Source organism: Pinus tabuliformis, chromosome 6 (genome assembly GCF_031772625.1).
Source record: "Pinus tabuliformis cultivar Carrire ecotype Pingquan chromosome 6, CPIR1, whole genome shotgun sequence".
Classification (NCBI taxonomy): Eukaryota; Viridiplantae; Streptophyta; class Pinopsida; order Pinales; family Pinaceae; genus Pinus; species Pinus tabuliformis.
Window position 1 is genome coordinate 1,277,498,259 of NC_142292.1, and position 144,179 is coordinate 1,277,642,437.

The 144,179-nt window shown below is 35.5% G+C and overlaps 2 protein-coding genes across 2 annotated transcripts; both read right to left on the bottom strand.

The window, feature by feature from the left end:
• Window positions 1-30,595: 30,595 nt before the first annotated feature.
• On the bottom strand, window positions 30,596-89,296 carry LOC149263313 (uncharacterized). Its single transcript, XM_089426105.1, has 6 exons — window positions 88,991-89,296; window positions 86,396-86,479; window positions 86,185-86,251; window positions 60,585-60,815; window positions 35,086-35,982; window positions 30,596-33,176 (listed from the first exon to the last, which is right to left on the bottom strand). Exons 3-6 carry the CDS (start codon window positions 86,218-86,220, stop codon window positions 30,843-30,845), a joined length of 3,498 nt encoding a protein of 1,165 aa, XP_089282231.1. The 5' UTR covers window positions 86,221-86,251; window positions 86,396-86,479; window positions 88,991-89,296; the 3' UTR covers window positions 30,596-30,842.
• Window positions 89,297-95,614: 6,318 nt separating this feature from the next.
• Window positions 95,615-101,365, bottom strand: LOC149263314 (uncharacterized). The gene is made up of 2 exons (XM_089387472.1): window positions 99,983-101,365; window positions 95,615-99,847 (listed from the first exon to the last, which is right to left on the bottom strand). The coding sequence occupies exons 1-2, from the start codon at window positions 101,363-101,365 to the stop codon at window positions 95,615-95,617; spliced, it is 5,616 nt and encodes a 1,871-aa protein (XP_089243598.1).
• Between the last annotated feature and the right edge of the window lie 42,814 nt (window positions 101,366-144,179).

The window sequence follows — 144,179 nt, forward strand, 5'->3', positions numbered from 1 at the left end:
CTAGGAACCTGATATTTGTAATAAAGATGAGTGATGTAGGTATAAATGTTGTGTTTTAAAGGGAACTGTAGGATAGTTTGAGGAGAAATGGTAATGTTGAGGGGAATTTGAACCAAAACTTTGTAGAAGCTACTGGGAAGCATGTCACCAATGGGTGTAGTAGTTCTACTATTCATGAGGGTGGAGACGAAGAAGATAGAATTCCCTATATCCATAGGGGCTTCACTAGGGGAGCAATACCATATCACATGCATTCATATTGGGGAATATATATTGAGAAAAAATGACATAATATATTGAGCATATAATAGGGGGTAAAGGGATTTATTATGTTGTGTATAGAAAATGGAGCTCAAATTTAATGAAAAAATATAAAGGGGTATAAAAAATGTTAACGAAAAAATGGATACCTGCAATATCTAGTGAAACTAGGGGTTTTTTCAAATTGGGAAGGTGTATTGGGTTTGTATTGGTAGAGGGTTAAATAAAGTGATTTTTAGAGGTATTTTCCAATATGTAGTTAAAGTAATGGTATTGTTTGGTATGCCATGAATGCACATCTTATGTCAAAGGTTCATTGAGTGAAGCCTGTTCCTATATCTAGACAAAAAATGATGATGTGGGATCGAAGACTAGGGAATATGAGATAAAATGGTCTTTTATCGTTACAGGGTAAAGGTATGGTTGAAGTTATTTATAATTACATTATATATCTTGATTTATGTGAACATTGCATATATGTTAAACAAAAACATGTAAGATTCTCATTAAGTGCTACAAGAGAAAAGGGAATTCTAAAGTGTGTACATAGTGAAGTGTTTGGACTTTTGCCCATTCCATCATTAGGTAAAATCTATGCACTATGTTTCTTTCATTGATTATTTCTCAATGAACACATGGATGATGTATTTAGTACATTTAAAGAGTTCAAATATCTTATGGAGAATTAAATAGAGAAAAAAAATTAAGGTGTGAAGGATACACAATGGTAGAGAGTTCTATAGAAATGAATTTTAGGAATTCTATAATTGTAGTATAGAAAGGTAGAAGGTTTCTCCATACACATCTCAATAAAATGGGATTTTAGAAAGGCTAAACAAGACCCTAGTGAAAAAATCAAGGAGCATGTTGAGTGATGTCAATTTAGAATAATAATTATGGGCAGAGACAATGGAGACTAAATGTTACCTATTAAATCAATCACCATCATAATAATTTGTTGACAAGCCTCTGCACGAGGCATGGATAGGTAAGAAACCCTCTTAAACATCTTAAAGTTTTTGGTCGTGATGCTTATGTACATGTTTTAAAAGAAAATAGGAGCAAGATGGACAATAAAGTTTAAGAGTGTATGTTTATTGGTTATAAAGATGGTCTAAAAGGTTATAAGATTTAGAACCCATAAACTAAGAAGGTCATTTAAAGTTTAGATATTATCTTTAGGGAGGTCAAAGATGTTTCCAAAGAAGAATTCATGCAAATGGAAAAAGAGCTAGTGATAATGGTGTTCAAGTTACCAAATGAAGAATCTAACATAGTAGACTCAATGTGATTAAGAATAAGAATACCTTCATATTCCAATATTGAGGAGATATCTTCAAGAAAGAGAGAAACCATAAAGGTATATTCCACCTAATTTTTGTTCTCTTTTTTATTTGTTTATTAATGATGATGATCCCATTATTGTTAGAGAGGCAGTGGGCTCAAAGAATGGTAAACTCTAGAAGAAGGCCATGGTTGAAGGAAAGGTAGCATTGGATAATAATGAGGCTTGGGACCTGGTTGAATTATCATGTGGGAGATTTTTTGTTGGTAGAAAATGGGTGTTTAAGAAGAAGGTGAATGCAAAAGGTTGATTGGAGATGTATAAAGCTCAGTTAGTAGCAAATGGCTATTCCTAGATAGAGGGAATTAACTTTGGTGAAATTTTTTCTCTTGTTCCAAAGTTAAATTCTATTAAATTCCTTTTATATGTCATTGCTTCTTTTGATCTTGAAGTAGAACAAATGGATGTAGAAAAAACATTCCTACATGGGGATCTGAAAAAAGAAACTACATGAAATAGCCAAAAGGTTTCACAATGAAAGGAAATAAAGATTTTGTTTTTCAACTGAAAAAGTTTGTGTATGGGTTAAAAGAAATCTCCAAGAATGTGGCATCAAAAGGTTTATACTTATATATTGGAACTTTGTTTAACAAGTAGAAAAATTGATTATTATTTGTATTTCAATTTACTTGGAAAACATTTTATTTGTGTGATCTTGTCTCTGGATGATAAGTTGTTGATTGGAAACAAGAAGGAAATCATCAAGGATGTGAAAAATCAGTTTTCCTCTAATACTGACATGAAAGAACTTGGTGTTGCAAATTTTATTTTGGGTTTGGAAATTAAAAGAGATTAGGAAAACAAGAAACTCTATTTGAATTATAGGAAATATGTTGAGACAATATTGCGAAGATTCAATATGTAGGAATGTAAACGAGTCAAGGTCCCTATTCTTGTAGGTGTAAAATTATCTACAAATAATGTCTTAGGACACAGGAAAAGGAAGAGAACATGTCCCATGTTCCCTATGACAGCGTTGTTAGCAGTTTGATGTATGCAATGGTCTATAGTAGGTGGGACATTGCACATGCAATGGGAGTTTTGAGTAGGCATATGTCAAAACCAAGTAAGGAGAATTGAATAATTTCCAAAAAGGTTTTCAAGTATTGACATGGCACTATAGATTATCAATTTTTTATGAAGGAAGACATAGAAAAAACAAAGTATTGTACACACATGGCTTTGTTAATGTAGAATGAGTTGGAGATCTAGATTGCAGAATATCTACAAGTGGTTATGTGTTTAACCTATTTGGAGTAATTAGTTGGATGAGAAAGGGACATTTTATGATGGAACCATTAATTGCAAAAGCTAAATACATCGCAAATATTCATTCAAGAAACAGAGTTGTATGGCTATAAATATTGTGTTTAGGTATTGAGTTTGTATAGCAAGTTGTAAGATTAGATTGTGACAATTAGAGTGCATATTTCTTGCAAAGAACCTAGCTTTTCATCCTAAGACAAAGCATCTTGATGTTCAATAGCACTTTGTAGGAGACATGGTCTAAGACAAGAAGGTGTTGTTGGTGAAGTTTAGCACTTTGAATAATGTTACATAATCATTAACAAAGTCTATAAACACTAATAAGTTTCCCCGGTGTATAGAAACAATTGCTACCTTAGCTTGTTGATCATGTAAACATATGACCCCTTGTATGCAAAGAAAACAAGCAGGAGAATGATGGGTATGTGTTATATTCTTTGCATAATTAACCTCATGGAAAATTGATATGCACCAAACATAGCAAGGGGGTTGTGGTCCCCTTTGCCTTTATTGAATCCGTTTTTAGTATTTTTTGACATACAATTTCTGCTTTTGGAAATTTTTGGCACATGGTTTTTTAGCCCATGGTTTTTCCACATGGAAAAATAATAGTTTTCTCCACAATTCCTAGAAATTTTTTACATAGCTTTTGCATCTCGCACTTTTTTGGTGCATGGTTTTTTAACCCATGGTATTCTAATTTTGGTTAAGGAATCAAGGTTGTAATATAATTTAGCTCAATTGATTAGGGGTTTTGGATGTTGCAAGATCCAATATATTGTATTGGAAATGATGAATCTGATTGATTATAAAAAATTTAGGTTTGCATCTAAACATTTTGTGGTTTTCCCAGATTAGGGTTTAGAAGGTAAATCTTGAAGCATTATGTGTGATTTCCATGGTTTATCTTTTATTTATAAAGAACCCATGTATGCATTACTTATTGTAAATATTTCAACTTACAAGGAGGGGAACCTAAGGAAGAAAATATATAGCTAGTAACCCCTTCACAAAGGATATAATAAACAATACGAATGCTTTGAGGAAGCGGGTTCAAAAGAGGACAAGGTATATGAGTAGGTTTTCGAAAACAAAATTTAGATCATGAGGTAAGGGAGGAGAGCGTTAAATTGGAAGAGGGAGAAAACCATGAAGAGAATATTCTCCTTTCCTATCACAACAATCCATAATATTATGGATATTGTGTTTATGGTACTTAATTTAACCACTTGCATGGTAACTAAAATGTGGTGAACTGAGAGAGGAGAGGCTTAAGAAGGTCATGAATCTTGCCAACATTGATCAAGACTAAGAGACATAAAGGGAATGTCATAAGTATATCTAAAGGGGAGATTATTAAAGGTGTCAATGAAGTTTCATTAAGGCAAGAGAGAATGAACATGGAGCTTGACAAAATAAGACTCTCCTTCATGGTAGAAGAGTATCTCTCCAATGAAGGTGCAGTAGATGCCCATCATGGAATCAAACCAAAGCCAACCAAGAAGAATGTTATATTTAAGGTCAAAATTTAGAAACATGAAGAGAGAGGATTCTTAGGTTCAAGAGTGGCTTGAGAGTTAAGGGGCTACATATTTCATCTTCTAAATAGTTAGAAAACAACAAATCATGTGTAGGAGAGAAACTAGTGAAGTTGATTTTATCACTACTTTGAAGGCGGTAGCATTAAAAGAAGATACATAAAAAAATTGGAATCTTAATCCTAGCATTATCACATTCATCTTGGGTATAGAAAGGAGAATAAAGACTAGCCTACCACTCGATAGAGATCAAAATATTAAAGAGATCAAAGGACATGGTAGGAATTTGAGGTATGGGTTTTAGAAATCTAAAATCCTTCTCCATTATAATAGCTTAGAGATAAGACGGGGAAGAGAGATTTCACTTGATAAAGGGAAGGGTTGGTAAAAACTCCTTAATAGATTCACCAATATGTTGCATGATGGTGAAAGTGATTCATAACACTATCACAAGGGGGAAGAAGGAATTGGTATCACCACTTTGTTTTGGGGTTAAACTAAGAAACCCTGGGAGGGGAAGAGAGGAAGAAATGAAATAGAAATAACTTTTCTAGATAGGGACTAGGAATGATTAGTTTATCTAGGACTATAGATTAATTAGGTTAATTCAATTAAGATTTTGCAGCAAATAGTAAAGAACAACAAATTAATGAAGGAAAACAAAGTAACAGGGGTTAGTTTGTTGGTTTGATTTGGTGCATGAAATAATAAATTGTTAAATATGAAAGGGAGAAGAAAAGAAAAGATTAAACATATAAAACCTTGGTGTATGTGTTGAAGGTAATCAGTGAAAAAATGTGATGTAATAGACTTCCAAGAGATATTTCTTCACTTGAACAAAATTTCAGATGTTGGTATACCTTCCTACAAAAAAAAAAGATCATTATATCCAAAACAATGCAATATCATACACTAGATTTATCACATAGAATAAAGATAAAAATTAAAAAGTGTTAGAAAGTGACCCAATGGTCCTACAAAAGATTATATCTGGCTTACCATAGTTGTGTTGGAACCCCCATTGAGGTAGAAGCATTGAATTTTCTAAGATGTGAAAAGGACAAATCCAATGGAGAAACCCTATGACAAGATGACAAGGCTTCAAAAAAGAAACAAACCCAAAAGAGAGAAAATTATAGAGGTGTTGGAGATGAAAAAACTAACCAACCCAAGAGAGTGGAGGAGTAGAGGAGTTAGATCAAGGCTAAACACTAATTCAAAAGTTTTCATGTGAGATGATAAGAGAGATATATAATAATTATAGAGAGATCCAAAAAAATTTACAAAGTGGAAAAGAGTGAAGTAAAAGGGTTAGGAAATAATATCTACGCATAAGTGAATGTTGTCTTAATAGTTTGGAAAAGTGTGTTACCCGTGGAAGTGTACCATATATTTTAGCATAAAACCTAGGCTCAAATCCTGTACCACGGGTAATTCCTTCAAAATGCACACTATTTCCATAGGCCATGAATTATGATTGTGGTATGGCCTATGAAATTCATGGTTCACTTAGAGCTAGCTAAAATATAGAAATAATCAAAGAAGGTTTGAACCAATGACCATTTATTAAGTGTTTCCATATATATTTATGTTGTTAACAACTTAGAATGAATCACATCAACTAAATATGTTCCACACTACTTTCCTCCTCTCCAGACACCCTTGCGCCCCCCCCCCCCCCCCCCCCCCCCCCCCGCCCCTGCCTTTGGGAACCAAAAAAGGTTTAGATCCCATGAAAGATCCCAATTGGTAGGAGAGTCAGTGAAGTGGGTGTCTAAGAGGATATAATATAGTCAAACAAACTAAAAAACACTAGATATAAGAGGGAAGGTGATAGGGAAAACTCCCTAATGCCTAGATATCCAAAGGAGGTCACACTTCTAGACTAAGGTAGGGTGACTAAAGGGAGAGTGATCTAACACGTAATAGTTTTCATATGAAGAATTAAAGACATCAATGTAATCAATGGGTAGCTTGTGCATGGAAAATAAACAAAAATAGGTCACACCACAATACCTCCAAGTTGGAAATTGTATTATATTACCAATGTGTGGAAACCCACACTACAATTTCAAACCTACTGCCAAAGGTTCATCTTTAGGACACAAATGAATGTCAAGTATAATACAATTGTCCTTCTTGATTAAATTTCCAATGCACACATCAATTGCATCGAGGTTAGACTTTAGTAGACCATGAATTTTATTCAACACTTTGGAGATATATTCCTCCAAAAAACACCTTATAATTCAAAGCTTCATCATTTATGGTTCAAATACCTAATCAACACTATAAACACCTCAGGTATGATAAAAGACTTATTCAACTTCCATAATTTTTAACACTAGAAGCTAGGTGTAGTTTAAAATCAATCCATCATCTTGATTTAGATAGTTTTTTTTTTTTCAAGAACTTTTTGATCCTCTCTTTTGGGTAATTATCAATTTTGGTTGAGATATTTGTATCTTCTATTTTAATAGGTTGTTTGGTTTGATAAGAGTTTCACTAAACTTGTCTTTTTAGTGATGTTCTGTTGAATATTGTTCAACAAAACTAGGTATTCTACAAATGATGAATACCTTAAGCAATCACTCACGCAATAAGATCAAATATTAGTACACTAGCATATTACATGGTTAAAATCCTCAAAAATGAAAATATTCCATGGCCCTAGCCAATGTGACCACTTGAGGCAATATATTGATGCAGTAGAAAATAATGTATCTAAGAGTTTTGCATAATCAATCTTTAACAAATGTCCCTTCATGCTTTTGAAATAAATATCACGGAACAGTCAGGTGTTATGCTATAGTCAATATAGCAATTAGTATCAAACAAAATATGAACCATCGAGTCACTTTATGTCTACAACATATCATGACCATCAAATTACATATAACTACAAATGCATACTAAAAAGGCATACTTTACCTAATAACACCTTAAACATAGTTACCGATCAAATGGGAACTATTGCCTCAAAACGGGTACTCTAGCCCAAAAATCCCAAAAAAACATGAAAAAACAACCCAAAAATAAAAAGTGTTGATTCTGCATCACCGTTTTTTTATAGTAAAATTTCAATATTTTTTTAAAATAACAGTAAAAAACAATAAAAAACCATTTTGTTTGGTGCAAAAAACACCTTGAAATCGAAAAGTGTTGATACCAGAATAACGTCTTTTTTTTTTCAAGGTACATTTTCAATTTAATAATGACGTTAAAAATAAAATATCATGACTCTGAAAAACTTTAAATTTCCAACAATTTTCAAGCATGACAATAAATATAAAATATCACGTCTTTGAGAAGTCTTAAAATTCCAACGATTTTTAAGCATGACATTAAATTTAAAATATCACTTCTTTGAAAAACCTTAAAATTTCAACAATTTTCAAACATTGTGCTAAAAAAAATATTTATAATTGTTTTCAACCATAGCATTAAAGATAAAATATCATGAATTAGAAAAACATTAAAATATTGACAATTTTTCAACCATGGAATTAAAACCAAAATTTATGACACAAAACAATCTTAAGTTTTCAAAATATTTCAAGCCTCACATTATGGAAAAAATTTATGACTAAAAAAACTTTAGAAATGAACACCTGAATGAAAGAGTTATTATACCAAGAGTAATATTTTTTAAATGCTAAATGTATAACGATTTTAAAATTTTAGCCTAAGACAATATGATACATTGAAAAAAAAAAAAAAAATCAATTATCAAATTGCACATAATGTGATCAAGTTGCTAGACAAGCATCGACACAAACGCTACAAAATAAAATTATATATATATATATATATATATATAAGAAAACAAAAATTCAAATATTGAAAAAAAAAACACAAAAATACAAAAGAAAACAAAAATTAAAATATTGAAAATAATAATAATAATAATAATAATAACAATAACAACAAGTAATAAAACATGAAAAAATCAAATATAAAAACTATATAGAAATGACAAAACAAAAACAAAAAAACAAACAAACAAACAAACTATAAAATGTAAAAAAAATTAAAAAATTAGAAAAATAATAAAAAAACCAAATAAAAAATTAAAAATTAAAAAATAAGAAAGAAAGAAAAAGGTTACAAAAATAAAATACATCATAAATATATATATATATATATATATATATATATATATATATATATATATCCTCGGCCACCCCTAGGCCCAACTACCCACGGGGATGATTCATGACAAAAAATAAATCAAATATCTAAAAATAAATTAAAAAACCATAAAAAATGTAGAGACAAAAAAAAAACAACAACAACAACAACAACTACTACTACTACTTGTTAAAAAAAAAAAAAAAATTATCTATAATTTAAGGAAAAAACCCCATTTTTTAAGTTATAAATAAATAAAAACATCATTTAAAAAAATTCAATAATTACCAAAAATAAAAATAAAATAAAATAAAAAAAAAAAAACTATATTATAAAATTTAAATTATAAAGAAAAAAACAACATTAAAAAACAAAAACAAAAAAAACTTTGTTGCCTCCCCTTTCTCACTCCGCCTCACCCACCGCCTCTGTCGCCCTCCCTAACCCCCTCGCTCCCCCTTCCTCCCGACCCCACACTACTCCCCCTCCCCCTCACCCTCCTCCCCTCTCCACCCCACCTCTCCCTCGCTCCCGCCCGCTCACCTCCTCCCTTCCCCACCCGGCCCTCCCTGCCCGCCCGAGCCCCCAGCCAACGGCCAATGAGTTGCAAGTCGATTATGGGAATCGACCCTCTAGCTGCTGGCTGGGGGCCCAGGCAGGCGGGTGAGGGCTGCGCATAACCTTCCCTGCTCCACTCGAGGCCCTAGCCAATGACCAAAGGGTTGCAGGTCGATTCCTGGAATTAGCCTGCGGCTCTTTGGCCATTCACTGGGGGCCCAGGGGAGCGGGGAGGGCCGGGTGAGGAGGGGAGGCAAGTGAGGGAGCGGGTGGTCGGGAGTGGGGTGGGTAGGGGAGAGGAGGGGGGGAGGCGGTGGGCGGGGAGCGAGGGAGCGGTAGGGTGGAGTGGAGAGGGGAGGAGGGGGACTGGGCTAGGGGACGGGCGGGGAAGAGGGCAAGTAGGGTGGAAATGGGGAGGTAGGGGGGGCGAGGGGAGTGGGGAGTGGGGAGGAGGGAAGAGGGGTGGAGTTTTTTTTTTTTAATATCTAATTTTATAATTTTTTTTTTTTTTTTTTTTTATTAATTTTAAATTTAAATATATATTTTTTATGTTTATAAGAAGAAATCTCGACGTAAATCGCATTCAGAAAATCTTTGTCGACGTGTTTCGAACCAGCTAGTGTGGTTCATCGTCAGGACAAGTTGAGGAGTCAAATCATGGCTGCATATTAAATAGAGAGAGCAGATCCTCCAAACGGTTAGGTTGACAAGGTTGACCAACAACGGCTATAAAGAACAATGGCTAGATAATATTATAATGTTAAAAAGCTAAAAGGTGAAAAAAAACAATATTATAAAAATAATTATAATATATTATATATCGAATGTAATACTATTCTATTTTAGTCAAAAGGTAATACAAAAATAATATAATGTTCCATTTTATTCATATAATGTTTGGTCAATAATATATTTATTTCCTTATTGATTTATATACTAGGGATAAGTAAAGGGGGTAATTTAGAAAGTTTGTCTTCGGTTATTAAATAATTTATTTAATTCCAAGAATGTTATTCTATTTTCTTTATATTATATATTATTCTATGGTTGTTAAAATAACTTAATTAATCACTAGGGAAAAGTAAAGGGGGTTTTTTCAATAGGATAGATTTAGGGAAATACTAAACTATTAATGAATATTGGTTAAATTTCTATTTATTTATTTATAAATATTTAATTATTTAATTTATTTATTTATTATTCTATGGTTGCTAAATTAACTTATTTAAATAAGTATTTATATCACTAGGGATGAGTGAAAAAGGGGGAGGGCGCGGGGTGGTGGGGTTTGATTATTTAATAAAATTGATTTAATTATAAACCATTAAAGAATATTAGTTAAGTTTTTATTTATTAATATCTATCAAGAAAAAATAAATAGAATGAGCGACACATATTAAAAAAGAAGAAGGTCAGGAATAGGACCATTAGTAAACCACGGAGCCAAACGGAGAAACTCTAGGAGGAAGGAAAAGACAAGGCTCCAAGGGGAACATCAAAAGCTCGAAAAAGTTAAAAAAAAAAAAAAAAAACACGGGGGGGAGGAAAAGCAAGACTAGGAAGAAAAGGCAGAGATCCAACAGCTACTGATCTTCCAGCCGTCATCTCTATTGAGTTTGTTAGGCTTCTTTCAATTTCAATAGCTTCCCTGAATTTACGGTGATGGAACTGCGCAACCTTGGCAACAACCTTGGCCTCCTCTATACAAACCTGATGCTTGGTCTTTTCCGCATGCTCTGCTAATGCTGAAGACTTGGTTCTCCCATGTCTTAGGTCAGCTGCATGTTTGCTGATCCTTTGATGGATGGAGCGCCCTGTTTCCCCGATATAGGAGGTCCCACAAGAACAAGGAATCAAGTAGACACCCTTCATGTCCTTAGGGTCAACGGGATCTTTCACTGATCGGAGGGATTTATGAATGGTATTGAGGGGCCTAAAGGTTGAGGGAATATCATACCTCTTAAGGATCCGAGCAATCTTGTCCGTGGTTCCCTGGACATAGGGAAGATGGACACCTAGTCGGTATTCTTTAGGTTCTTTTTTAATTAACGAATTTTTAGAGGCTTTAAGGAAAGCCTTCTGACCTAGGCACCTACTATAGCCATTCTCCACAAAGACATTAAGGAGATGGGATCTCTCCTTATCGAAGCTCTCATTATTAGAAATCCTAAGGGCACGAGTAGCGAGGGTGTTAAGAACACCCATCTTTTGAGTAGGGAAATGATGGGAATCGGCATGAAGATACTGCTCAGTATGCGTTTTCTTCTGGAACACTGAGTGGGAGAGTGAATCGTCCTTATTCTTAGATATAAGAATATCTAGGAAAGGGAGGCAACCATTGACCTCTTTTTCCATGGTGAACTTAATGGCAGAGGACTGACAGTTGAGGTGATTGAAGAAGAGATCCAACTCCTCTTGGCCATGGGACCAGATGACATTAGTGTCATCTACATACCTTTTCCACAGCTTGGGAAGGAGACAAGCTGAGGCTAAAGCTTTGGCTTCGAAATCTTCCATAAAAAGATTCGCAACAATAGGGGATAGGGGTGAGCCCATGGCAACACCACAGGTCTATTCAAAGAACTCACCCTCGAAACAGAAGAAAGTGGAAGTGAGACAGATCTCAACCAAATGCGCGGTATCAGGATCTGTTAGGCGATAGATCACTTCCAAGGCCTCCTTTATAGGGATACAAGTATAAAGGGAGACCATATCAAAGCTGACGAGAATGTCCTCGGGGTTAAGCTTAATGTCCTTAAGCTCTTTAATGAAGGATGCAGAGTCTTTCACGAAGGACTCTGTACAGCCAACCATGGGCTTAAGCTTGAGGGCAAGGAACTTAGCAAGAAGGTACGTCAGACCGCCAATGGTGTTGACGATAGGCCTTAGAGGAGCCCCTTATTTGTGAATCTTAGGCAACCCATAGATCCTAGGAGTAATGGGACTGCTCTCAATGAGTTTATGGCAAAGGGAACTCACTGAGCTACTAGACTTGATGGCGAGAACCACCGTCCTAGAAATTTTCTTTAGAGGGTTCTTGGGCAGTTTTTTATAACTGCCACTATTTTAAAGATGATCTAACATCTTCTTGCGGTAATCATCCCTGTTAAGGATGATCGCAGCCCCTCCTTTGTCAGCCTTCAGAACGACGACATCTTTGTTCTGGTTTAAGGATTTAAGGGCAATGATTTCCTCATTACTGAGGTTCTTCCGAGGGGGCTTAGCCTTTCTAAGGACGACGACACAATCATGCCTAATAGTGTCCTTGATATTAGCCGAAAGATCTCTAATCTTGTATTCCATGTCACAAATAATGTCATCCACCGGGATTTTCCTAGGGACAAGGGCAAAGTTTAAACCTTTGCCTAAAAGTCTAAAAACAGAAGGGGAAAAAGAAAAACTAGATAAGTTAACAACTCTATTACTCCGGGAGGGAGGGGGAAAAATACTCTGGTCCATATTCATAACCCCACTGCTATGGTTATAATTGCTATCAATATCAATATCATTGCTAATATTAATGTTATTGTTAATAGATTCTATGTCCTTGTTTTGATTATTAATAATATCACTAATACTATTATGGTTATTAATATTATCATATAGATTATTATTATTAATATTATCAAAATTACATAAATTATTATTATCATCATTATTATTATTATTATAAAAATTATTATTATTATTATTATTAAAATTACCTAAGTTTTTATTATTAATAGTATTATAATTATTATTAATATTATTATAATTACATATATTATTATTATTATTATTATTATTATTATTATTAAAATTACATTTATTATTATTATTATTATTATTCATATTATTAAAATTACATATATTATTATTATTAATATTAATAACATTATTAAAATAATTATTATTGTTAATATATACCGAATCATTATTATTATCATTGGACAACATATTATCAAGCTTAGGCAAACTACAGGAGGAAACCTGCAGAAAACTACGACCACGCAAAGGAGAGACCGCACCGTCCCTCAGGTCAGCAGCACCAACGCTACGGGCAAAGGAAAGATTCGAGCAACTGCTAGGAGAAGCAGAGGGAGCCGATATCTTAGAAACATAAGCGTAGATCCTCCGGTCAGTTGCCATCGAAACTTGATCAGACGCAAGTTGTGAAACCGAGGGAGAAGCCACACGAGAACTGCTTGGGTCATCTGCTGAACCCACCGATGAGCAAGTAGGTCTACAACTGAGAAACGAAGGAGAGCAAACCGCCATGCTTAGAGCACTCTGCCTGGAAGGGAGGGAGGCAGGATTAGAGGAGCGTTGCTCAGAGATCCTTTGAATAGCTAGCGAGGGCGAAGGAATGGAAGATATCCAGGAACGGAGGGCCGATTTTTGAGAAGCATAAATGCAGCTCTGGGACACATCATTCATCGAATCAAACCTCACAGACTTTCGAGCCAATAACTGAAACTTCGCAGCCTGCTTTAGTCCCCTGATCTCCTCCAAACGCATGGATTTTAATGCAGAGCATGCATCAATTCTGGACCACAGGGAGGGGGAGATCAAGTTTGAAAGCTCCAACTGCAAATATAGAAGATCCTGAGAGAACCCACTGAGGTCTCTCCTGACCCTATTAATTTCAGATCTTAATAGCGCTAAACTGGCTTTTACGAACACTCCATGGTTAGAAGGAGTGTGGAGGCGATGGTTGATCTGAGCGAAGACCAGGATGACAGCGGAATCTCTGCATCTTTTCAGAAAAGCTAGATCTGACTTCAACTTCGAGACCTGCAAGTGTGCCCATTCAAAATGATGAACCTTAGATGCAATGGCTCTACCGTGCAGGGAATCAATGGTTGAATTGAGGCTTTTGTGATCCATAACAATTATAAGAAGAAATTTCGGCATAAATCACATTCAGAAAATCTTTGTCGATGCGTTTCGAACCAGCTAGTGTGGTTCATCGTCAGGACAAGTTGAGGAGTTAGATCATGGCTGCATATTAAATAGGGAGAGCAGATCCTCCAAACGGCTAGGTTGACAAGGTTGACCAACAACGGCTATAAAGAAAAACGACTAGATAATATTATAATGTTAAAAAGCTAAAAGGTGAAAAAATAATATTATAAATATAGTAATTAAATTATAATATATTATATATCGAATGTAATACTATTTTATTTTAGTCAAAAGGTAATAAAAAATTAATATAATATAATAATAATGTTCCCCTTGGAGCCTTGTCTTTTCCTTCCTCGTAGGGTTTCTCCTTTTGGCTCTGTGGTTTACTAATGGTCCTCTTCCTGACCTTCTTCTTTTTTAATATGTGTCGCTCTTTCTATTTATTTTTTCCTAATAGATATTAATAAATAAAAACTTAACTAATATTCTTTAATGGTTTATTATTAAATCAATTTTATTAAATAAACACCCCCCTCCTTTTTCACTCATCCCTAGTGATATAAATACTTATTTAAATAAGTTAATTTAGCAACCATAGAATAATAAATAAATAATATAAATAATTAAATATTTATAAATAAATAAACAGAAATTTAACCAATATTCATTAATAGTTTAGTATTTCCCTAAATCTATCCTATTGGAAAAACCCCTTTACTTTTCCCTAGTGATTAATTAAGTTATTTTAACAACCATAGAATAATATATAATATAAAGAAAATAGAATAACATTCTTGGAATTAAATAAATTATTTAATAACCGAAGACAAACTTTCTAAAATACCCCCTTTACTTATCCCTAGTATATAAATCAATAAGGAAGTAAATATATTATTGACCAAAGAACATTATATGAATAAAATGGAACATTATATTAATTTTTTATTACCTTTTGACTAAAATAAAATAGTATTACATTCGATATATAATATATTATAATATTATCTATAATATTATTTTTTTCACCTTTTAGCTTTTTAACATTATAATATTATCTAGTCGTTTTTCTTTATAGTCGTTGTTGGTCAACATTGTCAACCTAGCCGTTTGGAGGATCTGCTCTCCCTATTTAATATGCAGCCATGATCTGACTCCTCAACTTGTCCTGACGATGAACCACACTAGCTGGTTCGAAACGCGTCGAAAAAGATTTTCTAAATGTGATTTACACCGAAATTTCTTCTTATAATTGTTATGGATCACAGAAGCCTCAATTCAACCATATTTTTTATGTGTTTCAAATTTAAATTTTTATTTTTTTTTTAAATTTTGGTTTTTAATTTTAATTTTAATTTTAATTTAATTGTTTTGAATTTTTTTTTTTTAATTTTTTAATGTTTTTTTTTCTTCTTCTTCTTTTTTCTTTTTTCTTTTTTATGTTATTTTTTTTATTTTTATAATTTTAATTTTAAAAAATAATTGTTAATTTTTTTATTTTATTTTTTTTGTTTATTTAAAATTATGTAATTTAAATATTTTTTAATTTTTTATTTTAATTGATCTTTTTTTTAACTTTTTTGGGTAATTATTTTGATTTTCTTTTCTAATGAGGTTTTTATTTTTTATTTGTTTTTTAACTTAAAAAAAATGGTTTTACAATTTTTTTTTTAATTTGTTTTTCTTTAAATTATATATATTTTTTGAACAAATTTCATTTTTTTATTTTTATTTATTTATTTATTTATTTTATTCAATTTTTTTTATTTTTACAAGTTAATTTTGGTTTTTTTTTTACATTTTTATAGGTTTTTTTTTTATATATTTTTTTGTATTTGATTTTTTTTGTCATGTTTTTTAATTTTAATTTTTATGTTTTATTACCAACATGAAAATCACCACAATTTAAAAAAAAAAAAAAATTATCCACACTTAACTCATTAGAAAATTTAAAATTTAAAGTGTAAAAAATAAGCTCTGTAAACAAAAAGGGTTGATGCTCATCAACACTTTTCAAAATCAAAATGAAAATCACTAACAAAAAAAAAATGTTCACACTTGATACATAAAAAAATTAAGTGTAAAAAGTAAGCCCTCTAGCATGAAAATCACTAACAATAAAAAAATTGTTCATACGTGATACATAAAAAAATTTAAAGTGCCAAAAATATGCTCCAAACAAAAAGGTGTATATCACCATTTTTCAAATCAAGTGATTTTTTGCTACCTCAAAAAAACGGGTAGTAAGTAATTTTCTCCTTTGATCGGTAACTATGTTTTTAGACAAAGTTGATCTTAACTAACTCTTAAGTGCCTAAATATCCTAGCATCTCCACTTAACAACATCTTAAGATAGGATTGAAGGATTTACAAATGTGACACAATAGGAGAAGGGAGGAGAAATTAGAGTGTTAGTCTCTAAACTCTAATCTGATTAGTGTTCCAAAGAAAACTTTTCTACCCATATTTTATTTATGTACATGAAATATTTCTAAATCCGATTTTTCAAAGCAACAATACATAGAAATTTAGAAATTGAAATGCAGTGGAAAAATGCATAAACCAATCACACAAAATGACACATATTTTACCCTATAAACCACAATGGGGAAAACTAACAACAAGTGTTTCTATATATTTTGATCACAAAGAAAATATAGGAATTATTTATAAAAATTTAGAACCTAATATAACTTTGAAATTTTAATGAGAAATGTGCCTGAAATAGTCCATCCTATCCAATGTACAAATTTACATCTAACCTCGAAAAACATGGCAACTAAGAAATGCAGCCCCAAGTTGCCTCGAAACTTGTGCTAAGGTTAGGCCTCTCCTGCTACTCCTATGTGATATGTGTGGCCTCCACAAAATAGGCTCAAGTGCCTCAAAAATCATGCAATCCCTAGTTTCCATGATGTGCGCTCTAGGTCTACTCATTGTAGGATATGTGCTCCTAAACCTTAATGCAACACTTCTCCCCTACAAATCAATTTCTTCTAACTTTTCTCCTTCAACTCTCCAAAACTATGTTCATGTAATATGTCTTTTGTTCTTCCCTTTTGTTTTTTATCTCCTTAATGACCAAATGTCTAACCCTCAATCTCGAAAGAGATGGATGGACAATATTAAATCTTCCCCTCTTGAGATCAACTGTTGTGACTTAATCTTCTATTGCAGAAAATTAAGTCACTCTTATTCATAAAAGTAAAATTTACTTTATAAATATAAAGTCATATTTGGAAAAATCGTGTGCTAGACCACTTCCACATGCTAATACACCAAGCCTATGTCGAAGCACCTGTCTGAGCTAACTTCAATACTCCCTCCTAGAGAGGAAAGTTGTATGCACCATGCCTAGCTTAACTCTAAAAATCAAACTTCTTGTTGTAGCCTTTTCTATCTCCTGTCACACAAGTGCTTCTAAAAATATAGAAGCCTCCTAGAGACAACCTCTGGGTTGATAAGAGACCAGTGCCTAGGGCATCCGAGAGGAGTGCTTTTAAAAATTGTCTAAGGACTTTTTACTGCACTCCATACGTCATGCAATTAGAAAAGGGGTAATTCAAGGCTTGGTTCAATAGCCCTTCATCAAGTTAAACTCAAGCAAACACATAGATATAAATACTCAGGGGGTAAATATGGCTAATATCAAAAAGAAATGTCTTGGTTCTGGTGACTGACACACAACAATAGGAAGCTTAACAATGTTTTTGTAGTATAGATGAACAAGAGGAAGGAAAGGAGGGGAATTGATGGAGAGGGTTGGACAGAACACATAATCCTAAGCAACAATATCCAGTAGAAATATGGAAGAGTGAGGAGATGAAAATACAGAAAGAGAGGATTGTGAATTAAGGTCTCAAACTCTATGCCTCACGAATACATTTTTCACCAAAAAACAATAAGTAAATATGTGCATATACAGGTACTGTGGGCTATTAAATAACACAAGTAAATTTGTAGTTAACACAGGTACTTTTTACTACTTAGCAGCAAACATACAACCATAAGGAGAGTGATACCAACAACTTCATTACACTATTTCAGAGGAGGAAAGACATACATGAAGTGATAAACAAAGGGGAAACATACTGCACATTTCTCTGATTCCAATCAACAAAATAGCTTCATTAATCCTTGAATATGGATTCCAAATCACTAGTCCATCACATTTAACAATTTTATATGCCTAAGCACCACATGAACAAGCAAATTGAACCAAAATGGAACCACAAAATTCGGGCCTCTTGGGTGCAAAATTCGGGAACCCTTGTTAAGTGTTTCTTCCCTCTTTTTATAAGGAGAGAGGGAGCTTTGAAAGTAGTTACAAAATATCTCAGCTAAGATCGAGCTATCTGATTGACTAGTTGTCTCAGTGTGCGAAGGTCTGCTTCCCAAATCATTACAAAGGATTTGATTCCTTTCTTTAAAATGCATAAAATACAAAATAAAAGAAATAAAGAAAACTAAATTATGGTTGGGGAAATATCTCCCTACCATTCCTGTGATGGCCTTTGATTAGGCCACATCTCTACCATAATGTTCCTCTTTAGTTATTCGGTCTGTTCACCCATTGCTCTCTCCTTAAAGGCTTGAATTTCCCACTTTCTAGAGATGGGAGTGATCAGTTGTGGTGGCCTTAGTGGTGTCATAGAATCACAGCTGTTGACTCATCCATCTTTTAAATCTCTACATTGTGCTATCAGAGACCATTATGTCCTATAACATTTCCATAATGCTAAATCAGAGCTTTTCCTTATCGGAACTTTATTATTAAAATACATTACGAAAACAATGAGTTCTAATACCCTTGGCCCTTTTCCATTGCTCCTTGAAAAGTGTATCCCATAAGACCAGGGGTCGTGACTTACCGCTTAGCCTTAAGGTGTTAAGCCTTCATATTCCTGTCGGGGACCCTTATCCCTTTGTTAACTACTCTGCGCCCTTGGTTCGTTGAGTTCTTACGACCATGTGTCAACCCTAATATTGGAGCCCCCTTATTGACACTTTTTTAATTGCCAATTGTTATGAAGTGTCAACATACTCAACCTACGATATGACGTCATCACTCCATGTGGCACTCCCTAAGTGGTGACACTTGACACCCAGATTTGCCCCCTTAGGCCCCTCAAAATGCCAAAACTGACTGCCACATGTCCTGTCGTACCGCCACATCATGTTGATGTTAGAGGCCACTGTAGCTTTATCAGAACCAATCATATGATGCCATGTGTCTTTATCGGAGCCAATCATATGCTACCACGTGTAGCTTATCAGAACCAATCATATGTTGCCACGTGTCCTGCTAGAGGAGAGAGAAAAGGGCTCATCCACCTTTGGTTTTACGATGAAATCCTTTGGTAATCCTTATCAGCGCTCCTCAATGGTTTTTAACACTATCGGAACTTTTAACAATATCGCTACTTTTTAAAGGTTTGCACTTTTAGAAGTTTTGATCCTATGATTTCCGATGTTCTAATAATGTTACCGTTGATATCTCTAGACCTCGTATATTGCAATCTCTGATATTCTGATATGCCTTCCCAAGGCTTCAATCCTTGAAACTTTAGAAGACCATATTTTTTTCCAAGAGTCCATTTTTGGACTTCCACGTATCGTTGCAAAGCTTGTTCAGAGCACTTTCCAATGAAGAGGGTCTGATGTAGGCTTTGAGTCCTTTTGCTTCTTGGAAAATGACTGCAAACTTCTCTACTCATTTACTCTGTGGACAACTGAAAACACATTTTGCAGTAAGTAACAACACTTTCCTTTCATAAAAGCCTCTGTTAGGATGTTTTCCACTTGTTCACCTTTGGGAATATGTCTGATATTTATAGCTCCTCTCTTAACACGGTATTGGACGAAATGATATCTAATCTCAATGTGTTTTAACTTGTCATGGAACATTGGATTCTATGATAGTTTTATGTGACTCTAATTATCATAGTGTAAGATAATGTAAGCTCAATATCTTGACCAAATAAACCTGTGAGAAACTTGTGAAACCAAATGGCTCACACAAGACTAGACTAGTTTCCATATACTCTACCTCTATAGAGGTTAGTACAACTAAATCCTATTTCTTGCTGAACCAAGAAATAACTCTTTATCCCAAGCTAAAACAAACAACCAAAATTGGTTTTCCTATCAACTGAATTTCCTACCCAATATACATTTGTATATCCCACCAAACTAACTCCATCACCTTCAACATAACTCAACTGATACTCCACAATTTCCTATATGTATCTGACCACATTCGCCACCACCCAATGTACTCTCTTGGGCTTAACCATGAACTGACTAAGAATGTTAACAACAAAACCAACATATGATCTAGTGTTGACCAGATACATCAAGGAACCTATCAACTGCCTATATAATTTGGAGTCAACCAACTCATATTTGTAAGCATTAATCTTCTTCCAGTTGGTCTTCGTCGGAGTAGACATAGGTCTTCGATCCACCATATTGAATCGCTTCAGGATCTCAATAGAAAACTTTCCCTATCAAAGGAAAACCCAACCCATATGTTTCCAAATCTCTAATCCCAAGAAATAGTGCATCAAACCAAGGTCCTTCATTCCGAACTCAAAAGCAAGATATCTCTTGCACTTGTCAATGAGCCTCATTAAACCTGTGAAAAATAGGTCATCTACATACAATACAAGAATGAGAAACTCACCATCAACCTAAATGAAATACAGGTTAGGGTCTGCATCACTCTTGGTAAAGCCCATCCCCGACAAGTAATTGTATATCCTTGAATACGAAGCTCGAGGATCTTGCTTAAGTCTATGAAGTGCTCTCTTCAACCTACATACAAGTGATTTCCTATCATGAACCTCAAATTCGTCTGGTTGCTCTATATATACTCCCTCCTTAATCACCCCATTGAGGAAGGTCGTATTCACATCCATTGAATGTATCCTCCACACCATCTATGAGGAAATAGCTAAATCTTGACAGAAATATGTCTGGTCAAGGGAGAAAATGTGTCCTCATAGTCAACTCCCTCCTTCTGAGAGAACGCCAATGCCACAAACCTAGCCTTGTACTTTTCAACACTATCATCAACAACATGTTTTATCTTGTAGATCCATTTGGAGCTTACCATCAACTTCCCTTATGGTCATGGCACTACCTCTTATACATTATTCTTCACGATGGAATAATACTCTCCTACAATGGCATCCTGCCAAATCTATGGTATGAAACCTCCTAAAAATTAGAAGGCTCAGAATTAATGAATTCACTCATGAGTGCCATGTAGCTCGAGAACTTTTGTGGTGCCCTTCTCTCTCTGACGAATCTCCTTGGAGCACCTATGTATTCCTAAGAATCTCCCAAAGTCTTTTCATCCCATCTGGGCCTTCTCCTCTCAGAAGTAAAAGGAGAAACCTATCTGGGAGGATCATCCTACTCCTCATCCTGCTTTGAAGTTTGATCATCTAGACTTGTCCCTATACCACCTGCCCCTATACCCCCTAGACCTGTACCCTATGTCTCCTCATCATTTGGAGCTACTAGCTCTTAATCCCCTGAACCTATAGTACATGTTCCATGAGTCTTCCTAAAGTATTTCTCTTCCTCGAACTTAATATCCCATCTAACCATTTTTTTCCTTAACACTAGAATATAAACCTAGTAATCCTTTGAAGTTTCACTATATTCGAAAAATATACATTTTTCTGCAGTAGGATCTAGCTTTGTCCTCTTCTCAGAAGGAACATGACAATGTGCTAGGCACCCAAAAATATGAAAGTGCCCAACCTCTTACTTTTTTCCCAAAAAAGCCTCATTAGGAGTCTTCCTCCCCAAGGCCTTATGGGGACTCATGGTTTGTATATAGATTGTCATATTACATTCCTCTGCCCATAAGAACATGGCAAGATCCTGATCATGAATCATGGCTTTAGCAACCCCGACTATGGCCCTACTCTTCCTCTCTGGGTTGTAAGGAACTATCAACTCCTTCTTTATTCTCGCACCTACATAAAATTCCTTGAAGTCATTGGAGGCATGCTCACCTCCATTGTTGGACCTCAAGACTTTGATATTCCTTCCTGTTTGTTTTTCCACAAGATCTTTGAAATATTGAAACCAATTGAAGAGCTCATCCTTGGTCTTCATGAAGTAAATCTATGTCTTCCTAGAATAATCATCAATGAATGTGACAAATTAAATATATCTTGTTAAAGATGTAGTTTACATGGGACCACATGCATCTAAATGAACTAAATCCAAAACCCTTTTGGACCTATTGTCATTTCTTGGGAAAATTGCTTTGGCATACTTCCAATGAACCTATCCCTTTTGTATTGAACTCTGGAAGACCAATGGTAATCTCCATTAACACCTTCAATACCCCATGATGCAAGTGGCCATCCTCCTATGCAAAATATCAAGGAGGTCACTTTTGCTACTAATCAATGCTTGGGTTGGATCAAACTATAACCTATATAACTTCTAGTTTCTAATCCAAATCATCTTGGATGATTTAAGACTAGATCCATTTGGGTAAAGATGAACTTTCCCACCATGGAAAATAAAAATATAACATCGATCTTCCAATTTCGAAACAAATATGAGGTTCTTCTTCAACCTCGAAACATACAACACTTCCTTCACCATCAAGGAATTCCCAAACTCCTTCTGGAATGTAACTGTCCACGAGATTACTTCCTTGCACCTGGCATCATTTCCAAGTTCAATGTGGAAGTCTAAATCCCTCTCAATAAAACTTGTGAAGTAATTCTCATTCTCTAGTCATATGAAATGAAGTATCATTGCCTGTGTACAAACTACTTATGGTCGTTGTGTTGAAAGATAGGCTATTAATGACAACTCATTCTTGAAGCGATCTACGAAGTTATCAAATTCCACTTAAGCTACTATCCATGACTCACCTTGTCCTTCTTCTTCTTGTTTAGACATTGGTTGGCATAATGCCCCAGCTAATGACAAACAAAACATTTCACTCTGCTCATGCCCTTCTTCTTCTTTTCTCCTTCCAAGATAGCTCCATCACTGGAGATTTTCTTTCCTTTCCTTTTTCCCTTACCTGAAAGAGAAATATTTTCTTCATCCTCACTTTATTGTTGGCTTGTATGCTTGGAACCTAACCTGATCTCCTCTTGTATGAAATCATCCCATGACCTCTCCCAGTTGGGAGGATTTTCCCATGCTACAATTCCCCTAACAAAAATGCCCCGTGGTTTTACAAAACCATTTAAGGCTATTGTCACCCACTCTACAATGGGTATTGCCTCTCCAATTGTTTCCAACTCATCTCTTACCTTAGTGATTCTAGTGAGGTATGATGAAACATTTTCAGATTTGTCCATTTTGGTAATCCTTAGTTTCTCTCTAAGCACCATCTTACGATTCTAGTTATCACTTTGATACAAGTGGATTAGAAATTCCCACATCTCCTTCATAGTCTTCTTCCCTGATATGTGGGGAATGATATGATCCTTCCCTTCGTCAAGAATTCTCCTTTTATCCTTGACATCCTTCTTTTTATGTGTGGCCAATGTTGTTGCATCACTCGAGGGTGTTTAAGCTTGACTAGCAAACTCCCAAATCTCATTTTCTTCCATTACCAAAGAAATCCTCTCCCCTCCAAGGACCGAAGTTGGAAGCCCCTTCTAATCTGTCCTTAAATCTCAACCATGTAGCCATTTCCTTGAAAACCTAGAAATATTTTTACTTTTCCTTAATAACCTAGAAATTTTTTACCTTTCCTTGAGAACCTAGAAATCCTTTACCTTTCCTTGAGAACCCAAAAAATTTTACCTTTCCTTGAGAACCCAAAAAAAATTCCTTGTTTCCTTAAGAACCCAGAAAACTTTTCACTTTTTCTTGAGAACCTAGAAAGATCTATACCTATACTTGAAAACCCAAATAGGAAATTTGATTTTTTTTTAAAGAATATGTCCAAACTTGTGACTTGGTTTCCACTCTTCAAAGACAAAGCTCTGATACCATGTTAGTTTCTAAACTCTAATCTTATTATTGTTCCAAAGAAAAAATTTCTTCCCAAATTTTATTTCTATGCATGAAATATTTCTAAGTATGATTTTTCATAACAATAATACAAAAAAATTATAAATTTAACTACAACAAAAAATTGTAGAAACCAAGCACATAAAATGACATATATTTTACACTGGAAACCCCAATGGAGAAACCAACAATTAGTGGTTTTATATATTTAGCTCATAGAGAAAACCTGGGAATTATTTATAGCAATTTAGAACTTGATACAACTATGAAATTTCACTGAGAAGTGTGCCTGAAATAGTCCAACCTATTTGTACAATTATACAACCTGCCTAGAAAAACATGCCAGCTGAGAAATGCACCCCCAAACTACTTCAAAAATAGTGCTAAGGTTTAGGCCTCTCTTGTTTCTCCTGTGAAATCTGTATGGCCTCCACAAAATTGGCTTGAGTACCTCCAAAAGTGTGCAAGCCATAGCTACTATGATGTGCCCACTAAGAATGTGCTCTCATTGTAGGATTTGTGCTCCTCAACCTGACTACAACACTTCTCCTTTGCAAATCCATTTCCTCTCACTTTTCTCCTTCAGCTCTCCAAAACCCTGTTCATGTAATTCATATCTTCTTCCCTTTTACATTTTATCTCTTTCATGACTAAATGTCTAACCCTACATTTCCAAAGAGATGGATGGCCAAGATTAAATCTTTCCACCTTGAGATCAATAGTTGTGACTTAATCTTATGTTGAGGCATGCAACTTAAGTCATTTTTAGTCATAAAGTAAAAATTACTTTATAAATATAAAGTCATATTGGGAAAAATCATGTATTGGACCAAGTCCACATGTTAAGGCACCAAGCTTGTGTGGAAGCACTTCTATGAGCTAACTTCAACATAAATCCTATCCCCCCTTAATAACAACTTCCTAAACTCCTAACGTAAATTGAAGTTTGGAAAAATTGATTCCAAACTATGAGAGACTTTGTGAAAATTTCTACAACTTGATCATTTATAAGGAAAAAGGAAACTTCAATAAAGCAATTGTGTACGAGATTTATAATAAAGTGCACGTGTATCTCAACATGTTTTCTATGTTGATGGTGAACTAAATATTTGGTGAACTTGATAACATTCTAATTGTCACACCAAAATTGTGTGGTCCGATGTTGCTATTGGAATCCAAACTATGAGAGGATCTACCAAATCCACAAGGCTCCTTGAATTGCATTAACTATTGCTTGGTACTCTAATTTAACAAAAGAAAGAGTAAGAGCCCATTTTCTCTTACAAGCCCAAGTGATAGGTCCATAACCAAGATTAAAAATATAACCTGTAGTAGACTTTGAATCCTCAATGATGTTAGCTCAGTTGATGATCTGGATTGGATCATTATATTGCTTTTCATCCATCTCGATGCTTCCGGAGTGGAAAAAGTGAAGGAATAAGCTCTGATGACTATTTTTACCAGCAGGACCCAGTTTGGAAAATTAGGGTCTGAAACCTCCTAGGAGTATTTTGAGGCATCAAACGATGTGTTTTGAGGGTAAAACTTTGTTGCTTTAGCATACTAGCACCTTTTTTTTCCTATTGTACACATAGAGACCTTTCCAATGATGCAAGAATCACGTCAATCAGAGTCCGTATGTGAAAGTAATGTCACTCAAAATTTAGCCTTCTTTTTTTCACCACCATAATTTGAGAGTATGCCATGTCAACCCCCATTAGCAATGAAAAAGGGGCTATCGAAATGATTATGATGTATAAGACTCTAGAAGAGTCTATATTGTAACTATAGTTAAGAGTTGAGGCAGTCAAACCTAACCACTAGTAGACTATCAGATTGTGTTATAATTGAGCTGCTAGGAGGAAAAGGGGTTCCATTCTTTTGAGTGCATTTGTTCCATAGTTAAGCAAAAATAACCAAGAGGGATAGGAGGTAGAATACACAGAGAGGATTTGTGCACTATAACAACCCACAGGCCATAGACCATACTTCTTTGCACTCACAACCATATTTCCATTCAATGAAAGAGAACAGAGTAACCTCACTTTCTAGTTTGGTTTTTCTCCTGAATGGGTTTCACAGGTCATAACTTGTGTCAAATGTGTGTGTCATCTTTTATTTCGTTGTTCTCTATTTTTTGCATAATTTAATTTGCATGCATGCACTATTAACAATAATATGCATATCTATAAATCTAAAGATATATGAAACTGTAATAGTGCATATTTTGGAACTTTTATGTATAATTTTATTAGATCTATTGTGATGAATTGTTCAGTGGAATATCCACAACATTTTACAGATCAACGGGAACCAATGGAACCAACCAAGGAAAATCCCATGAGGTATAATATATCCCAATTTGAATAGTAGTATCTTTTTGCTACTTTGTAATGGCTTTCATGGTGTGTTTTTATATATCGGGCAACAAGACCACTAACAAAGAAATATCAAGATGAATGAGTCAAATATAAGAGGCTACCAACTAACTAAGGGTACAAAGTGGCAAATACTTTAGGTGTAGTATAGACGACAAAAAATTTGACTCTAGACTAGCAGGGAGATTGGGCTAGTTTACAATCATCCATGTGAGTAGTGAAAAATGTCACATGCATACTTTGATTAGGAAATGGAAATTCCTTCCTTGGTTTGCAATACCTGAAGGCCAAGGAGATAATGCAGATAACCTAAGTCTATCATTTCAAATCTCTTTTTAAGATTGGATTACATATTGTTTAAAAGTTTAGGGTCACTACTAGTGAGGATAAGGTCATCAACTTAAAAAACAAGTATTTTGAGATGGTTTTCACTTGCTTGGTATAGACATTAGCATTGGAATGACATTTAGAAAAACCAATGTCAAGAAGAAATGTATCCATTTTAACATATGAAGCTTGAGGAGCTTGCTTAAGCCCACAGAGAGATTTATTAAGTGGCAAACAAGGGTGCAGTCATTCTAAACTTAGCTATGAGGTTGTTCCATGTGGGTTTCTTCTTGTAAATCCACATGCAAAATGGTATATTTTACATTTATTTGATAAACATCCATTTTTGTGAGGCAACAAGTCTGAGTTAGAACAAGACAAATAATATTAATTTTGGCTATGGGGTCAAAAGTTTAATTATAGTTGATAAATTCAACTTGAAAAAAATACTTGACAAATAATCAAGGTTTATAGCTTTCAATGCTTGCATCATATGCATACTTCATTATATACACCTATTTGCAGGACATTTTTTTTTTTAAAGAGGTACAAGATCCGAAGAATTGTTTGACATTAAGGAATAATATTCTTCATTCATTGCCAAGTCCCAATTTACATAGCTAGAAGCCACTGCAAATGTACTTGGATCATGAAACTCTGAAACTTTAGCCAAAAGAGAAGAGGCTCATTGGAACTATGAATGTGTATGAAATGGATTTGTAAGATTATTAGTAAGATCACCGACTTCTTCTCATGCTATATGAACCCATATATGAATAGGTGGCGCCGGTACAAATTCATGTTCTATAAACCTAATTAGAGAAAAGTGCGCATGTGGAGGTGGATTTTCATCCTCTAAAGAAGAATCCAAAATATGATCATTAACATAAAATTCAAAAAGAAAAGATGGCACATGTGTGTTATATTCCCTTTGTCTCTCCTCGTACTCATGGTTGTCACAAAATATGGGTTTATTCTTGATATTTCAGGTAACTAAACTAATGAATTACTAACACTTCCAATTCCATAACAATTCCCACTTAAACTTTATGTATGTTGAATGTCTACCTTGCATTTTCAACACTCTTACTCTCCTTCAAGCTTACATTTACTGGATTCCACAAACTCATTAACCCTAGCTACCAAATCCCAATCACATGCTAAAGTTGCAATCCACTGAAATTTTCCTTTTCTCTAATAACCAATCCACATAAATCAAACCTTCGTCATTTTCATGTAAGCATGTCCAGTTCCTTAAAGAAATGTTTTTTTGATGTAATGAAGGTTTCCATATTTCCTGTGCTACGATTTTTCAAAGGTACATAATCCATTGTTACTTTAATTTCTTGCATCATCCAACCCACGGTTATCACATGATATAATTTTAATTGCAACAACTTTTGTCTCAAGCTGAACACAAACTTTGAAGCAATCACTTTCCTATCTATGGTATTGCCTTTATTCTAGTCTCTTGTTGTTAGCTCTTCATATTTGGCGTCCAAAAATACCACGCAAGAACTTTGTTTTCATTCCTAGTTCGTGAATCAAACCTTGCAACCATTCATATGTTGCACTAATGGTTGCAAATCCATTGACACATCTTGATGACACCTCAACTTATTGAGAATCCATGCATCGTTACTCCCAGGGAGCTCACCATCTTGATGCCATCTCAACTTGTTGAGAATCCATGCATCATTGCTCCCAAGGAGCTCACCATCTTGCCTAATACTTCACCCCAACATTTTACAAAATATGGGGTTCAATATTTTGCTACATAGCCACAGGCGCAGCCTTATGCGGCCCTAGATACAATAAAGTTAAATGTATACATATTTTAAATGTAAACAATATGCACTCAACAATAGTGAATTAAATGTTATATAAGTTTGGATATATATTATCGTTATATAGTTTGGGATACATATCATTGAATATAGTTTATAATATACAACATTTATTTCCAATAGTATATATATTTATATGTACAACATTTAATGTACTATTGCATAAATGGAAAATGTTTATTTAATTTAAATGGATATTTTTTATTTAATCGAAATGTTTTTTAATGTTGAAGAATAGAATCAACCATATTTGTGATAATCTCAACCAACTCTTTTTACTAAAAAAGTAAAAAGAAATGTAATCCACAAGAGTTGAAGTAGTATCTCTCAATCAATTTCATTCAGGGAAGTTTTGAACCAAATCAACTTGACTGATTACTCATATATCCCATGAATCTCTGCAATATTAAAACACCTTTTGTAAGATATCAATTGTGTGTTGAGAATCTAAATTGTATTTTGAAAATTGAGAGTATTAGGATTTATCTTGACAAGTCTTAAAGTCATTCTTATGTCGATTGCAGATTCTAAAAATATTCTAAAATATGATGGTCAATTAGGTTAACTAATGGAGAATGGGTTAAAAAGTAAGCAATGTGCATGTGCCAAATATGTAAGTACATTTTCATTAGTGCAAACTCACTCCACGTATTTTTATCCATCCACAAGTGCCAACTTACCTATTCTATATATTTTTATGCAACATTGTATATTTTATGGAAGAATAATGACCACCTAGTTTGAGAGACAAAATAGAGGAAGAGGGATTTATGAGACAAAACAACCTCAGAAAACTTGCTCTTATCGATACACCTGGTCATAACAAGACTAAGCACTCTCTGAGTAATAGGTAAACTAAAACTTACTCTTTGGCATGAAGGTTTTCTCCATCATACCAATATACTCTTTTGGCCTATTGAAACCCTCCTTTACAAAGGGTTTTGTCATACAACTTATGAATCAAATTTGGATATATTAGAGAGAGAGGGAGAGAATAAAATCTATTAAATGAAAGCCCAATATTAAAATCTACAAAGAGAGAGAGAGAATCAAATCTATTAAATGAAAGCCTAAAATTAAAATCTACAAAAATCCTAAAATTTCCCACTGGAGTAAAAACCTCATTAATATTCAAAAACCAAGAACATGGTGCATGAGTTACCCCATAAAATCTATCACCCTACAAACATGGTTATCTTACCGGCGCATCTCAAAACCTCTAACAAATAGTAAAAGTCCCTTCAAGATCAACTCCCTCTTTCGAATACAATCCCCTAACAACCAATATGGACTTATATATATCAATGTTCTCATCAACTACATACTTGGAATTCATCACTAATTCTGCAAAAGCTTTTGGCACTATCTCCCAAACATCTCACTCTATGATGGCATCTTGCCATATCTTCTCTTCATCCCCACATCTAAAAGGGTATATCACAAGAATAGAAGTCATTAATGTAATATGAGTTGAAATCTCTTAATAAGATTACTTATCCAAATGTGGATTTAGGTGTTCCCACTTGTGTATCTGCAATGTTTGAGTAGCCATTTTCAATTTCAAAATAAAGTGAAAAGTAGTCAACATGATTGCTCTTTCAATTTCAAATAAAACTATCGCAAAATTTTCACCTTTTAAATTATTAAATGAAATTTTTATGGTTATAAAAGTTATTTATTCTCATCAAATTTTAACTTAAATACTATTTATGTTCTTCTATTTTATCACAACATAAAAATAAAATAACAAATTTAATTTATGAATATCTTCTATTTTCTACCATTTTATAACTTTACAATGACTTATTATTAAAATTTTATTTTATTTTGGAAAAAAAAATGAACAAAACAAAAATTCCAAAATTTTCCAAAATTGATGTAAGTTAATAAAATTTAATAAAAATTATAAAATAAAATATAAATATCTGAACTTAAAACAAATCATATTATTAAACTTACTAGTTATATTGCGATTATGAAATGTAATGCAGATGAAAATACAAAATCATTTCATATTTGCAATTATGAAATGTTATGCAGATAAAAATACAAATCATTTCATAACATAAGGATTTTATTGGGCATAATTATGTAGATATGAGGCAGCTACAGACCTCTCAAGTTGGACTCCCAAGCTTCACCAAAATTGACTGAATCCCATATCTCATAAAAAATTATTTTCATCTCTATCGACAACAGGGAGGAATTAGACATAAGGTCAATTCTTCGTGGTAAAGAAAATTGAAGGGAGATATCAATGCACATCAATACATTGGTGGTTGTATGCAATTTACACCGTTTATTGGTATTTACCAAGTGAAGCAAAATGAGAACGTGGGCGTTGTGTCCTACGTCGTCTTCCACGTATGGATTTGGTCCATCCAACTGACCCATGCGAGGCTCTCTCATGTGTTTTACGTTTCTGCCCCCTGGAACGACCCTTAGTCTCATTGCCATGGCAAGTGCTATCCCTGCTAGAGTGACTGGACGAGGACCCAATACAACCAGAGTGCCCTTGCTGTTGGAGGGCACTTTGCTTTCTTGTGGAGACACTGCTTGTAGACATGCCCTTAACTGGGGACTCACTAGGTGCAAGGCTCAGGAGTATCATTGCTGCAAGACTTTCAGATTCCTCTCTCCCTTCAGAGGCCTCTTCACTCTCTTGTGAGTTGGTACTGCATTCCTCTCGTGTTTCAGTTGCATAGGAGGATTTTTCTTCGGAAGGCGTTCTCTCAATTGTGGGCTTATCGTCCTGTAATTCTACTGTATGTTTTATACATGTAGATTCTGCATTGGTCTGAGTATTAATCAAGCTTTCACATTGATCGTTCTGTCTCAAACTGACTGTCTGGATATGCTCCATGTCCATATCCCCAGACACAGACTCACATTCTGTTCTCTTCACATCGCAATGCTCATTTAGAGGACTGCCTCTGCCTTGGATTTTCGCATGACTAGTACTCGTGATTGTTTCTGTCATGCCACCATGAGTAATGTCTTGGCTTGTGACCCCAAAAGAGTTTGATGCCTGACAGCAAATCCCATGAGACTGAATTTTTTCATTGGCCAACCCCATCTGAGTCTCTTTTATTTGCATGGATTCAGTTGTACTGGAGATCAGATCTATTTTAATTTGATGTATACCCTCATCCTCTGTTCTTGCCTTCTTACTCTCTGTGCTCTTGCTTATATATGTGTATTTGGGATCTAAATGCTGAGAATCTTCCCCTCTGAATGGTTTTCTCTCATGGGATCCTATGTTGTTGCTTCCATGGCCAGAGGAATCAAGGTCCTCAGTCTTATTAGTTTCTTTTGATGTTAGGATTTCTGAGGGATAATGTTTACTGTTATCAGTACAATGCCCAAGCATCTTGTCACTAGAAGTATGTTTCTGGATATCAGTAACCTTACAAATACAGCCTGTTTTAGTGAAAAGTTGCAGTTCCTTCTGGTCACCAGGTAACCGTTGTTCAGTCGACCATTCATCATGTAAAGTATCCTCCCTTTGCATCAAAGAGATATTCCTTTCACTGGACTTGCATTGGGGTACATCTCTTTTTTCATATTCATCGAGTAATGCAGTTTCTTCTCTAGGAATTGTTTCAGTGGCTTGAAACTCATCTTTGCAACCTCTGCAACTTTCCTCTTCTGGATGTCCTGTTTCCTGTGTATCTAGACTGCAATTATTGCACTTTGATATCTTAGCATGAGCTTGCCTTTTCTCCTCTGTGACATGAGCATGAGGCTTAGGGGTATCCTCTAACTGATGTTGACAAGTAGAAGAGGTTTTTCCTTCCGAGTGGTACTGCCTCGTCCTATCTCTTGATTCCAGTGTAACGCCATTTTCCACTTGTTTGACAGGAACGTCAATGAGTGCTTTGTATGATGGAATAGTAGAAGATTCAGGCCCAGGACTTCCAGCAGGCCCGTCAATAGTTGAAATTTCTTTGTAGCCTTGTCGTGCTTCATATTGTAAGGATTCAAAATGGCCAACTTGTAATGCAGAGCTTACATGAGTATCGCATTGACTTCCATTCCGTGTAATTTGCATTGATGTCCGATCACTACTTGGACAAGATGCTGAGAATCTAGGGTCCTGTATAGCTTGCTGCTGATATGGATAAAGCTGGAAATATGTGCCCGGGGGACACCATGCATTTGATAAATGCCCCCCTGCTTCAGTGTTTTTGTTAACTGGTGGCAAAATGAATCCCTGAGCAGTCAGCGCACGGTGTCCTTCAGGACCCCATTGTAAACCCAGCACTGGGATAGCCGCACCAAGTCCAACTGGGTATCCCTGGGTAAAAACCACAGGAGTAAGCTGATTTGTGCCTCCATAATTTTCGGGGGTTAAAATCGTTTGAAACGTTACTTTTGGCTGTCTGATTGAGTTCTGTTGCACTGTTCCCGTCTGTCCACAATTCTGTGCCGCTCGGTTTAGACTTTCTGAATCTATACTTGGCATTTTGTCGGGTAGATTGATATCTTTGGGTGAGGAGACATATTCCTGACCTGGTCTCAAGGAGTCTCCAACAACATTCCATCCTTGTGGTTGAGGGAAAACTGGAACTGGCATCCAACTTGGCTTTTGACTCGCATCACTCACTGTATTTCTTGTGCTTGCTGCTGGTTCCTGCAAACAGTACCCCAAATACGTTACCTAATAGAACCCAAGACAGAAAAAGAAACAACACATAATCCAAATTCGCTCAAATTAAGGAAACAATGTCTTGAGCAAAGCGAACAGCATCTCCAGGTAAAATTGTCGAATTTGATATTGTATATATTAAAATGCTGCAGAAACATTGGCAACAAAATACATTAATAGGAATCTCAAAGTCTTCTGCAACTTTCTTCAACCAAAGCCGGCTGGATAAAAATTCATAGTTATAAAAGTCTTATTTGCAAATTGCAATCAACGAATATATTGTAGATTGACTCTGAAGCCACTTATAATGATGAAATACATATGATAGGTTTCGCTGTAGTAAAAGACAACCCTTATGGAATACCTGAGAGTCCATACGAACAATATAAAATCCTCTATCCTTAAGTTTATACAAAACTCCTACAACGAAAGTAGCCTATCCAGCTAATACGCGCTCTCTAGTCTTATGAATTATACCAATGTGAAAACATTGTGCAATGATAATTTTCCTATGAAATTTTCTCCAATGAGGTATCTCGAGTTTCAGTCCTCGTAAGTATTAATCCCAAGGAAAGTACTTTGAGGGACAAAAACTATGCATCCAACATTTTTAAGACCAGCCTGAATATCCAGGTTCCTTGATATACAAATAGTTTGATGGGAATCATTAACAACCTAATATTGACAACCCTGAATCTCCTTAGAAAACCCTTAACTAAGGGCCCTCGTAACCCTCAATCTCCTTAGAAAACCCTTAGCTAAGGGCCCTCACAATGCCTTTAGTGTAACACTGTAATGTAAGGCGTCTTCCCATGCCTATTGTAATGAGGACGCGGGCTAATGACGTAATAAGAGAGAATCCATCGACGATAGCTGTTCTCCTGGAGGCCTCGGAGAGTAACATCAATTTGGCCGGTTCCATGATCAATGTGGGATCCCTCAGGAATTTCTTGGGAAACTAGAAATTTTCCCTCGTTTAGGAAAGAAAGCTTGATATATGTTCCTTGCTTCACAGTAGTTTGAACAGCAAATCACGACAGGCTTTTTTCCATGTGTCTACCATGCAACCAATAAACAAAGTAGATGTCTTTCCACTCCACCCTTGTCTCTAACCCCAGTATGTCCCACATCTAAATGTGTGAAGTTCCATCGATCAAATTGCATAACTAGATGCAGCAACGGCCTAGTCAAAGGCTCTAAGATGCCTGTGAGATTTATTAAAGGAGATGTAATTGAAAATTGGTATAGCAATCCTCCAGAAGACATGTCCTCATACAAAAGTTGTCCAAGCTATGGATGTAAAATAACTGCACGTTCAAACTCAATTCCTTACAACGATTTCATTCTGGGATGACAATAATGGTCTTTTCAAGCCATAGAAAAGCCTTTAATAAAATATTTCAGTTCCAACATTGTTATCTTTAAACAAAATCCTACTAGAAACAAGATTCTGAATTTAGACTCTATTTTGAATCAAAAGCCTCGAGGATAACCAATATGCATCAATAACCAGGGCTACCTCCATCTACTGCAATAGTAGAAGAAAACTATTTTGTGTTTGCGTAGTTGTAAGCAACAACTAATGAGATATAACAGAATGCTTTTTGAGAGAAGCCTAGGAAAAAGCATCAAATTTCCTGCATCTATGTTACTGCAGAAATTAAAGCAGCAATAATACATTGCAACAGTGATGACAATAAGGAGGCTTATGTCAAGTCAGCCTTGCAAAGCACAGAACCTGATAAACACCAAATGGAATAGTCTAAATATAAAATATTATTATTGATAGGATACAGATCCAAGGATAATCCTTGCAGCACTATTTGGTGATATTGACATTTCAAATAAACACTTTTCATGCAATATTTGAAGCCCAGAAGGAAAAGAATCCAACCTGAAGCCACAGTGGTGGTTTTGTATTGATCTCGGAATGTTTATCCTTGGGATGCATATCAAATGGCCATTTCTCCTTTTTCCTCTTTTGGTTCTGATCAACGTTAATGCTTTCCCACTGAGAGCTTTTCTCGTCCATCTTGTTTTCTTGACTTGGTAAGCATGTTCTTCCAGAAGTGCTTTCAACTTTTGTTGGTATGGCAGTTTGTTGACCAACTGCCACTGTGGGTTTCACATCCGCTAGTAAATTCACTTCATCTTCCGATCCTCTGAGCCTCTTTAAGGACACATTTTCCGATGTATTTCTCTGTGAAAATGTTCCATCATCTGCTGTGGACCATTCTCTATGCCTTGATTTTCTTGTCATTTCTTCCATCTGTGTGGTAATAGAGGGTTGTCGGTTGCTTCCAAGTTGAATTCTACAGGTGTCTGAAACCTCCGTAGATGTTACAGGATCCTGATCAGGTCCTCCAGCTGCTGTTGTTTCTGTTTCATGCTCTTCATCTAGATCATCCAAATATTCTTCTGGAGGCCTTTCAAGATCAATATTTCTTCTTGTTTTTTTCTTGATGGTAGCTGAATTGATCACATTTTTATCACCCTCCCACAAAGGACTCTGGCTTCTATTATGTCCAATATTCTCTGCTGTAAGACTAGAATGTGAGAAAGACCTCGGTGTTGTAATGGGAATGGTGTGGCTTTCTCCCAGATTATGTGAAGAAGCTCCACGTCCAGACTCAAAAAACGACCCTCTAATTTCTAAGCCTTTTGATGTTTCATTTTGAAGTTGAACAGCACCTGTTGGGAATGCAGGAAACTTAGGTGGAGTACATGAAATATTCCTAATTTCATGCATTGCAGATCTCTGCACATTGTAGAGCTTGTGTAGTGCTTGAACCTGATACACAAAACAAGTTGAATAAATGTTATATAATAACAAATCTATATATGGTCTCAGTTATGTGTGTGCGCTGCTTCTTTTCTCTTTTTTGGGTTCTAGAGATATACTTTGCAGTGCTTTCAGTTTTCAGTGTTTTCATATTGATATAGTAATATTCCCGTATTATCTGGATATGCTTTCTGTATCAAATGTAACCTTTCAGCTCCATAACAGATAAATAGAGTTCAATTTCTAATACAGGTTATATGGCTTTCACTCCAAGTTCATAATTTAGAATTCTTAGATTTCATCACAAAAAGGGGACAGCTAAGTGAAGTGTTGATTGATACAGTTTAATTGTTTCGCTAGTTTAGGATGTAAATAGTGAATACCTGGGTAATAAATATATCCAAATGCAACTATCAGGTTGTATGGTCAGGAGAAATGCAGAAATTTTAAGGACCACAACTTTTAAAGGAAATATAAGAGTGCAGTTTCAACCTGGTTAATAATTTCCTCTCTTTCTCGCTTTTCATTAAATTTCTTGGTGAAACAATCATCTTAGGATTCAGGATTATATGAACTCCTGCATATCCATCACATCCAGATCATACAGTTCTTTTGCAGAGTTATTCACTAATTTATCCAGATCCAACAACATAGTTTGAGTTACTTGAGTACAAGTGCAAGAATCTTGCTCACATTGCTTTGACGTGTAATGAATACTAGTGTCTTTCTAAGCACCAATAATGGAATGGAGCTCAAAGACTGAAACAGAATGGAAAGAGGTTGATTGCAATAAAGATGTGTTAATTCTAACCAGTTGACACGTTAAAAACTTGTCGCAGTTCAGCTGTTGTTCCCAATGTCAAGAACTTCGGAAGTTGCAGCTAATTATCAGTTCAGTCTTAATCTTGGTTCATGTCATACTAAGAATGGAGGGGTGAAACTATACCAAATGCTTAATGATTCTTTGTAGTTTATTCATGATTTCCTGCCAAACCTGGTAAATGACCAAACAGGACAATTTTACGGAAATATTAAGCAAAAGTTTTCCCCTTAGCATTTCAGTCCAGAAGCTGGCTTTGTGGTGCAAGTCCCTAAGTTGGTGTGATGACATTCTCCCTCACTCCGGGATTAAGATTCTTGGCGGTTTCTATGTCATGCCTTTTGACCCTTCTTTGGTTCGTGGTTTTTATCCAAGTGAAATTCTAAACACATTTTTTATATGGCATTTAGCTATAGATGGGTAAACAATTACCTGAGGTCAATGTCATGGTTCAAATTCCCTCCCAGAAGGTAGTGCCTTAACATATTCAACTCATACACAAAAGTTGCAATTAACTAATTTGGCTCATGATGCTTGAGCTTCTTGGACTCTCAACAAACAACATAGTTCCCATATATGAGAACCCCTCTCATGCCTTCAACGCATGCATACAATCAGATTTTCCCTGGATCATCTTTAAAATTGGATTTTCCCCGGATCATCTTTAAAATTGGAGCACTTGTGAGAAGTTTCTTTAAATGTTTGAAACCTCTCTTGACACTTTAGTGTTTGTATCAGTTTCATCTCCTTATTTTGCAAAGAATTGATTAGATAGGCATTAATAGAATATCTTTTCACAAATCTTCTATAATAGCCTGCATGTCCTATAAACAATCTTACCACAGAAGCGTTCCTTGGAATAGGCTACTACATAGTCGTTTCAATCTACTTGAGAGTACTATCCCTTCCTTGGAAATAGTGTGGCCTAAGTATTGGGACCACTTTTTATAAAACTCACACTTGCTTAGAATAAAACTTGTGATTTCTCAACACTTTTAGTACTAGACACAAACGTTCCTCATGTTCTTCCTCATTCTTTATGTAGCTAAGGATGTCGTCTAGAAAGATAAGGATGGACTTGTCCAAATATTCTAGACAAGGATGGACTTGTCCAAATAGTTGTTGGAAGCATTGTTCATTATGTACCAGAACCATAATGAACATAGTTAGGGCATTGGTCATTCCAAAGCATATCACAACAAACTCATAGTGTTCAGAGCATGCTTTGAATCATTGTTGAAAAAAACATAGTTAGGGCATTGGTCATCCCAAAGCATATCACAACAAACTCATAGTGTTCAGAGCATGCTTTGAATCATTGTTGAAAAATTGGCATCGACAAAAATCAACAAAAACCAATAACATTATTAAATAAACACATTGGCATGTATATATGGACAAAAATTATATATATATATATATATGTGTGTGTGTGTGTGTGTGTGATGTAGTGGATATATATATATATATATATATATATATAATGTAGTGGATGTCAAATAAAAATGATACATCATGGCCAATTAGGTCTAGAACCATGAGCATTTTCCAATCAATAACTCGAAACTGGACAACCAGTACAAACATCAAATATATAAATGTATCTCGTCATCATGAGTCATTTACAATGGAAAATATAGCAGCTTCCTATCTAGCACCAATCCGTCTAGCCTTTTATGGGCAAAGGTCATTGTTAGTTTGCTACTAGAAGGTCCTACTGTCTACATAGTATGTTTGGCACAAATTGGTGGGTGTAAATGTATCAATCTGTGCAGAAGGTATTGTTGATGCTACTACATTACCCTCTATGATGTCAAAGCCCTCCTCTATCCCCAACTTTTTCCGCTCCTCCCCTACCACCTATGCTTGCTATTACTACTCTAACCAAGTAGTTGCACATCATACTCCACCCTCCACTCAAAAAATATGCTAATATTGTCCAAGTAAATGGTGTCCACATCAAGTATCTTCTCCATTTGCCTCACAATCAAAGATTATAATGGACATTTACCAAATCATTAAGATGTGGGAAATCCAATCTATAAGAAGGTCATAATGAATTCAATGAGCCTTGAGGGTCATAAACACATTAAAGTGTTATAAATTATAATAGTTGCAATTGTTTAGTTGAATTTATAGCTTGTGGCGCTTCTTTGAGTGTGCTTTTTAAAACACACTCCAATTGTTCTTCCATCCTAAAGTCCTACAAGTTTGGCTAAGGATCTAAATGGAAAATTCCCATAATTTTGATACTTTTGCACCATAATTTTGCCACCAAACATCTATAACAAATAAAAAAAAAAATTAAATTTCTTTAGTGGAAAATAGGAAATAAAAAAACATAATTCAACTTCCAAATAAAATACATATTTAAAATTTTAAATTCTAGTGGCTTATGTGGCATCAAAATACTCTTTTCATAGCAAAGCCATATAGACTTTAGCCTCATGATACATCTCACAATTAATTGTTGTATAACCACCCACATCTAAGTACCATCCTTTAGAGACATGTTAGGAGCCCTTCCATCACCTTGCCATTGAAATCAAAGTTACATAAGCGTAGGTGGGGTTGAAGAAAAGTGTTGTTGCATGAATGGATTGATGGAGCATCTCGGTCCATTGACTATCAATCAAAATCCTATGTCATCATATCCGAGGGTACCCTTTCCCACATAGTAAGATCGAATAGCTTCTTTAGCCCCATCCATTGCCTCATACACATAGTCCATTGTAGGTTTATCCCCATCAACCATGCAGAGGACCTTTACCAGAGTTTCACTAATCATGCACACTTCTTGACTCATTCCCAGAAGGAATCAGTGTACACTAATTTAGTGATGGCTCTCCCATCTTATCTTGTGCTAAATGCACAATTGTGGGACTCATCACATACTAACATCTGCTTCAACTCAAACTAGCATTGGAGCATAGAATGAAGAGACATGAAATTATGTTAGACTTTAAGCTTCTGTGGTAGTTTTTTGAAGTAGCATGATCCGGATTCTCCACAGTATTATGTTTCTTATGTCGACATTTCGAACCCCAAAGGGGGTCCATCCTCAGGACCAAATTTGATAGAATATGAATGACAGTTATTTTTGAGAGAAGAATCTTCCGACCAGAGTATAAATACAAAACCTAGAAATTTTTTATATATATAAGCCGACCTATGAATTCTTATTTTAATTTATTATTATTATTATTAATTTTTTTTAATAATAATAATAATAAAATAAAAATTAAAATAAAAATTCATAGGTCGGCTTATATATATAAAAAATTTCTAGGTTTTGTATTTATACTCTGGTCGGAAGATTCTTTCTCTCAAAAATAACTGTCATTCATATTCTATCAAATTTGGTCCTGAGGAAGGACCCCCTTTGGGGTTCGAAACGTCGACATAAGAAACATAATACTGTGGAGAATCCGGATCATGCTACTTCAACATGAAATTGTTGGAAAAACGTGATTGTAGGATGCAACAACTCCATATTTCTTGTGAATCTCCTCATGAAGCTAAAAACATATGCATGTTTATATATGAATTTTGTGAGGCTCTTAGCCCGAACAATGACCTCCTTGACAAAGGATATTTTCCCACATCCTCAAGCATCAAACCAATGTAATGGCTAACACATGGAGTCTAAAACACTATGAGGTGCCTCTAGCAACTTGCCAGTAACCGCATAATTAGTTCCATATATTATGATGTGCGCAACATGTTGCAAACCAATCTCTTGGATGAACCCATCCATCAACTCACACAACAATGATGCGTCAATGGATTTAATAAATAGTATGTCCCTAAAACAATGTACCAAGAAATTAACAAGAGTCCTACCCTTCCCATCTATCCAACCATTAAACATCATCATGCAACTAGTAGACTCTCATGACTTCTTTAGGTCGTCCAATCTAGTGTTTATCTCATTCTTTTCCACTTGAAGAATTGGCTCCTACAACCCCTAATAGGTAGAGAAATTGTACCTTAGGCCAACAGTAGTGATAACATCACACATTAACTAGAAAAATGGATTGGTCTTTGTGATGCTCAAAGGTAAGTCACTTCAAAAAAGACACCTCCCCACAACCCTAGCTACCTCTTGCTTTTTTTCTTTAACCATTGACCAAATGGAAGGTTGTGCCCCATCTCTAGTTCTTGGAACAACGAAAGATGAGGTCCTCATGGAAGGTGAATCCATGGAGTCCCTCTAACTAACTTGAGTTTGAGATATGCATGTGCTTCCTAAGGATCTAGCCACTTCATCGGTGGCAAGTTCATCTTTGGTAGCGGGTCCCTCTTCCCTCTCCTTATCCTTTTCATAAATAGCATCGTGGGAAGCCCACATAATATTGAGGGTTGATGCACTACAAATCCCATCATGGTGCCTTGAGATTTTAGTTAAGTGGTACTTCAATGAAAATAACATTGTCATTTGTTGGCCACGTAATATACAAGATAATCTTTGTCAATTTGTCCCATCTTTAGGTTCACCAAACTGCCAAAATGGATCCATAGGCTATGGCATATTCACAATGCAATACTCAGTTTCCAACTTCAAACATAGGAAAAAAGAAAATTATAAAAAATGAACATCAAGCAATACTTGGAAAAAAATAGCTTGTTGGTATATTGTTTTATGAACCATGAAAAATGATAATAAGACATAAGAAATATAGGCTTCAAAAACCTTGCATAAATCTAGAAAAAAGGTAGTTAAGAACGTTTAATCTGAAGATAAAACCTGGGATTTACAAATATCAACATTGAAGGGAAATAGTAAATAATCCATGCTCGAACAAAATGATCTTTGATGCTGATGAGAACAATGATTTGGCCCTCCTAAACCTAGTTAATGGTGATGGTAAACCCAATCCCTCTCATTCCTCAATAACTACAAAGAAAAATGACTAAAAAAGAAAATCATCCCCAAAGACACCTCGCCTCAACTGATTTTTTCCATTGGCGCATAATTTTTTACAGCGTTGCGAATTTATTTAAAAAATTGTGATGTGATTGAAAAAATCTCAATTTTTCTCGAACAAAATGATCTTTGATGGTGACAAGAACAATGATTTGGCCCTCCTAAACCTAGTTAATGGTGATGGTAAACCCAATCCCTCTCATTCCTCAATAACTACAAAGAAAAATGACTAAAAGAAAATCATCCCCAAAGACGTCTCAAATCACCTCAATTGATTTTTCCATTGTGGCACAATTTTTTACAGCTTTTGCCAATTTATTCAAAATATTGTGATATGATTGAAAAAATCTCAATTTTTAGGGGCCAATTTTTCAAGGAGGATTTGACATCACAATTTTCACAATGTTGGTGAAAATCGTCAATTTTTTCAAATATTCTTTGAATGTTGTCTTAGTAAATTCACTCATTCTTGAATCAAATTTGATAGTACCTAGATCTCATATCTATCTTTGAGAAGACAATGGCATCTCTCATTTGGTCAAACATGTCATCCATCCTTAGTAAAGGATATATACTCTCAAGAGTAACTTAGTTCAACTACTTGTAGTCAATGTATAGCCTAAATGTGCCATCCATCTTAACAAAGTGTATTGGTACTCCCCATGGTGATGCATTAAGTTGAGTGTAGCCTTTATCTAGTCACTCATGTACCTATACCTCCAATTACAACAATCTAATTTACACATCCTATAAGGAGACTTTAATAGTAGATTAATCCATAACATAAGCTCAATACAAAAATTAACCCCCTTAGTAGAGAAAGTCCTAGCAACTCATTGGGGAACACATCAGCATATTATTTTAACATTGGATAATCCTCACAACTTGGTCATGTTTTGTCGAAAGGATCCATAACATGCACCATAGAACATTGGAAAACTTTTCTCAAACATGTCTTCACCTTCATTAAAGTGTTTTATTGAAGGGAGATAGGCCTAGTGATTCCTTAGACTTGCTTTATCTTTCCTTCATCATTAATGCACCCAAAGCTCTTCTTGTAATGGTCCATCATGACCCAGTGATTGGAGAGCCAATCTAATCCAACTAAGGCATCATATGAGCCCAATGCAGGTCTACATGAGTGGGGATTCCATCCGATTGCATTGCACAATCTACAACCATCTCTTTGACTAGTCTCAATATCTTTCTAAGCATTTCCACGAACAATGGTGTCTCTAACCTTCTTGCACTAAATCCCACTCTTAAAGTTAGATGTTATGCTATAAAATAATGAGTAGCCCATGGATCTATCTACATAGACACAAGGTAAATGTCAATCTTACCTTGTACCTCAACCATGATTGTTCAAAGGTTTGTTTATCACAATGTTGCACAAAGCGGGGATGTTTTTTGGAAGCAAAACGTCGGAAGCATCATTTTCGAAAAATCTAGGAAGCAAAGCGTATATATATATATATATTCAAAAGAAGCATCCAAAATACCAAATTAGTTGTAGAAGATATGAAAACATACATATTTATTATTTATACATAAATCAAGATATATATGGCATCCAATTTACATTAATGATTAATTATTTGAGCATCAACCATCTAGATTCTAGCAATTACAAACATACATCAATTTTTTAAGCATGTCATAGATAATGGAAGGTAGAAAGTACCAAAATTTTAAGCATATAATAGAAAGTAGACATTTAGAAGATAAAATCATAAAACATTCAAAAAACTTATCTAGCAAGTAAGCAATTGTCAACATGAGTCATGACCAAAATTCAAATAATAATGTTTACAAAATAGGCCACCTGGTCACCTGGCCACCACCAACTACACATTGAACTAGGAAGAGTAAGACGGAAAAGTTTAAATTCACAACACTAACACTCTAGAGTCTAGATTCTAATCTATGACAAAAGTAGAAAAATGCGAATATATCTACTAATCGCTCCTCCTCACACCACGACCACAACGTGAGCCTCCAAGTCCACATGGTGGCAATGAAGAAGATGGTGGCCATGGAATTTATGGAACTATTGAGCCTGAAGATGAAGTCGTTGTTTCACTAGTTGAATAATGGCACCTAGGGATCATGGGACCAGATAGGGGTGTCATCTCAAATCGATCCTCATCATCCTGGATAAGAGCATCCTCCAATTGCCCTAATTCCAACACTCCATCCTCCAAATTTGGCCTCCTCTGGATATTTGTCCCAAACCTTCAAGTCTTTATTATTCTTTGCATCCTCACAGTAATTGGACAACAATCACAAGTTGTAGTGAACATGGACCAAACTCTTTGCCTAATCTACATTTAACTTGTTCCTTTTAACACTATGGATGAAAGAATAGGTACTCCGACACCTCTCTACAGAAGAAGTGTTTACCACTTATGATAGCACCCATAATGCCAAACTTTGTATAAGTGGAGTAGCACATCCATGAATGTTCCACCACTCAAGAGAAGACAAATATTTTTTAATCTTTCATTGCATGATTGGTCCCAAATGGACCAGTGCCAAGCATATAGTTGCTCAATTGTTTCTGTAGCATGGCACACTCCTCATCGGGGAATAATTTATCCAATGCTTTCATATAACCAGATAGAACCTCTGGATACATGTGTGGTTTTCTCCTACTCCCCCCGCCAAGTGCTAATGTTGAAAGCCATGATGGATGATACTATTTAGGTGTCTAAACATATGCTAAGGCATGCAATGGAATGTTTAGCATTTCCCATTGTTTTTTCCACCTTTGTACGAATATAATTGTACAAGGTGATATCTCTAAGCTCAACAATGTCTTTAATCTGCCTCAACAAGCTATCCATCTACAAATACACCTCCCTAATTATAGGCTGATATGAATCTGCAAACTTGATCATGTAATAAATTGGTTTGGTGAATTGCAAAACATATTTAACCTGTGACCAAAAGTAACTGTCAAAAATGGTGTCCTTGATTGCATTAGAACCATCTCTATCAATGTTGATGTCATCCCATGATTCACATGTCACCAAATAAAGCTTGTCTCACCTTCACTAGCTACCTTAAGGTGAGTTAATGGCTTGCAAATCTAGTTTTTGAAAGTTTAAGCAACTGCAACCTAGAGTAAGTGCCATAAAACTAGTTTACCTTTGTATGTCTTGTGACATATTTAATGAGTTGCTTCCCTTTCTTGTAAAGCTCATTAATCCATCCACATTCTTTATGCTTCACAATATCATGCATCAAAAGCTTCAATGTGTGCACCAAGCACCCGGACCAAAGGATGTGTGGATGAGTATGCTCAATGATTTTTCCTACTCCCTTACATTTTGTTACATTATCAATGATCACTTGAACCACATTAGTAGGACCGGCATCTTTTATTGTTTTCAATAGGAGATTTGCAATGTTTTGGGAAGATGCATTGATGGAGGAGGAGTCATGACTTGCAAGAAACATTGCACCGCAAGTAGAAACACCAAGAACATTTATCAAATGTTGATTTCTAACATTTGTCCAACCATTCGATACAATGGATACAGTAAAATCCACCCAATCATTTGTAAAACGTGTCAAAGCTCTTTGAACCTTTGCTTTTTCTCTTTATAATAACACAATTCTAGATTTCTCATAGTTGGGGCTCTTGTATCCTTTTGGGGCTTCATTGATGGCCTTAACCATATCATGCCAATAAGGAGAGAAAAGTACATTGAATGGTACACCGCAAGCACAAAGAAAATAGACCACCTTTCCATCCACATCATCCCTCCCAACAACATTCAGGAAATCTGCTATTGTTCTTCTATTTTCAGAGGTTGCAGAAGTACCATGAGGAGATGAGCTACCAAATCTAGAGGTTGCAGTTGCACTTGATTCAGAATGAGTTTTTTATTTCTTGTTTCTCTGTTGTGCATCCTCCTTTATTTGAACGTATTTTTTTCTTGTTCCATTGAAACCTTAGGGCAAATTACTATCCCTATGGGACCTTTTTCTCATCATTATCCAACACCCCACAAAGGTGCCTGCTCACAGCGGTATATGAACCACTATAAGGTTCCCCTCCATGACAATCATGAGGGCACAAAAATTTGTAGCTTCCACCACCTTTTCCCCCCTCAAGTTTGGTCACATAATTCCACAAGGGTGTCAATGCAGCATTCCCCCCTTGCATTTCAATTCCCTCTTCATCCCCTTCTTCTTCAAACCCTTCCTCCTCATCATACATTGGGTCACTCATATGGGGACCACTATCCTATTCTTCTTCTTCCCTTCTATTTCTACTCCCCACCAACACCATGAAAACCAAAAGTGGAATGATACATATAAGCAAAAAGAACACCATTTTGGAATATAACCTACAACAAAATGAGCAAGAAGAAAGAACAGGAAAGAGTGGGAGAGGGAGGAGAAAATACAAAACAAGAATGACAAAAAAATGAGGGACTTTGGGGTTTGTACTTACCTATGTAGCTCTTGTAGATGACAATCCTTCTTTACTCCTCCAATCTCTCTCTTCTCCTCTCTTCTCCAAGCTCTCCAAAGTTGCAAGAATGAGTAAAAGAGAAGGGGGAAATACTTTTAATATCATCCTCTCTTTTCCCTAACTCACCCTCAAACCACCTAAACCCCAAGTCAAAAGCCAAAAAAAATTAAAAAAAGATGGCCCACGTAGAACCATCTGTCGTCTCCTAGATCCGTGGTGAAATCCTTTTCAGGTTTGCGGATACGGCCGATGAAAATGCGGATCGGGCCCTGGCGGATCCGAAATTCTAGGAAGCAATAAAAAATGGAGGAACAGCGGATCCTCAGTTCTATCGGAGGATCGGAGGTGGATCGATACGATACGTGAATCTACCTCTAGATTCGAGGGGGGCAGTTCCTACAAAACTAGTTTATCAATATTCTAGTGGTGCATAAACCCTACATGCATTTGTTACACCCCCATAGTTTCCTCCTATTGTATGTGATATAGCTTTCCAACTCAACTTCCCACATTGTGATAATCTTGGGCATAATGCCCCTTCTCCTTAAGGTTTTCACTTGAAGCAAATTCGCCTTATATTCTCATTCTAGTATGGTTCATAAGGTGCTTGCTTGTCATGAGAACATGATACACCTTGACCACAATGGAAGAAGGAAAGCTTATGGCCCTTCTCCCACATGTTTCCTTTCTTTGTACTTTCTCCTTCAACTTCTTACATGGGTCTCGTTGACCTTGTGCTTGCTCCTCACAATCCTTATCCTTTTAAACTGCCCCATCCAAGGTCTTTAAGCCCACAATATTCAATTGGATCTTCTAGAAAGATTAATCCAACTAGTGAATCCATTCATGTTCAGCTTATCATCCTAATTGTAGGTAGGTGTTAATTTTAGATATGTTCTTTGCTTAGCACAATTTACTTCAATTTTTCATATTAGTCCAATGACAATATTCAGATTAGCAATCACATCAGCATGATAGTAAAGTGCAGATAGAACATAAACATAAATCGCAGAAAACAAGCCAAGGCAAGAGGACACAAGATGTGGCACCAGCTAGGGACAAACCCCAATGTGGGGAAACCCTTGATTAATTCTTCTTATATTCTTCAATAGTTCAACAGAGAGAGAGATAGTACATATACATCAGAAGTCAACACTTTGACTTGTCAAAATAAGAGCAGAGATCTTCACCATGGAGATGCCATAAAGAGGTTGCAGATCTGAGGACATGGACTACAGTTCTGAACTCGAATGAAGGCAAACATTCTTCCAAAGTGATTTCATCACCATGCTACATCCATCACCATGCTACATCCAACCATGTGCATCCATCACCATGTTGCATCTCATCTTGCTACATCCATCATGCTGTATCTCATCATGTTGCATCCATCATGTTGCATCGTTGTTAGATAACTAAGCCCTTCAAGGGCTGCAGACAACCTAGGAGAGCCCCTCCTAATCCATGCTACCACCTACACTTAATGCATGTTGCAATATTCCCATGGAACTTCCTCAACCAGACAGCTTCACAGGAGGCCATACTCACAGCTATGTATCTGACATCATCAGTGCTCAAAGCAACCAACTTCTGCTTCCCGCTGATCCAGGATATTGAATCAGAACCCAAAGAGAACCAACACCCAGAAGTGCTCTTGTGATCCTCTATACTGCCCTCCTAATCAACATCAAAATAACCATGTAGCCTCACAGCTCCAACAGTGTATCTCAATCCATGAGAGATTGTGCCCCAAAGATATCTCAGAAGATTCTTAGCACCAATCTAGTGAGGCTCAACCATATATGAACTCAACATGCTAACTGCAAAACATATATCCGGACGGGAGTTCACCAAGAACATCAATGCTAGTATGAGTTGACAGAACTCAAAGGCATTTCCCAAGTCAGGTCCGACAGCAGTACCACATAACTTCTTAAAGTTAAGCTCCATCGGGGTAGTCACAGGCTTGTAGTTCACCATTCCAAATCTGGAATCCAACTCCCTCTTACTTTTGCAAATGAGAGGGTCTGCACTTGTCAGAAAGAGGTCGTCCTCATAAGGTACCAATATGACAGGTCTATCATCCACAACCTTAAGGCAGTGGTTTGGATCGGCTTCACTCCTAGTGAATCTCAGCTTCATCAGATAGTTGTCAATCCTCTCTCACCAAGCTCGAGGTGCTTGTTTTAAATCATAGAGAGTTTTCTTCCACCTGCATACATGAGATTCCTGATCATGAATCTCAAACCCCTCGGGTTGTTCCACATCTGAGGTCTTGCTCTTATATGAGGGGAATGGTCCCCTTGTAAGATTTCCTTCAGTACATCTCGAACATGTAGCTTCATGCTCTTCTTTGAATTCAAGCATCCCTGTCACCATTTGTCTCACATCGGGTAGGGCCCCACAATGAAGATGGGTAGACCTCCGGTGCCATAGAAGAGATGAGTCACACGACATGGTCCCCAATGGACTTCTTGCAACTTGATACAAAGTGTCAACCCTGAACCCAAGGGTAAAAGCATCTTGAAAAATCTTTTTTTCAAACACGTACCTTTCCATCGATGAATGCCACCTTGAAACCTTTGACTTCCATTGCCGAAATGGACGCCAGGTTCTTCTTAAGATTAGGTACATAAAGAACTTCTTGTAAATGAATCGAGTTACCCTCATCCAATTGAAGAGTAACATTCCCTACACCCTTTCCGGGATAGCTGGCATCGTCTCCAAGAATAATCTCAACAATTGTTTCCTTCTCTATCAAATTAGAGAGAGCTTCCTTAAATCTAGTGAAGTGCCTTGAGGCACCACTATCAATTTTCCCAACGAGTCTGGTGGAGAGGGCCGACATAAGATAATACTCATAAACAACATTTGATTCTTCATAACTAGAGTTCATTGCTTTCCTTGAAGAGTTGGCCATTTCCTTGATGACCTGCATTCCTTTTATTCCTTTTCCATTGTACCTGTCATTCCTTTGATCATTGAAGATGCCCCTGGAATGATTATTATCATCATCAAGTGATGTGTCCCTTCTATAATGGCCAGACTTATTGCAAGCAAGGCATCTGCCTTTCCTTCCATTCTTAGATCCGGACTTCCCATTGAAGTGACCTGTAGGTAGGCCACCAGATGCTTCCGCTGCGCCACTTTGATAATATTCTTTGCTTCGACTTCACCCTTGGTGAATTTGAAGAGGGATGAGGAACCCATTGAGCATTTTTGTCCTTTCCAACTGTCTTCGGTGATTTCTCTTTCACTCTTGCTTGGGCTTTGTCTTCAGCTCAGCTCTGATACCATGTTAATTTTAGGTATGTTCTATGCTTAGCGCAATTTACTTCAATTTTTCATATTAGCCCAATGACAATATTCAGATTAGCAATCACGTCACCATGATTGTAAAGTGCAGATAGAACATAAACATAAATCACAGAAAACAAGCCAAGACAAGAGGATACAAGATGTGGTGCCAGCCAGGGACAAACCCCAATGTGGGGAAACCCTTGATCAATTCTTCTTATATTCTTCAATAGTTCAGCAAAGAGAGATAGTACAAATCAGTGTTACTTGGGAGCGGGAGCGCAAGTAGGGAGCGACAGTGACATTTTCAGAAGCTCCGGGTTTGGGAACGAATCTCGGAGCGTTATATATATATATATATATATATATATATAGATATATATTATATTTTTTATATTTCGATACATATATGTCAACAAAAACATGTAGAATAATGAATTAGATATAAAAAACATAAAAAAACATAGATTGAACCATATAACAACAATCATCTAGAAGTTATAATCTTCATCAACCACGTCCACAAGTTAATAACATAGTAACATACAACATATTGAGTCTCATGATTCATCAATCTTAAAGTTTCAAGCTTTCAAAATTCAATATATAACATTTATCATCATTGATCACCAAAGTTGTACGTGTAAGCTAAGTGTAACCATTACAACAAATAATATCTAACATGAAATGAAATGTTATAAAATGAAATGAAATGAAACAACTTTCAACTTTCATGAAGCATCATATTCATAATTCATTACTAATGAGTTATAATTTCCAACTTCAAACTTAAATTGTCATATATTGTTTAAAAAAATATCATAATAAATATGAAAGAGTCAATAGTTATAAAAACTACTAGAAACTAGAAAAGAGAAGTAAATCTATTATCTATTTCTTATGCTTGGGCCTCTTGCCACCACGAGAAATGTCTAATTTTTTAGTCTTGTTGGAAAATTAGAATCTTTGTCATTAATATCACCCTCTAAGCATTAATATCCAGAGGTATCTTTGTCATTACCTCTGTATCAGTATAGGGATCTTTGTCATTAATATCACCCTCTAAGAATTAGCATAAGATAGAAAAAGCATAGCATGTCAAGTCAAGATTTTGTTTGAATGATGCGTACATTTTTAGGAGGGTCATGATAGAGGAGTTCGACAACCAATGTCACTAACATCAAGGTACATAGAGGGATTGGTGCTCTTGATTAAATACGAGTTCCATACCCTAATACATGACAAAATTCAATGGAAACATTGCAATCCCCCAATCCTGAAATCCTGAAAAACCGATAAGTCTACTGGATTTTGAATGAAATCTAAAATTCTACTTTCTCCATATGAAATCCAATGAGGCCAGAACCACTCTCAAACATCTTGAGTCATTTCATGGTAATGTTAAAAATTCAAGTAAAAGGATGAAAATGAAGATTAAGGAGAATGTCACTTTTACTTTAAGAATTTAACATTACCATGAATAGAATATCAATACTAGGGCCATAGACTTGATCATTAAGCTGCCCCACTCAAAAATTATTTGTTTCTTTCAAAAAAAATTGCATTTCGAACATTGCTACAAAAAAAAAATTGCAAAAAAAGGCAGGGAGCGAATTTTTTTTTAGGGAGCACGCTCCCGACCCGCTCCCGCCCACAGCGTGGATTGGGAGCGGGATCCGAGGGGGGGCACTCCCCACAACACTGGTACAAATACATCAGAAGTCAAGACTTTGACTTGTCAAAATAAGAGCAGAGATCTTCACCATGAAGATGACATAGAGAGGTTGTAGATCTGAGGACATGGACTGTAGTTATGAACTTGGGTGAAGGCAAACATTCTTCCAAAGTGATTCCATCACCATGCTGCATCCATCACCATGCTGCATCTCATCATGTTGCATCCATCACCATGCTACATCTCATCTTGTTGCATCCATCATGTTGCATCTCATCATGCTGCATCTCATCATGCTGCATCCATCATGTTGCACCGTTGTTAGGTAACTAAGCCCTTTAAGGGCTGCAAACAACCTAGGAGAGCCCCTCCAAATCCATGTTGCCACCTACACTCAATGTATGCTGCAATATTCCCATGGAACAGCCTTAGCTACTTACTATGGCTTGCAGCTGGTTGTAGCAATCTATTCTTCCAACAGGTCTCATGAACCCTTAATTCATGCCCAAACATAATCCTAATACATCGTTGTCTTCTACACCTATTCAAGCTGCATTTAAGGTCCTTATTTCAGTGTATAGGTTCACTGCTAATCAACTATCCTTTGCAGCGAATAGGGCTTCATCATATCATCAAACGACATATTAGAAGGTTTTGTTAGGGCTCCTTGATAGCCCTTGAGGACTGCAGCTAATGCAGCTTATATAGACCCCTCTTTAACTGTATCTAGGGTTGGTAAAGGCCTCCTCTTCCCAGCATATAAGGATCCTTCTTCTTGCTCCATAGTACCCTCATTTGACTGTGGATTATGACATCTCCTAGCTGCGTAGACAAGTCTCCTTTTGTTGCATATAAAACACTTATTGACAGTCTCCTAGGGCACCCTAAGTGCTGCAGTTAGGAGCCTCCTCTAGCTGTTGTGTGTTTCCTTATATAGCGTGAAAGGATCTCCCTTTACTGCGGATTAGATCTCCCTTTGAGGACTGCGGCTAGGGCAGCATAGAAACCCTCATTAACTGCAGCCTAGGTGACTTCTTCCTTTGTGGCTATAGGACTCCTTCAGGCAGTGTTAAGGTCTCTTTATAACATCGTTAAGGTCTCTTCACCATGACTGCATTTAGGGCAGTGTTAGGGCATTTAAAGACAACGTCTTAGGGTCTGTTATAGACCTGTGTTTTAGCCACTCCTTGTTGTGTTTCCATGACTGTATTTAGGGCAGTGTAGGGACTCCAAGAAGGCCCTTTCTCCTCCACGTCTAAGGCTTCTCCCTGACTGTAATTAGGGCTCTCCATGGCAACATTAAGATATCTCCTTCATACTGCATTAGGGCTTCTTCATTAGGGCAGCGTAGAGCCTAGGGCACTCCCTCTAGATCTCTCCTTCATCAAAACCCAAAACAGAATGAAGAGAGAGATCACAAGAGTGTGTATAAAATGACTTGCAAGGCACCTCTATTTATAGTGCAACATTGAGGATAGATGGGGGCAATTTGGTTGTTCGCCAACCTTGGCGAATTGTCACATAACACAAATAAATTCATATCTCCATGAATACATATCGGAATCGGATGATCTTTAGACCAATCCTACACCTCTCGACGAGAGGAATCCAAGAAAAATATCAACTGCCATGAATAAGAAGACCCACATGGAGTTTGGCCCTAGTTGCCAATTTTAACAGTAGGGATGTACTATATCAATCCCAAGAACACATTCTCATATTCATCAATTGTCGTTGGTCCTTTCCACAAGATTATGGAACACACAAAAATTTTGCTTATAGTATTGCATTTGATATATTGTAATCGGAGGTTTCTCGCTTGAAGAGGCTTCTTAGCATTCATTCTTTCACTAGACTTAGGTGTTGAATTGTTGAATTAGGTATTTTTTATCCTTATTTGGCTTTTGGTACATAACATTGGTATCAAAATGAATGATCCTTGATTTGGGCTCTTCCAAATAAGTTATGGCAGTGTATTCACTCTTTCTTCTTCTTTGAAATTTTAGAATGGTGCGGGACTTGTGGGGTTGGAAAGAAGAAATATTGAAGTTTGTCTCATATGAAGATAATCTTGCTACCCCCCATGATAATGATCTTTTTTCAAGAACTTATCTAATTGACACCATGTTCTCCGCAATTCCTCATTCAAGCCATTTTTGAAACACCACAAACTAAGATTCCAATCAAAAGACATGATAATTTTAAGTTAACACCATGTAAAGCCCTAATTTGGAATCTTCTTTGCTAGCCGACCTTGAACCTATTACAAATTCACCAATTCTAATCTTCTATTGCTGAAATTTTGACATGTACTATGATATGTCCTCACCATCATCCCATCAATCCCCTCCAATATGGATCTTTAAAGAGAAGTTTTGGTGAGATTAGTACAACCTATTTTTTCCCTATTTTAGGTGAGTGAACTTGTATAACATGTTACTATGAACTTATAGCACTTTAAGATGTTAAATTTTGATCTCTAAAAATTTGATACATCCTCTATCCAATACCACAAGTGGCACTCAATTTAGACATCAAAATATTTAGTTATGACTCTTTACTAATACCAGAACCAGAAATATAAAGAAAATGTGAGCTTTTACTTTAAGAATCTTATATTGTCATCCTAGAAGTGCTTCGAGAGCACCTCAAAAACCTAATCAACATGCTCCCAAAAAGTGCTCCAAAGAGGAAGTGATCTTGAAGTACAATTCCGAGGGCACTTTGGAATGCTCCCTCTTGGAGCGCACTTCAAGAGTGAAGCAAAAGAGGGGGCGCTCCCCTATAGCTTAGACCATAATAAATCTGCTCATGACTTTTGTTCACTACAAATTCATTCACAATCCAATGAAAGCAACATGTAACTACAAATCTAAACATGCAATGATGTGTTCTTAAAAACAAAGATCTCAATATCCATGCACCAATTCATAACATATATGAGATTCATTCACATTACAATTGCATCACAAGATATTAAGCATATAATGCAATCATATATATTGCACATGAAAATATACAGAAATTTGCTCAAAAATGCACAAAGATTTTCCTTTGTAGTGTTTTACATCCAACGGTAGCCTCGCATCTTATAAATCACCCCCCAAGTGATGACCATAGCATCACAAGAGAATTTCTCTCTCAACCCAAACCCCAAAGCAAAGCACATATGCAAAGAACCCATCATAAAACCCTTGCCAACCAAGTGAGATCAATGCAAAGGCCATAGAATCCAAGAACCTTATTGGGTCTAGCCAAAGCGAAATGCAATCAAAACATAGTCAAGTCACCAATGACCCCTCCCACCCACAATATCAAGGACTTCTTGTAGCTTGCAAGTGTATCAAAGTTATAACTACTCTTTTTAGTTGTCACCCACAAAAATTGGGACTAGAACCTACTTTGCAATGAAATCCCCTGTTTCTATCCCCCATTGTATATCATTCATAGATGTTAAGATCCAACAACCTACAACTAAGGTTGAAAACTAAATCTTTCTCTCTCTTCCTGTCAAAGATTTCAACACTAATAGGCGAAAAGCAATGAATGGCAATATCACCCTTTTTCCCCATATTGTATATAAGTAGACATGTTTTAACTTGTAATTTGGCCTTACCCCTTGTCACATTTGCACCCCATTCCCCTCCTAAGTAATAATTGTACTTTATTTATTAATAAAGCCATGCAATTTCTTACTATTTATTACAATTTAATAACATAAATATTTCTCATTAAAACAAATCAAAAAATATGACTTTCATTCATATATACCTATTCCTTCCTAAGCAAGTATTACCCCTTGTCACATTTGCACCCCATTCCCCTCCCCATTTCCCTCCTAAGTAATAATTGTACTTTATTTATTAATAAAGACATGCAATTTCTTACTATTTATTACAATTTAATAACATAAATATTTCTCATTAAAACAAATCAAAAAATACAACTTTCATTCATATATACCTATTTCCTTCCTAAACAAGTATTGTACTTTATTTATTAATAAAGGGATGAAACTTCCTAAGCCTTTATTGTAACTTAATAATCATAAATGCCTCCTAAAAATAAATCAAATGATATCCATTTTTTTCAAATATTTTCAAAAAACACTCCATAAGTTTTTGCAGGACCATTTATTTAACTAGGAGCATTGGGTTGATGCTTTTTCAAAAGATCCATTAACATGACATATATAGCAAGATGGATATCATTTTAAGTGAATCCTCAACATTTCCAAATTAATTTGGGTTGATGCTTTTTCAAAAGATCCATTAACATGACATATATAGCAAGATGGATATCATTTTAAGTGAATCCTCGACATTTCCAAATTAATTTGTACTGAATCATGTTATTTTAAAACTTAAATCCAATACATAAAACTTAACCAGTAAAATCCTATAACATAATCTCTATACATATCCCCATAAACCTTCACCATTGCACATCATTTTAACATTAATTAATATCTCTTATTTAAAATTTTATTAAAATTTCTTCTTATAAAAATAAAATTCATTTTTCAATTTTTAATACAAACCAAAATTCCTTATTAATTCATTAAATTATTCATTCATGGTTTATACTACTGAAATTATCTTCATTAATATAGTAAATTAAAGTACAAACCAAAATTTCTTATTAATTCATTAAATTATTCATTTATTACTTATACTACTGAAATTGTCGTCATTAATTTATTAAATTAAAGCTTTGTTTATGTTATTGAAATTATTATAATAACATACATATAAAAATTGATTTCATTTTTCCGAACTTTGACATTACCTACAAGATTACCACCGCCATTAACAGCTGTCAAAACTCTTTGAGCGGATGCCTGATTAGTTCATTGAGTACAAGTTCTATATGAATATTTAAAATTATTCATATACCCAATAAAACCCAAGCTTACATGAGTTAATGGACAAGCCAATTCCAATTATAGGAATAACTGTATTGTCGTGAATTTAAAAACCAGCATGCAGTTATAGCTTTGCCAATTTCAAATGCCACGCCATCATGCGTCCACTGCCTTTCCCTCATTGCTCCCCACATCAAACGCAGGAACAATGATCCATCACCGCAAAATGTTTCCGTCTTCATTTTCTTTGACGTTCAAGGCATTCCATATGCTGCCCTAAATATGGAATTTACTCTTAATCACCCTTAATACTTCAAATTTTTCCAGTGGCTGTAACGGTTAAACAGTATGTGTGGTATACAGAGATCATAACAGATTTTTTTTATTTTTATGAAGATGTATTTAATAAAATTTAAATAAATAATATTAAAAAGATTTAAATAGATAATAATAAATTAAAAAATAAATAAATAATAAAATCAAATATTTTATTTTCATTTAAAATTTAAATATAAATTATTAATAATAAATAATTATGTCAAATAATATATTAAATAAATAATGAATAATTATATTAAATAATATAATAAATAATTATATTTATAATAATGATGATTGTCATTATTAAATCTATTTTAATTTTGGATCTACTACGTGTTGAGAGATCAAATCTTTTTATACTTCAAAAGATGTTTGCATATAAGAGATTTGATCTCTCTTGGAGCTTGGTAGATCCAGAGTTAAAATGGATCTAGGTTGGTTTAATTCTCCCCTTTAAATAAGTTACATTCCACATGAATGCCAAGGGCCATACCATGGGTTCTCAATACCACGGGTCAATATCATGGGCCATTTTTATTTTTATTATTTTTTATTTGTATAGGGTTATTTTTATTTTTTTGACCGAGTTAAAATGTTTACATTACATTAATATTTTTATTTAATTTTATTATTAAAATTTTATTTTATTTTTATTTTTATGTAATTTGACTCAGTCAAAATGTGAAACATCCCATTACAATATCTCTCAATATCTCTACCATACTCGATTGGAGAGGGTCTCTCGATGCAATAATAATTTTTAGTCCCATGTGAAGAGATAGGCAGAGCTTTGAAAACCCTTGCGGTGGGTAGGGTTTTCCCTTAGCCAACCAATCTAAGCTTAGATTGCATGGATTTCTTTGCAAATCTCTACTGCAATCAGAATAATGGTGAATCTTAGTGATTTAACGATGAAGACAATTTCTTTCGTAGGAATGATTATCAGACAAGCAAGCTCTTCTTCATTTTCATATAGTTCCATTCTGAAATCTGGATCTGGCCTCCCAATAGTTCAAAAAATCCCTTCCCTCAATGTTCCTTTGGATAAAGAAGCTTTCCGCTGTGAAAAGTTTTTTTCGGAGCAAGTTTTGGTTTGCAGGTTTACTAGATTTTGGCCGCGGCTGACAGATCAACACAAATGGATCTTTGAGACATGGAATCCTAGTTTAATGGATCATTTGAATATTTATCCCATGGCACAGGGTTTTTTTGTTGTTGTTTTCGACAATATTGAGGACAAGAAGACCATTTGTGAATCTGTGTCGTGGTTCTGGGGTAGTGTCAATCTCTTCATGCAACCCTGGTCTCCCACCTTTGATTTGATAACAACATCAATCTACACAGCTCCAACTTGGGTATGGCTTCCAAACCTACCCTCGCATCTTTGGAATCTTCAATCATTATCCTCCATTAGGAATTCATTAGGCATTCTTTTGGAAAGTTTTATTGCCGCGGCTCTTACATAGGAATTTTTTATAAAACAAGTTATGCTCGAATTTGTGCGGAGATGGACTTCAATAAGGTTATGCTCGAATTTGTGTGGAGATGGACTTCAATAAGGGTTTTCCCGTTGAGATCAATTTTACGGTCCCAAATTATATCTGGGTCTAAAAGCTCGACTACGTAAATGTTTCATTCTAGTGTGGAGCGTGCTATGAAACGGGGCATGTAATTAAAAACTACCCCAAGCATCAGAGCAACAAAGATCGGAAAAAACAACGAAGGTCTAAATGGTGGGAAGGATGTAGGGCAATCAATATACAATATACAAAGAGGAAGAATCTTAGGATAAGAAAGAACCAGAAGTCGATACTGCCAAAGAAAATGCATCAAAGGCAACAAAAATCAATCAGGAAAAAAAGCATGCCAGATAGAATCCCCTGGATTCAGTAAAAGTGGAAAAGCAGGGAACTCTCGTAGAAAATGGTTCCCCTCCAGAAACCACAAGGAATAACGCTGAAAAGGAAACTTCTTGGGAAGATCAGGCAGATGAGAAAGATTTCAAAAACAACATCGTGCACTTGCTGAAGAACGACCCGTGAATTTGTAGAAAACACAAGTTGGACTCAAGTTGGGAAGAAAGGAAAAAGTATTTCACCAAGGAAAACAAAAAGGTAGACTAAATCAAAACAAAAATAGTGAAAATGGTATGTAAATGTGCTAGATATTGAGGTTTTTTTGGAAAAAATTTAGTTGGAAAGAGACTGAAATTTTTGTGTCATGGGGAACATGCTTGAGGGTTTGGATTGAGCATTCGTGCTCAATCTCAAACTTGCAAGAAAGATTTGGCCTTGTAATCTAGATATTTTAATAATACTCTATCTATTTCATTAAAGAAAAATAATGATGATTAAGATTGAAGTGATTTATTGAATTGTAAAAAGATAAGAGATTATTTGGAATTCTTTAGCATTTTATTTCTAAGCTCGAAGGAGAAACATTCCAAGATCACAATTGTCAATAGTTTTTTCAACTCAAAAAAAAATTGATTGTGTGACAAATATTTTGAAAATTAGATCAAATGTGAGTATAAAATGGACAATTTAAGAGGGTGTCTTTCATTTTCAACCCTTTTAGGGTAGAAAAGGTGACAAACTCTTTCTAGTGCCTTGGGGATTGAATTTGTTTTTATTTTAGCAATGTTCATTTTCTTAGAGATAAGCTTGATTTTCAAAATTGGGGTTGATCACCTCCTTAGAATATCTTAGTTTTGTTTTTACCTCTAAATCTTAATCACCCCAATTTCTTCTTTAGCTCCTAATGGTCTAGCCAAGATTGGGCATCCTTATGTCATTCTTACTAGAGGGGAAGGTGGAGGTTTTGGCTAGAGGTAAAAGTAGTTTTAGAAAACTTATCCACTTCCATGTTAGTTAACTTCTTCTTATGCATAAGATGTCTAGTCATAGCCATAATTTTAATAAAGAAAAGGCCTGCTTTAATGGGCAAATAGAAAGGGGAGTATTTCCTTTAAAATGGTAGGCCATAAACTATTTTGTATATTTATCTAAAATTTATAAAATTATTATTAATTTTCAAAATATTTATAGAAAATATAAATTAAAAACATAAATAAAATGATTAGAATTAGGTTTATCTCATGTGGATGGGAGGAATGATTGGAATCCTCCCTACCCAAATTCAATTCTGCCAATAACAAAATAAGCATAATGTAATGCTAATGACATAATAAACTTAATAACAAAGTAAGTATAATGTAATGCTAATGTCATTAAACTTAATAACAATCTAAGCATAATGTAATGCTAAGGACATAATAAACTTAATGTGATGGCTTCAAACCTTAATGTTGAAAATAAATAAACCCCTCTTAAATATATATATTCCTCCTCTAAAATATAAAAATAATAATAAGAATCATTTAATTAAAATAATAAATTATAATATATAAAAAATAGCTATATAAATAAATTAAGATATCTAATATCATACCAAGCTACTATCAATTTTTCTAAAAGTTAATATACTTATTCATACAAAATTTTAAGAAATATTATATAATAAACACAATAGATCAATGGCCAGCTCTACTGCAAAATCTATAGAAAAACAAATTCTTGCATATGAAAAAGAGTATAAACATTTGTGAAATATGATGAAAAAAAACACGCTCTTCTGAGTGAAAGAAACAGAATTCTTGAAAAGTGGGAAAATTTGCGATTTCCGAGGAATCCGTAGTATTAATCCAAATAATGGGCGGTTTTTCCTACACTCTTGACATGCCAGTCTAGGAAGATGAAACCAATGTTTCTATTTCCCATAGAATGGTGTTCGCTTGACTATCGGATACCTGTCCTAATTTGCAGGACAAACATTTAGGTGTCAAGTTTTACTAGTTCCAATGACCTATATATCCTCGCTTCCCTCGACATTGTAACATTTCAGGAGCTTTAATTCCCATAGATCTAGTGGGACCTGCTTGTATTACCATTGAATTACTAGTGAATCTGTTAATCCACCAGGCCCAGAATTATCTGTAATTACTGATATTATCATCTTATCTAATTCAACTGGAATCAGACAATAAGAATTTGCTTGATATTCTTCTATCCTACAATATTGCCCTCTTGGCAGGCCTTCTCATGTCAGGATTGAGTAAGCCTTATTTTGTTCATGTAAAATTTCAAATGTTTCAAAGGAGCTTGATGATTTCTTTCCACTTCCAATAATATAGAACATAATGATAGTTAATAGCATGCATACCTGCTCTTTGAACATCTCTTCCTGCCTTAGCATTGTTTTCCTGATTTGTTCCACTTTATCCTCGGAGAGATTCTGCAACAAATGTTGCACACGAAAAACATGCATAATTTTGCTAGAAACGTTATCAGTGTTTCTCTGTGAAGTGGTTGGGTTAGTGGAAGACAGATCTGTACTGGTCCTTCTATTCGTTTTGCTTTCCGATGATGAGACACCATGGCCAGTTCTAAAACTCTGCACAAACAAAATACAACGTTTCAGTGAATTCATGTTCTGAAATAACTGAAGTTACAAAGCGAACATTGGAACTTGTTATAAACATTGAAGATAAGTCTGTTATAAACACTAAAAATATCTTCAAAACATAATATTATCCTCACGATATGTTCAATCTAAATATATACAACAACTATTGCTAATATTATAGCACATAATGTCTAGTATAGTTTGAGAGAGGTTTACAACTTCAGCAGTGTAGACATTGCTGTTAACAGATATAAAGTAAAAAGGTGGTGTTCAGAAAAATCTGGAAAGAGTATTCAGTAGCACATGCCCAAATATAATGATATAAGTCCAATTTTAGTGTGCTTATAAATTTAATATAATAAGATGGCAGGTTACGACCTGCTTTTATACATAGTATTAAGCATCACACTGTTTGACGCTTGGTCCACACAAATACAATCGGAGAAGCTAACGTTCTTGTATTGCATAAGTTTATACAATAACTCGTGAATATACAAGCAGCTAATGAAGTAATCTAGGCAGCATGTCTTTGTAATCCGATTTCTGAACATGCTCCTATTTCCGGAGTCAAAATTATGGAACAATCGTGGCTTGAGAAGCAGCAAAAAAAGCTCAAGGAACCGTAAAAAATGCTTAAGAGACTTCATATAGCCTGTTGCATACCCAAAATCCATTCTTTGTTCAGACACAGTACCCTGAATTATCATGATACATTATACTAGTAGAGTTGTAACTGAAAACTGTAGTTGAAAGTGGATAAAAAGGGGTCAAGTGAGATCCAGATGTATTGAGTTGACTTAGTGGATCTCAAGTCCAATTGTCAAATCACCAAGATTGGTTAATCTTAACCAGCATATTTAAAATTATCTCTTATCATTCATCTTAATATGAAATAGTGAAGAATTTCAAAAATAATAATAATAATATTAATGGTGGGAATATTGACATTCCAGTAATATTTATGTTGAATCCCTGAATAACATGTATTCAACATGCTATATCTAACATTGTGATGAGAAATGGTGAAATTACTTTTAAGGATTTAGTAATGGAATATATGTAATTTGAAATATGAAATAGGGTAAGAAATATATAAGTGGTGAGATAGTAGTAGAATTTGTAGTTATAGGTAAGTGGTGAGATAGTAGTAGAATTTGTTTTTATAGGTAAAGAAATTATATTAATGATCTGAGGATATGTAGGTTAAATTGCATTTTTTTTATAAGTTCAAAAGATTGCATTGTATTGAAAAAGATCACACATATTTGAAGATATTATATTAATGGTTTTATAGCATAAAGAGTTAATTTTGAATATTATATTAAGGGTGTTATAAAGTAAAGTTTAATTTTCATAAAGATTTAATTTTGAAATCAAATTATTGATGGGTATATAGTGATTAAATGCGTTTAGTTTAATTAATATATGAAATGATTTTTTCTTATGTGCTTTTTCTAAGATATTTTGCTTAAAATTGGGTAAAAAAATTTAAGAATAATAAGTTTAAGTTCTTTAATTTGCAAAGTTTCAGAGTCTTATAAGTTTTTCAGATTGTTGAATTGATTTATGCATTTAAATGTGCATTTTAAACAAAAATAAATAAGAATCTTGCTTGAAATTGTATTACTGGATTCCAACAAAAGAAACCATTTCGTCCATCTATTAATGTATGAATGTAAAATTGTAAAATAATATTAAAATTTGGGAAATGAAAAATAATAATCGAGACAAGGTTTCATGTATTTAAAAAATTTGCATAAGTCCTAGATTTATGGAAGCAAAACTTAGAAGTTTGAAGATTAAGAGATTTTAGGAGATACGAGTAAAATGTATTCGCAAGGTCATCCAGGACGAAATATCATGACCCATGAAACGCGAGCATCCTCGAACGGATACTACATAGCAGTCGCGAAGTCATCCACAATACTTATTTGCAGACACTGGAAAAGCAAGACAACTCTCTCTATGAGAAAGGAATAGCTCGGACGTGAAGCACACAAAATCTATACATTTGCAGGCAACATACCAAACAGTTGAATCTAGATAAACGACCTACACAAACGGCAAATCGAGGACAGTCACGATTTGTAGAAAAACGAGAGTTTGGAATCGACAGACGTCTAAACAAAGAAAATGAGATTACTGGTCGAGCACAACAAATAAATTGCAAGTGAAGCTAGACGAATAAGACGTTGACGAAGTTGTCAAAATGTAGGGATTCAAACGATTTTCTTTATGTAATCTTTTATATAGTAATAAAGATAATGTTAGGCTGGTAACACAGATAAGTTAATGTAAAGTTAGATATTAAATTGATGGAAAGGAGATTTTTTTATGTAGAGATTTGGACTTTTCCTATGTTAGGTATTTACATCTTTTGATATTATAAGGATAAGGTTACTTTCAAGTTGATATGTATTTTTCATATAATAATAAAGATAAAGTTATGGTCCAGTCAGACATCAAATTGGTGTATAAACTACTGGCTTAGTTCAGGGATTTTTAGTATCAGATATATACATTTTTCATATAATAATATAATAATAAAGACACCAAATTGTTGCATAAGAAACTTCTTTGTTGCAAGAATTTAGATTTTTCTTATGTCAGATAATTGGTGTATGAGAGGCTCTCTTAGTGCAGTTATTTGATTATTGAAATGTACTGGTGAGTATATACTATACCCCTCTGGATTTTAAAGTTAAATTGATATCAGATATATGCACCTTTCATATAATAATAAGGATGAAGTTATCGTTAAGTCAAATACCAAATTGGCATGTAAGAGACTCCCTTGGTGCAGGGATTTTAGTATCAAATATGTGAACCATTTATATAGTATTATAATAAGAACACCAAATTGGTGTATAACAGACTCTCTTGGTGCAAAGATTTAGATTTTGTTTATGTCAAATAATTGGTATATGAGAAACTCCCTTGGTGCAGCAATTTCATTACTAACATATACAGATAGATACATACTATCTCTCTTTAGATTTAAATCTGTGCCCTTTCATTATAAACAACATATTCTTAACCATTAAATCCATTCAAACTAGATATACTATGTAATTTTTATACCATTAAAATACAAAATAATTATATATATATATAAAATTATATTACCAAGTTTCCAGAGATACGAAGTGTAGCATAAACCAGTTAATGATATGTAAAAACATATTTCAGGGGTGGAAAAATATTTTTATATCTTAAATTATTAATATTTTTTAGAATAGAAAAAATCCATATCCAATAAAAAAAAAAAATTTAAAATTATCACATAAATTATATTTACGTCAAATATATATGTATAGTAAACCAAATATTATATTATTTTTTTTGTTCAACAACTTTCTAAATTTTCTCAAAATTTTGAGGACAATCGCCGTTTTGATTACTTTTTGGTTCAACCACTTACTAAATTTTTTCAAAAATTTTGAGGAAAACGGTTTCGATTCTTCACCTAAAATAGAATTAGATAGTTGAAAATGGGCGAAGGAAGGCCTGTAGGAAATTAGAATTCTACAATAAAGCCTTAATTGCTAATTTACACGGGACCCTTCTGAAAACAACCTAAGACGTTACAGTGCAAGACTTTAAGATCAACAGACCTAGCAGATGAATCAGTAAATGGAATCATAAGAACTACAAATCGACCCGAAGGCTCACATATATAGAATAGTATTTTACTGAGAAAATATGGGATAGATGACCACATTTTCTGGGATATTCATGGATGCTCGACTCAGTTCTGTGATGATGCCCGGAACGCTTATAAATCCCTATGTGACAACCCTTCATAGGAGGTTGTAATGAGGGATATGAAATAATTGAATTGGACCAGGGTTAAGGATTAAGTGCCAAGATCTCAAGGAAAGGATGAAATCCTTTGCATAGAAAGATCCTGAGTAAGCCCATTCAGTTGCAGGATGAGCAAGAATGCCATGTCAGCTGAGTTGGAAAAAAGGCCAATATTGGCTAAACAAGTCAAGGATGTCCTGTGATGAAATGTTGCCGGAAGGGGGATATGCTCTGTCAAAAAGATAAGTTATAAGCCTTTAAAAGGAATCGGTATTTTAGAAGTCCCCCGCATGGAAGCAAAGCTGGCAGACTTCCAATTGGTCTAAAGACTAAAATATTTGTCTTAAAATGTTTAGCCTCAAAGAAAATATCCTTTCAGAAGTTGCACCCAAAATAAAGAGGTATAAGCACATCCTGATGCAGTGAATCTATTGAGCTATAACATGCCCATCCTGATGCAGTGGGTGTATAGAGATATAACAGGCCCATCCTGATGCAGTGAGTGTTTACTGGAAAACGAAGATGCCAACCACATCCTCATGCATTGCACCTTAGCCAAGCAAGTGTGAGAGTTGAAGAATTGATTAGGAAATGGCTCAAGCCTCATTGAAAAGCTGAGATTTTAAAGCAGGTATGGAATTTTCACCAGGCTTTGTCTTTTTCTATAAAATCTAAGAATAGTAGGATTTTGAAAGGAAAAAGACGATCAATGGAGCAGATGTGAGGAAGAACAAAGAAACTCACTTTGGAAATTAGCCAAGATAGGAAGCAGGCAAAACTATAAGATGGATTCTCAATATCAATCGGATCTCAATCAATCTAAGCGCCTTTCTCCATTCAAATCCCTCGTTAACTCATAGGGGTTAAACAAGGAATCTTGCAAGTATACTTAAAACTCCAATGCTAAGAGATGGGTTAATTACCATTTTGATTGGACATTCAAAGACAATCCAGGTCTCGCATGAGCAGGGGGGTATTCAGAGACAAGCACGGTGATGTTATTGGGGTATTGGCTAAGTTTTTGGAAATCGAGATTCAAAACTAATAAGGCAATCCAGGTCTTGCAAGAGCAGGGGAACTCAGAGACCAACATGGTAATGTGATTGGCCCTATTAGCTATTTTTCGGGAGACGAAAACTAATGATAAAGCGCGGATCGAAAAATAGGTTTGATGGAAGTCGAAAGAAAATGATACAAGAAAATTGCATTTGAAGGAGATTTGAAAAATTATCATATATCATTGCAATGAGAAGACCTTAGGGCAATGGTGGAAAATAGCAAGCAAGGTCCTTTTGAATACTACAGACAAATATGTGTGATGTATGTGTACGTGTAAGATGATTGGGAACTCATGCATGTCAGAAGATCTACAACTAAGATCACAAATGGCCTCTCCAACCAAGCAATTGTAACCAAGTCCCCGCCCATCAAAGCTCGCCAACCAAGCAATTGTAACTAAGTCCCTGCACATCGAATCTTTAGAACCCCTTTTACCACGTAAGAAGGGAACTGGAAGGTAAAGTTATGAAACTTGCCAGGCCAAGGGGTCGCTTTTTCCATCTCAATTCGCAGTTCATCGCCTCTTAATGACGAGTTGGGTGAAATTTCGTGCACTCAACATCGAGGCACCTCCTAGATGATTCATCATTCCCTCATAGGGGTATGGGAGTGTGATGGTACCCGTACTTATGGTGAAGGTGGTGGAGTATGGCCATCCCAGGGATGACAGGCTAGTTAATGTGAAGCTGGCATTAAGAAGAGGTAAAGGGTCGCTCCCGTCTGCATTTCAGCCTCTCAGAGCTTTGCTGGAAGCGTTTATGTTATATTCATTATCAAGGAAAGGTATCATAATTTTATGGCCCAACAGAATATCTCCAGATCTAGCCATGACGTTAGCTCCTCGAGCTCGAGGAATCTAATAGAAATGTTTCACCGTTTCTTATGGCCGTATGTAATTGAAAGGTTGGAAGAATCTATTTTATATTCTAAAATCCATGAAGTGCAGATAAGTTGATTTACGTAAGGTTTAATTGCTATGTAAATCATTATATTGACTAGCCTAGACCTAAAATAGTGTTTGAAAAATGACATTTTCCAAAATTATCATTCATAGGACACACCCATGAATCCCCTTATCAAAGAGAAATGCCAACGACTTTCTTACAATAGGGAAAAGTCCCCTATTACCCATATTTCTTGGAAAACATCCCCTGTGTGTTTCCTCGAAAAGAAGACTTGGTCAAAATTCACTCTGTTTCCGTGACCAAATAATGTGACAAACATGGGGTTGTATCCATCACTTGGGTCAGGGCATTCACATGTAAAACTTGAAGTTGACCAGAGCACCAAACGGAATATCTTCCAGACACTCATCGGGTTCACAGAGAGATTGAAGGACAAGAATAAAAAAACATCATGTTCATCGAATATTTGAATTCAAAAAGAAATCATCTAAAATCTGAAGATAGTTTGTGCTATAGCGATTTAGCCTATGTCGCAAGGGAGAGTAGTAGATAATGCCTTCAAGAAAAAGATGTTACATTACATGGAGACTATTATTAATGAGCCCCTAAACAACACATTGCTAATCCTCAATGCGGCCTACAACCACTAAGAATGTCGAAAAGTCCAATGCTCGAAGTCAATTGACACAAAGAAGCCCTTGGTATAAAAGATATCCACTTGTTAATGGTTCTTCCTTATTACACACGAGGTCACTCTCGAAGATCAACAATTACTACATGAGTGTACATATGGGGCAATGATAAAATCTCCATTAAGAAATATGAACAATTAAAAATCAATTGTAGTTAAGGGATTATAGAAATATAAGGAGCATTTAATAAATTTTAAAGGCAAGGGTAATTTTTACCAGTCCATAAGTGTACATTTTGTTAGGATATTTCGATATAGGAAATAGTTAAGTATAATTTCGTCTACTGTAGAGTTTGGTAAAATGTGTTTTTTTTACTATTTATTTTTGTAACTTACAATCCTATGGTCACGATATGTTCTAGACATAAAATAATCTAATGGTTTATTCTCTTTTCAGTATTACCGGCACTTGATCTGTGGCTTAACACCTGATTGGTCTATGATCTCTATTTAAATAGCATGGAGGGTCATTTGTAAGGTGACCGTTCATGAAAAAAGCTTATGTAAATTTTATTTCTTTTACATTAATAAATTGTCTAAAGTGGCCGCGTTGGTTCAAGCCGTGGAATGTTTCCCTCTTTGAGGGTTTTAACCACGTCAAGAAAACTGGTGTACTGATTTGTGATCTGTTTGTGAGCAATGTCCCTTGGTGTTCTATCTAAGGAACTTACCCTATAAATTCCTACATGGTATCAGAGCTACTTGAGGACCACATCTGTTGTTGATCCAAATACGAAGTCGGTACAACTACATCCGACTGTCGTTTCTTAGATCTATTGTTTATGACCGGTTTCGAGCTGAGAGGATGGCTCTATTGTGTTAGGAGCATCTGTTCCAGTGAGTAACCCCTTTCATTTCACGCGAAAAGGTTTCCGGTAGCCCTAGCTACGTCATTTTTAAGATTTGGAGTATTTTTTTGCATGTCCATTTTGGGATGCGTGGTTTTTTGTTTTGTAGGCAAAAAGGGTTTTCTCAAATAAGCACGCACTCCAAAGCTTCAGTGACCTAAAAAAAAACTCTTCCTCTTTTCCAAAAATTACTAACCTTTTAAACTAGCTCACTTGGTCTAAAGTTACTTTATGAAAATAGACGTCTTGGGTTCAAGTCTTTCTTTTTGTTGAGTTACTTTTTCAAAAAACACATGTAACTTATATTTTAAAGTTACTTTATGTAAAAGTGTTCTCACTCTTTAGAAAAGTCACTTATAATTCTAAAATCTTTTTAAATTTTATTTAAGTTACAATTTAGTGGGTAGCTCGTAAAGTACCATTGTAAAAGTGACTTTCACTTATTTATAAAAGTGAGTCACATGATTTTTTTTCAAAAGTGAGCTAATTAGATTAAGTTTGGAAAGAGAAGAGATTTTTCACTTCCGCACATTCACCGACGTCTTCAATAATTTTTCTTCAAAAAGCCATAACTTCTTCATCCGAAAGCTGTCTTCAGAGCCATTTTTTTTAATCGGCCTAATTTTTCGAGATCTTCCCATTGGAACACTTAGTTTCAGCATCTACAGCTTCAGTTTCTATTAAAATGGAAATTCCATGCCAAGTTATTCTTGACAGCACCAACTACTTCCAATGGGTGTCCTACATGGAGGATTTACTTAGAAGTAAAAGTTTTTATAGAATAGCTTTAGGCCAAGAATCTAAACTTAAAGATGAAGATAAGGCAGTCAAATGGGAAAATAAGCAAGATCAAACACGTGAGTTGATAGGGATGTCTATTTCTCTAGACCTTAGATTCCATATTGCAGAACTTGATACCCCTAATGAAGCAATGAAATAGCTCAATAAAGATTTTGGAATTAAAAATGAAATTAGAGCCCATCAACTCGAAAATGAGTTGCTTATGTTGGACCCCAATAATTTTTCTTCCATTGAAGATTTTTTGTCCAAGTTCAAGACCCTTAGACTTCTCTTGGAAGGAGTTAAGGCTAAGAAAGAAGATGGTAGTCTTATCTATTCCATTCTTACTAAGTTAGGACCAACCTACTATGTGTTTGTTTCCACCTTCCATTCTACTAGAGAAGTCTTTATTTCTCAAGGACAAGCCTACAAGTCCCCCTCTTTTGATGTGTTTTGTGATTCTTTAATAAAAGAACAAGAAAAACTCTTACATCTTGGTTTTCTTAATACTGGAAACTCTTCTAAGAAAGCCTTAGTAGCCCAGCAGCAACCGAATTCAAAGAATCCTAAGAAGCAATATCCTAAAAAGAATGGTCCTAAACCAAACAAGTGTCTTAAGCACTTTCGGTCTCAACAAAATGAAAAATCAATTCAACAAAATGATAAGGCAAATAAAAACAAAGGGAAGAACACTGATGGACATTGCAACTTTTGTAATCGAGATGGCCACTTAGAATCCAAATGCTTTAAGAAGAAGCCTTGGAAGCAACAATGAAGAAGCATAACATCCATTTGGAGCACTCTTCAACTTCAACTTCATCTTCAAGAATAGCACATTCTGTATGTGGTTGTCAAGCATCTCAGTCTGGTTATGCACTAAATGTATCTTCTTCTTCTCATTCTCATGAGTGGCTCATTGATTCTGGAGCTTCTTATCGCATGGCCAAAAACAAAGCCATGTTTTCTTCTTTAAATGATTGTAACACCAAAAATATATATGTTGGTGATAATAGATCTCTTAGTGTTGTACGAACTGGAACTATTCATCTAGACAATGGTCAATTCAATGATGTATTATGTGTTCCAACCTTATCCTGCAACCTTCTATCTGTATATCAGATAACTCATTCAAGTGAAGGTAAAACTGTTGAATTTTCACCTCACAATGTTGTAATTAAAGACCTAAGAGATCTTAGACAGATTTTAGCTACTGGAATTGCTGATGATTCTACAAGGTTGTATAAGTTTAACAACTTTGGGTCATCAACTCTTCCCTCAGTATTTGTTGCTCATAATGATGAAGTGAGCAAACTTTGGCATGAGCGATTTGGTCACTTAAACTATCGCTCCCTTCAAAATCTATGTAGAGAAAATATGGTGACAGGTCTTCCTATGGTATCTTGCAGAGATCGTGTTTGTTTTGGATGGGTACTTAGAAAACATCATCTGGATAGTTTTGAAAAACGTGCCTCTTGGCACGCCTCAACCCCTTTACAGCTTGTGCATAGTGATTTATGTGGTCCACTTCCAGTTGTTTCATTCTTTGGCTACAAGTATTTCTTAACTTTCATTGATGATTTCTCCAGACACACTTGGGTATACTTCTTAAAACCCAAGAGTGAAGTATTTAACATGTTCTTGGCCTTTAAGGACTTTGTTGAGAAACAATCTGGACATCAAATTCTCAAGCTAAGATCTGATAATGGCGGAGAATATGTTAACAACAAATTCATCAACTTTTGCATTGAGCATGGAATTCAAATGCAACATATTGTTCCATATACTCCACAACAAAATGGTGTAGCTAAAAGGAAAAATCGCACCTTAAAGGAAATGGCTAATTGTATGCTTCAATCTAAAGGACTTGCTCTTAATTTTTGGGCAGAATCAATTAATTGTGCAAATTACATAGTAAATCACACTCCTACTAAGGTTTTAAAGAATATCTGATCTGAAAATGAGATCTTAAATCAATATTAAGGTAGTACAGACTCATGTGTAGGAATGCCTATATTATTTAGTGCAATGGATTGAAAAGATTGCGAATAATATAGACATTTAACAATTAGAAAACATAACAATTCAACACATCAACATAGTAAATAATCAAGGAGTTCACCAGACTTCCTAGCTACGTCTCCTGGTCCAGCTTTTAGTGTCGACCTCTATATTATGTCTTCAAACGCAGATGATTACAAGTGTGAGTTCAAATAGAGTCTCAACACAACAGTGACAAAACACAGGGATTCCCTCGAAATCCTCAAGTCTAGAAGAGTACACAACTACTGCCTCTTGCTCTTTGTCTTCTACTTTCTCTTCCGCTCTCTTCTGCTCTCTCCTCTTTGTCTGCCCTAGAGTTGCTTTTAAGCCTCTCGGCTCTGTTTGCTCGCCTTCCCTCTTCGGGCTCTTTGGCTCCCGGCCGCTATCCCTTCATCTCCTTCTTGAGCATTTAACAATCATTGCAAAATGCTCTAAGGTATGGTAGCCACCTGTTTTTAAACAGAAAAGACCACTGGCGCGGGTGAAATCCCCGGGAATATGTTTCTCTGTTTACACATAAAAATGCACCAAAACAGTGAGATTTTCCGCCAAGCCAAACTTCACATGATATTGAATCCATCTTATAATCCTATCGGGTCCGTTGTTGCATCACTATCGCAAGTCACAAGCGCTACGGTCATAATCCCTTTGTATTTGGTCCATAGCGGGAATACACAGAAATACATAGGAAAAACGCTTATTATCGGACTCCAAATTTTATACAGCCGCATCTATAATTCCTGTCGGGTCCAGCTTTATCGCATGTCACATGTGGCATAGGCCCCGCTCCTTTGTATTGCTGCGATGCGATATTGCGATCAGCGATCGCATATCGCAATGTCTCGAGCCCCCAGTAAGTCCTTCCTTTGGCCATGTTGCGATGCGATTAAATCTTCGTCGTTGGTCTTCCACCATCAGATCGATGGCTGATGTCTTCCCGACCAAACAAAACTTGCTCGACAGTCCTTCGTCGTTGATCTACACTTAGTGGATCTGACGATCCACAGCGATTTCGAGTGAACAACTTGCTTGACACTTAACCAGCTTTACGAACCCGATGGGAATTACAAACTCCCAATCTATTCAAGTTCAGGTCCGATTTCTTGATTAAAGTCCGATTACTTTAGCCCCCGATATCTGTTGGATGATGCAATCTCTCGATCCTGCGGTCTGCAGGTTTTCAACATACACATGTTTTAACTTCCCTTTGGTTCCATGCGATGCGATATGGTAGTTGATCTGGACCGTTGATCTACGCACTCGATCAACAGCCCTCGTTAAATCACGTTGATCGCTGTCACAATTCCTCAAGGCCACGGTCTTTTAACACTTCGCTTTGGTTTTTCCCCGATGCGATAATGAAGCTCCATTGTAATATATATATCTATATATATATATATATATATATAATGCGACTCTGTTTTTCATGGTTTAAACATATATTCCTCTGGTGTAATAAAAGGTTGCAATGCGATAATTCTTTAAGGGACTTTGAAACATATTTTCCCATTTTAAATACAATTGAAGACTTAAGAGGTTTTTCTAAGATCCATTTTGGATCACGCCTTCCCACTGAAAAGCTTTTGGACCACCAAAAGTTGATTTTAGCATTCGAGCAGGTGAGGATGTTGTGCCCTCACTTGTCCAATTTCCATCCATCGAGCTCTGCTTGGATTTGAACCTTTGAGTCCCACTCTCAGGTACTCAACATCCCCTTGACGCATAGTTCTTACCTTCCGTCCAGCACTGTGTCCTCCTGTAACTCATTGAGATACACAGGCAACAAATCCCCAATAGAAGGCAACTGGCTTTGCTCTTCAGGATCTTCAATCAATGAAGGTTCATACAATCTCAAGTTTTCTGCATTAACGACTAAATAGATTTGCATTAAAGCTAGCAAATCAAGGTGAAAATCATTTTCACCAATTTTATCAAGTATCTTGAAAGGTCCATACCTTATTGGTTTTAGCTTCTTACATTCACCTTGCATTCTGTCTTTGCTGATGTACAGCCAGACTTGATCACCAACTTGAAAACTATGCTCAACTCGATGTTTGTCATGTCTTGCCTTGACTTCTTTCCCGCTGTTCCTGTACTGCCTGGTGAATTTTCTGAATTTGTTCAATGAACTTGGTTGCTTTGTCCACATCACTATGTCAATCAACTACTATGTCTTTACCAAAGACAAAATCCAAGGGAGACTTTGGTATAAAACCAAAACAAGTCTCAAAAAGAGATCTCTGAGTAGAAGAGTACTTGGCACGGTTGTAAGCATGCTGCACATAACACAAATGCTCATCCCAAAGCTTGGGATGCTTGCTGCAATAGCCTCTGAGCAACTGGATCACTGTCCTGTTGACCACTTCTGTCTGACCATCTGTTTGTGGATGAAATGTTGTGCTCTTCTTCAACCTGGTGTCCATCAACTCCCATAAACTTGACCAAAACTTCTCAACAAATCGAGAATCTCAATCAGATACAATAAAAGTGGGTAACCCAAAATGAACCCATACATTCTGAAAGAACAGCTTTGCTGTTTGTTCAGCTGTAACCTGCTTGTTACATGGTATCAAAATACACATTTTACTGAATCTATCCACAACAACATACAAATAATCATGACCTTTCCTAGACTTTGGCAATCCCCCAATAAAATCCATGGAAACACTTTCCCAAGGACGAGAAGGAATTGGAAGTGGAGTGTACAAGCCTAATTTTCTATTACTTGGTTTGCTTGTAGCACACATTGTACATCCTTTGATATATCTAGAAACTGTCTCATGCATTCTTGGCAAATAACAGAACCTTTGCAATTGTGCAACTGTTTTACTGACACCAAAATGACCTAATATAAGAGAAGTATGTGCTTCTTGAATTATGTTAACTATTTCAGTTTATGGAATGCATAACTTTCCCAAATGATATAAGAGTTGGTCCTTTACATAATAATCCAATTCTTCTACTTGCTTGTCATGACTCAAAGTTGCATAAACATCTTTAAAATCTACATCTTGAACATATTGTTCAATGTAACTTTCATGCACTACTAAGTTATGCTTAAGTATAGTAGATGCATTTATGATTGGTCTTGATAACATGTCTGCAACCTTATTGTGTATGCCCTTCTTATATCTGATGACAAGATGAAATTGTTGGAGAAAACCCATCCACCTATAATGTTTTGATTGCTGCAATTTAGTTTGTGAGTGCAAATATTGAAGTGGTTGATGATCTGTATGTATGATTGTTTCTTTACCCATTAGGTAATGTTTTCACTTTTTCACACGACCATGTTCTTTGTTGTTGCAGTTGCCCCCTCAAAACTAAAAGGCTTCCCTGCTTTCTTCTATGAAATCTAATTTGAAGACTTGTTCTTTCCAACCATGCTCTATGAGTCTACCACCCCAGTCATAAGTGTCATGTACCCTGTGTATCTTTGTGGCTATTTTCTCTAGCTGAAAGTGATACTGGAAGATCTAACTTTGTTATGATCTTCCTTAAACAAATATTTTTCCCACTTGGCTCAAACTCTTCCTATACTGGAAGTCACTAAGTGGCTGCCTCCACTCACCTTGGGCTTTTCTCCTCATCATCCTACTGATTGACTCAACTGCCAACTAGTTAAGGCTCCATCTTGAGAGCTCAATCTTGCTCTCGCTCAACCATCACTTCTCTACTTTAAGAGCATCCTGCCTTGCTGCTCAAACTTGTGCCTGTCTCTACTTAGAATTGTATAAATTCTTCACCGTCACACCTATCTTCTTCTTGTATCCAAAAGCTAAGTGTTGGAGGTAAGCCTTACCTCTGTTGAAGATGACATCATAACCATTTTCCTCAAGGATAACCATTGAAACAAGATTTTTCTTTAATCCTAGAACATAGAGAACATATCTGAGATGAAGAGGATTACCTGACTCCCTCTGAAAACTGGTAGTACCAACTCCTCTAGCTGCATACATGCCATCATCTCCTAGCTCAATCTGAAACTACATATCCTTCTCCTTCAAGTGGCTGAAATACTTTTTTTTCTCGGTCATATGGAAGGATGCTCCTAAATCAATATACCAAACATTGTTGTCTGTTGAGCTTGCCATGCAAGCAAGCAATGAGAAATATTTCTCGAACTGGACAGAAAATGCATCTACCTCCATTGATGCAGCTACATGATCTTTTATGGATTCCTTCTTCCGATTAGGACACTTATTAGCATAGTGCCCAAACTTGTGGCAATGGAATCACTTGATCTTGCTTAGATCCTTCTTCTTCTTCTCGCCCTTCTAACTAGACTCGGCCTCTCCTTGGCCCTTCTTTCCCTTGGCTATGTTACATTTGCCTGCCAGGGAAAATTTCTCCTCGTCCTTTGTTGGAGCTTCTCTGTCAGCTCTCATTCCTCTCTGAATTTCTTCTTCAACACAATCACTCCATAACCTTTCCCAACGAGGAATCTTCTCTCTGCCACTTACTGCTCCCTAGAAACTATACCAAGAATTATGGAGTCCCGGAAGCGCAAGACTCACAAGGTCTTTTTTGCTATTTTCTCACCCACACCACCTAGCTCATCTCAAACCTGAGTGAACTTTGAAAGATATGTGATGATGGGCTCTCCTTTGCTCATCTAGATACTTCTTAGCTTCTCTTTGAGAGCAAGCTTCCTGGCATCACTGGAACCCTGATACAAATCTAAGATGGCTTTAAACATCTCATATGTTGTCTTCTTCTCATGGAGATGAGGAATAATATGGTCCTTGATCCCCTTAATAATGATCCTCCTAGCCTTGGTTTCATTCTTGTTATCTTGGGGCCTTGGTCCCATTGTTGGGCATCTGTATGTGGCACTATTGCTGCTTCAAAAACTCTAGCACCCCATTATCTTCCAACACCATTAATATTTGTTCCTTCCATGCACAAAAATTTGAGGCTCCCTCTAAACTGTGATCTAACCTTAGTCTTAGGAACGTCATACTACTATCCAAAGAATTGCTCTGCTCTGCTCTTCAAACTCTAGCACTAGCCTTCGAGACTAATCTGTGCTCTTCACTAATTGATCAACTTGGTGCTAGTCTTTATACTAATCTCTGCTTTGATTCGATGTTGAATTTCCACAAAAATTCTGCAACTACTATGATGCACAATCTGAAACTACTTCCTTTTCACTAAGACATGAAATTTCTCAACACTGGAAGCAGCAGAATTAAAACACAGAGACAAAGACACAATCACACAAATTCAACACAATAATTTTCTTGGGAAAACCACTCCTTCCTTGTTGTAGAATTTATTGATAAATTTTGAGCATATGGATCTCTTACAAGGCAACTTGCTTCAATTAGAAAACACACTAGTTCTAACTGCAAACTTAGCTTGAAAACACCTTGCAAAACTTTGACCTAGATCCTACTTCTTTCCGGCCTGCCTAGCCATTGCCTGGCCCATAATCCTTGCACATAGGCCTCCACTAGTTGGCATGAAATCTCTACGCACATGCCTCCTTTGGCTAGCCTGAAATCTTTAAGCACATACCTCCACTTGCTAGCCCGAAATCTCTACACACAGGCCCCTTTGGCTGGCCCAAAATCTCTATGCACAAGCCTCCTATTCTTTGGTATGCAACCCCTAACTCCTAGTGCAATCTGGCAGCAAGAAGGTTCCTCTAACCTCTGCGTATTGGCTCCTCCAAAGTACACACTCACAGCAAGAAGCTCTCACACACAAACTGGTGCAACCTCTCACAAACTTCTGAGCTATTGTCGTGTCTCACAACCTTATGCAGAAAACAATTTTTTTACAATTGTACCTTCGTCCTCCTTTTATCGATTCGATTCATGCTAAATCTAAAGAGTACAAATTTAGAATACAAGTTGTTGATTGACTAGTTAACTAAGTCAATTGCTAGTTAACTCGTCCATGCCTCAATCAAGACTGAGGCTCTCCAAAATTACACCGCCTATTGGAAGTATGCTTAATTGTACTCTTTTAATAGTTTTCAAGATACCTCATAACACTTTCTCATGACAAAATTACATAGTTAGGCAAGGAGGATTTCATGCCCCAAACAATTTTCTAACTCCTTGCCCCAAATGCATCCAACTACAAAGTAGATACGACTACACCCTTCAAAATTCAAGACTTTGTGTAGTTCCTACTCTTCATTTTTCTTTGGCAACATTGCATCAAGTTCCTAACTTTCAACACGCTATTACAATACTTTTCTTAAGTTTGGAGAACACCCGCTAGTTTTCAACTTTGAACCTCTTCAATATAATAAAGTGTTCCATCCCTATTTGAAGCACACCATATTTACACATGGGTTTGTGTCAGGACCCTAACTACACAAAGATTACAAATTACATAGTGAATACCCATATAAGCAACACCCTTCAAAAAGCAAAAAGTATGCTTGGCAGCCTACCAGTGACTCTGATGATGTGTCTGCAAATACTAGGTTCACAAACCAATAGCGAAAGCAATATCTAGTCAAGTCTAAGTAGGGTAAAGGAGCCTACCCACTAAAGAGTGATAGATAGTTGCATTAAATAAAGGAAAGAGACAATTTGCTTGAAACTTCATCTCAATAGCAAGAGGGGTGCTAACCAACTTACAGTTTTCCATCCTGTAGCATCACAACAAATCCATAATAAATTGAGGTTGAGAGAGAGATCCTAGAGGTAGACCAAGTAATTTGAATGCCTAGAAAGTAGTGAATTGAACCAAGATCAATGATATCAAATGATTCATAATGTCTTAGCTTCAATTCTTTAATCAAACAAAACGAACTACTAATTAAAATCAAATGATCCACATATGGAATCATGCCTTGAATTTCATGAGAGGGAATCTAGTTGATGATGTGAATTGCACAAATTACTACTTCCCATATTTTTGGCTCTAGTTTCTTATCTTGAAGTAAACATTGAGCCATTCTTAGAAAAGGTGTATTCTTATAGAAAACTACTTCTACTTCATCTTCATGTGAAAAGAATCGCATGATCTTTGAGAAATGTTAGGAAAATCTAGTTGGTATAAATATCTCCATGACCAAGCCTAAGACACTTGATCTTTGTCTAAGTTTGATTCTCCAATAATTGTTTGAAATTCTTGAATTTTCTAAAAGCATCATCCTTGGATTGAGCAATATATATCCAAGTAAAATACGAAAAATCATTCATAAAATAAGGAAGTATTAACTCCCACAAGAAATTGAGTGGTCATAGGCCCACAAAAGTCACAATGGACCACTATGATAGGTTCAGATGCATATCTCTCTTTAAGAAAAAACTCTTGATGATGTTCCCCAATTACATGTTCTTCACAGAAAAAACTAGGTTGTTCAATCTTTGGAAGCTCTTCAACCATCTACAAATGATGCATATATTGCAAGGACCCAAAGTCTATATGACCCAAATGTTGATGCCACAAGTTACTAGTATTGGTAGCCTTAGTCACCATAGCCACAAATCCTTTTTGTGTTGAAGGAGATCTAGGCCTTTATGTTAAAAGAGAACTTCCCCAACTAGTACATATGATCAGATTCATCACAATTCATAGGAAACCACTTTAAAACCATCATAAATGGCTTTCATTACACAATGATTTGGCCATAATTCCACCTTTTTCTTATGTGAGCAATGCAATAGAGAGAATATTGGATCCCAATCATGCAACATGAAGGACTTCCCCAAATTTGGAAATGTCAATGAGAACGTGAGCACATCCCAAAATGGGCAGAGTTGAGTTATCACTAATAGTCACTTTCTCATCATTGTATTGATGTTAATTATTAGAGAGAAGGTGTTGTGTTCCATCATATCCCTAGTAGCTCCAAGGTTGATAATAAATTATTGTGAGAGGGCACATGTAGATGTGCATTGTAAGGTAAATCTATTAGGTGCTACAAGAATTTTATAAGATTAAAAAATAAAGTAGCATTTATGCTTCTAGAACCCCTAGAAAAAAACCCTAAAGATAGATTATCCAAGAAATCTCTAGTTTTTACATTGTAAGAAATGATGTCGTTGGTTAATATTTGTTGGATCACATAAGAGAATTGTGAGAGTAAGTTTCACACCCACATTGATTCCATGTTTGATATTTATAAGGGTAAACAGAGGAATTGATGGAAGTAAATCTCACCCAAATTCTAAAATAGCGCTCTCACAAGAGCATTAAATAGAGATAGTTCTAGTGCACGAGAAAGAGTCAAAGAGAGATAGAGAGAGAAAAAACCAAGCACAAATGTTCAAAATAGAAATACAAGTGTTCCCTAGAGAAAGATGTCAATCACAAAAGAAACCACCAAAGTTAAGTGCCATTAGGCTTCATAACACTTTGTATTCTAGATAAGAGGAGCACAGGATGAGATGATATAAATGAGAGCTCGAGTTGAGTATTTATACACAACTCAGGTGTTCCTTCAAGAGGGGTTTATGGGCCCACAAAACAATGGTACACATAGGGTTATTGAGCAACCATATCAAGTTTGACTAGGTCAGCCTTAACTATACCTAGTAATAAAAGAAAAGAATAATGAATATGATCATAACCATAATTACAAGTAAGAATGATGTATGAGTCATAAGTATAGATTACATTAATATTTCTAATACTTATATACCCTTAAGGGTTAGCTCAAGCACTCATGAGCTAAATGTGAGATCTCTCCCCAAAAATTGGGTAAGTCATAGGTTTGACTCTTAATTCCCTCAAACCATAAGTAGTAGGGAATTACTTAGAAAGTCTTCAGCAAAGTGTTTTCCTTGAAAAGATTCCAAACACTTTTATGAATACTCTTTATTTAAAGAAACCCAAATGATGAATTTTTACTTATTCTTTCTCTTTAATCTATATATAATACATAATTTCACCTTATTCATTACTTCTTATTTTTTAAATATAAAAACACACAAAATTACTTAAAACTACCATTTTTTTCAAAAATAAATTTAATATTTTTACACTTACCTAAATTCACTTCTAATTACTTTATTTCAATATATACTTATAATATTATACACTTTAATACTAAATTAAAATTATATGTTCTCTTTACTTTCAAATTAAAGTTACACATTCCTTTTACTTTTACACTAAAATTACACATCTTTTTTACTAATATAATATAAATTTGAGAAGCATCACTCTTGGATAGACTTTTGAGTCTTTTAAATCCCCTGTGCTTAAAAAATTTGAAATTCATGAACAGAAAGTGAATAGCTTGGGTTCTTCAAACTTGTCACTAAAAAGGTAAATGTGGAAAAAAATGTTATAATTTTCATTTCATTACACTTAGGTAAAGTAAAATAGTCAGAGTCACTTTAAAGCTATGTTACACTGCCTTTGGGACGGGGGAGGAGTTTCTAGTACGATTAAAGCTCACCCTAAATTTTCCAAGGGACGGCATGTTGGGACGACAATAATATATGTAAATATATATAATAAATATTATTATTATTATTTTAAATTCACTATGTGCATAAAGAAATAAATACATCATTGCCATAAAATTATAATTATTGAACTAGCTAAGAAATCTGAAATTCATGTTAATAATTACAAAACCAAATACATGATCTCAAATTCAAGTTGAAGTTTTTAGTTCAAGGATGCTGAGTCAAGCGCAATGTTGAGTAAGTGAACTGTTCTCCTAGTGTGACACATGATAGTTAGTTGGAGGGTGTCCATCTATATGACGGTCCAAATGACATAGCGTTAAAACACTAACTCTTGCTAGTTTGACCTTTCAATGACCTAATTTGTTTTGCCATAAATGCCAAATCAAAAACTTGGGTTGAATTACTAAAGCTAGTTGTCTTGCTTGTTATTTTTGGTCAAATCCAAAAGCAAATTCAATTTTACTATTCTTGGTTGACATTCTTGCATGTAAACTAATTCACCTTACTATCCCAATTGGCAAGCGTGCTCATTTTGCAAAAATCATACCTTGGCTCAAATTCCTAATATTGTCAATCTCAACACCTAAATTGACCTCTATTTTCTTAGACTTGTCAAATAAAAGCCAAGTTTGATTGGTCAACCACACTAGATATTTTCCTAATCCTGTGAAAGAAAAAAGGGCCTTCTTACAATCACTGCTACTAATATGGCCAAGTTAAACAAATTCAACTTCCTTGGCATGGTTAGAAAAGTTGTTAGAGCCTTAAACATAGTGTGGTTTCTTTACATCAATATGAGATGTAAATTAGCCTTGAATCCTGGTTTATTATTCTTGGACAAATAAGTGTAAAGAAGAGTTTTCGAAACATTGGTCTTCAGAGGAAATGCTTTGAAATGAGTCATTGTTCGCAGTCTTTACTTCACACAAGAGGTTACATTCAAAAATAAACATCCATACAACATTCATTGTTTGAGGGAAAGCTATCCAAACAACAAAGTAAACCCAGTCAAAATCAGGTCAAACATACCGCTTTTTCCTCGGGAATGGTGGAACAGTGCTCGAAAAGTCCCCAAAATTTGCCCGAGACGGATTGGGAATGGCTTGGAAGTCCCCAAGTCCCCAATGAAGTCCCCAAAAAATTGGAGATATTCCCAACCCATGTAAAAGTCCCCGGTACGGTAGAACGTCGGGTACAAGGGAATTTTTGGTGGAGACGGGTCCCTATGCAACATAGCTTTAAAGATATGGGAATTTAGGGGTTGAAATTTGAATTTTTTATTAAGAAAATAAAGATTTTAAAAATTATTATAAATTTAATTTTATTTCATTTTATTCATAAAGTGAAAATGTTAAATATTTATTTAAACTCTTTAAATTGTAAAGTCAAAATTTAAGGAGTATTAAGATTTTCATTTCAATAACTGATTTGGAAAGGAAAAAAACTAAAAATAGTTTTTATTGTATTTTTCATATTAATTAATAATATTTTTATTTCTAAATATTATTAAAAAAATAAAAATAGTTTAAAATAAACTAAAATTATTTTTTAATATTTTATTTGAAATTTAAAAAATAAGATAAAAATATTTTAACAATAAATTATTTATATATGTTTCACTACATTTTTAAGATATAGGATGTATTTTTTAAGAAAAGCTGGAAATGATAATCAGTTAATTTTTTTTATTAAAAATCTAAAAACCCTAGTGATTTGACTTAACCTCCATATTCTTAAATAAAAAGAAATCACTACTAACTAGCTAGCTGGAGCTTTTCTTTTAAATAAATTAGTTGGACACTAATAAGTCCATCCACACTTTTCTGTATCCCCATTTTTCTGCGAAATGCAGCCCTGAGAAAAATGTTTCACCATGAGTTTTGTAAAGTTTTACATAAATGAAAATGTGACTAAACATTTAGCAAAGCACCCACATCTTTGGGGCACAAGGATTACCAAAGTAAGACCAACTTAGGAAATGCATCCATATAACACTAGTATTTATGAATTTGGAGAGAAATTTCAACTTCACTCTTAATTTATTTTACTTCAAATCACTAATATGATTTGAATATATCCAAAATTATTTTATAATATGGGAAAAATAATATTTTCAAAATTTTTCCAACTTTTATTCATCAAATTAAACATCTCATTTTATTTAGAATACTATTAGAAAATCCAGAACCATAATATTAATATTTTTCTATGAATAACTCTACTCTCGTGATTAAAAAACATACAACTCACATGAAAAATAAAAACAACAAACATTTTAAAACAATATATAGATATAGGATGTATTTTTTAAGAAAAGCTTGAAATGATAATCAGTTAAATTTTTTTAATTAAAAATCTAAAAACCTTATTGATTTGACTTAACCTCCATATTCTTAAATAAAAAGAAATCACTACTAACTAGCTAGCTGGAGCTTCTTTTTTTATTAAATAAATTAGTAGGACACTGATAAGTCCATCCCCATTTTTCTGTGAAATGCAGCCCTGAGAAAAATGTTTCACCAGGGTTTTGTAAAATTTTACATAAATGAAAATGTGACAAAACATTTAACAAAGCACCCATATCTTTGGGGCACAAGGATTACCAAGATAAAACCAACTTAGGAAATGCATCCATGTAACACTACTATTTATGAATTTGGAGAGAAATTTCAACTTCACTCTTAATTTATTTTACTTCAAATTATTAAATATATCCAAAATTATTTTATAATATGGAAAAAAAAAAAAAAAAAAATCAAATTTTTTCCACCCTTTATTCATTAAATTAAACATCTCATTTTATTTCGAATACTATTAGAAAATCCACAACCATAATATTAATATTTTTCTATGAATAATTATATTCTAGTGATTAAAAAAACATACAATCCACATGAAAAATAAAAACATTAAATATAAAACATACAACTCACATCAAAAATAAAGACAACAAACATTATAATAAAAAAACAAAACATACAACCCACATGAAAAATAAAAACAATAAACATAAATCAGAATCAGAATCAGAATCATATGGATCAATTTATATAATTATATTGAAAAAGGTATGACACAGAAAACATGGAAAAGATATAGAAAAAGTTCTTAGATATAATTTTCTGTATTGATGACCATTTATCAAACTTGTACATGCTAATGTGTAAAGTTGGGAAATGCAGAAGGAATAAAATTTCAAAATGTGACCCACCAAGCCACAAAACTGTAACACAAAGGAGAAGTGTTGACTGTAAACCATACACAAAACATTTCTTTATTGTTGGGGCCCACAACATAAGTTTAAAAAGAAAGGGTTTGGCTGTCAATATTGTAATGTGAAAGGAAAATCCTTTATACCTCCATTTTTCTAAGTTGAACCTCATCATATAAAAACCATTTGTGACCTTATATTAGGAATTTTAATTGAGATTCGAGCAAAACCGTTTTATAATAAAAGTAAGTAGTAACAGAATCTCCTCTAACTTTAGGATGTTTAACTTTAACCTCACATCTAATCCTATTCAATATTTATTAAATTGAATAAATAAGATAGAAAGTTGCAACAGAATCTACATGCTAGGTGATTTAATATCATACACTCTTTTTTTTTTTCCTTTGCTTTAACTAGTTGGGCATTGAACCCAAATATTGATTCAAATGCGTCCCCAATAACTGGTGACTCCCTATGAAAAAAGTCTTACAATGTTTTCCTGATATTATTTTATTTGTTAAAATGGAGGGAGGAAAGACGATTCCGCCCAAATAATTTAATGGTTTACAATATGATTGACTTGTCAATTCTTTTAAATTTTTAATTAAAGTGTTAAAATGCGCTTGATTTCCGGAGAGCATACCCACGTGGAATCAACCTCAATAGATCAACGGCCCCGCTATCTTGGGAATACTTCTCACACCCACAGGCAAAAGGGAAAGGGGTCCCATTAATCTAGCGAACTGAATACTTTCAATCAAAAGATCAAAGATTATTATAAATATTTTGAGAAAGTTTTTAGCTTTTTCAATAATGGAAGGTGTGAGATTAAAAAAATTTGAATATTATATGCGATATGCACAGTGAAGCCATAAAAACATTATAACAATTTTAAAAACCCTGACATTCCATGTGATTTATTAATCTATCTGTCCACTATGTAGATTTTGATTTAACATATTTGGTATATAATTTACTTCTGAGTCCTCACGTTTCTAGGATTCTAATCTCACTCTAATTCAGAATTGAATATTTTTCAATAAAAAAACTTAGACATAGAAGTCTTTCCTTTTACATTAAAAGAAGTGTAACATTCAGATCTTTCTAAATAAACGCTAAATTGAACCTTTATACCTTATTAAAGCTCACTAAGCATTTAAAAATATTAAACTAATTAAAAAGCTTAACGCCCATGTGAACTATTATTAATTAGTTTTTGTCTGCTGTATTTAATAAGGATATTTAGATTTAAATTTTGATCACACATTAATTTATAAATTATTTAAAAATCTCAATGTTTCAATTTTATATATATATATATATATATATATATATATATATGATTTATTACTTAATAAACTATTTTTTTCATAAAATATAAACAATATTTTAAATCATTTTTAAAATAGTTTTTCGAATATATCTCTATTTTTAACTATAAATATTTATTTTACAAGTAAATATTAAGTACATTCAATTTTAATATTTATATCACAAGCAAGTCAATAAATAGTTAATTGATATAATATTAATTTTTATTATATTAATTTTAGTTAATATTAAATAAATAAATAATTATTTTAAAGTTAGTGAGGGTTAGTTTTAATATTGAATGAAATATTACAGTTAAAATTGTGTAATTGTTTAAAGTTCAATCTAACCTAGATATTTTATAAAACAATTTTTATCTTACCATAGTTCCAACTCACTTCCTAAAATTTGAACCTAAAATTGGTAACTGGAGAGTTATCCTGAACAGACCAAGGATCAAATCCAACTGGCTGCCACAATAGCAATTAACTTATGCCTCAACAAGAGCCAAGACGTCTGCTCTGGGGTCGCCTACTCTTCTAGCCAAGACACAACAGGTCATATATACTCAATGAGATTTGAACCCTCATCTCATGAGTTTCACCCAGCGAAACATACCATTAAACCCTATAAAAAAAAAATTCAGTTACCATATCTACCACAAATTAACTGCTTTGAAGCCCTAACCAAACTAAGACTCAAAAGAACATTGCTAAAAACACACATATATGTTTTTCTTTTACGAGAGAAAAGTGTCCTGCCAATTTTTTCCTGTGTTTTTCTTTTCAAATAGAATTTGAAGTTTAATCCTTTTCAAATAGAATTTGAAGTTTAATGGGAGATCTAAATACGTAGTTCATTACTTTTCATAGTAATAAGGCGAGACAAATGCTAGACCAAATTGATATTAACGTATTAGATTCCCTCTGTCAAGCATACTCTCAAAACAAAAGGAGATGGGACTCTGATTGTACTAGTTTTAATATAACTATGTGACTCTGATGCATTAAAGATGAACCTTGTAGCAATATGGTCGTTAATTATTTTATATGTTGAATGGAATGCTCCAAAAAATTTATACTCCTTTGACTTTATGGTATAAAGGAGGAAAGGAATATTTTGAGAAACGTTAGATCGACAAGCTGTAAAGGTGGAATAAAGAATATTTGACCTTGGTTTTTTTAAGTTTCCTGGTGGTTCAGAGGGGATTTCAATCAGCAGTATATGTGCTTACCATTCATTAATCTTTTGTTTTTTATATTGTAGATTAAACTGGAGTTTCTTTTTATATTGTAGATTAATTGGAGTTGCAGAAGTACCTCTAATTGTGGAGATTCCTCTTTCCACTGACCCATACTTGTAAAGCAGACCTGGAATGACCTGTCTCTGTGAAAAGAAAAATAGAAAGTAATAATATGTTAGGTAAGGAGATTTAGGATGCGATCACACCCAAAATTCTATCATATTCGGTATTATTCTACAGATCTCTTGAAAATCCATAACCTATTATATTAGCCTCGATTAACTTACCGGGTTCAAGAATAACTTTTCAGCTGTCTCCAGAGGTAAGCTTAATAGTCCTCGGAAAATAGCATCTATTGATGGCTGGCAGACCTGCAGAAAACATAGGTCATGATAAATGTGAATTCATCCTGTTCAAGTTCAAATGTCCATATGTCACTTGAACCAGATGAAGAAAATGAAACCTGAACTTCTGCAGTCAACATTTATATAAAGTGATCACTGATCTAAAAGAAATGTTTAGTTTAATACTAAATTTTGTGTAAATAACACTGCCCATGATGAGTTTTTGTCACAAAATTAACACTAAAGATATTTGGCTGTTTAATGCTTCATGAATTAATCAATCTGAGTAAGCTTCACACTTAACAATACAGATGAAACGTTCAAAATATGAGGGAATTATAAAAGTATAAACCAAGGAAAGGAGGAAGAAACAAGGATTGATCTTACTTGTAGCAGTGGATGGATGGATTAATTTGAGAGCAAAACTTACAAGTGGTTGTGGCCCTCAACAACAAGAGCTTCTCCAAATATAACCCATTACTATTACAATAAAATTAGTAATCCGATTGAACTAACTCTAGTATTAGGCGTAGCCTATCCATTAATGATAGTTCAGTGAATTGGCTGCTGTGCTTCTGAGGTGCGGAAAATTGACCAACTTTTCACTCTCGGATGCCTTCTACTGTGAGCTGAATGTCTTCTTGACAAGCATTTCAGTCTTTAGCATCAATGACAAGATGGATTGGTCAGATAAACGGCTAGGTAAGTGTAGAGAAAACTAAAAGTCCAAAGGAGTTCAGGTGACATAGAAAAGACATTGGCAATGGAAGAGCTGTAGAATACAATTATTTGTTCATATTGGCAAAACTTACTCCTTCAGGACCAGGTTTGAAGAACTGGGGACCCTTCAAAATCCACTGTGACCCTTAAGGGTTCCAAAAATGTTTACCTTCAAACTAAAACCACAAGGGAACTACTAAGGAAAATCAAGTACCCAACGAAGGCTCAAAAGTTTGCGGTCCACTGTAAGTACACTTCAGCATGATTAACCGTTTTGAAAACAGAATCCTTCAGGGTCAAATTTGATAAGAAAGAGCTCATTTAAGCCCAATACTTCCCTCAGAAGACTGCCAAAAGTTTTCGATTTCAAAATGAAATTCAAGGACTTTTCAAAGACAATTTCAAAGACTCAAAGAAGGGCCAAACTATTTGTACTGGAAAGACACTAAAGCAAATGAAACGCTTCGACAATACATTCCCTTGGGGCTCACATTCGAAAACTGAATAATCTTTTAAATCCATTACACTTCACAGAAGGGTCGCAAAATAATTCAGACTAATCTCTGAGAAAAATTTCAAGTGACCAAAAAATGGTCGGATGAAAGGAAACTTGGCATCATCAATTGTTTGAAAACAGGGTCCCTCGGGATCAAGATGCAAGAGGAGAACACCCAATGAATCTACTATACCCCTGCGAAGGCTTTCAAAAACTTCACCTCTGAAATTGGGGAAGAAAACTCTTTGAAAGTCAAATTTGAACGTCCAATGCATCATTGCATCCCTCCAAAGGCTTCCAAACTTCTTACCATTTAAACGCAAACCCATGGAAATTTTCCAGTGCCCAAACAAGGGACAAATTTTCTAGTGCAGCGCGGTGAAGTACAGCATAATTAATTTTCTGAAGAACTCAAAGACCCAATTTGCAGAGTTCTTTGCACCTATTGCAATGGTTCTTCCTTATTTTTCTTTTCCTATTTTACAGAATAGGAAAAAGAGGACTTAGGTACCAGACCTGAGAGGTATCAACTTAACACTCGGCGGACCTCACCAGTGAAGCAGGGGTATCAGTTCAAAAAAATTCTTCCCTTCAAGCTGGAAGCAGGGAATAATTTTGAGCATCAAATGGAAATGTCAAATTCTGTAGTATGGCAGAAATGAAATGCATCATAATCGCTTGTTTCAAACACAGACTTTGAAATCAATTGAGGGTTCCTAGAATCCTGCACTTCAAACTGAACTACGAGAGAACCTCCCTGTGTCCGTCTCTGCAATTTTCCGGTTCTTAAAGCCTGATTGTCTAGTATTACAGACATTTTAGGCAACCATGACACACAATCCACTAAACACAGAAGAAATGCATCCCCTAGAAACCCTTTGGACCCCTTCCCATTGGAGCTAAACCCTGGCCATCAAATTGCATTCCCACAATCAGCAATCGGAAATGTCACGAAACGACAAGCAAATCCGAGAAATCAAATTTCGAAGTCTGAATACCCTTCGAGCCCATTTTTACCCCTCGCCGAAGAGGACAAAAGCATCCGACCTCTCAGACAAGCAAAACCATTAAAAATCTACTTTAAGGAATTTCTGCCAGAATGTTCAATTTAACAGTCCAAAGGCAGTCAAATGCGATTCGAGATAAGATAAAGAACCCTTCACACGGCCGGGCCCGGCCCATCAAATTTAAAAGTTTGAACCCCCCAACAATAATGCAGACACCACTTGGAATGCAACAGAAAATCATACAATACAATCAAGAACTCAGGATTTCGTTAAACAAAAGTTTACAGAAGGCATAGGAAATGTAACAGAAAGTACCTCGATAAGCTATCCGTTCAACCGCTCCGCTCCACGATTTTCACGAAATCAAGAACAATTCCATCATCTGCCCGAATATCAGCACCACGGAATCCCAACCAGAGCGTCAAAATCCACCATTTTCAGCGGAAAGCAGAAACAGGGAGAAACCGCTCGGCCTGTGCAGCGCTCATCATCCTCCGTCGTGCGAACAAAGGACAAGCGATTGTCCGTCGATTGCCGTCAAAATTTGTCGTTATTTTGCTCGATTTCCCGAATCTAATCGTCTCCCTCCGCCCAGATTTTCGCTTTTTTTGGTCGTTTTTTTTTCTATTTTATTCCCCACAACACCAGAGCAGCAATATCTCCGGCAGCCGGCCGTTGACTGGCTCTTTTTCCCGGCGGTCTTGATTCGCCGATAAGACTGACAAAATATCTCCACGACACGTGTTATGACGCCTGAGGCTTCCGCGCTCCGGCACGTCGTGGGCGAGAGCAGATCAAGATCTATAATTTGATTGGTCTTTCTCACACATCACGCGGGCAAATCAACTCAACCGCTCTCATTGGCTCTCATCCGGACCTCCATGCTCCGCCGGCCCCACTGCCCTCGCCGCGCCGAGCCCCCGTCCACACCCGCCCTTGACACCTTGAAATTCTTATCGACACACATTTTCAAACAATTTTCTCACTCCCCATGGCCCGCCCCAGGAGTCCACCACCACACCACGTTACGCTGTCAGAGGGCTGTCGTGACCACTTAGCCAAATCGTGTATCCTCTAGGTCTACTTATATATTTTTTTTAATTTATTTTGTTTATAATTATTATTGACTATTGGATTGAATTGGGTTCAATTTTTTAATTTATTTTGTTTATTGATAGATTAAATCAGGTTAGTGAACCCTGGGTAGGTAGATGAGTTGGTAGATGGTAGTTAATATGCTTTTTACCCCGGCTCAAGTCGACTTAAGTTAGGAGGTGTTTTTGTGTATGTAATAATGAGTGTGAAGTACAATTTAATGATAATGATATAATAGATATTTTACGTGTGGTTATTAAATTGAATGGTGTTAATGGTTTTATGTAAAACAGCATATTATTAAATTGAATGGTGGTAATGGTTTTATATAAAATATCATAATATTCAGTAGTATGACATGTTCATTTGAGTTAACACTCTTTTATTAAAAAGAGAATGATAATTTAAGATTTAATGACACCATAAGACTGGTTTTAATTGGGAACCAAAAACTTTTTTATTATCTACACTCATGCATCAATTTTTATTGAGTGTAGAAAATCTTTAGAAATCGAGAATCTCTTTATTATCAACATTCATGCAAAGACTCTTACTAAGAGTAGAAAAACCACAACTTGCTTTGGTCGAGAAACCTTCCAAAGATGCAAAGATATAAGGATGACCCAACCTAAATACATGAGGAAATACGATATGGCAAGATATTGTTTCTTTACATTTGATGTTGAGAACATGTGAAAATTACACATTGATGAATATGTGCACTAAGTGTAGTCTATGCTATTATATATGTGTATCAACATTAAGCACACATTTGAAATTTGACAAGATTCATGCATCTCTTTTGATATGTCTAGATAATGGAGTACTGTGATGAGATAATCCATATGGGTTGGATATAGGAAGTATGTAACAACTTCTTTAACAAAGCAGGTTCTTTAAGGAAATGACAATACATTTTTGCTCTTTATAACCAATATGTGTTTGTCTAAATCCCAAATTAATCAAGCGCCAATAGGAGATCAGATCCTTTGGGGTGCATATCATTTTGAAAGTGAACACAACAAATTTGTGTGTCAAGGAATTGTCTCCTCCTTTTAAGTGATCGACATACCTTAGATGGATTTACACTAATGAATGACATATTATTATTAATTTAAAATAAAAGTATAGGTATTATAAAATAAGTTTCATTTAAAGTTGATGTCAACCTTAAGTTAGGTTGCAAATATCTCCCATATTAAGTTGTAAAATGAGTCACTCAACCCAATAAATCTGAAATCAACTCAAAGTTCAATGATTTTTAAATGGTGTAGTTTAACTAGGTGATTTTTTGGTTTTTTGGTCAAAATCCAATGACATGATTCTTGGCAAGATCATAATGTTGTGTTGTTTAGATTGCATTTTTGAATGCAAAAATGAATTCACTACCTTAAAAAAATACTTTACACCCTTGGATTGTGCAAACCCAACAACTAAAAACTATGATTTTATGAATTTTTTATTATTCATTGCCCTAAAAAAAACCCTTTACACACTCTGATTGTGAAAACCCAACAACTTAAAACTATGATATGATTTTCCATTTTTATGGCTATATTTCAAGTTCAATCAACCATAAAGTATAACAAGGAAAAAAGGCAAAAAAGTCAAGGCCAAAGAATTAACTCATTAGACCATTATTTTTTAAATACTCAATAACAAATATCACTAATCTTGTAATAAACCAACCAAAACAAAATAATAATTTTTTCCATTTCAATTTTTGTTTTGTTATATATATATATATATAAAAAATATATAAATTAATGGTTAGAAAACAAATTCCAAACTGAAAATAAAAATAAATATTATGAGAATAATTTCAAATAGAGTTGGAATCATTTACCTTTTAAATTAATAACTATAATAAAAATTTAAAACAATAAATATAAATATAGATATACTTTAAATACATTTTTACAACTTTTATTCACAAATTATATATAAATATCCTTTTATGATATCAACTTTGCACACTGGAGTAGCTAAACTTGGGCCTCTCGAAATAAGTCACAATCTATCACCAAAAAGGAGCATAATAACGTAAAATTCAATTATAGAAACTTCCAACCCTCAAAAGAATCTTGAGTGGGGCATCCATGGTCTGCCCTGATGTGACCCTCGCCAACGTTTTGCGTCATTGCCAGAGGAAATCCCCTCCGCCTCTCATTATCAAGGGAAGAGATGCACCGTATAAAGGGAAGCCCATACTCCATGCTCTTTTGATTTGCTTTCGCTCTAAGGAATGACCAACGACCAACTTTTTATCTGGAAAACTGAAGGCAATACAATGACAGACAGAAATGGTTCAACTGGTAGATCTGGCAACGTAAAATCCTACTTCGTGTCAAACGGAGAAAGTCTCTTGAATTAACGAATGCGTTACAATGCAAACATTGTACGTTGTTACCCAAAAATCATGTACCATATGTATGCATTTATGTAGGCTCTAAATGAATAATTTCTATACCTTTCAAAACTATGATAAGGGAAATAGAGCAGGTTTGTACCTTTATAAAGGAAAAAAAATAAAGTATAAGCCAACTTTATAAAAAGTATAAAGCCAATTTTTGTGGTTTGATATATCCTTTCAATTGGTGGTAGACGTTGATCTGAAAGCCTTTTGTATATAATAAATAATATTATTTTATTTTTAATAAATAATATTTATAATATAATAAAAGTATTTGATGAATTGATAAGATTATAGATATTTTGCTATTAATGAAATAAAAATGTTAGTAAATTTATATGAATAAATTTCATGTAACATGGTATTATCGTATATGAGTTTTATAAAATAAAAATATATATGCGTATATTTAATTATCATTAGTTGTGTAAAATTGGATATTCTTTGACATAGTGTAATTTTTATGATTGATTTTTATTTCAATTTTTCTCCATAAGATTTGAACTTATCGTTTCATAGAAACTAAAGTTTACAAAAATTAAGTGATCTAAATCTTACTTATGAGTACATGTTTTTCCCATAAGATTTGAACTTAACACCTCATAGATATTAAAACTTACACAAATTAATTGGTCTACACCTTACTTATAAATACATGTCTATTATAGTGAAAATAAAATTTATATATTACCCAACATATTATCAAAGAAAACTTATCTTGACTTTGAAATCAAAAAGTTATAAATCTCTCCATAGTTAAAAGATCTTGAATAAGACAAATTTATTGGATTCTATATTTACATATATGTCTATATGTTTATTGTTATTTTCTTTATTTTTATTATTTTTATTTTATTTTTTTCATTATAATTTTTATTTTATTTTTATATTTAATTTATAAATATAAATATTACATCTTAATATCTTTAACTTTTTATAAGGAAAAATTGAATTCATTCTCTAAATTGGTTACCCACCTATATTGAGTATCTTAATAAATTAAATAATTTAATTAAACACAATTATATTATATACTTTCCATAAATATAAAAAATTGTTTGAAGAATTTTCTCACAATATGTTTCTATCATATGCAATGGTATCGTCGTTGAACATTATGATTATTCACCTTCTCCTTATTAAATTGTAAAATGTACCTTTGTCTTTCCCATGCAAAAATTACTACAACGTTATCATAGGATTACATCATATAAAAATATGTCTTTGGTACAATCCTCAATGTACCGTATGACATTACTAAGGTTATTATAGGATTTATTTAAGTTGATTTCATCCCTGCCATATGTTAAATATTCATAGATTTGATGTGGCCACATATATCAATAAAATTAATGAATGCACCTTATGACGTTACCAAGGTTATTATAGGGTTTATTTAAGTTGATTTCATATGTTTAATGTTTTTAGATTTGATGTGACTACATATTTCAATAAAATAAAATAAATGGATAATTCATTATAATTACAAATTAATTGGTGTTAACTACTTTATTAATAACATGTGGTTGAAACAAAATGTTAAATCAAAGTAACAAAATTCAATGATAGTTAGTGTGTTCAAAAATGATGTCGCACACTTACAAGTTGGGTGATGTTGCTTTTTAGGTTGACTAATTAAAAATGATTATTTTTTTAACGTAAATTAATGTTTATGATAACTGGCTTTTGTTTATCGGATTTATGGATATTTGTATGTTAAGTAAACGAGTGAAAAGGTGATTAACATGATTTTTTCAGGTAAGTTTAATTAATTATTTTTAATTTATTTGTTTATTTAAATCATTTTTATTAAAGGATAAAGTTTTTTTTTTTTTTTTGTAAGCTCAGGTATTACTCATTCTATTACTGAAATTTTTCAAAAAGATACATCATCCAAACCATAGAAGCCCGCCCTCAAGGGGAAACCGGGTCAAAACCACCTATAATTTTTCAGTCCAGCCCAGAAGTAATAGGCTCTCAGTCTGACCAGAGTAGCTAAAACAACATAGCAGTTTTGAAACTTACAACAAACCCTATTCAAGACTATATTTCTATTCCTACTAGCCATCTAAAGAGACAAGAGCAAAATCAGAACAAAACAGAGTAACAGCCTTAAACATATCTTTCTTCAAGCATTTTCCTTTTCCACAGGCTGGCTGACTCCTTGCGCAGGATTCGGCTGGCTGTCTCCTTGTACAGGATCTGGGCGCTCACTCTTCAGAATTTGAAGAATTTCATCCATCTTTTCTTCCTGCTTTGTCAAGGCTATACGGATATAGCTCAGCTCCTTGCGCGTATCAGGTTTCTCCTGTAGTAAATCAGTCATTTCTTTGGCAACCTGTTCCAAGGCCTTCGCCATCAGACCCTTCATTACCCAATACATGTGTAGAGACTGCTTGAAAAGAGTCCTGCGTCCACGAGTGTGGCCCGGGTCGTGGAGGATAGTTGCCCATTCTTCCATCTCGTCTGACGATTGCTCCTGTAAGGCCTCCTCTTCAAGATATTGCATTATCCTACGAATAGCAGGATCGGCATTGTTTTGAAAGGCCTTTTCCGCCGCTCGAATTTGGTGCATCACTGTTCTTTTAGGCTTCGCGGATTGCTGCTGTCTCTTTCCAGAATTTTCCCCTTCCTCGTGCTCTGTCGTGCTCTGGTTCCTACCTCCCTTCTGAGTTTTGCTTTGGCCACTGCCCAGGGGACGACCCCGCTTGCGAAGCCCCAGACGCCTATCTTCAGAGGCATTCTGTACAGGCTGATTTGTCACCGGCTGGGGCATGCTTCCTTTCGAACTCCTCTTCTGCATCTCCTTAAAACTTTTCCCTGAGACTCCATCGCCTCCCTCTCCTGATTCATCTTCTATATCCCAAATTGTGAATGGTGGGTCTCGTTCTATGGGACCTTTGCCCTTCCATTGCTGACGAGCTTCATCAGCTGCACTCCGCTCCCCTACACCACGGCCTCTCTGTCGAGTTTCCATATCACCTGCAGTCCTGTCACTCTTCCTTCTCTGATTATTTCCCACCTTAGAATGCCTCTGCTGGAAAATACCAAAATACTTCTGAACTATCCCGCAAGGGTGATTATTTATCGATCTTTGTTTCTCTTGACTTCGGAGATTTATAATATGTTTAACATAGAACGAGGCCCGAATTTTAATTTCCGGCTGCTTCCCATCCGACTCCGGTACCTCGCTGCCTTCAGTCGTTCCATCCTTAATCACGTCCTCTGCTATGTACCCTGACGCACCGTTAATCTCCCCTCTCAGCTGATGAGTAATAATTACCGCATCAGAAGTGTAATCTTTGGTACCCATCCCATCTGCCGCCATAATACCCCCTTTTAATTCCTGATTCATCATCGTGTGGATTTTCATGCCATTTAGCACCTTATTCGATCGAACCTTAGGCATGGTTCGATCGTGCCCCCGCCAATTAATAATCCCTTTCATTGATCGGAGTGTGATCCCCGATAGCACCATCATGATCTACCTTAATGATCGCGATCAAATCTTTCCATTCTCTATTTGCCTCCGCATTCCTCCATTGGCTATCTATCCTGCTTTCCTGGCCTCTGCTGCCCCAATTGGCAAGCCAATCCGCAGGTTTATTGCCATTTCTTCTAACATGATTAATGATACAGTAGTCTATTCTTCTAATCATATCCGCTATCTCCTGTACGATACCTGCTGTGCGCCAGCTCTTTGTCACCTTTTCCCACCCCTTGCCATTCCTGAGTTTCTTTACCATTTCAATGGCAATCTGGGAGTCGCCCGTAATTTCCAAGTTGGAGTACCCGTTCCTGATAGCAAGTCTTAATCCGGTATGGAGAGCCCAGAACTCGGCCTCATTGTTGGTCATCTCCCCTCCCCAGTCAGCATATATCCATCTTACTTGTCTATTGCTGTCACGGAATATACCCCCGAACCCTGCATCACCAGGGTTGCCCTTAGAGGCCCCGTCAAAATTTAGTTTTATAAATTGGTCCCTAGGATAGGTAAACTTGTCTGGGCTTTTAATCCTCATGTCCTGCTCTCTCCTTAATTGATAGTGCACCATCTCAAATTTAATATTGAGTCTGTTCAAAATTTCTTGCTCCCCTAGATCTGCTTTCCAATCTTCGTCTTGCCATCTCTCCACCAGAATGGTTTCTCTCATCGCCGCAACCACCCGCTCCCAGATCACCTCAGGTTCCTTATTGACATTTTTGAAAATTCTAGCATTGCGTTCCTTCCATACCAGCCATATTATAAAACCTGATACAAGATTCCAGGCTCTCTGTATGACTTTACAGTGAAAAGTTTCTTCCCTCCATCGAAAAATCATTTCAAGAAAATCTCTAACCACCACCCCGGATTTATTAAAGGTGCGCTTGGTATTAGACCATAATTGATTAATAAACGGGCAGTGGATCATAATATGATCTCTGTTTTCTTCGTTTTTTTTACACAGATAGCAGCTCGATGGTCCCGAGAAACCCCGTTTCTGAATGCGATCCCAAGTTAAGATTTTGTTTTTCGAAGCCAACCAAGCGAAAATGGTCACTTTGGGCCACCAAATTAGATCCCAAATTTTTCTCCAATCCTGCTGGCCATCATTGTTATTGTGAGAATTTACCAAATAATAGGCTTCCTTAGCTGAGAAAAGACCTCTCATGGTATTACCCCAACGTAGAATATCTTTCCCATCTCTTGCTCTGATTTTCCTTGAGTTCATTTCCTTTTTGAATGCCGTTTGGAAGTCAGGACTAAGATTCTGATCCCACTCTATCGGGTCCTTCCAGGATCTCCAACAGCCTTCCATGTTATCAGGTTTCCAATAATCCTTGACACAGATTCTGTTCCCCTCAATTCTTCCTCTGATTTGATGAAGGCTTTGAATATTATTTAGTCGTTCTCTTTGCTGCCATCTGTCGTTCCAGAAGTTAGCCTCATTCCCACCTCTGATTTCCCAGAACACATGCTGCTCAACAATGTCTCTATTTTGACTGGCCAATTCCCAGACAGCGGATCCGCGGGGAGTTTCTTTTTGTCTTAGAATGTCTACCTGTGAGTCTGGCATTCGATATTTTGTTCTCCATATTGATTTCCAAAGGTCATTTCCCCCTTTCAACCACCTCCACCAAAGTTTAGCTCCCAGTGTTTGATTGAGCAGTTCTGGGTCTCTTAATCCTAACCCACCTCTCTCTTTCCTCTCTGTAAGCTGATTCCAGGCCACTAAGGCCCATTTCTTCTTTTCCTCCGACCCTCTCCAAATGAAATTTCTGATAATTTCTCTAATCTTCCCATAAACTCCTCTCGGGGCCGCCATAATTGATAGAGGATAGATGGGTATGGCCTGAAGAACCGATTTAGCTAAAACAATTCTGCCAGCAACATTCAGGACCCTAAAGGCCCAACTCGAGACTTTTTTTTTCATTCTATCTAAGACTCCCTGCCAGTTCTTTAATCTTTTTGAAGTAAAGTCCAGCATGTTACCCAGATATTTTGTAGGTAGTTCACCCTTTTTGAAGCCCAGAATTCTAATAAGGTGAGTCTTCACTTGATCCACCGTGTTGAAGATAAAAACACAAGATTTATCCCGGTTAATCTCAAGTCCCGATGCCTCAGCAAACAAGTCCAGAATTTTCTTTAGATGTTTGACTTCTTTAACTGTTGGTTCTCCAAAGAGCATTATATCATCAACAAATTGTTGATGCGTTAGAGGAAGTCTGTCTCCCCATAAGCGAAGTCCTTTTAATCTGTGAGCTGCTCTTTCCTGTGTAATATACCTTCCTAGACCCTCTGCTGCTAAAATAAACAAGAAAGGGGACAACGGGTCACCCTGACGAATACCTCTGGAGGCGTTAAACGTGTTCGAAGGGTTTCCATTGACTAAGATTGAAAAGTTAGGGGAAGAAATGAGATTATGGATCCAAGTAATCCATCTCTTGTGAAAACCAAAACATTCCAGAACTCTTTCGAGGTATCTCCAGTTAAGCCTATCGTATGCCTTGGATAAATCTAACTTGATCATCATTCCTTTTCGTTTTTTATCTTTGAGGGAGTGAATAACTTCTTGAGAGACAACTAAGCCATCCAAAATCTGTCTCCCCTCCACAAAACCAGTTTGCTCCGCCGAGATTAAACCTTCCAGAAGGGGTTTTATTCTTTTGGCAATTAGAGAGGTTATGATCTTATACACTACATTACAGAGAGCTATAGGCCTAAAGCCATTAGCATCCTCCATATTTTCTCCTTTAGGAATTAGAGTAAAGAAGGTTGAATTAAGAGCCGGCCATACCTTCTGTTGCATCCTTGACTCTTCTACTAAATCCAATATGTCTTTTCCAAGAAAATGCCAGCCAGCCTGGTAAAAATCTACTGTAAAACCATCCGGGCCCGGTGCAGTGCCCTTCCTCATTGCTTTCACTGTATCTTCCAACTCTTCCAAAGTGACCGCCCTCATTAAGGCTTTGTTCTGGTCTTCCGTAACTAGTCTAGGTATAGCTGTACAGATCTCCTGAATGGCTCTCGCTCGATCCACTTGAGGTTCAGAAAGGATTCCTCTATGATGATCAACTAATGTTTGCTCAATTTCATTTTGCTCCACCAACCTTATACCATTATTCCCTTTAATGGAAAGAATTCTGTTTCCCTGTCTATGCTTAACCATTGCCTGATGAAAAAATTTTGTATTTCTTTCCCCTTCCCGAAGCCATTTAATTCTAGATTTTTGTCGCCATAAAATTTCCTCTTGCTTGCGTCTTTCTTCCATTCTTCCCAGCAGAATCCCTTCTTTGGTGATGCTTTCCTCAGTCCTGCCTTCCAAAATTATTTTCTGTTGGAGATCCTCCATTTCCCCTTCTAGTTTTTGCTTATCTTCCAGGATGTTGCCAAATTCTTCCTTGTTCCATTTCTTAATCTTCATCTTCAATTCTTTCAGTTTTAATTGAAACGTGTGCATTTTTCCTCTACCCTGCACTTTACTTTGATTCCACCATTCTTCTACCTTTTTTATGAAATCCGGATCCCGTAACCAGAAGGCTTCAAAACGAAATGGCTTCTTACCCTTGATTTTTTTAATGTCTATTTCCAATCGGATTGGCCAATGGTCCGATCCCAGGGAGGGGATAATCTTGGCCTCAACAAAAATATCCTTGTTCAAGATGTCTTCAGATATTAAGAATCTGTCCAGTTTTGAGGCAATTTGGTTCTTGCCTCCTCTTCGGTTATTCCAAGTGTAGACTCCGTTAATAGTTTTGATATCTACTACTCTTAGATCCTCTATCATCTCATTAAATTTATCCATGAACTGATCCAACCTTCTAACCCCTCCTTTTTTCTCGTCCAGGGATCTGATTAAATTAAAGTCTCCTCCAATGATCCAGGGCTGCACAGAATAAAGATGTCGGATAGTTCTTAAGCTCCTGATGAAGTTTTCTTTTTCTCCAGGGTTTGTGGGTCCATAAACACCTGTAATAACCACCTGTTCCTTAGTCCCTACTATCCTACCCAGCCCGGTCAGGATTCCATGCATGCTAGTCCAATTATCTAGAAGGATTTCATTCGGATTCCACAGAATTGCTATTCCCCCTGCAGCTCCTATAGCATCCTGTCCCATAACTTTGTAATTCAATCTACTTTTTTCAATGATGTCTTCTAACTGGTGTACCACAATTTTAGTCTCCTGCAATATCAAAATGCTAGGTTTTTCTTTTTTGAGCTTATCTCGCAAATATCTTTGCTTTCCCTTACTATTCAAACCCCTAATATTCCAACTAACAACAATCATTTAAAACTTTTGGAAGGAAGGAAAAAATACCTCTGACAGAGGTATCACTTTACCAGAGTTGATCAATGTTTCGCCCACCGATTGGATGGTTTCATTTATCGTTTTCCGACCTCTTTTTCTGCTACTTTTGCCAGCATTGCCCATTCCCAACATTTCATTCTCCTGCTCCCCACCCTCCGTTATCTGTTTTTCCAAGTTTTCCCCTTTCCGCTCCTTATATTTCTGGAAAGCTTCCTTGAACAACTGTTTTTGTTTTTCTGGTATAAATCTGTTATCCAAATACTTCCACTCCTGGATTAGTCTTTTCATTAACTTTTCCTCTTCGGCCTCGCTTTCCATTTGGTTTTCAATTTCCATCTGCGATTCCGCTGTTTCTTCCGCCCCCTTTTCCTCTGTTTGTTCCTTGTTCGGTTTATTTGGGCTTTTTACTTTCTCTTTCTCTTCTCGGGAAATCTCCATGGGCGAGTTCTCTGGATCTTCATCATCATCCAGATTTATTTCATACCCCTCATTGTCATCTTGCAGCACCTGAAACTTATTTTGACTTTTTATTGTATTGGATGTTTCCTGCAATTTGGGTTTCAGGGTTTCTTTATCTTGCCTTTTCTTTCTATAGACTTGCTGGAAGCCTTCCTCCTTGTCTGCTGTCTTTCCTTTATCTGTCTTCCCCCCTTCCTCCTTGTTCAGCGGGCATTGCCTATATAGGTGACCATATTCATGACATTTCCGGCATCGAAAGGGGATGTGTTCATAATCGATCGGCTGCGTCCAGACTTCATCATGATATTCTAATTCAATATTTTCCGGGAGTGGTTCAGCCAAGTTCATGAAAACACAAATTCTGGCAAAGGCATTATACTTTCCTCTTTTGGTGGCCTCTGCGGTCTTGACAAAGCTACCTATTGAATTTCCTATTCCTTCCAAGATTTCCGGATCCCAAAACTCATCAGGTAACCCAAACAGCCTAACCCAAACCGGGGCAGCCATTAGTTTTTCTTTGTCAGGGTTATATCGCTCTTCCCAGTGCTTCATAAACAGACCTGCATTGTTCAAGAAGTACGACCCTTCCTCAAAAATTCTGTTCTTGTCTTCCAGATTCGTAAAGATAGCGGTGAAGAAACCCTGCGCTCCTAATTTAAGATCTACATGACCCCGAGGTCTCCATCGCTGTTCTATCCATCTATTTAACTCCTTTTCTGAAGGCCAATAGCCGATAAATTTGCAGATTAATGCATGATCCTTCATATAGCAATTGTATTCCTCCAGTTTATTATAGGGGATGATATACCTGGGTTTTTTCTGAGCTCGAGGAAGGCATTTTCCTCTCATTCGCTTCTGCCATAAGTTGCCCATTACCGGGGCCAGATTTTCTTTGTTTCCTTTTGGTGTTCCTCCTGAACTGGTTTCTCCCATCACTATATTCTTGAAGGAGGGGTTTGCACCCCCCCCCTTGGCTCCTCCATCCCGTTCAGTACTGTCGGCTAGGGTTTAACCCTAGTTCTCTATTAAACCAACCAAACTGAAAAAAATTCGTTGCAGCCGAAAGAATCGCTGACCAAACTAATCTATCTAGTCTTTGATCCGACCCCCGACTGAGGATTCCTCTGTCAATCCTGCCCAACTGCGAAAACCCTATCCAGAGGCCCCCCATTAAAGGATAAAGTTTTATTGGCAAATTTTTCATTAATAAAAAAGAAATATAATTTTTTAGTAAAATTTATATTAAATGTGGAAATAAATTAAATAAAAATAATTGAGTTATTTCTTAATTAAATAAATATACTAATTTTATTTTATTTTTAAACTAATTTTCACCCCATATATATATAACTATTTTATTTGGTTAAGAGTTAGTTTTTCTAGAACATAAAGAATATGTTAATGGGTGGTTAATGGCCCAAAAACTAAAGGTATCTGGCAAGAATGAAATATTGCCCCTTTTTGAAACACAAGCGAGTAATTCCAAGCGAATCTGGTTTTCCTTGAATAATAGTGAAGAAGATAGCAACCATTAATAGCTATCCTCACTAACGATTTACAATTAAATTATAATAAATTATATATATATATATATATATATATATATATATATATATATATATATAAAGAGAGTGTGTGTTAAGGCAATCTTAGATATTAAGTCACTGGTTCAATTCCTTGCTTTATTTTACTGTTATTCTTAAATATGACTATAATGTAACCTCACCAACTAAACTTATATAATTTAATTATATATCATTTATCTATTATAATATATTAAAAATATACATCATTTATCTACTTAAAAAATATTAAACATACATGCCAACCTACTTTTTGCTAATTAAATCTATGCTTAAAAAAGGTTAGTGATTGCTACGATGTAAATAGATAAGCCGGTGCCATGGTCTCAATGATGTTAATAATGTGTACAACAATATCATAAGCTTTTTTCCTTTCGTTACCACACCCTTGTATAGGAGTTTAAAAATGAGAACGAAATGTTCCTAATTCGGAATAATTTTAGAAACTTAGGAATTTCAATTTTAAATTGAAATGGAAGTCTAGTATCTAAAATCAAGTTTTAAAATTAAAATTTTATTTTTTATTAATAAATATTATTTAAGTATTAGTAAATTAATGTAAATATTTTTATTAATTATTGATAATGATGATGGTGGTGGTTAACGTCTATTGAAACTAAATTTTGGTTTATTGGACCTAAAGAAACAAATTATTTAGTTTGATTTAAGATTTTATTCCTATGCTCAAAAAGCTTGGAGAGAAGCCTCCCAAGCTCACTATAATTTTGACATCGTAAAAGGCTAGGGAGGTCAGTGTTACGACAAAGATTGTGAAACTGAGATCTAATGTGGTTGTACACGGGCACTCTAAGAGGAAGTGGTTTTCATCCTTGACGTTCCTATTCTCACAGAGATGGCATATCCTTTCCATCCATGGTGTTTTAGGCACTGCCCAATGACTGGTTTCACTATGGAGCTCATGAGAATTCGTTTTAATCTTCGCTATATTAATTTTCTTCTTTAAACTAGTTAAAACAGAGAGATACTTTTGATCTTATAATTAAATATTTATTTAATTATAAATATTTTTCTTATATATTCTAAATATTAATATAAATTAAAGATTAAAATATATATAAATAAAATATTAATAGCATTGATATTGTAATTTTAGATATAAATCATTTATAATTTATGTATGTTTATTTTTATTTGAGAAATAAATTTGAAAGTCTAATTAATAAACATAAAAATATAATTAGCTCAACTATATAATTTAAATGACTAAATAGCTAGTGTATTGATACATAGAAAACATCAAAGCGCTTACTTTGTTATATATTTATTTTATTATAAATATTTTTCTTCTATATATTCCAAATATTCTTATAAATTAAAGATTAAAATATATGTAAATAAAATATTAATAATATTCACATTGTAGTTTTAGATATGAATCATTTATAATTTATGTATGTTTATTTTTATTTGAGAAATAAATTTGGAAATCTAATTAATTAACATAAAAATATAATTAGCTCAACTATATAATTTAAATGGCTAAATAGCTAGTGTATTGATACATAGAAAACATCAAAACGCTTACTTTGTTATATATTTCAAGTTGCTAAAATAATAATAGTAATAATAATAAAATCATAAGAATTAACTAAAATATAATTTTATTTAAAGTAGTAATAATAATAATAATTAATGATAAAAAGTTTTAATATATAAGTGAAACATAATATATAAGACATGTAACAAGATTTTTAACCATATAGATTTATCCCACTTTATTATGGAGATTCTTAATCTATAAATTAGTTTTGTTACAATACCATGGTTTATCAATACTACATGTTCAAAAAACCATCACTCATTTCATATAACACTTGTTCATATGACATTTTTTTTTTAATTAATAAATTTAATTAAAAAAACAAAAAATGCATATCTACTTTGAAAATAAATCTCGCTCTTCAATTTTTATTATACTATTAAAAATATTTTAGAATATTCTATGAGGTTAAATCTATATCATCCACCTAATAATTATAGATAATTAAATTAAAATTCTAAAACCCTTATTCCAAAATAAACATATATATTGGCATAATAAATTAGCAATATTATATTAATCAACTAAATTATTAATTTTTATTATATTTTCATCTTATAAATGTAATAATATGTAGATTACCCTAAAAAAATAATAATAATAATTCAAATTTTTAATAAAAATATTAGTATATATATATATATATATATATATATTTTATTTTTATTTTTATTTTTATTTTAGTATATCCTTATGCTTATATAATTATCCATTTAAATCATTAGGATTTTAATTTTAGAGATTTTAATATATCTTATTATTTTTACTCCTAAAAATTAAATTTAATATATTAACCTAGTATATTATATAGTAATTTTAGGACAAGAATAGAGTTGTTATGGATTCGCTTTTAATTGGTTTAAAATTAATGTTTTTGGTAAATGGTATGTGTTTATTGGATATATGGATTGTTATCTATTAACGAAAGGGGTGATTTAAAACGCAACCTAACATTAACGAAAGGGGTAAATTAAAAGCAAACCTAACATTAAAATTTTAAGGTAAATTTAATAAACTATATTTTAATTGTTTTTATTTTAATGTAATGATTTGATTTTTATTTTTTAAAATAAGTTAAAGGCAAAGTTTTAGGATGAAAACTTTAAGGTAAATTTAATAAATTATATTTTAATTTTTTTTTAAAGGTAGTGATTTTATTTTTATTTTTAAAATAAGTTACAATTTTTAAAGGCAAAGTTTTAGGCTGAAAATTTTTATCAATTACATGAAAACATAATTTTTATCAATCACATGAAAACATAATTTCTAATTAAATTTGGAAAAAAACTAAATAAAAATAATTAAAATTATTCACTTTTAATTCATTTTTTAATTAAATAAATATACTTATTTAATTTATAAATTAGAATTAAACTTCACCACATTTTAACTTAATCTTTAATTAAATATATACATAGTAAGGTCACTTATATATCACTTACCTATCTCTCTATCAGGGGTTATTTAACAAACCCAGAATGACGGAAGGCATGATTGACATGCCATGGACAAGAGTGGAGTGTGGGTTGACGAACATAGAGCACGGTGTTAGACCATACACCTAGCACCTTTGTGATACCATGTGGCGAATGTCTCACTTCCAGGTTGAGGACCAATTACTTGGGTCTTGTCGTTATAAATGCTCGTGGGTGGGAGCAATAACAATGGAGTATGATATACCCTTTTGCACCCAGGATTATCATGCAACAATATATATGGTTTGGTTCTGTGAGGAAGGATTGGTTGTGCTCTTAGGGGATCCTGACATTCAAATTTGTGAGCTCATTGATGAGCATGTGATTTATGGGAGGTTTGGGATTTTTAAACAATGTGTCGGAGATGACAAATGTCCTTCCCTCGATCTTGCAAAACCTGGTATTATCTTTCAAGTGCAGGACTCAGCATTGTCAACTCCCCTTTATAACTTCATGGGGGTCTCCCATGGTTGGCGAAGCTATTACGCTTGTTGGGGTGGTGATGAGGGTTTCACCAAGTTGTGTAAATCCTAGTATATAACTCACCTATATTCAATTTCAGTTGAATGCTTGTTTCCTTATTGTTCTCATCTAGGTCTTATGTTTTATTTTGTTGCTATGTACTCCATCTTTTGGACCTTTATTTCTTATTTCGAATGTTCATGGGAGGGCCAATGTTTTTCTCTGTCTTCATCCATGATACAAGAACTAGTCCATCCTTTGAATTGGTGGTAGTTTTTCCCTCCTCGCCACTTCAAGGCTCAGGCCCAACAAGGATATCCTATAATTACTCGGTTTTGGTTTGTGGGGTTTGGTACCCAAACACGTTCTCTATCTAGTTTTAACAGGGGGATTTGGCCTCCTAACATAATACTCTCAAGTTATTCCATCTTGTCTTCTATGTGTTTTTCTCAAATTAGAGTTTCTTTACTGATAGAACCTGTGGGGGTGTGGAAGTCCTGGGGTTTTCTCTTATTCCAGTCTGGGTGGACAATTTCTCCCTCCACTCTTTACACCTTTGTGGATGATACATTTGTATTTGGGTTTCTAGCCTCCCTTATCATCGTAAATCCCTTGTTTGGTTCGCATCTGTATTATGGTCATTTGTCTAGTGTGTATTACCATTGTCCCTCTGCTCTAATGACTCCTCACTAGAGAATGCCAAGTCGCAAAGGTGGAATGACAGGCTCATCTTCCTCACGTCGACGACTGTTTGGCTGGGAGTTTGTGGCGAATACTTTGAATCGATCCCTCTAGAAGTAAGGAAAGAAATTCTTCTCCTCCTTGAGTCAAAGGAATTTGGTGAAAGGTCTTATTTTTCTGATTCAGATGTTGTCGGAGGCAACCTCCAACGGATACAGGTTCCGGGGAGATTCAAGAAACGTCAACTTCATTTTCTACATTCCATAACATCGCACCAGTAGATGGAAACCCTGCTTCATATGGTTCTTCGGGACAAGCATGTAGACAACTACAAATTCTTTACAAGTCAGGAGGATATTAAGAGGATTCTTTGGAACATCCATTCTAGCCTTGATGACATTGGGAACATATTAGCAAGGGTGGAGAAATTTGTGGTCTCTGACTCGAATTCTGAGATAGCCGAGGTGAATGATGTCATAAACGTCTCGCCACTAAATGTTTCATCTCTTGCGCCATCTCTCCATAGGCAAACTCTTCGCCCCTCTATCTAGTCATTATCTCATATTAAAGTTATTTAATGGGTTCAATAGTTGCCATTCTAAAATGGACGTTGGTACGATGGCATGGCTTTCTGGTGGAAACTTGCTTTTTCTCTCAAAACCTTCAAAGGTTTGTGTTTTGTTCCAGTGCCTTACACTCACTATTGCCTTTACTAGAAAGGCAACATTCACACCTTCCTTTTGCTCAATGTACAGGGGAATAATTACTTGCTATGAGGTTCACGTAGCTCTTTCTATTGTGATCATTAGTCACTTTGTAATGCTCCAACACACTAATAAATATAGTTGATAAATAATGCAATTTTGCTTTGTGTTCATGTTTAATTTTTTGTATCTTAATGTCCAACTTATAAATTTTGATGGTTTTATATACACTTGATTAAAACATTAACTATCAACATAATACTCTTCTTATTAATAAAAATCACTTTACACACCATTAAAATATATATATTACTATATATTACATGTCCACTGTAATTAAACTTCACCGCATTTTAACTGAAACTTAAACTAAATACATACATACTAAATTCAATTATATGTCACTTACCCACTATAAATATATTAACGAAAAATACTTTGGGCTAACTAACGATTGCTACTATGTAAATAGATAACCAAATGTCATGGTCTCAATGCACACACAAATTCAAATTACTTTCGAGAAGAGCTTATATTTCAGCTCCTTTCTCATGTTAATAATTGATACAATAATATCAGAGTTGGGCGGTTTTATGCATTTTTTAAACTTCTCTTCTTTCCCACTTATTTGAGAGTTTAGGAATGGGAAGTAAATGTTTCTAATTGGCTTCCCACTTATTTGAATGAGAATCTTTCTCACTCATTTGATAGTTTAGGTATCGGAATTAAAGGTTAGAATCCCACTTATTTGGGAGTTTAGTATTGAGATTTTGGTAATTAAACTTTTAAATTAAAAGTCTATTTTTTATTAATAAATATTAATTTTTAATATTAATATTAAAAACAAATATTTTTTTACTAATTATTATAATTACTTATTTAATATTAGAAATATTTTTATTATATTTATTTAAAATATCGATATAAACAAAATATTATTATATATGTAAATAAAAAAATTAATAATATTCACTTTGTAGTCGCAAATATGAGTAATTTTTAATTTAAGTATGTTTATTTTTTTTATATGGGATTAAATGACACTCTAATAAATCAAGGTAAAAATATAATAAATTAGCTGATTTTTAATTTTTAATATATTTTCATACAATAAAAGTAGTAATATTTATCTTTTTTTTAACTCTACTAAAAAATAATGTTTATATATAGTTGGAAATCTGTAGTCATTGATGTCAACAAGTGGCAATTGCAAAGGAATGTAAATGGTGTCGTCATTATTGGCAAAGGAAAAGGCAAAGATAATGACAAAGGTGACAATGACAAATCAAATGCAAAGACAATGACAAAGTAACTGCATTGGTAAATATGTTGTCATTGGTGGCCAACGTAAAAATTGAAGGCAAAGGCAATATCATAGGTGGCACAGGGAAAAGCAAAGGCAATGGAAAAGGTGGCACAAGGAAAAGTAAAGGCAATGGAAAAGGTGACACAGGAAAAGCAAAGGCAAAGGCAAAAGCATTGCAACTTGTAAAGGCAATGGCAAAGAGTGGAAAAGATAGCTGAAATGGTGCAAAGGCTTTAGAGCCCATTTTGGAGCAACAGGTCATCTGAGATGTAGGTGAAACTGACTCAGATGGATAGAGCTTTGAAATATCTTTCCAACAGTGTGTGGAAGTCTGAAAATGGCCTTCTGGATCGAGAGATAGAGTCAGTCAAAGTTGGTGACCCCAAGATCAAGATAACAGAGTTAGAGGAGGTTGGATGAGCTTTGGCACATAGCCAAAGTTGGTACAAGTGCCAAACCTAGCAGTGGAGTGGCCAAATGATGGACTGGGCTCACGTGGAAGCCACAATAGCAGCGGGAAGCATTTCTATTGGGCATACAAGGCCCGCCTGACAACCTGGCCCAACGGAGGAAGCTCGGTGGCATTACCCCAGCGGAATCCTTCTAACACATAGGTCTAAGCAACTGGGATGCAAAGAGCGGGTGGAGCCCACCCAGAGGTAGTACCTCGGCAGTATAGTTTTGGAACACAAAACAAATGTGTCGGGCGGCAAACATTAGGACACAACAACAGAGAGCTGACCAATGAGATTTGAGTGGTAGTGCCACAAGGCGTCGACCTAACGAAAATCTATGAAGATAAAAAAAAAATGGTCGGTAAGCCCGAAAACCAATTAACAATGAAATTATTCGTATAACAAGTCTCCAAGGCCTCCTTTCTCTCTCCTTAGGCAAGACAGGTGGCAACATGCGATTGGGCCAGACAACAGAGGAAGTTGTTGTTAGCACAACCAATAGGAGGTGGACATGTGGTAGTCATTTTTGGCATTTTTTGGCACCCTGATGGCCCTTTTTGGTTGACACGTGTCAACACTCATAGATTGACACATGGCAAGTATGAACTCAACCCAACGAGATTAGCCCAGGAAATTTAAAATGGCACAAAGTAATGCACATAGTCACAAGGCGTCGGGACACGATGACAGTTAACAGAGCAGTGACCAATAAAAAGGGTGTTGAGCGGCCCAAAAAATTAATATACAGGCACACGGGAGTGCACCGAGATATAAGAGGCTACGGGCTATGCACCCGCACATGATCTAAACTTAAACATGAACGCTACACATTATAGATATAACCATAAATACAGAGATGCATCATAAATAACACTTCATTTCATTAATGTCAAATACTGAAATATGCTTATAAACAAAAAGGAAATAAAACTAGCTCAGGCGATGGTAGCTTATCTATGAGGAGATATGTGGTGACTACATGCCTCTGAATTATGTTACAATAAGGAAACTGAAAAAAAAAAAAAAAATGAGACTGTGGTGGGGGTCCAAGTGGAATAGGTGGGTGGCCACCAATATCCATCTGGATCAGTCCTCCCCCATTAGGAAGTAATGGTCCCCATTACGTTGAGTGCTTCCATGAGATGGGGAAACTTCTGCTGAACTTGGTCCCTAGTGAGCCACTTGCCTTGGTGTAGGAGTTGGCCAACTTTAACAACCCAATATAGTTGGATCATTTTGCTGGAAAGTGTTCTTGATCTGTGTGTCCATGACCTGATCAGTTGTGGTTTGTTCCATGTATTCTGGTTTTAGTTATGTTGGTGTGAGTTGTTCTGCAATGTCAGATGTGTTTAGCAATGGTGGAAAGTATGGTTGAAGACGATCTACATTTAACACTAGGTGCAGACCAAAGAAAGGCGGCATGCTGAGCTCAAAGGCATTATCCCCTATAGCCTTGGCGATGGTGTATGGCCCATATCGGAGCGATTGAAGCTTGTGGTGGGGTCTAGTGAGGCGCTCCTTCTACAAATGTAGCCAAACTTTGTCGCCCACCTAGAACTTGTGTGGAATCTGATGTTGATCATGACGTTGTTTGTACTCAGCACTGGCTTTGTCCAATATATCATGGACCTGCTAGCATATGTGTTGAAATACACTTAATGAATTTGTTAGCCCTATCGGCTTCAGACTGGACATGAGTCGAACCTGCTTGAGTGGCTGTAAATGGTATGGCCACATTAATGGGACATAATGGCTGAAATCCTAGCCCTGTCTGAAAGGGGTTGTGGCCTATTGAGCTATGGAGAGATTTGTTGTAGCTGTGTTAGACATAAGGGAGGCTTTCATCCCATGTGTGTGGATGCTTTGAGCTGTACATGTACAAAATGTGTACAATCATCCTATTTACGACCTCTGTTTGACCATCAGTTTGGGGGTGGAAAGTCGTGGACTTAGTAAGTTTGGTATCCAACATCAACCAAAGACTTGACCAAAATGCACTTAGGAATCTGTTGTCCTGATCTGAGACAATGGACTGTGGGATCCCAAAGTGTAGTCATGCTTGCTCAAAGAAGAGCTTAGCAATGGCCTCTATTGAGATACTCTTCTTGCAGGCTTCCATAATGGTCGTCTTAGAGAATCTGTCGATGACCATGAAAACACAGTCGTTACCATGCTTAGTAGAAGGAAGGCCCAACATGTAATCCATAGAGATGGATTACCAAGGTCGACTAGGAGTATGTAGAGGATTATATAGGCCTTGCTTCTTGATGGTTGGTTTGGAAATGGCGCAAGGAGTGGACGATCAAATGTGATTCCCAACATCTTGATGAAGGTTCAGCCAATAAAAATACTTCTGCAGTATCGTCATTGTTTTCTCTACTTCGAAATGTCCAGCGACCTGACTGTAGTGCGCCTCCCAAATCATCTTGGCATGCTTGCTTGAAAGAAAACAAATGTGTCCTAGGTGGAATAACAGTGCATCCTGGAGGTGAAAATTTGGAATTTTCTTACCTTACAAGAGTGTTTGGTATGTGTTTCTGAATTCTGGATTGCTCTTGTAAAGATGTGGCCACCGCGAAGTCTCGTGCCCACAGGAGTCGATCACAGTGATCAGCGCCATGACTGGTGGTCGGATGAGGCAGTCTGTAACATTATTGGTGCTTCCCTTCTTGTACTTAATGTTCAAATGGAATTGTTGCAGGTATGTGGACCATTTCTAATGGCGATCATTCTGCAACTTCCCTTGTGTCTGTATGAACTGCATGGGTTAGTGGTTTGTGTGGATGATCGTTTCCTTCCCTAGAACGTAATGCTTCCATTGATGGAAGGCCTGTACAGTGGAATACATTTCTTTGTCATAGGTGGGATACTTTCGAACTGTGTCTGAAAGTGTCTCACTATGGTAAGCCACTGGATGCCCCTGTTGAGTAAGAACTGCACTAATAACATAGTTGAAGGCAATTGTCCCAATCTCAAATGGTTGTTACAGGTATGGTAATGTGAGCACTGGTGCAAATAAGAGGTGATGCTTCAACTCGAAAAACACCTTATGTTGGGTTTCATACCAAAATAAATTTGCTTTCTCTCTGCCCTTGGTGACTTGACTTAAAGGCCAAGTGATATGAGAGAACCCCAACATGAATTTACGGTAGAAATTGGAAAGACCCAAAAAGCTACGGAACTGTGTTAGAGTGGTTGGGGCTGGCCAATCCTGAATGACTTGTATCTTGGCTGGGTCCACTGCACATCCTACTCATCAATGATGTACCCTAGATATTGAACTTGGGTCATGCCAAAAGTGCATTTCTCCAAAGTGGCAAACAACTTGTGTTGTCGCAGGGTTTGGAGTACATGTCGAATATGGTGGAGGTGCTCTTCCCAACTATGGTTGAAGATCAAGATTTCATCGAGATACACCATCATGAATGCATTAGTGAAGGGTCACAAGATGTTGTCCATCAATCTCGTGAAGGTTGCGGGGGCATTCGTCAACTCGAAAGGCATGACCGACCATTCAAAAAGCCCTCCTTGGATTTGAAGGAAGTCTTCCACACATCGGAGGGTTCGATAGGCACTTGGTGATAATAGGACTTCAAATTGATCTTACTAAAATATTTGGCCCCCTTTAGCTGGTCTAGAAGGTCATCAATCCGTGGGATTGGGTACCTATTCCATACAGTGATCTTGTTCAGCGCCCGATAGTCAATACAAAGTCTCCAGGTCCCATCCTTCTTCTGTACCAATACAATCGGGATCCCACATGGTGATGAGCTTGGCTTAATGTGTCCTTTCTGGAACAACTCCTGAATTTTCCTCTTCATCTCATCGTTCTCCGTAATAGAGTGTCAATACATTGGTCCATTGGGTAGTGGTGCACCCAAGGTTAGATTGATGGAGTGCTTGACTTGACAGTACAGAGGCACCCCATATGTGAGGAGAAAATGTCCCTCTACTCCTCCACGACCTTGTCCATATGTTGTTTTTGTGCGGAGGAGCCCTGTCTGGAAACCGTGGCCATAATCTCCTTCTTTCCCTAAGGGTGAATCATAAGGAAAACAAATTTCCTGGTTTGTGAAATGATCTTATTGCATTTCTTTGCAGTGATCAATGAGATGGTGGTAGGCAAGGCTACCTCCGGTATCCTATACAACTTATTGCCCAAAGAAATAATCATAGAGCGAGATCCAGACTCATATACATCATGTCGCTTCCACAAGTATGGTTGTCCTAATAATACATCACAAACTTCAAGATGGGAACATCATACAGTACCTCATTTGTGAAGGGCTTGATGTTGTAGGGAAGGTGACACTGCTGGCTGACGCAGAGATCTCATCCTTAGTGATGCCACCCGATGGCGTAAGACTACGGATGTGTTGTAGTCAGTAGGCCCAGCCGCTTCACGACCTCTGTTGAAATGAGGTTCTTTTGGCTCTCGTTGTTGACAATGAACTGTAACGAAGAACCCTTCACCCACATTTGTGAGTGGAAGAGGTGTTCCCCCTCCTCTCGATCTTCAGGCTCATTCTTTTGGATCTTGGTGGTGGCCACGGTGGCACTGGGCTCCGCATCAATGATATGCTTCCCTTTGTCATTCCCCTTGTCGAGTTCTGACTCAAAGTCGGAACATGCGTCTGATTTGAAAGCCTTCATCTTGATCACTAGTGATTGCTTTCCCGACACTCACTCGTGTTGTGAGCGGATCTCTTATGGAACTAACACCATTTTCCTGTTTCCTTCTTTATCTTCATGGTTTTGTTCTTTGTTTGCGGGTTCGATGGGTTGTCTTGGGTCACCCTGCCTTGGCTTTGTCCTTTGCTTTGCGGTTTTGGGGTGCCTTTCCCTTGCTTCGGGTTAGTAAATCCAAAATCTTGCTTCTTCTATTTAAACTTCGGCTCAATATCGATAGCATAGCGGTATGTCGTGCCAAGCGAGGAGATGTCCAAGAACTCCATCTCATCCTAGATGTACCTATATAGGCAGTCGTGGTACTTGAGTATCAAATGTTGTTCAGAATCCTTGATACCCAACTTCGTGTGAAGGGTATGAAAAACATTGGTAAACTCCAACACGTCTTGGTCCCTTCCCTGCTGCAGTGGGGTCCACTTTATGTATTTATCCTCATAGCTCCCGACAGGGTAGTACTACTCCTTGATGGTGTCCCAGAACAAATTCCAAGTGGGTGGGCTAAAAATAGTGAGGGTGTACTTTCGTCCTTCTTCTCATTGTAGGTTTCCCACCAATCCTTGACGTGGGGGGCGGATTTGAGAAGTACAAAAGTAATATTTTCCCTGTTGGAAAATCATGAAAAAAAAAGTATCCTTCTAGTAGATTTAACCATTTATCTACGTTGTATGCATCTATCTGTCCTTCAAATATGGGGATGTCAAAGTTAACTTATACCTTAAAGGGTGTGGCGCTTCCAGAGTAGCTACTGGAAGGATATGTGTCACCTTTGGGTGGTCGTTGAAGGATCTGAGCAAAGTTGTCCCTATTCACGTTCCTCTATTGCTCGAGGGCTTCTTCGAGCAAGATTTTGAAAGGATCTCATGCCCCCTCATATTTCTTCTCTTCCGCCATGGGAGGCTGTTGGGATTTGCGAGGCTCATCTTGCAAACGTTCGACCAATTTGAGCCCTAACTCCTTATATGTCGATCTCGTTAGGACATGTAAAGAAAAATAAAGAAAGAGCAAACTGCTCTGATACCACTGATTCGAAATTAAACATGAACGCAACACATTACAGATATAACCATAAATACAGTGATGCAACAGAAATAACACTTCATTTCATCAATGTCAAATACTGAAATATGCTTACAAACAAAAAGGAAATAAAACTAGCTCGGTGATGGTAGCTTATCACCGAGGAGAGATGTGGTAACTACATGCGTCTGAACTGTGTTACAATGAAGGAAACTAAAAAACTTAAAGAGATAGTGGTGGGGGTCCAACTGGAATAGGCAGGTGGCCACCAATATCCACTTGGATCAACACAAGGTCTCATGAAACCATTAGAAACCAAGGGCGTGGCAGATAATAAAAGGAGTCGAGTTTGAGAGCTTTGGGCTTAGCGCTTGGACCCAACCCTTGGGATATTTCGCATAGAAATGAACCCAGGGCGTAGAGAATAGAGTCGTGGAGGCTCTTGGGATGCCGGGCTAAGCGCCTGGAATTGTCCCTTGATTGTTTTGCATAGAAACAATACCAAGGGCACGAAGGCAATAGAATGTGGAGCCATCCCCAAAACCCAAAATCCCGTAACTTATTAAGAATTGCAATTAACAAAAAAGTCAAGAGTTTTGGATCTCTGTCCTTAGCACTTGGCGTGGTCACTTCGTGTAGAAGCGAGACCAATGGAATAAGAGTTATTAACAAAGGAAATTAGCCCGTGATGGGCTTGATAGGGCTAAGTGCCCAATGACCTAGTCGATGGTCACAGAGACCAGTTCTATGGCGGAAAAACAGGTAAAAGGAGCCAGCGAATGGAGCTTAAGCATAGAACAACGAAACTACTAGTTTTGGAAATAGAATTTGGAAGCTAAGCCAAATTAACTGCAGATAAAAATAGCAGGCACACTGCTAAATTCTGTAAAAAAACAAAATGCAAAGAATAAGCAGAAAAACTCAGTTCAAGTTGCAAAAAAGGCAGTAAAGGTCAAGTTGACTTGGAGAATAAGCCTAGAATAACAAACACAGTCTAGAAGACTGAGATGAGCAGGACAAAGGAAAACAAATAAGGATTCATGCACAAATTCAAAATAAATAAAGCCAAAGATAGCAACAAGAAAAATCTATAAAAATAGGCATAATGAAGCAGAATTAACACAATTTTTTGTTGAGACAGAACTTTTGGTGCAACGAGGTGTTGGTATGGTGAAATTGATTTCAGCAGTGGAGAGAAATAACAGGTGGATGCAAGGGATGGGGTGTTGAATGAGAATTCAAGTAGCATATTGTGCAGTGTGCAACAGAATTTGAGAGTAGTAGAGGGTTGTTGATGGTTGCATGAGAGAGAGCAACATAGTGTTACAAGAGTAGGTGTGTCCAGTAATGAAAAATTGTTGAACGTATTGGTGATTTGTTCAACAACCAGATATTTTTGAAGGTGTTTGTATGGTGGCTTTGGTGAGCAATTGCAGTAAGCATATTTATTTTTTTGTGAGGTAAGTGGTATCTTAGATATAGTATGAAAATTGATGAAAGATGGATCAACAAGTCCAGCAAGTGGTATCTTCTAGATTAGTGGTAGGAGCTCCTTCTATTGGGTGCTAGTAAATCTTTGGGGGCTGCCAAGATTCCCTTTCAGCAGAAACTGATAAAGGAGTAGGGGCAAGTGTCCCTTCCAGTGAGTACTGGTAAATGAGCAGAGGTAAGAGTCCCTTCTAGTGAGTACTGGTAAATGAGCAGGGGCAAGATTCCCTTCCAGTGAGTACTGGTAAACAAGCAAGGGCATCAATCCCTTTCAATGTTAGCTGATAAACGAGAAGGGATAGAAATTCCTTTCAGTAGTAGGTAATAAACCTACAAATGGTAGCTTGTGGGGACATGATGTAATCAAGTTGAAGCTTGTAATAAAAATAAGATTGGTGTCTTTTGTATATGTTTCTCATGTGCTTGATGTTTATGATGTTATACATGATTGAGTTGTGTTGTTGATCCATGAATAATTGTTAAAGAGATTAAAAAGTGAAATTTGTGAAGAATTGTATAATTTGGCCACATTATTGATTCACTCCCCCTCTCAGTAGTGTCTTTGTTTCCATTGTTTCTCATCTATCTATCTATATCTATATATATATATATATATATATATATATATATATATATATATAATATTTCAATATATTTTTTAATAAATATTTTTTTTCCTAAAAAAAAATTGTATTTGCATTCATAAATTGAAGTCCAAATACATTTTGTATACGCACCTGAAGTGCATTCCCTAGGATCTTCCCCGATCCCACATGTGGCTATGAATAAAATTGCTTAAATCATATACAATAATGGCCAAGTGGTGTAAAAAAGATATATACAAACAAAAAAATAAAATTTTATGGAATATCACGTAGGACTAATCTTCCCCCTTTTTCTTTTCTTTTTTTGGACTTGCTACCAGAAACCCAAGTAAGATCTAACTGGGACCAAAGCCAAGGTATCTGACATATCCAGATGATTTTCTTTATGTGAGTCTGAGCTTTCAGATACATGGATTCATTTTGTGCCCCCTAGACCTTCCTCCACGTGTATCTCGATATTTTGTTGTTCTAAAACCATGCGAGTTTCAAAATATGTCATATTTTGTTTAAGAGTAACATCATCAGGTGTGACCCCACTCTCTTGTAAACCATGTTGTGCTTGAGCTTCCTCTTCTATTTGGATTGATTGGTTTTCTGAAGTGTCCTCCTCCTCATCATATGTAAGGTGTGGCTCAATATAGTGTCATCCTTTTTATTTATTTGTTAGCCTCTTCTTCTTTTTTGGGTTCTTCTTTACAAGGGGACATGTGTTCTATAAATGGCCAGTTTGAAAACATTCTCGACACTGAAAAGCTATGTTATCACAATCTAAGACTCGTTTCCAACAAATATCCTTATGTTTCAAAAGAATATGGTCTGGAAGCCCTTTATTGAGATTAATCTCAACACATATTCTGACAAAATTAAAAATAAATTTCTTTGTCTTTTCATTGTCCAATTTCTTGAATTTCCCAAGAGTGTTTCCAATGTCCTCTATGACCTTGGGGTGCCAAAAAGGAAGGGGAATGTTTGGGAGTCTCAACCAAACTTGCATGGTAGAAACCATCATAGTTATAGCATCAGATTCCGGGAACCATGGAGTAATAAAAATCCCTGCCTTACCCCAAAACCATGGGCCCTCATTTAGCATATTTTCCATTTCTTTTTTAGCGTGGACAACTAAAAAACCTTTGGAACATAAGTAAATGTTGCAATTTGGCGTCCAAAGTGTTAAGTTCCATTGGTGTAAAGCCTCAGGTTTGGGCCATGATCCATTAAATCTATAAATGACAACCTTTAATTTGAGGGCAGATAAGAAAGTGTTTAAATCTAAAAAATTTACCTCCATGTCGGGAGCATTCACCATTTGTTCAACAATGTATGGATTAGGATTATTTTGGATCTGAGGTCCAGCGTTGTTTTGTTGGAGACCAGAAGAAAGGGAAGCATTTCCCTTGGTTGTGTCCTTGTAAGAAAATATCTGTTTTTAGCCCTAGAATCTGGAGCCCCACCACACAACCGCAAATTCAGGGTAATGGATGAGTTCCTGCAAATTCCATTGTCTTGAATCTTTGTACTATCTTTTAGTAAAACCCTTGCATAGATGAGGTTTTGTTCCTCTACTGGAATATTCCACCTATTCTTTATACTCTGTTTGAGGATGAAAATAATATCTATGACATTGATCCAAAATAATGTTGCTTTCCCCTGTAAACTTTTAATGAAAATATGGAATGTAATAGGCACTGCATGAGATTGAGGAACAACATGCTCCTTCCAACAAAGTCACGTTTCCATATGTAGATACTATTTAATCCTCCAAGAGCCATATACCATTACCCTCAACATCGTTGACATATCCAAAACGACGCCATCAGAAACTGGAAATGGTCTAATGAGTCGTCTAATAGATGGGAAGAGACATACAGGAATCTCCTCGACGTAAAAAGAAGGGAGACACCCCAACTGACATAGCTGCACCCAATGCCCCATGGGCGATGCCAACGTGGGAATTCCAACAGTCTGGGAGCACAATCATAAGTAAAAACCCCCATGAATGGTCTTGAATCAATGTCCAAGAGCATACAAATCCTTGCTCTTAGAGGCACCAAACACAATGTATTTAGATATCCGACCATTTCCACATGAAACCGCACCAGGGGAACCCGATACATTAATATATAACAAAGATGTAAGATTGGATAGAGGAATAACCTCACATGAGTGGCCCATCTGTCTCGAATAAGCCACCACAACAAATGTAAGTCATCCTATCCAAGGAAGTGGGCCACTGATCAACCAAAAGGGTGTCTTCTTCTAGGTTTTGACTGTCCACCATGCATAAAGAAGCCATAAAATCCTGCTCTCATGTTTCAGAGAGATCGAAGGGAATAGAGTGTCACTGGTCCAAATAAGTATCCACCAAAGAAACAAGGCCATAGTGACATCCATGGTTGTTTTCTCTGAAAAGCGCTGGTCCCGCTTGCCCCTAGTCGCCATGGCATTGAATGAAAGAAAGATCCAAACCCTTGGCACCATACTTCGTAGAGTAGAGGCTAGAAACCCTGATGAGAGCGAGAGCCTTTTTTCTTTCAAAACATAATTTATTAAAGTTTTAATTTTGGAGATTTTAATACATCTTGAAATTGTTATTTTTAGTATTAAAAATATAATTTAATATATTAATATAGTAAATTCTAATACACTATATAGTAATTTTAGTACACAATAAAACAAAGTTGTTTTGGGTTCACCTTCAAATTGTTTGAAATAATTTTTAAAATATATCGTTATCTTTATATATTACAATCTAATTTTATATATTATAATCTAAAATATTTTTTATATTTTTAAATATATATTATTGCCACTCACAATTTAATCTTTTTGTTAAAAACAAATTCTAAACACTTTTAACCACCTTCCAACATTTCCTTGTCCCAAAAACTCAAGTAACATAAACAATACCAATCAATCTTGTTATGATAGGAGAATGAACACATCATGTAAGTTCCAACACTTCTTTAATCAAAATATAATATAATATTTTACTAAATAATATAACTATCAACACAACACATCATAGTATGTGAGCGATAATTTTTAAAGTTTTTAATTATATCTATCTATCTATCTATATATTAATAATAATAATAATAATAAAATTTTTTTTGTTAAATTCATAAATTTAAAATTACAAAATTTTATATTTAAATTTTTATGGTTTTTATTTTAAAAAATTTAAAATTTTAATATATTATTTAAAAAAAAAATTAAACATTTTAATGTAAATTTTTTATAACAAAGTATGTAAATTCCTTATATTTTATTATTTTCCCATGTCTGAGGATGGTATATAAGTCAATGCATTATCTTATGCATCTTCTGATTTTTCTATGATTCATGATTTAAGCCGATATTTTCTGAAGAAATCACATAGAAATCTTAGGGTCGACGCGTTTCGAACCTCTATCGAGGTTCATCATTAGGACAAAGTTGGAGAGCAAGATCAACAGATCACCAATTTATATCAGAGATGCAATGGTAAATTTTTAACGGTCAAAAAACAATATAAAATAAAATAAAATGGGAAGAGATCCAAATAAATAATTAAAATAAGCAATTTATTTAATTAGTTATTTATAAATTTATTTTTAATTTTAATCACATGCATCTTATTCTCAACTTCTCTTTGCTTACAAAATATAAATATTTTGACACTTTTGAATTAGACTTGCTATTAACGTCGGTTTATCTTTCAATCGTGTCGGGTCTAAACAAATTTGTGGGCGTTAGAGTATTTTTTCACTTTATGTCATTTATATTTTTGTGATTATTTTTAGTCTCTGTTTTATGATGGACTATAGAATTTGTTTAGCATCAAAGTGCTTTGACTTTCAAAAATTTCGTGAGTTTTTTGCAATTTTAACCAAAGTTTCCAAGAAAATGCATAATATTTTTATTTTCTCGTAAATTCAAAAATGATTTCCTAATTTCCTAGTAACCTTATTTCTAATTTTCAATTGGCTAAGAGAGTTCCGATGAGACATAATTCCACTGATAGAGGGCGTTTTATTTTTGGTATTTATCAGTGTTTGACAAATAATTTTAAAATTGAAAAACGGTTAATTTTGTGAGTGGTCATTAGTTCAGTGAGTGCTCTAACAGTAACATTGTTATGCTATTACATTGCCCAATGATGTCAGAACTAACACGGTTGCAAGTTCTTTACATTGACGATAGGGTGGGGGTATGGGGGTAGGCGGGCAGGGGGGGGGCAACTAAAATAATCTCCAATTCACTATGCAAAGTGTGGGATGTTAGCACTAACATGGTTGCAGGTTCTTTACGTTGACAATAGGGTGGGGGTGTTAGGGGTAGGTGAGTGGGGGGCCAGCTAAACTAATCTCTAATTCATTGTGCAGAGTGTGGAGGAATTTCATTGTGCAGAGTCCAGAGGGACCTTTGCATTCCCCACAATGATCTTCCTCCACATTTGGCACAATTAGAAATTCCCATAAATAAGTGCGGAAGTGAGGGTGTTGCCTCCGCACTCCATACCCTTGAATATAGAACAAATTACACAATAATTTTAAATATCTCTATTATCTAATTCCAATGGTAAAATATGAGATTCTATTGTTTAAGTTTATTTTTACTTCATGCATTTTGCTAAAATAGACACTACATGTTAAAAATGGTCAGAATTTAAATATGCTCATTGTATACAATATAAATTTAAATAGCTTGATCACTATATACAATTCAAACTTAAATTTAAATGTAAGATTGCTAATTCACTTTAAACATTAAATTTAATAAACTTTCAAGACTCTCCACATTTAAATTTAAATCGTTCCTTAGTTGTAATTGATGTGAATTTCTTGGAATTGTGTTATTAATGGTCTGTAAAAATGCATTTGCATGATGTAGCTTGGCATCATCCAGTGTAGCTTGCAGGATTAAACATTTAGCTAAATTGAGTAAGTATATTCGTGCGCCCTTCTTTGAAAGGCCATTAATCCTTTCTCTTTTTTTTTGCTTCCTTTCATTCTATTTTTGGGATGTTCAACATGTTTTGGAGTGCTAAGTATAACCTTCATTTTATTTTTCTTGTCTCTTCATAGACATTTCTTTTTTTAATAAGCGAGATGTTGAATGATTTGAAATTTGGGGACATTGTTACACTAGTCTAGAACCATAGAATCCATTATTTTTATTAACTATCTTTATGACTTATTGCATAATTAAGGTATTAAATTAAAAGACATAATTAATGAAGGTACTTGTGTGTGGAGCTTTCCTCACAGTGAAAGCTTTCACAAGAAAAACTCCACACGTATAACAAATAACTCATTGTCATTAATTTCATTGTGCTGGTAAACGTGTGTTGGTAAATGTGTAAGTGGAGGGAAATGTCAAATTCATAATAAATGGTTATTCAATGTCTCGAGTTGCGTATATTCATTAAAGATGCTTCGAAGAAAACAATTGATCTCCTACTTCAAATGAAAAATTCATATCATAATTAATTACCTTTAAATTCATTAAAGCTATGGTGTTTTTGGATTATAAGTTTGAAAATGTTAATTTGGAGAATTCCATCATGAATTATTTTTATTAACTATCCCTATGACTTATTGCATAATTAAGGTATTAAATTAAAACACACATATATAATTTACAATTACTGCACAATGAGCTAATTCACAATCAAAACCTCTGCACAATGAGAGTCTCTGCTTAATGGTTATCATCTCCACTGACTATAAACTAGTAATGAACTTTACATGTTTGCGGAGCTCCGCACAGTGAGATAACATCAAATCGATATTATACTTGCGCGAAGTGTGAAGCTCCATACAATGAGCTAATTCACAATCAAAACCTCTGCACAATGAGAATGTCTACATAATGGTTATCATCTCCACCTACGGGAAACTAATAATGGACTTTACATGGTAGTGCATCTTAACTTATCATTTATTATGCCTATGCCTGAAATCGTTCCTTTATGATGTTTTTTAATTTCAAGTTATTAACTATATAAATAAGTTGACTATATATATAAACATAAATAAAACTATATATTCAAATTATTAAAAACTTAATTGCACAACATGAGTGAATGGTTGTGTGAGAGTGTGGAGAAAACACATTTCTCTGCACAACCAACTTCTCTGCACTACCACTGTAAACAATATCTTATCATTTATTATGCCTATGCTTGATATGAGAAATCGTTTCTTTACGATGTTTTTTAATTTCGAAAACATAAATAAAACTGTATATTCAAATTATTAAAAACATAATTGTTTTTTAATTTCGAAAGCGGAAATAACTGTATATTCAAATGATTAAACATTTAATTGCACAAAGAGTGGATGGTTGTGTGGGAGTGAAAAGAAAATACATTTCTCCATACATTCAACTTCTTTGCACTACTACTACTACTGATATCTTATCCTCTATTATGCCTATGTTTGACGTGATAAATTGTTTCTTTATGATGAGTTTTAATTTTGAAAACATGAATAAAACTATATATTCAAATTATTAAAAATGTAATTGCTTTTTAATTTCAAAAACATAAATAAAACTATATATTCAAATTATTAAAAATGTAATTGTTTTTTAATTCCGAAAACAAAAATAAAATTATATGTTCAAATTATTAAAAAAAATTGTAACTCAATCTAGCTTTAAAATATATATTCAAATCATTAAAAACTTAATTGCACAACAATGCTTGACCCACCATGGTGCAATTATTGTGTTTTTACAGGAAGAGATGGAAAGGAGAGCAACTGAGGATTGCATGCAGCCTTGGCTGCTGCTGTAGCTCCTAGCGCGAAGCAGCATTCGTTGCGCCTCAGTGGCCCTTGCTGCTGAGGTCAAAATGGCAAAGAGAGGAAGGCAAGATCGCAGCTACAGTTTTTGGCAGGCAATACTGCCCCAGATCGTATTGGCCCTTAGCGGCCTCCTGCTGCTGGGGTTTGAGCAATATGGATTCACTAGAAGAGGAAGATCATCATCACACAGATCACCAGCAAGAATCAGGAGTAACAGAAAAAGCTTTTGCTTCCCTCATCTCTGTAATGGGTCCAACAAAGAATAGACCATCAGTTTCAAAGTTTGTTAAAAAAATGGAAGAAATACTAGAAATATCTCTCCCTCCAGCACTCCCGAGAAAAGCAGCACTCTCCCTGGCAGAACGAGGGTTAGTAGGGCAGTTACTGGGTTGTGGCCATCACCCAAGACTGTGGAAAAGTGGGTAGAAAGAAACTGGGGTACAACAATAACTGGGAAGATCTCAATCAAATTCTGTGGTAGAGGTTCCTACACCTTCCACTTCGAAACCAAAGAGGACCGAGATCTGATATTCAAGAATGGTCCATATTTTATGGATACAAGGGGACTGTATTTGAACAGATGGACACCGGACTTTGACCCAGAAATGGATGTCCCAAATGTTGTTCCAGTATGGGTAAGCTTGTCGCATCTGCCTCTCCACTGCTGGGGAGATGATTCAGTCAAAGCAATAGGAAACGCAGTGGGGAAACACATAGACATATGTGAGCCTAAAGAAAACATGCATGCATGAGACTGAATCTGTGTGGAAGTGGATCTAGGCAAAGGTCTCCCTGAAGCTATCAAAATAAAAGTGGTTCAGTGGATGCACATACAATAGTTGGACTATGAGCAAATCCCCTTCAAATGCAAGGTATGTCATGAATACGGTCATTTTGCAAATAGATGTACAAAAAATAGAGAAATTGAAAATGAAAAGATTGAGGATCTGGCAAATAAATGGGAACATGTCAAACGAAAGAAGATAGCCAACAAACAACCAGTCTAGCTCTCTTCTCAGCCCTCACAATATGCTGAAGCCCTCTCTCTCTCGCCAAAAGAAAAATTAGCGAGCCAAAACCATTTTGATCCTCTGCTTACATCAGACCCCCCATCCCCTGGAGCCAAATATAGATCTTGATTTAGATCTAGAACCCCACGCTCTCCAATCACCCAGCGGTCCCCCCTCTCCCCCAGAGACTCAATTCACCTCTCTCCCCCTCCCTCAGTAGACAATATATTAACCAGAAAAAAAGCTAAAGAAGCATTCCCAAATGCAGAAAACCAAAAAAAAATCGGAAGAAAGACAAATAAAAAAGTAAGGGATGAAGCAACAGCAAAAGAAATGGCCCTAGGAACACAACAGCCCATGGACACTTATCTAGGGAAAAGTACAGGAAATATGGAGAAAAGACAGCATAAGGGGAAAGGAGCCATGCACCACCCAACAAGTAAATAATGATAATAGTCTCCTGGAACTGCAGAGGAATGGGCTCACCGGTTAAGGAGAATGCAACAAGAGATATTTTGACAAAAGAGAACCCAGATATCCTTATGATCCAGGAGACAAAAGTAAACAACCAAGAATCAAAAAATCTTAAAAAAAAGTTCAGGCAATATGAAGGGGAAGCAATCCAGGCAACTGTAGCATCAGGAGGCGTATGCACAATCTAGAAAGAAGGAAGGTGGGAATTAATGGGGAAAAAACAGGGCAACACTGGATTTTAACGGATCTTAGGAGGACCAACACAGAAGAGAAATACAAGGTGATAAATATATATGCCCCCAACCAATATAAGGAGAAATAACAGTGTGGGGCAACAATAAAGGAAGTATTACAAGAAACACAAGTTGGAAAAATAATTTTAGGAGGAGATTTAAATCTGGTTAGAAGTATAGAGGAAAATTTTGGAGGAAACTTTCAAGCGAATCCATCCAGGAACTCTTTAGAAGAAATAATGGAACAATATAGCCTGTTGGACATTCCTCCAAACAATGGAAAATATACTTGGAATAATAAGAGAGTGGGTAAAAGTAACATAAAAGAAAGACTAGACAGAATCCTGATTCAAGACAACGTAGCAGCATTGTACAACTCAATCAAATCCAAAATCATTCACACCACAACTTCTGATCATAAGCCGGTTGTAATAGCAATGGGAAAAATGGAAAACCAAGGCCCACTCCCGTTCAGGTACAACTCAATCTGGGACAGCAGCACAGAAATCAGCGAATTAGTTAAAGCAGCATGGGCACCAAGAATATCAGGCTCACCACAGTACATATGGGAGACAAAATTAAAAAGTGTAAGAACCAAGCTAAAGGAATGGGCAAGGTTAAATGAAATAAAAAAAAAGGAAAAGAAAAAAGAGCTACAACAGAAAATTAACAGCATGCAGGCTGAAAAAGAATGTAAAGAAGAAAGCAAGCAAGACTACCTTAAAGAGAAAGAAGTTCTTTGATGGAGCGTGTTCCAGGGAGATTGCAGGAGCAAGGGTGGTGCTGGTATCTCCAGAGCAAAAAAGCACACAACTGTCTTTCAAGCTGGCTTTTCAAGTCACAAACAATATAACAGAGTATGAGGCTTTGCTATTGGGCCTTAAAGCAACAAAAGACAGAGGAATCAGGAACATAAAGGTGTTTGGAGATGCCAATTTGATCATTCAGCAAGTAAATAAAACATTTCAGGCAAAGCACCCAAGGCTGAAAGCATACAAAGATGAGGTATGGAGAATCATAGATTCTTTTGATAATTTCTGTATTTCATATATCCCTAGAGCCAAAAATCAGCTTGCTGATTCCCTTGCTGCGTCTGCTAGCATGTTTATTCCTCCCATGCCTCCCAGACTAGTTTATGAAGTCCAAATGAAGTATAGACCATCCTTGCCTGATAATGTCCATCATTGGAAAGTTTTTGAGGATGATGATGAAATAAATAGGTTTCTACAAGTCATTGATGAGTTTTCTGAAATGCAAATTGACCAAGAGAATGAAGCCTTACAAGAAAGTCCCCAATCCCAGCTTAGAAACAAAATTAGCAAAGGTAGCATTGTCCAACTTCCTAGCAATCATATTCCTAAGGGTTTAATTCCTTTAGAAAGATCGTTTGACCAGAATGATGTGCCTGATAAGGCTGCCCAAAAATAAGACCAATCTGCAGTCTGTGAGCATGATATAGGGAGTCCAGGTCAGCCTAGATAAATAAATTTGTCCACCCATCTATTTGCTGCCCAAAATGATGAATACTGCAATTTAATGAAGCAATTTGCTGATGTGTTTGCCTGGGAATATAGTGACCTAAAAACCTATGATAAAAAGATTATTCAACATAAAATCCCTCTGGAGAAAGACACAATTCCTTTCAAATAGAAGCTGAGACCAATAATTCCTATGCTTATTCCTCTGATTGAAAAAGAAATTAAAAAGTTGTTGGCTGCCAAGATTATAGTCCCTCTTAGATATTCCAAGTGGGTAGCCAACGTAGTAGTGGTGAGGAAGAAAAGTGGAGAAATCAGACTGTGTGTTGATTTCAGAAACTTAAACAAATGCTCTAAGAAAGACAACTACCCTCTACCCAAGATGGAGCATTTGCTGCAGAAGGTCTCAGGAGCCAAAGTAATGTCTTTCCTGGATGGATTTTCAGGCTTTAATTAGATTGTTGTGCATCCAGATGACCAAGAGAAGACTACATTCACCACTCCTTGGGGCACTTTTATGTATTCCAAGATGCCTTTTGGGTTGATGAATGCTGGAGCTACCTTTCAGAGAGCTATGGATATAGCATTTGTAGGAGAGAAGGATAAATTTATCCTCATCTACCTAGATGATATAACAGTATACTCCAGCAGCCATCAAAACCATTTGCAACATTTAAAAAAGGTGTTCCTGAAGTGCAGAAGGTTTGGGATTTCGGTCAATCCTAAAAAATCACAATTTTCTTTAGAAGAAGGCAAGCTGTTGGGGCATATTGTTTCTACTGCAAGTGTCCAAATTGACCCAGAAAGAGTAAGAGAAATACAGACTTTGTTTGTCCTGAGATCAAAGAAGGATATTCAGTCCTTTCTGGGCAAGATTAATTTTGTGAGGAGGTTTATACCAAATTTTGCAGAACTAGTGAAGCATGTTATCTCCATGTTAAAGAAAGGGTCAGAGTTTAGATGGACTAATGTCGCAAGAGAATCATTTGAGTCTATTTAAAAAGCTATTATGGAGACTCTCACTTTAATAAGTCCAGATTACAACAAGGAGTTCCATGTATTCTCATTTGCCTCTGAAGACACAATTGCAACAGTTTTATTGCAAGCAGATGAAGAAGGTTCAGAGCATCCGGTGGCATTTTTCAACAAAACATTAAGGGATGCTGAACTGAGGTATGACATTATTGAAAAAAAGCATATGCTCTTATCAAATCCTTGAAAACTTTCAGAGTTTACATTCTTCATTCCAAGATAATTGCATATGTGCCCTTTGCTGCAATAAAAGATGCCTTAACATAGCCTTATGCTGATGGAAGAAGGGCTAAATGGATTGCAAAGTTGATTGAATGTAATATAGAGCTGAAGCCTACCAAACTTGTCAGAGGTCAAGGTCTTGCCAAATTGTTAGTTGAAGAAAATTACAGAACATTGGACATAGATTTCCTGTGCACAATTGCAGAAATTGGTCAGACAGGTGAAGAAGAGGAAGCAGCTGAACCAGAGGAAAAGAAGTCAATGGTAGAAAATCTAGCTTCTTGTGATTGGTATTATGCAATAATTAAATTCTTGTTGAAGCTAGAAATTCCCCCAGGCTCAAGCACAAGTCAAGCCAGAACTATGAAGCTCAGGGCAGCAAAATATTGTATCTATGAAAATTTGCTCTATTGGAGGGATCCATTTGGAATGCTTTTGAGGTGTCTGGACAAAGAACAGTCAATAGAAGTCATGCAGCAGTTTCATTCTAGCATGTGTAGAGGGCACCATTATTGGAAGACTACAACCCATAATATCCTCAGAGCTAGGTATTACTGGCCCTCCTTATTTTTTGATGTATTTTCATTTGTTAAATCTTGTGACAGGTGCCAAAGATTTGAAGGAAAACAACAGTTGAAGTCCCTGCCCTTAAAATCAATACATGCAAAAGGACCTTTTCAGCAGTGGGGCTTGGATTTCATTGGAGAAATCAATCCACATTCCATGGCCAGCACAGGTGGATACTAGTAGCCACTGATTATTTCACCAAGTGGATTGAAGCAATCCCGGCCAGGAAGGTTGATCATAATGTGGTCATGAAGTTTCTGACAGAAAATATCTTTACCAGATTTGGTTGTCCACATAAATTAGTCACAAACAATGCAGCAGCCTTCAGGGCAAAAGAATTGGTGGAAATGTGTGATTCAATGGGTATTAAACTGGTTCATTCCACCTCATATTATCCTCAAGGAAATGGTCTAGCAGAATCTTCAAATAAAAGCCTGATAAGGATAATCAAAAAGCTGCTTGGGGATAACAAAAAGAATTGGGATTCCAAGCTCAAGTATGCACTGTGGGCTGACAAAGTGACCATTAAGAAATCCACAGGTAATTCTCCATTCAGGCTGGTATATGGCACTGAAGCTGTATTCCCAATTCAGTTAATTCTCCCCGTGGCAAAATTCCTTCAAGAAGAGAAGAATGAGGAAGAAGACATGGCAAAGAGGATCACTGATTTAGTAGAGGTACATCAGATTAGAGAACAACTGGTTGAAAACGCTGCAGCACATCAGAAAAAGATTAAGGATGCTTTTGACAGGAAGACAAAGACAGTTAATTTTCAGGTTGGAGACTTGGTTCTGAAGTGGGATGCATTGAAAGAGAAGAAAGGCAACCATGGGAAGTTTGATGCTTTCTGGACAGGGCCTTTTATCATTTCTCAGATTCAAGGGAACAACACCTTCATACTGAAAAGTATGGGAAGAGAGGCAGTTTTTGATGGCCCAGTTAATGGGCGTTTTCTAAAAAATTATGTTGTTTAAGGTCTTTTGGCCTTAAAGTTGTAAATATTTTGTCTTTATCAGTTTAGTGTAAGCAAAGTAGACTCCATGCCCAATGGAACACTAGGAATTTTGCTAATTTGTTTTCATCAGAAAGGCATTGATTTGCAAGTTCTTGAGACCTCACAGGGAGGATCTCATCCCCAGAAAGAGCCAGTGTTAGCTCTGCTATATAATTCAACATTCGAGGGTCAAGGATAGCTCGGCTGTGTTGTTTTGTGCTTGAAGGAGGCTCGCATCAGTCCACTCCTCACTTCCCCTTCATTCTCTTTATTCTCCTTTAGCCCCTTCATCTCTGTTTTTCTCCCAAAACCCTGTGAAAGCCCTTCTCCCGTCTAGCCCCTCAGCGCTAAGGTTTTACCCATATAATCGTGCCTACGCAAAAAAGCGCTACCCGCGAGGTCTTTCCCTGTCACATCAATAAAAAGGCATGTGCGTTTAACCTCCGCCGTCCGATCGTTTGCCGCATGATCCGACGGCATTCACGCTTCCCGCTCTCATAACCTGCATGCTCGTTAACCAGTGGGGAAAGTGGTTTGTCGCTGGTCCCATCTACCACATGTCATCCTCCTATTGTGATCGCTCGACTGTGTACGTATACCGCCCACCTCTGATAAGCAGTGCGGGGAATACTGCCTGCCACCGAAAAACACCTCCCTCGTGCATTAAACCCCATGCAGCTTCCGCGCCCGACGACCGCTGGATCTCCCCACCAGAGATCCAATGGTTCGTGATCTCCCGCTCTCCTATCTCCCGATGTCTTCCGTAAACTAATCCCCGCCGCTCATCTCCTGGATCCAATGGCTGATATTAGTTCCAGTCTTGCCCATGCATCCCCCATACTGTCCGTGCCACACTTGAATATTCTGTGCTGCCGAAGGATGAAGGTGATAATCTACTAGCTTTGCGCAGTTAAACTTCAACTACTGCATTCAACACATTGTGTACCCGAGAGAAGAAAAGGACAACCTCGAGCAGTTAAAGCATTTATCAGTCATGGAGTTTCTTCTGTACAACACTCCACTTGTTCAGGAAGGACAACCGAACACCATAGAATGACAAATTCACTTATTTGAAGCACGCAGGCTGTAGCAGAGGCCCATTTTAGATAGTTAATGTGGTTGGTGGTCCATTATGACCCCTCCACGCATAGGATAGCAGAGCATTTTGTAATGAAACTCTATATATACCCAGAAACGATAATGTAATCGGGTTGATGGTTGTAGTTCTGATGTAAGGTTCAACTTCTGGAGACTGTAACTACTATGATACCTGCAACATCTGGTCTTCATTTTCAGCTAATACAAGCTTCTTTTGTTGTTAATTGCTCACTTTCCACTTCTATTCCGTTCCAGGCTGTGCCTATTATGCATTGGTTCATGTGCTCTTGATATTTAGCATTAGAGGAGCTGTCATCCCACCTCTGTGTTGAAATCTAGTATGTATCATTGAATGTGTTAAGCAGGTTTCTGTTTACTTAGTGTCAGAGAGCTGTCATCCTGTCTGTGCATTAGGAAATAGATTTGCAGGCCTCTTTATTGGTTGCAGCCGGCCATCACATGGTCTTGTGCATCTACTGGTGTGGTCAGTTTTCTCCATGTTCACTTAATCCCCAAACTATGAGTAATTGGTGGTCTAAAGCCTTGTAGTCTGGGGGTGTTCACCCATGTCCGGGGTTAAGCATAGTAGAAGTGGTTATCTGGCTTGAAAAAGCATCATTCCTTCCATTCATCCATTTTCAACATTTTTGTTGAGTTTGTAATGTTCCCGAGCATCTCTAAGATACAACGTAGGAGAGTTTCTTGGGGTGATAACAGGAACATCCTCATTATTATTTTTCATTCTAGAAAGAAAATCAACAAATGTATTTTCTTTTCTTGGTCTATCAAGAATAGTAATGTTGACTTATTGTAAAAATAACAACCATCTTGTAATTATACCATTAGTGACTGGTTTTAATCTTAGATATCTAATGGAAGAATGATATGTATGAATGAAGTCTTCATAACCAGTGATATAATGACGAAATTTATTAATGGCATGCATAACAACTAAAAACTTATTTTCTGTTACAATGTAATTTAACTCTACGAGAGTCAAATTTTTGCTTGTAAGATAGATACCATAAGGAGTTAAATCTTTTTGTCCCAACACAACTCCTAGAGTTGTATCTAAAGCATTAGTAGAAATATGGAAATCAAGAGCCCAATTAGGTCCTCTTAAAATTGGTGCTTCAGTAATCTTTTGTTTCAATGTCTCAAATGCTTTTTGACAGTTAGAATTCCAAACAAATTCACAATATTTTGTAAGGAGTTTGAAAAGTGGAGAGACTATTTTTGTGAAATTGCCTATGAATATTCTATAATATCTAGTAAATCCATCAAAACTTCTGACATCTCTTTGACAACAGGAATTGAAATTTTAGAAATTATTTCTACTTTAGATGTATCCACTTTAATTCCATCACTTGAAATATGGTGGCCTAAAACAATCCCTTCATTGAACATCATAAAACATTTCTCATGGCTTAATGAAAGTTTTTCCTCTTTACATCTAATAAGAACTTTTTCCAAATTTTCAATAGCTTCTTCAAAAGTATCACCATACATAGTAAAGTCATCCATGTATACTTCCACACAATCATGAATTAAATCAGAAAATATACCTAAGATTGCTCTCTGAAATGTGGTAGGTACATTACATAATCCAAAGGGAAGAATCCTATAGGAATATGTTCCCCATGGACATGTAAAAGTAGTTTTATCTTGATCTTCTGGTGCTAGTTGGATTTGGTTATACCCACTAAAACCATATAAAAATGAAAAATACTTCTTTCCTGCCAAGGTATCTAGTACTTGATCTATAAAAGGTAGTGGAAAATAATCTTTCAAAGTAGCTTTGTTTAATTCCCTATAGTCAATACACACTCTCCATTTTCCATTTTTCTTAGGAAAAATCACTAAAGGTGACACCCATTGACTATCTGATATTGGATAAATGAAGTTCACATTAAGTAAATTTTGTAATTCCTCCTTAACAATTTCTCTCAAATTAGGATTCATCCTTCTCTGAGGTTGTCTAACTGGTTTGGCATTTTCTTGAATATAAATATGATGCATACAAGTTTTAGGATCAATCCTTTCCATGTCAGTGTACTCCGATGCACAAGCAGAAGAGTGTTTTTGTAGCATCTATATAAATTTTATCTTTTTAAATTCTTCCAAATTATTGTAATATTTAATTTTTTATATGAAAAAAATTCTGCTTGAGAATTGGCAATATTTTCCATAGAATGTAAAGCCATTTGGTGATATGATAGATATTCAATATTGCATTGTTCTTTAAAACTTTTATCTTTTTCACAGTATGAAGAAGAATCATTATTATTCATTAATTTTATCAATTGATATTCTTCATTTAATTTTGAAAGAGTGTAAACTGGTTGCAAATCATTAAAGTATTCATTATCATCATCTATCCAAATCTAACTTTATACTTTAGTTATTGTTTTTTTAGGAGGATACAATGTAAATTTCTTAGTGGAACTTCCATTAGAGATATATATATCACCAGATCTACAACTTATGAATGCATCGGTTGCAACTAGCCAAGTTCTTCCAAGGATCAATGGATGGCCTCCTAAATTATTCTTTGGAGTTAAGATCATGAAATCTACAGGATATTCCCAAGAATCTAAAGAAACAGACACATCTTCTAATACTCCATCTGGTTTGATAACAAATCTATCTGCTAATTGTAATAATGTAGGAGTATATTGAAGATTAGGAAGCTTAAGTTGCTCCATTGTTTGTTTACTCATGATGTTAATGGTTGCTCCTAGATCAATCAGAGTGTTTGGAATCTCAATACCATTGATATGAATTTTCACAATGGGACTACCAGGATCTAGATATTTTTGAACAATAGATTTTCCCATCATGATATCAATAATTTTTCCTGCTAATTGGATCTTTTCAATATCTTTTTTTTTTCTTCCTAGTTTTCTAATGCATATGCCCTTAATAGTTTTTTCAAATATTGGTATTTCCTTTATAGATTGTGACTAAGGAATTTTAATGCAAATATTCTTAAGTTCATCTAGCATATCATAATCTGGTAAAACAATTTGCCTTTCTATTATTTTATCAATTTTGAGCCTTTTAGGAAAAGGTGGATCTTGCAAAGAAACATAAGGTTGTTCTACTAGAGGAACCATAGGAGCTTGCTTTATTTTCTCATCCTTTGATGGTATAGAAACATCTTCCTTTATAGGAATATTTTATTGATCAAGATTTGCATCTTTCTCATGAAATTCAGCCTCTTTAGATTTTTGGATGGGGATTGTTGGTGACTTCATTTGTAAAACCCTACTAGATCTAAGTTGAACATCATTTAGACCTAATGGGGTAATCATACAATCTTGAAAATTTTGTCCTTCAACATTATAAATCACTTTTTGATTTTTATTGATTGGATTTGGAGGTGGTTGGGTAGGTAGTTGATTGGGTTTTTGAGGAAATGGTAATGAAAGTTGTTGATTTGGATTTTGAAATTGAGAAGGTTGAGGAGTATAATATTCTAGTGGAAAAGAAGGATATGGTTGTTGGAATTGAGTATATTGATGATATTTGCCATGATGATTTTGGCAACCTTGTGCCCAACATGGATTTTGAGATTGTGGGGGCCAAGGTTTCCATGGCATGGGTGCAGTCCAATTGTTCTGTGGTTGTGCATATGATTGAGTATTGAAACCTTGACTCATATTTGATTGTTGATTTTTCCATGGTCTTTTAGCAATAAAACAAAGAGATTCAACTTGGCTTGTTCTAGCTTCATCTTGAAAAACAACTTTAAGATAAGGTATTAAAGGGCATTCCTTTATGTTATGGTTTTTAGCACATATGACACAAATTTATATACTATCAAGGGGAAATCATCTTAAGGCATGCTTCTTCCTACACTTGGGACAAAAAATAGATAATGCAACATTCTCGACTTTTTGCCTGTTTTATATTTTAAGGGTATCTAGTTGTTCACTAAGACTCCCTAGGATATTTGTTTTGAAATTAACAAGAAAATTCCCTACTTCAGCTCTACTTACTATTCCAGTTGTAGATTTATTAATTCTGGCCATCACAAGATCTCTTAGATTTTTTCTAGTTCTAGCCTTACCCCTTGAAATATGTTTACAAAAATCACAGATTTATCCAAAATGAAAGTTGTGAAACAACTCCCTTGCCCATTAAATTAAGAAGATCAATCCATTTATCTTCGATTGATTTTAACAAAATAGATTTTAGTGTTTCATCATCCAAATTATACATCTTAGCCCTTTTGATGTTGTAAGCAAATATTTCAACTAGATCTTCAAGGCTTTCATCCTCTTTTTGCATCATCTTAAAGACTTCATCTTTAAGGTTATGGGGCATACAATAATCCTTATATTTTTCTAAGAACACATTTTCATTTCTTCCCATGTTCTAATTGTATGTGTTCCTAATCCCATAAACCATTTAAGTGCTCCATCTTTAAGAGTTGCTGGGAATAATTTCATTTTTTGAGGATCAAGTAAGTAGTCATAGGTTCGACATAAAACCTCAAACTCAAAAAGAAATGTTTCAAGGTCCTCATTTCTCAAACCATGGAAATTAGGAAGGATGGAGGGTGAGATGTTCTTCATTGTGGTTGTGGTATCTTCATCAAAGATGGGAAATCCATAAGGATATGGTTCTCCCCTACCACCTCTACCACCTCGACCTCCACCTCCTCCTCTATTTCCTACTCTTCCTCTTTCACCTCAAATAATAAGTTCACCACCATCTATATTATGCACTTCTCCTTCTCCTTCCCCTGCCATTGTACATTCTCCAGAGCTAATATAAGGTTCTATAATAGGATTGTCTAGCTCTTCTTCTAGTTCCTCTACTAATGGTATGTTATAATAAGTTTATTCTTCTTCTTCTTCATTAGGAACCTCTAGTTGTTGTCCTATAAATTGTTCTCCCGTTGAAGAGAGGAAAACTACTTCTATTGGGGGTGTAGGTTCTTCAACTACAACTTCGGTAGAGGAAGTTGGTGAATCTTTTGGTTGGATTTCAGATCTATGCACCTCAGGAAGTCTATGTCTACCTGCCAATGATGGGATGCGAGTATGATTGGATGGTGTGGCAGTACGGGGTCTAAAGGGGGTGAGTGGTGATGTTGGAATTGAACTTCTACCTCTACTTACAAATCTACCCCTAGAATCCATTTCTCTATGCATAAATGATTTTTACCATGCTTTAATTATGCATCTAAAAAGTTGAATGTACCTAAAATGATATGAAAATAAAAAATAGAATCCTATATACACCTCCCCGGCAACGACACCAAAATGTTGGGTAATTTAATTGTTCTTAAATTACTTCATTAATTGTCAACCAAGGTTCGTGTACTTGTGAGATGAATGTGCACTATATATGCTAGGATTCTTTCTATGAATTGATTATTTCTAAGGATGAAATTAACCTAAGAAAAGACAAATGTTTTTGATGCAATTTAGAGAATAATTACACACATGTTCTTTCAATTTAAAGTTATATCAAATCCTAATTAAGCAAATTGAAATTCACTATTTTGCAGAAATTGAAAATCTATCTAAATTGCAGAATTCAAACTTACTTCTAATGGCATGAAAGGTAATGCTAGAAACCCAATTTCAAGAAAAAAAATCTAGTTCTATTTTGCAGAATTGAGAACATTCTACACTATCTTGTAGAAAGAAAATTCTACACTTAATTGCAGTAAGGAAATTCTATGCTAATCGCATGGAAATCAAAATGATCTAATTCCTACTTGCAGAAATTCAAAACTTATAACTTTAGAATGATTACTTATGTGCACATTTAACCCCTAAAGAGTATTTCATCATCATTTAAGAAATCGAATTAAGCTATGAAACATTTAAGTGTTGGAAAGAAGATGCATTCAAGAATCATTAGATATATATATATATATATATATATATATATATATATATATATATATATATATATATATATATATATATATATATATATATATATATATATATATATATATATATATATATATATATATATATATATATATATATATATATATATATATATATATATATATATATATATATATATATATATATATATATATTTATTATATATATATATATATATATATATTTATTTATTTTTATTTATTTATTTATTATTTATTTATTTATTTATTTTTTCAGTGTTTTCCTATTTATGAGTACTTTGCAGTCAAAATGATAATTAAAAAAAAAAATGTATCTATGATGAAAACAAATTCTTAAAAAATTTAATCACAAGATGTCTCTCACACACATTGAGTGTAGGCCAGTTATCAATCACAAGATCTCTCACACACGCATTGAGAACAAAGTAATTATAATAAAAATGTCTTTCAGATTAATTAGATCAATATTATTTGGTCGACGTTTCGAACCAACTAATGTGGTTCATCCTCAGGACAAAGGTGAAAAAATCCATAGATCCTAGTGAATAAATAGGAAGGATGCATCAGAGTCCAGAAGTAGCCATTAGAAACTATCCATTAGGAATTAGTTATTTAATTCATAAAATAATTTTTATTAATTTTTTAAATTAATAACTAGGTCAAGGAGTTGAGATACTGAAATGAGCTAATTTGACATCTACAAGATATATTCATTTTGAAACTCAATCTCTTTATGACTTGTTGATGAAAGAGCAAGTCATAGGAGATTCATCTCGATCCATATCATAACCGTGAAACAAATATTCAACACGCTCACTTGATGTCATCCTATTCTTATGCTGCGTTTGCTTGACCACTTCACATTATTCCCAGAGTTTGACTCTGAATTTGACTTTTAGATTTCTCAATCCTCATAGATTTCCAAGTCATGCTGATAGGTGGTTATCCATATGGTGGACATTTTTCATCTCCAAGTAGTCTTCATCCTCTTATTGAAGTGTTGCAACTTGTCTAACCATGAATATTGTTGTGGAAACCAACATTAGCTGTAGAATGTTTATGATTTTGTCACTGTAAGAATGTTTTGTTATAATTCATTAAGAAACAAAGATTCTAATTATGGATGATAATTACCTTTTTTTAAGAGTTGAACTTGACCATGAGCATGCTGAGATTGTTATAAAATGGTGACAAAAAGGTGAAATGAGATGGTAAAAGGATAGTAAAAAAGAAACAATTTCAGGCTTCAACAATTATGCCATGGGAAAATTACCATGAGAATTCCTTGGCTATGGCACTGCAACCTTGATAAGAGGTAAGTTAACCTAAGGTACTACAATTGTAGAGAAGGGGATCCCCTCTTGGGTTGTGTAGGACGAGAGGGAAAATTGAGCTAGTGATTTGAGGATGGTTGATGAGTGATATGGTTATTGAGTGAAGAAATATCCTTTATGGTTTCATAACCCCAGCTTAGGGGTGGCCTATTTCTGAGAGTTCTAGAATAGTAATGCCTATGGTTGAAAGGAATGTCTCTAACTAGTAGCCAGTTGTTTTACACCTTATAAAAGATAATTGACCCTGTAATAATTGTTTTATATAATGTTTATACTAGGTTTTATTTGATTTACACTTGATGTCAATGGCTTATATGTGTTATGTATGCTTATATTTTTGAATTGGGTTGTGTAGGTTGTATATCATTATAATAATTATTGTGGCTTCATGATAGGGTTAAATTATTGTAATGAGGAAATTATAATGAGTAGAGTGACTAGGTCAAGGAGTTGAGATACTGGAATAGGGTAGATGGTATCACAAGCCTTTAGGAAGGTTGTGATGTTACAATTAAGGGCTCACTATTATATGATTTTGTCACATGCTTATGTATATTCTAATGTTGTTTGTAATGTGGTTTATGTGTCAACTTATATTATGTTGTGAAATCCTAACTATCCATGTTTTTCTCTGATTATATGCATAACCATCCATGTAGTATACATTGCTACAGATGTATAATTATGCTTGTGGAGGGTATTGTTATGAAAATGGTATTAAAGGTATTAATTATGGGAATATGAGCCATAACTTCGAAATTCAAGGTGTCTAGGTTAGGAATTATCACCATGTTCCTCAAATTGTGACTCAAGAAATGCTACAGAGTGGTATCATAACTTAGCTACAAGACTTGGCTTGCATGTGCTGAGTCAACATGTGAAAATTAAGAAATTTGCAAGGTAAAACTTTAATATTGTTAGGTATGGAGCCTGATTATCTTCCTGATTGTTCAGAGGGTTTTTTGTTTTAGTCGCGTTGGATCCCTGTTTGTAACGAGGTGGTAACACCTCCTATTTAATCACCATCAGGGGGGTCCAAGGGGGGGGAACAACGAATTTTATGAGCCCCCCAACGAGGGTTTGGCCGCAGTGCCCGCGAAGCTAAAAATAGATGAAAAATTTCCTTGTAAAATATTGTGATTTCGTAGTCAATCTAGGTCATTCATTAGGTGGATGATCTCATGATAGAAGTTATGTTAATTTAGGTTTTTTTTCCCTAGAAGGAAAACCTCAGTTTATATGAGGGAATTGTATTGTGCTTATGTATTATTATTCTGAGCGATAAAGAGAGAAGAGACTATGTGAGAGCGAAGAGGAAATTACAACAAATCTGTTATTGGTTGTATCTCTTCATTTTGCTGGATAATATAAAAGGAAGGTTTGGCTATTTCTCTGTGGCCGTAGCACAAAATGGGTGAACCACGTATATTTGTGTCTATCTTGTTTTATGCGTTTTTGTATTTGTGTTTCCGCAATATTTTGTGTATTTCATTGCTCTGTTAATTAATTTCTAACAAATATGCTTGCAAAATTAGTTGGCAAAAATTTCTAAGCAACATGAAGAAGCACGAGGCTTAGTGAATAAACAACCCGATTTTAAATATTCATGTGAGTAGTTTCAAGCTTGTAACTAGGTGAGAATATGGTTTGTAGAATGTTCTTGAGTGAAATTGAGTAAAAGATCCAATTTTTGGGTGAGGCTCATGAAGGTATTCACATGGTGGAGGCCTATTAACAATCTATAGGGAGGCTAGTGGATTGAATTTGAGGAAATTACAAAGCAACCATGAAGCAATTGGGTAAATTTGGGGAAAATTTAGCAAAAGCCCTAAATTCCAAAATGGATTTAAAACAAATTCCTTCCTAAACATGTCAAAATCATTAGGTTTAGAAAATTTGACCATGTAGATGTCAAAAAGAAGTGCACAGGGTTGAAATTGTGAAATTTTAGGTAGCCATGGTAAAATTGGGGGAAAATGAGCAAAGGCCCCAATTTCTATGGGTGAATGATGTGCAGGAAGGTTTGAATCTTTGGTATAAAGGTTAAATTTGATGTGCACACAATTGACATTGTATTAGGGAAGCTTAATTACAAGCTCCATGGTGGTGTAGCAAAAAAATTGAAAACTAGGGAACACTAGAAAATTTTGGAATGTTTTGGAAAATAAGAAAATTGAAAATTTTCCATGCACATGATAGTAAGGCCATATATTAGGTGAAATGGACTACCATGGTGGCAAGTGGCATGGCCTGATGTATCTATGACAAGGTCACATAGACAAAAGATGGGGTTATGTGGAGCAAGGTGGTTGGGACAAGTGGTGATGGGCCCGAGTGATGACATCTACATACATGCAGGACAAGTAGTGTTGGGGGGCCAAAAGGAGGTATCAATTTTTTTTTTAAATGGCCTTGAAAAGTTTCCAAATGGTTAAACACCAATCAACAATAGATGTGTCACATTGAGTAGTTTAGGAATGTAAGGCGATATCAAGAATTTAGTGCGAGATAAACTTCTCCCTATTACAACCCCTAATATCAGTATAGACTATTGATGATCACCAAATATTGACCATCAAATATTGAGGGTGTGCAAGTCCTATGCCAAGAACTAACGAGGGGTATGGGACTTGTCCGTAACTACAACTAATAGGAGTTTTCTAGGTGCACAAGTGGTAAAGAAGTTGAACCATCCTATCCCATCCATGATTGATCGATGTCATGTGGACATAGGGTCTAGGTGGGGCCAAAAGAAAAGGAAAATAGAGAGAAATAAAGGGAAAGGAAAATAAAAAGGATAGATAAGGAGCAACAAAAGGAAGCAAGAGAAAGAGGAAGGATGACAGGGGATGATGAGGTAGGTCAGGTAAAGGGGTGACCTAGAAAAACCTCAAGGTGCCAAGTGTATCAAGTGCCACATCAACAACCAAGTCAACAATTATGCTTATTATTATAATTTTCTAGGTCCTAAACTTCTCAGGTTATTTTGAGGCCTTAAATGATAGTTTTTTTGGAAATTTTGGGGCATGGGAGATGCACCCATACCATATTGTCAAATGGTAATTCTTCATTAGGTATTTCCAATGAGATACTCTATCTACCAAATGGAGTTGGTATGAAAAAAGTACACCCAGATCAATGTAGATAAAGAGGCAAGTGGCAACTTACTTCTAGGAAGCACAACTCCCTACTCAAAGCTTAGGATTGAGCATCAAAGTAATCATCATAAAAATATTGGATAAGAGAATCCATCCATGGAATTATAATTGGAATATAAGAACCCCACCTTAGGGCTTTAGTAGAAAGGTGCATGGTACCATTAAAGGGACAAACTTTAGACAAAATTGGAAAACTTCAGAAAGCCATATCTTTCTACTCAGGGCTTAGAATGGGGTGATACAAGGGCATTAAGAGTGTGGTTACGAGTAGGCCAAAGAAAACCTTATATGGTAAATAATGATGATGTAGGGGGGGTAACAAGTATAGATACGAAAACTTGTGGGAGAAAACGGGTTAATGAACGATGTATGAGAAAATGTTTCTTAGGGAACTAGTGAATAAAATGATTGGCAACCCATGTATTTCAATGGATGGTTACAAAGAAGACCAAAGATGAAGAAAATGTGCAAAGAACAATTAAGATTGCACCATAATACATATTGAGATCACAAGTACTTTATAAAACGAAATATGAAGGAATAATTCTACTTGTGATGTTTCATCATGTAGATTAATTCTAGAAAGTCTATGTATGAATGGGTGTTATAGACATATTTGGGCACTACAACCCCAAACTCATATGTCCATAAACTAAGGGCACTTAAGTCCCTAAAAGTGTTGTTTCATACCCTAAAGGATCATGGTCAACTGATTACATCATTTCCTAGAAGTTCCACCTGAAAAACTACTCAGAACTGGCCAAAACTGGACCATACTAACTACTCCATGGTCAAGGTGCGATGCATATTGGCTACCAAACTAGCCAGGTGCAATGCATACTGAAATGGCCTTCTGTGGGGTGTGATGAGTGAGGATAGACAAATGGCAGAGACAATTTGCTAAGTGGATGATCATGGAATCTTCCAGAAACTTCTCTTGTGACACTTGCCTCTCTGAATTCGCCCAGGGATGAGTAAGAGATCAATGAAATCTCCAAGTGGAACCAAGAACTATCAGTGGAATGACACTAATAAAAAACCCAGAGCTGGCTCACACCCTTACAAGACATCTATAAATGGATCCCTCATTTGAGATATCTGGAGGCTGGAATTTTGTATTTTGTAAGGAAGTGTTTTTGGTTTGTTGGTGAGAAGAGACATTGCATTGTTGGGTGATTTGCTTATTCATGAGGTGAAGAGGGCTTCTACACTGGGAGGATGATGCTGGATTAGACAGATGGGTTGTAATCCTCTCTTTCACTACTATTAACAAATTTCTTTGAGTTTTCCTCCATATAATCGTGTGTTTATGAATCTTATTGTTTATGAATGCAATTGTATGGTCAATGTGTTTTTGATTCCGCATTGTTTATGATGTTTTAGAAGGATATGATTTGATGGTTTGCTGTTACTTTGACTCTAAAGGTACTCTTTGAAGCGGGACAAGTAGGAGAGGAGTGGCAAATTCTATCAAGGAAAGGAGAAATCAAGCTAGGATCAAAGCGGAAGATCCAGGTTGGTCCTCTTTTCTTCCCTCTAATCTATTACACTTAAAGGAACTCTCGAAAGGCTTTCATTGTTTGTTTCTAAGATAGCTACCCATCTTAGTGGGACTAGCAGTTCGAATCAACACTAGTTTTCCCTGAAACAAAATGGTGACTCCACTGGGGAACGAATAGTTTGTTTTGTTTGTTTATTGTTTGCTTTATAAACTATAGACAGAGCCTGAAGTTAGCCAGCTAGCCTTCGAAACGCCTTTGCTATGAAATTGCGAAGTAGATGAATGTTGCTTCAGTCAATCTCCGGGTTGGTTTATGAACTAAACATTTGACTTACAAAGCATTCTAAGTGCCCTTGTGGTAGCTCAGAACCTCATAAGATCTTACCCCTATACTTTGTTTTTACTGTCCATCATTACTCAGCCTAAATCACTGAACTTAACTGCAAATTTTGAGCAAAAACCAAGCTCAGTTTTTCTCCCTGGACCATCGCACTATTTGTAACTGTGCAACCTGGATGCATCGCACCTCCCATGTGTTGTAGGTGAGATGCATCCCTGTTCCCTGTGTTGCGGGTGCAATGATTGAGTGATACTGTTTTTCTCTCCGAGAGTTGGTTTTTTCTTCTTGTTTTCAACTCTATTAAGTAGTTTTGCTGTTCATGATCAATATATTCTTGTTGGAACCTTCTTCCTTCACATATTTTAGCCTCCATTAGTAGGGAGTTTTAAATGTTTTTGTGTATTTGTGAATCATTTACAGTGTTCCTTTGTCAAAAGTAGCTTAATCAAACTGTCGTTTTTTTATGCAAGTGTCATAATTGTCATTTTGAATCAAAAGAAGAGTGTCGTAAAGTCTTCCTCTTCTAGATAGTTGATTGTACTTTTGTCATTGTACTTTATTTGAGTTATTAGTATTTGAAGTGTCGTTTTGCAGTTTTCAATTCGAAATCGAAAAGTGTCGTCTTAGCCTTCCTTTCGTTTTGAGAAGAAATTGTTAAAAATGTCGCTTTGAAAGAAAATAGTTCAGATCTGTACTTAGCTTTCTTTTTGGCATTCACACATTAAGGAAGTGGAAAAAAATACATGCATGTGCATTTGCATTTTGACTACATGCGAAATTTGATTTAGGAAAGTGCATTTAATGTGTGCTCTATGCTCTCTGCAGAAAAAAAAAAATATCATTATCTTCTTTCCTTTGTAGCTAGGATTTTCATTGCTAAAAGAACATAAACGACTGTTTATCATTTTAGATTGCATATTTAGGAATTTTACATCTACATCACACCGTGAACATTGAAAGACAAATTTCTAAGCAAGATCAGCTCTAAAATAAATCTCAATGAACATAAAAACGCTTTGGAACCTAACGCAACACATCTAGAAGTCTAGGCTAGAGACGTGTTCCGGTGTCGTAAAACCTGGTAACTATCGTTTTCATTGAAGGTTGGGTGATTCCTCCTCTTTGATACGACAAGTGCCAGTACAGACTTGTGCTCCCTGTACCGTTGAGTATATATTGGGAGACCACAATAGGCTGATATCCTTTATCCTTAGGAAGCCATGTCTGTCACCCTATCGATCGCAATGCACTGAACACAACATTCGGGAAGATTGATTGCCGTACATAAGTCCTTGGTAATTTCTCTATCATTTATCACCAAGGTGTATTTTGCAGTTTTGTGGTTGGTTTGGTAATCCCTCTATCTAGATTTCCAGAGTAGTCACTTTCGTTCCTTTTCGAATCCTTAAAAGAAGAGGTCCATCTGAGCACTTGTCACTTCAAGCTCATTAAAAATCAAAGGCAACTAGAGTCACCTTTAGCTTTTTATCGACTCTTAAAAATTGAAAAAGCAAGTTGCATCAAAGTGTCTTAAAATTCATTTAAATCGGAATAACTTTTTCCCCTTTAATTTTGAGTTGATCAAGTAATCTG

What these genes read in the sequence shown, in the direction of transcription:
- LOC149263313 (XM_089426105.1), bottom strand. Translation starts at nt 86,220, where the DNA reads ATGGGTCAGTGGAAAGAGGAATCTCCACAATTAGAG. An exon ending in AAGAGATGTTCAAAGAGCAG is followed by an intron (nt 35,983 to 60,584) that starts GTATGCATGCTA and finishes TTTGTGTATCAG; the next exon opens with GTTCAAGCACTACACAAGCT. An exon ending in AACCACCACTGTGGCTTCAG is followed by an intron (nt 33,177 to 35,085) that starts GTTGGATTCTTT and finishes TACTGTTTGCAG; the next exon opens with GAACCAGCAGCAAGCACAAG.
- LOC149263314 (XM_089387472.1), bottom strand. Translation starts at nt 101,365, where the DNA reads ATGGGAGAAACCAGTTCAGGAGGAACACCAAAAGGAAACAAAGAAAAT. An exon ending in AAGTGATACCTCTGTCAGAG is followed by an intron (nt 99,848 to 99,982) that starts GTATTTTTTCCT and finishes TTGATATTGCAG; the next exon opens with GAGACTAAAATTGTGGTACA.